We start from the raw sequence: 119,685 nt of genomic DNA on the forward strand, positions 1-119,685 counted from the left end.
AGAGATGAGAGATTTCCCAATAACATTCCCTCTTGCTCTTGTGTTTGCTGTTCTTTGATCAGATTCGTCAGTCCTTGCCACCAGATTTGCTTCCCTGGCAGAGGGAATGGGAGGACTGAGTAGGTGTGGGACTTGGGAGGGGACAGCAAAGGGTTGAAGAAGAGGCAGGATAAGGCTGAAGGAGCTGAGCTGTGGGGAGCAGGAATGGGCATACGTCTTTGCCGGGGAGGGCTGGTTCCAGCTCAGGGCCATTCCAGCTGAGAGCTCACCCCACCTGGGACCCATCCTCCTCCCTTCTTTTAACACAGCGATGCAGAGAGGAGAACAACTTTTGATTGCTACCTCACCAGCTGCAGGGACAGAGTCTAGGAAGGATATCTAAGTGTTTCAGACCTTCTGGTGACCCACTTCAGTCTGTAACCTGCTGTACAGGGCCTCCCTTGGGATAAGGACTCACAGAGATCCATGTTTTGGAAGAACAGAAGTAAGGCTGTGAAGTCCCACTCCCAGAGACTGATCTTCCCACTTGCAGCCACGTTTGTTGTGGCGGTGGACAGGCTTTACTCAGAGAGGGACCTAATGCCATGCAATGAGGGAGGTTTCCTTTGGTAGGACCTTTGGAGAAGGTGGAGCAGAAGCTGGAAGGAGCCCAATGAGTGAAGGAAGATCAAAGCCATAAGGGGGCTTTACATTGGTGCTAGGGTGTGAGTGAGAGTCAGAGAATCACAGGTTGGAAGAAACCTCGAAGCCGATCCAGTTCCAACCCTCCTGCCATGGGCAGGGACACCTCCCACTGGATCTGGTTGCTCCAAGCCCCATCCAGCCTGGCCTGGAACCCCTCCAGGGATGGGGCAGCCACCACTGCTCTGGGCAACCTATGCCAGGGCCTCCTCACCATCTCAGGATAACACTTCTTCCTAATTTCCTCTTTCAGCTTAAAACTGTCTCTCCTGATCCTATCACTGCACTCCCTGATAAAGAGTGAATAAAGGATGTTGCAGGATAGCAAACAGAAATGAAAAAAAACATCCTCAGAGCACAGCTCACTCAGCAGGGCACGAGCCGTGGTGCAGGATGCCAGCAAATAAGCAGAACAGACGCCAAGTACCTGCTCACACAGCGGGCACCGCTCCCCCACGCTCCAAACAGAGACATGCATCATGGAAAAACACAGGCAGTGGCTTGACTGTTTGTCTGATATGCAATTAAATATGATAAAAGTGATGGGAACACTTCTTGACTTGTGGAGTACATGTATGGATTTTTTAGGGGGGAGGAGGTTTACTGGCCATAGATACATAACGTGTACAGTGCCTGTGTATTTATAGTCCTAAAAATGCTTTGCAGACCTGTGGATGCTCAGTTAGGTGTGATACATGTATATATATATTCAGACATACATATCTGCCTCTCTAGGATGTGTGTGCCCACATACTGTGCTGGGCTGAAAAGTGTTCTTTTTCTTGTCCCAAATACATCACCATTAAATGACAAAAAGGGTTCCAAATAAAGTCCATGTGCCTGTAGAGCTCCTTCTCTAATACACAAGCCTGTTTCAAGGACATGTACAAGCAGCAGTGAAGTGAACAGGTGTTGCTCGGTTGGACACAGAACATAAATCTATGCTCGTAAAGCCTGGGTTTTTTTCTCTCCAAGCAAATAAACCCTGCTCTGCGTAACGATGTACCAACAGAGGAAAAATTCTAACTGACCCCTTCATTTGATGACTGTTGACATTTCCCAACGCATACCCCAGCTCCAGAGAATCACAGAATCACTTAGTTGGAAAAGACCTTTGAGATCATCGAGTCCAATCACACCTGTCCACTGCTAAACCAGACCCCTAGGCACCCTGTCTACCCATCTTTTAAACACCTCCAGGGATGAGGAATCAACCACTGCCCTGGGCAGCCTCTGCCAGTGCCTGAGAACCCTTTCAGTGACGAAATTTTTCCCAAAGTCTAATCTGAACCTGCCCTGGCACAACTTGAAGCCATTTTCTCCCATCCTGTCACTTCTTATTTGGGAGAAGTCATGCTCAGCTTACTGTACGGCTCAAAATCTAGGGGGCTGGAGGCAGGGAAGGGGCACATCCCACACTGCAAACTACAGCAGCGTGTGCCCCAGAGCAGTGCAGTCCCCTGTCCCCTCTCAGCTCCATCACAACAGAGCTCATCCTCTCTACAGGACCATGCCCACGCCCAAGGTCTCACCCACAACCCTGACACCACTTGTCTCAGATCTCCTGAGAAAGAGCACAGAGAGCCTGTTCTCTCCTCCATCCTGGAAGATGCTGGAGAAGCAGCAGGACAGCCACATTTAAAGCATGAGATTGTTTCTCTGTGGAAGTTGCAGACAACTATAGAAATGTCCCCAAAGCTGCCCTCCTGAGCTCCTGTGTCTTTCATCAGGATTGAGGTCTGTCAGATCAGGCCCTGTACATACCCTGTCTTGGTACTCTGTGAGTATTATGAGTGTTATTTAGCACTATCCACTCCTCTTTGGAGTTTCCCTCTACAGCTTTTTCATCTTCAGAAGCAAAGCAGCAATGCAGGTAATGGAGCTGCTTTGTGCCCACCACAGCTTTATGTTGGCCAACACCAAAGCTGTTGAAAGGAAAGGAAGATAAAAATACATTAACTGCCCCTTCAAAGCTTTCCCCAGCATATCTCTGCTTCCTGGTCCCATCCCACCTCGCCTTCTCCCCATTCCAAGCAGTGACATCCACATCAAGGCATGTCCCCCCAAGGCTGTGGTGCCCAGGACGGATGGGACATGGAATAGGGCAGCAAAAGCCCCCATGTCACTAGCACAGCAGTTCCCATCTCCTTCTCTGCTCTCAAGCACATGGATGGCTCCAGCATGAGTGAGCCTTGGGGGAAGCCAGGCTGCAGCTGGAGAGCACAACCAGGCAGCTTGAGAACCTGCTCCCATCACATTGGTGAAGCCTTTGAGTGCTGCTGCAAGGATGGAGCCCAGCCTGCTGTTTTAACAGGCTTTAGAGACCAGCTAAATTAAAAAGAAGCCCTTATCAGCACCCCACACAACAGCTCTTTCTGCTTCACCAGCATCAATTTGGCCACAGCAAGGCTCTAGATGACACTGAAATGAAGTGGTGGTAAACACAGGCCAGAGCCAAGCTGCAGCCAGCGCAGCAGGAGATAAGAGCTGCACAGGGGATGCAGGATCTGGTGGACAGGCTGCTCCAGGGAAGCGCTGGTGCCTCAGAAGGGGAGGAGGCAAAGCCACAAAGGTAAAATGAGGACAATGGGACAAGACAGATTCTCCTGTCCTTTTAGCACGAATTTGGATCTGCTCCATCATGGAACATCTGGACCCAAGAGACGTCTGTTCCTGGCCAGCAAACTTCAAATGAGCCCATGGGTCCCTGAGTACCTAGAGCTAACCACTGGCAAGCAGTGGTGCATTGCAGGCATAAAAGATTCCACTGTCGTGCGTACGCTGGGACAAGAGGCTGATGCCTTGGCATACCTGTGATATTAGCAGAAAGCTCAGAGCAAACAGCCGGTGTTCTCATGCTTGCTAGCTTGTTGAGACCTTGGAATCCTTACCAAGACCCGTGAGTTAATAAGAAAAGAATGCATTAGACAGAAAACATGAAGATAAGGGGCACATCAGTGGTAAATAGTTGGTTGCACTCTACCACTGCAACTATGTTATTCTTAGAGGTGGAAATTCACTGGGGTAGCTGCTGACTGGGTACAGAAATACTATATAAGGTTTGTGTCCACTCAATAAAGTGATCTCATTTGTCACCTCAGAACAAGGTCTGTGCCTCGGTCATAGAATCATAGAATCATAGAATCACCAGGTTGGAAAAGACTCACAGGATCATCGAGTCCAACCATTCCTATCAAACACTAAACCATGCCCCTCAGCACCTTGTCCACCCGTCCCTTAAACACCTCCAGGGAAGGTGACTCAACCCCCTCCCTGGGCAGCCTCTGCCAGTGCCCAATGACCCTTTCTGTGAAAATTTTTTTCCTGATGTCCAGCCTAAACCTCCCCTGGCGGAGCTTGAGGCCATTCCCTCTCATCCTGTTGCTACAGTGCGCCACAGTTCAGCTGGGCTGTCAACAAGCTGGTGATCAGCAACCACCAGCCCAGAACTGGTGGAGTTCAAATCCAGTTTGTTGGGAGCATGGTCCTACTGGGAAACAGCAGCCCCGACCTGTGTGCCCTTTTTTTGCCAAGAGCCAAGCAGGACTCACAGCTCTCACTGCCTTGATTACACAGGCAGTAACTCGAGGGGATGGATAGTGTCCTAGGGCTGCCAGTTTGCATCTCCTGCTCTATGCTAAGAGCTCTCCTTCACTGGTGATGAGCTCTGCCAAGGCTGAACCAAGAGACAGCAGGGCATCAAGAGCGACACTAGTACCAGCATCACTTATTAACTGGTGGTGAGGACATCTATCTAGGATGGGAGAGTGGGTTCTGGCCCTGATTCCAGGACCACATACATCTTTTATTGCTGGGAACAGAAACCCTGAATTTATAGGCACATGATCTCCCCCTTACAGCTACTTTGAAGTCTTTGGGGAGATCCCTGACCCAGCTGGCCTACTCGTGGTTTCCCTATGGAACACCTCAAACACTGCATCTGGTTCTGGAGCCCTCAGGACTCAGGCACAGGAAGGACACAGATCTCTCAGAGTGAGGGAATCCACATGCAACCACTTGCTGCCTGTTTGAACACAGTTTGGGTCTGGATGCGGCTGATCCCACTGGCTGCTCCCAGCTTGTGATGGGATGATGGGGGATGCGGGCAGCAGCTCTGCCACTTCCCACCCACCCTGTGCTGGGACATGAACCCCATCCAGCCTGGGGATCACGTATGAACCCAGTGGGGCTGCTCCAGGCAAGTTCCGCAGATAACAGCCTTCCAGTTCTATAAGGGGCCTACACCGACTGCACATGAGCCAGCAGTGGCCCAGGTGGCCAAGAAGGCCAATGGCATCTTGGCTTGGATCAGAAACGGCGTGACCAGCAGGTCCAGGGAGGTTATTCTCCCTCTGGACTCAGCACTGGTGAGACTGCTCCTCGAATCCTGTGTTCAGTTCTGGGCCCCTCACCACAAGAAGGATGTTGAGGCTCTGGAGCGAGTCCAGAGAAGAGCAACAAAGCTGGTGAGGGGGCTGGAGAACAGGCCTTACCAGGAACGTCTGAGAGAGCTGGGGGTGTTTAGCCTGGAGAAGAGGAGGCTGAGGGGAGACCTCACTGCTCTCTCCAACTACCTGAAAGGAGGTTGTAGAGAGGAGGGAGCTGGGCTCTTCTCCCAAGTGACAGTGGACAGGACAAGAGGGAATGGCCTCAAGCTCCGCCAGGGAGGTTTAGGCTGGACATTAGGAAAAAATTCTTCACAGAAAGGGTCATTGGGAACTGGAACAGGCTGCCCAGGGAGGGGGTTGAGTCACCTTCCCTAAAGGTGTTTAAGGGACGGGTGGACGAGGTGCTAAGGGGCATGGTTTAGTGTTTGATAGGAATGGTTGGACTTGATGATTCGGTGGGTCTCTTCCAACCTGGTTATTCTATGATCCTATGATTCTACAGGAAAGCTGGGAAGGGATGAGGATATGATGGAGCGAGTCCAGAAAAGGCCATAAAGATGATCCGAGGGCTGGAGCATCTCCTATCCGAGGACAAACTGAGAGAGTTGGGGTTGTTCAGCCTGGAGAAGAGAAGGCTGCGGGGAGACCTTAGAGCATCTTCAAATACTGAAAGATGAGGAGGGACTTTTTACAGAGGGAAGGAGTGATAGGACAAGGGGGAATGGCTTTAAATTGGAAGGGGGAAGATTTGGATTAGACATTAGGAAGAAATCCTTGACGATGAGGATGGGGAGGCCCCGGAACAGGTTGCCCAGGGAAGCTGTGGCTGCCCCATCCCTGGAGGTGTTCCAGGCCAGGCTGGTTGGGCCTTGGAGCAACCAACTGGGAGGCGTCCTTGTCCATGGGTGGAACTGGGTGGGCTTTGAGGTCCCTTGGAAGCCAAATCATTCCGTGATTCTAAGATATGAAACACTTGGGTTACGATACTGGAGGACCGGGGGCTGGGATGCGGACTCCGTCCGCATCCCAGCCCCCGGTCCTCCAGCATCGTAACCCAAGTGTTAGGATGGAGATTTCAGCGCAGTGTGGGACGATGAGACGCTTTGGGAGGCCATGAACCCCAATTAGTCTCAGCCTGATCCCCACACACACCCCACCGGCTCTCCCCATCACCCACCCCCGTCCCCACCCCTCAGGGCGGGCCCCGCAGGCCGCTCCCCCGTTGTCGTCACGGCGCTGGGGCGGTGGGAGGAGGCTCCGAGGACCATGGTGGGGATCCCGGGCGGCTGCCAGGGTGAGAAACCTTCGTGGGGCGAGGAGATGATGGGGAGGAGATGCAGGGGTGGGGGTGGGGGGGGATCCACGCGGCGCCGGGGCGAAGGGCCTGGAGCGGGGGGAGCCCTGGAGTTTGTGCCCCGGGGCATAAACCTCCACAAAATACGGGTCGGGGGAGGGTTTCCCGCAGCCAGGAGCGGCCTGGGGAACCGCGATAGAATCGTGGAATGTTTTAGGTTGGAAAGGACCTTAAAGCCAGTCCAGTTCCACCCGCTGAGCCATAAGCAGGGACACCTCCCACTGGATCCAGTCGTTCCAAGCCTCATCCAAACTGGTCTGGAACACAACTTCCCTGTGTGACCCTTGCCAGTGTCTCCCCACCCTCATAGGAAAATATTTCTTCCTAAGATCTCACCTAATCTCCCCCTTTTCAGCCTAAAACCGTTCCCCTGGTCCTATCCCTGCACCAGAGCCCCTTCCCAGCTTTCCTGGAGCCCCTTTCAGTCTCTAAGCTCTCCCCACAGCCTTCTCTTCTCCAGGCTGAACAAGCCCAACTCTCAGTTTATCCTCAGATAGGAGATGCTCCAGCCCTCGGATCATCTTTATGGCCTTGTCTGGACTCATTCCATCATATCCTCATCCCTTCCCAGCTTTCCTGTAGCCCCCTTATAGAACTGGAGGCTGTTATCTGCGGAACTCGCCCAGAGCAGCCCCACTGGGTTCATCCATTATCCCCAGGCTGGTTGGGGTTCATGTCCCAGCACAGGATGGGTGGGAAGCAGCAGAGCTGCTGCCCGCATCCCCCATCATCCCATCACAAGCTGGGAGCAGCCAGTGGGATCAGCAGCATCCAGACCCAAAACATATGCTCAGATGGGTAGTGAGTGTGCCGTACCGTGCCGTACGTGAATTCCCTCTGTTGCAGCATCCTCTGCCACAGGGTGGTTGAGAAGGTGATTAAGTGGAAGCTTTGTTTTCATTAATTTCTCCAAGCAGGAGGTTTGTTTCTGGAAGAGTTGCAATTTCTCTGAAAGTCATGAGGTCAGCTGGAGAGCAGGGAAGAATGTTTCTGCTGCCCAGGAGCAGAGTAGATGGTTGTTAGCCTGTGCCTCTTCACATATTAACATCCTGGTCATTTTTCTCATCAGTGCTTCTCTCTTGGGCTGAGGAGCGTGGTGCCCAAGGGCACTCTGATGTCCATGGGTAGCAGATGTCCAGGCTGAGGGAGCCACAATGTCCGTGGGTAACGGATGTCCAGGCTGAGGGAGCCACGATGGCCATGGCTGATGGACATCCAGGCTAGGGGAACCACAATATCTGTGCGTAATGGATGTCCATGCTGACCACCTGGATGGGCTATTTACACCTGGGCTGGATGACAGCTTCAAGGCAACTCTTTTGATAACTCATAGATCAGTCAATGGAAAAAATTGGTTCAAAGCGCATCCCAAAGTTCAGAGGACATGAGGGAATTTTAAAATGCAGTGTGATTGCTCATAGTGAAGCAATGTAAAGATAGACGCCTATGCTAATGTGGAAACTATGGTGGGAGGAGGGCACAGCGGCGAGCAAGTCATGTTAACACCCACGTGGGTGTGCGGAGCCTTGGTACCTGACTGATGGGCTGCCAGGGGGGCTCTTCCTTTTGTCAGCTTTGGGGAAAAGACCTCATGGAGCCTGGATGAGATTTCTGCTTTAACCTCGCTGTCCAGAAGTCAGCCCTCTGTGCCTGAACTCCTCCCTCCAAGCTCACTTTACAGTCAGAGTGGAGGAACAGGCGCTTCTGAGGGTGATTCATCCCAGCAGTCTTGGACTCTCTGAATGAGATGGATTAGGCACTGGAGGTGCCTGGGCTTTTTCATTGACTGCAAGGACAGTCTGGGATAGCTGGCTCAGGCTTTGGCAACAAGGAATTAGATGAAACATATCCCACTCAGTGTGTCTGCTCACGGTGCAGCTCAGAAGTTTATGCAGGGACTGGTCAAATTCCCTGTTTCTCTTAGACTGAGTGCTGAGAGGAGAGACAGGCCTTTGAAATCCTGCTCAGAAATAATTGAAGCTAAAGGAGAGGGCAATCTTGTGCCTAAAGCCATAGCTTCTGGGTGGATATGTGAAACCAGCTCCCATCTCAGCTGTGGCCCTTTCTGCAACCTTGGGCAAGTTGTTTGAATGCTTTTCTGGTTTGGGACTGGGATGTGCATAAATGTCCTCAGCTCTGCATTATTAAGCCATGTCTGAGAGTAGGGCTTTTCATCTGGGTCCTGCTGGCAGGACCGGGATCAGGAATTGACTGCACTGACCTTATTCCAGCAGGTACCTCAAGGCCATAGCTCCTGTCAAAGGAGGGTGACTAGTACCTGGGGTGCTTTGGGGAACTCAGTGGCAGCAAAAGCATCGTTTCTTATGAAGTTTTAATACGCCCGTGGCTCCGCATCCATTGGTGAACTGCTAACAATAACCTCAGCGATCCATACAGCTGCTTTTTAAGGATAAACACACACGCATTACAGCCTTCAGCAGCTCTATGGGTAGAGCAGGTAATTATGTCCTGTTAGTGCCAGTCATTGAAGAGCCTGCACGCTGGCGCAAGGCATCGCTTCATTCCTGGACCTAGCATCTACCCAAGAACATTGTTGGATTTTACCTTTGGGCTTGAGAAAGGGAATGATCAGCTGTAGACTCATAATTTTTATACACACAAATGATATGCATTGCCTTGGTTATCAGCCTGGTGATTTATGCTGTATTAAAAATGCAGTTACTGGCAATGCCAGGAGGTTGCTTCATTTCTTTGGGTGTATATTACAGAGAAGTGGTTCTCTGTGAACCCAATGATCCAGAAAGAAAGGAGAAATTTGGGACTGCTTTGAAACTCTGGGATGTTCTATATGAATTGAAGGCACATACTGGGTCTCATGAACATGCCTTTCTTACTTTGGTATTTCCCATGGGAAGAATCTTTCAGAGACTTAGTCTTGATTTTCATATGCTGTAAAGTAAACAGCTTAAGGTGTTGCTGTTCCCGTGCAACAGCATTTGGGAGAGGGAAATGCACCGACTTTTTCGAGCAGTCAGAGAAAAGAGAGGTTTTTTCGTTTGCAGCTTCTCTGAGGGTAGCAAAGAGCATGTACTTCAAGTAGAGCTCATGTAGTTAACTCTTAAAAGCAGGACTGGACTAGTGAGCTGAGTATGGTTTCCATCGGCTGAGCTGCAAGGGTTTTGCAGCTACCTCGAGACATTGCCGTAAACCACTGGAGTGGGGAGAAGGACTGCTCAGGTTTCCCTTTTGCTGGCAAGAATCAGAGGTAAACTCCTTGACTGGAGGAGGAGGAGGTGGCTGTAAAACACATAGAGGTGAGAAGTGAATCCGTTTCTCCCACTCTGATGCAGAAGGTCCCAGAAGGAGAGCCTCCACCCAGGCAGGCGAATTCCCTGGAGCTCTTCCAGACTGAAAGCCACCTTCCTGAAGGCACCTGTCCTGCCCGTGGCTGAGGCAGAAAACTTCTCCTGTGTCCCTGTCACCTTCCCATCCCTCCTTGACATCCCACCTGTCTGCACACCCACATTTGGTTCAGCTACGAAGGTGCTGCTGGATGTTGTTTTGGCTGTGTTTGTGCACTCCAGATTATTCAACCCTGACCTTAGAGCTCAGCTGAAATGTCCTTCATTCCATTTAATGTTCTTCTAAAGAGAAAAGTGCTAGCTTCTATAGGCAGTAACTTATCTGGTGATTGGACTTTGAGGTCAAAATCTGCATGTTTTCCTCGAAGATGTGTCTTGCAGTCTTAGTATAATTTAAAGGATCAGACTTTTCAGGCGGGGATTGTCTCCAGTGTAGATTTATGTTGGTATGTAAGATAGTAGTTGATAATGGCCCTCCCCCTTGGGTTGCAAGGGTATTTTCAGAAGATAAATGGCGTGCTGTAGTCTTGACTTTGTGTCCATAGGTGAAGCTTTTTGCACTGTTATGGAATTCTTGCATTACATGGTTTTGAAAGGAAAGGACAGTTTGAGCCATTTTTTTCTGTGGATGCCATAAAATAATTGGGCAAATACTTTGTGAACGCTTGCAGAATTACTGCTGCTTTTCTCTGGGAGACATGATAGACACATCAGTTTGCTAGCATCAATACTAGCTTCTCCCTGATCTAAATAAATCCATATTTTTTAATCCTTGTGACCTCTTGGGAGTTGATCTTTCACTTCCTAATACTGCACCTAGTTGCTGTGGCAGCAGGTTCCTCCAAAGATGTCACCTGGGATGCTCCACCCGGCTTTTGTATGCAATTTATCACACCCTTTCTGACAGGAGGCAAGAGGAGGAGGAGAAGAAGATATAAAATCCTGAAGGAAAGAGAGCAGGGAGGCTGTGTGCGGTTGGTGTAGGTGGGAGTAAGCTGGTCTGGTGAGGGTTGAGCAGTTGCTGGCACTAGTGGAACTGGGCTGGTGGCAGAGCTGGAGAGCTGTTCCAGAGAGGCGCCTTATCAGGAGTGGGGAGTGCACAAACTTAGCCAATAACTCACTACATCCTGACTGTCCTTTGTGTGTTAGTCAACAAATATTTGCTTTCTTCTTCTAAATTGTGCATCCTGCCTGCCGAGTCTCCTTGCATCTGGCTGGAGGGCCTTGACCAAAGGCAGATGGAACTGGGGCTGGAGTGTGGGCTACATCTGTATGGTCCTGAGCAGGCAGGCACTCCTGGTCATCTGCTTGGAGCACGGTCAACTTGCTTGTCTTACATGAGCATTGTGGGATGCAATATTCCATGGCTGTATTCTTGGGAGCAAGCACTTCCCTGGGTCTTGGGTAAGCAGAAACTTAATTTAACACCTTTTTAAAGGATGGGGATATTTCAGCCTGGGGCATTTCCAGGTGCAGATGAGATTAGTTTGCTTATCTTAGGTGGTGGTAGGTAACTGCGGGTGGAGGGGAGGTACTGTTGTCAGGATGTTCAAACAAAGAAGTCAAACAGGCTCCCATCTTCCTCCCCCTGCTGTGCAGCTCTTTTGCATGAAAACACCCTATCTGTGGCAGGAGCCTTCCCTCCTCCTCCTCCCTGATTAGATTTGGTGAGGCCCAAGAAGCCACTGATGAATTGTGACCGTAAAGTGCTGAACTTTGAGGAGAGATTAAAAAAAACCCTTTGAAACATTCGTGTTCTGTGGGTCAGCAGTGGGGTTTATCTTCTGACATCATCAGCATCTCTGACATTTCTAGCTTAGAAACAATAACTCGCCTTATCCGTCGTCATGTTTTTCTAATTAAAGACAAAGCTTGGTAAATATTTTTTAAATGATTGAATTTCCCAAGTATGGAAAACACATGTCAGGAGTCAGGCTGGCTGCGCCCAATGCGCCTTTTCCCACAGCGTCCCTCGGAGCACGCGAGTGCAAATACAAATTTAGGGCTGTGGGTGACAGGTTTATCTAGGATGATTGGCAAGGATTTATAAGCCAGGAGGGGATTTACATCGCTCTCCCTCCTTCCTCTTCCCCCTTCCCTCCCCCCTTCCCCAGCCCCCGTCTCAGAAATAGGAAATTGGGATCACATTAAATCCTAATTGGTTTGGCTCCAGCGCTGGGTTGGTGGCTGCCAAATAGTTAATTTATTGCGTGAGAGTTTGGCCATGTGTTGAGAGGCAAATTTGCTTCAAGCAAGAGATCTTTGTGAACTGTACATCCATTCCTGTGCCAGATCCTGTTTACAGCAGCACCGGAGCGGGATGCGGGATGCGCTTATCCGTACCCACCCCAGCAGGATGGGGAAGGGAGAGACTCTGTGGTGGGGCTGCCCTTCTGCCTCCCTCCCTCCCCAAGCAAAATGCTTTCAGGAATAGTTGCCTAAAAGAGCTTAAAGTGGTTTTAGCTGGACTTGGCTATCGAGGTTTGGGATCTGCCAGTGAGATAAGACGTGGGAGGTTCTCAAGAGAATCGATGCATCTGTTTGGGAGACTTGTCACCACAGAGCGGGGCCAGGTGGGGAGTCCCCGGAGGTGGCAAGTTGGCTTTTCCTGGATGATGTGAGGAGAGGCAAAAGGGAAGCAGGCAAATCTGGCTGGCTTCCCGTGGCCCCACAGAAGCTCTCCTTGTTCCTGCCCTTCTCCAGGAGGTTGGTGCTGTTGAGCATCCCGGATGTGTCGTTGCTCGCTGTTGGATCCTGGGCATCTGTCTGGCTTTGGCGCTTGTGAATGATAGAATCGTGGAATGGAAGGGACTTGAAAGCCCATCCAGTTCCAGCTGGGCAGGGACACCTCCCACTGGATCCAGTTGCTCCAAGCCCCAACCTGGCCTGGAACACCTCCAGGGTTGGGGCAGCCACCACTGCTCTGGGCAACCTGGGCCAGGGCCTCCCCACTCTCATCATCAAGAATTTCTTCCTATTATGTAATCTAAATCTTCCCCCTTCCAATTTAAAGCCATCCCCCCTCATCCTGTCACTACCTCCCATACTAAAAAGCCCCTTCCCAGCTTTCCTGCAGCTTCTTTCAGTGCTGGAAGCTGCTCTAAGGTCTCCTCGGAGCCTTCTCTTCTCCAGGCTGAACAACCCCAACTCTCAGCCTGTCCTCATAGTGAAGGTTTCTGGGGGTTGGGCTCCAGCAGAAGAGCTTGCATGGGCATGGAGGACAAGCAGCCCTTATTTAGCTTGTCGTTGATACTGAGTTCGGGGACGCTTGAAAAGGGAATTATTTGGAGTACAGAGGATGCTGCAGCCCGAGTTAAAGCCACACTCTGCTAGCATTGTGCCAGTTTTGGAGTATAACTTGAAAGAGGCTGTGTAAAGAATAAATCCATGGCTGTGGCATTTTCTTTCATTTCTTGCTGAGTTAAATAACAAACTTTGTATAAGGGAGCCTCTTCCAGCTCCGAGGCAACAGAATTATTACTGTCGTGCTCAGCGGTGCCCTTTCTGTGTCAGCTGCTATTTCCATTGTGAACTTGATACCTGAAGGCTCAATATTGTGACCCTTTAATTTTCAGCTGCTGAAATGTAGCATGCGAGTTGGCTGAAAGGGAAGAGCTCGGAGGGGAATTTGAAATAGCTACGCCGTGGGAGCAGTGTGATTCTTTGGGTATTTCTTAAGTGCTGAGTGTTTAGGAGAAATTGATAGGTAGCAGCAATGCCCTCTTAGCAATACTTTTCCTTCTGTAGCTCTTGCTTTCTGGGATGTAATAAAATCCATTAAGTTCTATTTATGATCAAAGGCCCAATATAGTAATAGTTTTATTTGGATAATTGTGGCTGTTTTACCGATAATCAGAATAGTTAATGCTTCCAGGCGTACTGCAAAACTGTGTATTTAGGGTGGTATGGGGTTGGCACAGCCAGATTTTTTTCAGAGTCAGAGAGACATCAGTTCAACAGAAAAAAAACAGGATCAAGCTAAGCATCTTTGTTGGAAGGCAGCTCCTGCTGTGCTGGGGCTGTTCTGGATTTGCCAGCCATCGCGTGGAGGTGCTAGCAGGGTTCATAGACTAGAATTGCAGAATGGTTTGGGTTGGAATGGACCTTAAAGCCCATCCAGTTCCCATCCTCTGCCATGGGCAGGGACACCTCCCACTGGATCGGGTTGCCCCAAGCCCCATCCAACCTGGCCTGGAACACCTCCAGGGATGGGGCAGCCACCACTGCTCTGGGCAACCAGGGTCCCCTCATTGTCAAGAATTTCTTCCTAATTTCTAGTCTAAATCTTCCCCCTTCCAATTTAAAGCCATTCCTCCTCATCCTATCACTACCTCCCCTTGTAAAAAGTCCCTCCCCAGCTTTTCTTCCTTTCAGCACTGGAAGCTGCTCTAAGGTCTCCCTTCAGCCTTCTCTTCTCCAGGCTAAACAACCCCAACTCTCTCAGCCTGTCCTCATATGGGAAGTGCTCCTCTGGAACCTGTTCCAACAGTTCCATATCCCTGTTATGTTGGGGATTCCAGAACTGGTCACAGAACTCCAGTCAGAGGCTCACAAGAGAGGATTAGAGGGGGAGAATCTCCTCCCTCAACCTTCTGGCCACAGCACGGTTAGCAGGCAAAAGGGAGACAAAATGGGCAGGTAGTTAGAGCAAAAGGGAGACAAAATGGGCAGGTAGTTAGAGCAAACTGCGATGGTTTGTTTCACAGAGCATCTTTTTATCCTGAGGTCTGGAGGCAGGTTAAGGGAGCTGCTCCCTGCTTGTGCATCTCCTGTTTCGTTTGAAATACAGCCATTTCTGGGATGAGCGCCCATAATTACTTTAAAGTACATCGTACTTCCACCACTGTTGGCAGGAAGGAAGGAGGAATACTGCGCTCCATCACCAGACAAAATAGAAATCAACAATTGGGTTTTTTCTCAATGAGCGGATCTATCTTCTCTGCCATTAAATCCTAGTTGGATGGGAGCCTTGTGCCCATTTTGCTTTTGCGCTGCAAGCCTGGCATTCTGCAGCCCACAGCCCATGTTCGTGCAAGGATTTAAAGCAGCAAATTCCAGCCAGAAATTCTTTCTAGCGCTTTGCTTTCCTTCTGCTGTTTGCTTCCCTCTTCGCGCTGCAGATGCTAATGGATCACCTTCCCGTGGTGAGTAACGATACAGATTGTACTTTATGTTGTGCTGAGAAACTCTGTCGTCTTCAGGAACATTCCTTCAGAGATGCATTCCTGCTCCTAAACCATTGCAGGTCAGGCAGCACTGAAAAACCTTCAAGCGCAGCTTGAGATCCTTTGTGTCAGCCTGTTTGAGCCTGTGCACGTACTTGAGAGAGTGTACCAGTGCATTCTCTACTCTCTTATTCCTTCTCCTTCATAGATGGAAGTTATATTAAACTTGATGCCCTCATCACAGAGTCATCCACTTCCCAGGACCAGATTTTTTTTGCCAGACCTGCCTAGAAGTAGAGAGAAAAGGCAGCAATCAGGAGGATGGTTTCTAGGAGAAAAAAATACAGCAAATTTATGGCAACCACAAAGGAAAAGAGTTTAGCAGATGTGAGAGAGCATACCCGGGACCTTCATGGAGGTGAAACCATTCAGGGCTGTGAGGTGAAGTGCAGAGGCAGGAACAATCCTGTACCTGGTTTCTGCTGTCATCCATGCACCCATTTCCCCAGCCGAGCCACCCCTCACCTGTAAAGGTGCAGATGGAAAGGAGGGGTGGGAATTCAGAGATGCCAGCAGTGGCTTGTTCATGATATCAGGGACTGCAGATCAGCATCGCACAAATCTGTGATGGATTGTCTGCATCCATTTACTACTGTTCCTTTGCTGTGACATACGTGGTTCCACATGGTGGTACACTGGTCAGTGCCTTTTTTCCCCCAGAGGATGATTTTCCCTGCGAAGGTGAGGTCTGCGCTCTGTAGTGAGGTATGCTGAGCACCTAGAAGTTCATTTGATGGAATCTTCTAAAGGGAGAAGCTTGGACTGCAGCGAGTACTCCTCTTTGGGGAAGCCTGTGGATGAGGATCTTGCAAAGGGAACAGCAGAGGAGACGTGCACCCACTTTGATTTTAGCATTTCCACCCCTGCTGCCCATATCTCACAGCACCCGCTTGGCCTTGGACTTGTTTTGCACACCTAAAATATTCGCAGGCACTTGTCCATCCTTTTTCTGCTTGGATATACTCGCCCCATTGAACAAGCCTTGGCTTTCCCCTGCGTGGTATTGATTTTAGCAAGAGGAAAAATAAAACTTCTTTGTGTACATGAATGGATAATCAACCATCAGAGCACACAAACGAGGCAGGTGATTTTTAGATGTTTCTTGATTTGCCTGCTACCAGTTTTATTTAAATGTTAAGCCTTCAGTCACTGCAGCTGCTGTGTTCATCGGGTTTATTTCCCATTTAATAATTACAGCGATTTCCCTTGAGCCCTGTACCTCTAATTAAGAAAGCTAAGTTAGATATAAAGTTAATTGAATGAAATTTGTTTTATTTTTATAGTAAAGTATGCTTGCAAAAATAACATTTGTAGACTTAGTCCCTACGCCTCAATATTGTTTACCATGTCTCCTTGATCCTCCCTCAGTGCTGGTGACTTTTCTGATGGTGTGTGGTCAGTTGAGTAAACCATCAGAGACCAAGAAGTCTTGCCTGGTCTCACAGGTACCATGCAAAATAGTTTGATTGCCACGGGATCACTACTTTCCCTTGCTGTGTGTCAGAAAGGATTGCCTCACTTCACACCAGCACTGCACCTTTGCTGTCCTACTGGTGCTTTTGGTGGTGGCACATGGCTCAGGAAGCCCTGGAGAACCTGACTGCACCACGTGGAGCTGGTCCCGCCATAGGTGGACTCTGGGCAGACGGGATGAGAATCAATGGCACTCGTGGGCTTGTTCAGGTGACCACATGCAGTAGCCTTCTCTCTGCTGACTCTGCTTCTCCAACGTGGGGTGAGTCTGTAGATCAGCAGGACCAACCAGGGTGAGGAGAAGCCAATTGAAATCCGCCACCAACGGTATCATCCAAATGGCTGTGCTTGCCTGAGCGGTGGCTCCATGAATGGAGATGCACCTCTTCGCACCTGTTTTATAACACAGAAGCAAAATATTCGGGTTATCCAAAGAGTTTATACCCTGACAAACAAATTCTGGCAGTGGGAGCGTGAGTTTCCATCTCATTAAGCTGTTGGCAAAGCTCTGGTAATTCCAGTCACTGATACAGTGCAGGAATTATCCCTCAACACGACTGGTTGTGTCAGGTCAGAGCATCACTGTTTTTTCTCAGCAGTTGGGTGTTTATCTTTGAGGGTAGAAGAGGGTGTTGAAATGTCAGTTCATTGGGTTCTGCTCTGGTGTTGGAGCAAGGTCTCATGAGGTCAGACAACAAGTGCTGAGGATTCAAGCATAAAGTGGATTTTTACATCTAAGTCATAGTGAGGAATTGTTTTCAAATCTGATGGGTTTTTTGTAATGCAAAGCCTGGCACCGCTTCTCAGTATTGCACAGGCTTGAAGGTTCAGCTTGGAGGCCACCAGCTTAACTGCAGCCCAGGTTGGCTTTGACAAAGTTCCTGCTTGGAGGCCACCAGTTCAACTGCAGCCCAGGTTGGCTTTGACAGAGTTCCTGCTGTCTCACTGCTGTTTGTCGCTCTATGTGAAATCAGCTGGTGGATTTGGTCCACTTCCATGGGGACATGCTGGCTGTACCCCTGCTGGTTCCATTTTTGGCAGGCAGGAGGTGAGCCATGAGTTGGAGAGGTGGAATTGGATGAGCTGGAGACTGTGGTATCTTCTGGCTGCTCCAGCAGGCAGAGGATGAGTCGTTTTGTTGAAGGGGTGGCACGCAGATGTCGGTAGGCATGGGAAGTTTCCCTCCAGCGCTGTTACAGATTTTACGGTGCCTTGCAAACAAGAAAGAGAAGTCTGCTCTCCCTCCTCGCATTCTGTTACACAGCTTGAGACAGGCACATGCAAAATTCATTTTAGACGTCCATCCACCAGTCCTGAGACTGAGGAATGTTTTAGTGGGGCTTTTATAAAATTTATATGCTTTATCAAAGGTCCTATTGTTTCCTCATTAAAGTAGGATTATCCCTCTGGGATGAGCTGTTCTGCATGGGTCAAGGAGACAGCCACGCTCCTTTTTCATGGTGAACTTCTGCCTGTGCTGTGAAGCGGCTGAGGCAAGTGGGAGGCTGAGCACCCGGGAGACACATTGTGTTTGGAAACAGGACCCAAGAGGAGCATTTACAAATGTTGGGTTGATTGGAGACAACTCTTGAACACATGGAAGAATTTTAGTGGGCTGCACCTCCAGCTCTACTTCCTACCATCTGAACATGCCATCTTGGAGGGTCCTCCTGGTGTTAAACAGCCTCTGGCATTGGTGTGGACCTTAGGGGGTGAACATGGAGCTTTTCTATATGCCAAAACAAGGAGCCAGGAATGCTTTTTAATTTGCACAAGGATCTTCTATAGTCAATACAAGCTGACCCTGCAAGCTTTCTTGAACTAATTCCTGCCAGTTTGTCCTTGCAAGATCTAATTTTTGCCCTCAAATTATCTCATTTCTTCCAAAAGCTGATAATATCACATGGATTTTTTTTCCCGTATGACTACGATTCTGAATTAGGTTCACTTCATCTAAAAATCACTGCTGAGTAACTGATAGCTTCTTTCACTGATGGTCTCGTGTCCAGACATTTGGAGCCTGGTGAAAAGTGGTTTATTCTGGGGTTTCTTTAAGTGCACTGGCTGTCTCTACAGTCTGTAGCTGCATAGTTGCATATTCTTGTGTTCCTAACATATATATTGCCATCACTGAATGAGGACTTGCAGGAAAATGGTGAAAAAGAAAAGCTGAAGCAGCACTGCTAACCAGGTAGATATATCACACTGCTGTTTAGTTATAAGAGGTCTCCAAGAAGAAGAATGAACTCTTGGACTGGAAGCCTGCTCAGACTGCAGTATTAACTTGAAGAGAGGTGTTATTTGAAATGGCTGCTGTAAAAATTGCTCAGAAAAATGGTTTTATTACTTCTCAGGCTCTGCTCATAATGACATTCCCTTGAGGATATGAATTTGTCATCATTTGTCACTGCAGAGAAGTAAAATTTAAAGTACTCAGGCTGTAGCTTGGAGCCTCGGGTCACAGTTGAGCAGCACACGTGGTTCTGCCTTCCCCTGTGCCAAGCAGAGCGTCCTGCAAGCCTGGCTGCCAGGAACATGTAATCTGCGAGGATGCTGGAGGAGCTGCAGTGTGCTATGCTCCCAGCCATCTGGGCAGGGCTGACTCCCACCTACAGACCTGGGTTGTGTGAGAGGTACAACTGATTACAAGTGTTTGATTGTTGGGGCATCCGTGGTGTCTACAACCATGAGAAGGACAGGTGGTGTCTCTGTGGCTTAGACCTTCCACTCCAGTGCAAGGTGGTTTTGATGGCTGGTGAGGGGAAAACTGGCCATGGTCATTAAATGTATGTAAATGAGTCGTGCTAAGCTCAGTGTGCACCGTTTCATGTTATTAACCATAATCACGGCAGGTGAGGTCTCTACTCTAGTGAGACCTCACCTGAAGTCCTGCATTCAGTTCTAGAGTCCTCAGCACAGGAAGGACATAGATCTGTTGGAGCAAGTCCAGAGGAGGCCGTGAAGATCACCCAACGGCTGAAGCACCTCCCTTAGGAGCACAGGCTGAGAGAGGTGGGGGTGTTCAGCCTGGAGAAGAGAAGGCTCTGAGGTGACCTTAGAGCAGCTTCCAGTGCTGAAAGGGGCTCCAGGAAAGCAGACAAAGGGCTCTTGATCAGGGACTGCAGGGAGAGGACAAGAGGTAACAGTTTTCAGTGGAAAGAGTGGAGATTGAGATGGATCTTGGGAAGAAATATTTTCCTGTGATGCCCTGGCCCAGATTTCCTAGAGAAGAGGTGACTGCCCCATCCCTGAAGGTGTTCAGGACCTGGTTGGATGGGGCTTTGAGCAACTGGGGATCCCATGGGAGGTGTCCCTGCGCCTGACAGGGGGGTTGGAACAGGATGGGCTTTAAGGCCCCTTCCAACCCAAACCATTCTATGATTCTATGATTTCTAGTTGAAATACAGATGGGGGCTTAAGTAGGGCAGGAGGTGCTGTAGCTCTCATCCCTCTGCAAGGTGGGCAGGGCTGCGGCAGCCTGGGTGTTTGCCACTCACTGCAGCTGCTCCATCTGCAGAAACAGGTGGAGATGTTCCAGACTCTCAGCAAAACACAGCTGGGAGAAGTTAGGAGGAACCCCACAGCCTGGTATTTCACCTGGGCAGAGTGCCCTGAAGCAGAATTGCCGGCATGAACACAGCTTCACCTGAGCAGCAGCTCTGGGTAGGATTAATGCAATGAAGAGGAACTAAAGGTATGCCCGAGCTGGGTTTTTTCCCTTTTTCTCAGTAACAACGCAGCCCTATCAAACCGGGTAATTTCAGAATGCTGCCTTTTAACTCCCTGTGCCGTCAAATCCAATCCTCTTTTGAAGAAGCTTTGCTGATGAAAATCTCTTTCTCCTCTCCTACTCCAGGTTTTTGTTGTCTTTTTTTTTTTAAATTGTTTCTTTCTTATTCTTTCACCCTGAGGGTTTTTTTTAATAACTCCTGGTTTAGAAAATCAAGATTTTTGGCAGCTGTTGAAGTTTCAGGTTTAGTAAATCTGAGGTTTGGATTGAAGGTAGTTTTTGATCTCTTCCTTTTCCCCCTGTGTGCATGTTCATTAAGTTCAGCATATAGACGTTTGACTTCTTGCTCCTGACAGTTGTCTATGTCCAGTGCATGGACCTTTGACTCCTTTAATGCAATGCTCTTGCCAACCTACTGAAAAACTTTCTCTTTGTGTGGTCTCAAGGGTTTTCCACCACACTCCCCACCAGGACTGTGGAAGCAGGGATAGGGGTGCTGGGCGTGCACGAAGCAGAGCAGGGTGCTGGGGTCTCACTCTGCTCACTCCATTGGTGCAGGGAGTTTGCCAGGAGAGCACAAAGCATGAACGGGTCCTCCTTTCTTCTGCCTGAAAATGATAACAGATCTGGTGTCTCCTGTCCCTTGTGTAGGGGTGGTGTCACCTGGACATCAACTGCTCATATCAGGGGGCAGGCAGCTCCTCGTTAGCGGTGTGCTTCCTCCAGAGCACTTAGGGTGGAAAAATAAGTCTGGGAAACTTTGCATGACTCTATCCTCCCTGTCTCTCTGACTCCATTGGAATTCTGTTAGTGCTGCTGGGCTGACATGGAGACAACTTAAATGCTGGATTGGATGGAGCCTTGGACGGCCTGATCTAAAGGGATTCCCTGCCCATGGCAGGGGGGTTGGAACTAGATGATCTTTAAGGTTCCTTCCAACCCAAACTATATGATTCCATCATTGTCTTCTCTTCTCTTGCTCCTTGGAGTGAGGTGGATTGCCCTAGATCTGTGCTGTGGGCAGCTACAGCTGAAGGTGTTGGATACAGACATGGTAGTGCCTCCAGCAAGGTTGGGTCTCCACTTTGGCTTTTGCGTGTTAAATCCTGGAAGCCCTTAAGGGTGGGTGGGTCATGTGCTTTGTCAGCCTCGTTTTCTTCATATGTTTCTCTTAGTTGTGAGACTTAATTTTCCATACCTGTTGTGTTTTGTTCAATGAGTTCCTTCCAGAAGAGACTTCTGATTGAGTCATTCTTCTGTTGGAAAGTGCCCATTTGTCAAGACAGAAGCTTTGCCTGGGACCAGCGTGTGATTAGGACATCAGAAACCACCCTAGGCACTCCACAATTGTATTTACTGAACTGTACAACAGGGCTTAACTAAATATTTACTGATTTGTGTATGGCTCTGGTAGAGCGCTGGTTGTCCTGATGTTGCATTGTTTTGTGTGAGTTTTGAAAGAGGGTCAAGTTTTTTGTTTGGTTTGTTGTTTTTTTTTTCAATAACCATATGGAAGGAGAAGATTTTTGTGTAAGTTTTGAAAGAGGGTTGGGTTTTTTGTTTGGTTTGATGGATTTTTTTAATAACCATACGGAAGGAGAAGATTTTAAGTCCAAGTTTTGCAGGCTGGGGGTGTCTCTGCCCAGGCCTTCTCTTTGCTGAAGGCAATGGTGTCCTCAGCTCAAGGTTAGCATTCCAAGTTTGGCTTGGACAGTGTGGCTTTTTTGCATGGGGAAGTTGCTGTGGAACTTGGCTGCACTGCTGAGGGATGCACAGGGTGCTGGAGCACCTTGCTGCACGCTAGTGTTTTGTGTGTCTCCTCCAGGAGCACTTGGAGGTGGCACTTTGGCCTGAGATCTGCTCTGCTGCTGGCATGACCCTGCTTCAGGCTTAAGGCCTTTGTGTCTGGTGGTTTCACAGACTGAACCTCTCTGGTGGCTGCGCGGAGGAGGGGACTTGATCTGAAGGTGAGCTTGGAGAGGAAAGTGGATCCTGGCAGATCTTCATGGATTCAGCTGCACCACCAGACACCGTGATGGTTCCATGAGAGGAAGGGGACAACCTCGTGTGGCAGAGCAATGAAGTTGAAGAGCCTGGAGCCCAGTGGTTGTGGGCAGCAGTGGAGGGCTCTGGGGATGTTTAGGCTGGAGAAGAGGAGGCTGAGGGGAGACCTCATCGCTCTCTGCAGCTCGTGGAAAGAAGGTTGTAGCAAGATGGATGCTGGTCTCTTCTCCCAAGTAAGAAGTGATACGATGAGAGGAAATGGCCTGAAGTTGCGCCAGGGGAGGTTTGGATTGGACATGAGGAAAAATTTGTTTTCTGACAGAGTGGTGAAGCACTGGAAATGAGCGCCCAGGGAAGTGGTGGAGTCCCCATTCCTGGTGGGGTTCAAAAACCATGTGGCACTTTGGGACATGATTTAGTAGGCACAGTGGGGTTGGGCTCACAGTTGGACTGGATGAGCTTAGAGGTCTTTTCCAACTTCAATGATTCTATGACTGTGGGTTGAGCTTGGCTGCTGACCCTGGGAGGGACAGTGTGATGGGAATGACAAGGGGTTTGGATCAGAGGGAAAAAATTCATCTTAGCGCCTGACTATAGTTTTTCATTCTCTTAAAATTCTTCTGTTTCTTTGAAGTGTGAATCCCAGATGCTAAAAAAGTATTTTTCCAGACATGGCTATGCTGTCTTGCTGTGTATTTTCCACCAAACTGCTGAATTATTGCTTTCCTTCTGGCCTTCAATTTTTGTTTCATAGCTTTATCTTTTTTGTCTGGATGTTTTATATGGCTAAAACTCATTCCTGCTCAGCATCCCAATCTGAGAACTCCCACGTGAGCCGGCATCTCCTCTGAGTTATCACATAGGATAGGAATGCTGCCTTTTCTTCCTGGAAACTTGTAAACATGAACTTCCTGTTGACGAGAGCTGTAAATCTGCAAATAGCTTCTGCTTCCCCCAGAAGATGAAGGTGATAAAAATCTCAGGTCCTTCTTCACTGCGCCTGGTCCTCCTCGAGCCCCAGAGGCAGTGGAAGCACAGAGGCGCGGGAGGGAACCTGCTGGTTGCTCTGCAAATTGGGAAATGAATCATTCCATTTATTTTTCCCCCTTTCCTGTAGGCACCCAAGTATGAGTTCAATCGTGATAGAAGCCACTTGGAGAATCTCAAAACCCTAAAGACTCTAAAATGAAGCTTCATTGTTTGTTTTCACCTTTGCAATCTTCCACCGCAGAATTAATCTGCAGTTTTGGGGAGTTAACTCTGTCCTGCATCCAAATCAGGCCTTTTTGGATAAAGAAATCTTCAAATTCTGGCAGCTGTTAGAAAGCTTTGCATTTTACCACCCATATTCACTTAATCTTGCTGTCATTTCTGCCTCTGCAAGGAGGGTCTGGTAGGACACAACCCACGCTAGGTTGGGTTTTCTAGTTCTACACTTCTCTGCCTTCTAATGTTGGTCTCACGTGGAACTTGGACCAGCAAGCTGTGTGCTTTACCGTCCTTCTCCTGACACCAGGACAAGCATGCCCACAGCTCACTGGAGAAGAATCGTAGAATCATAGAATGACTAGGTTGGAAAAGACCCACTGGATCATCGAGTCCAACCATTCCTATCAATCACTAAACCATGTCCCTCAGCACCTCGAGGCAGCACATGGAGAACAGCCCCCTGGTTCTCTGTGCTGGCTGGTTTTTGGAGGCTAGCAAGGCTTCTGTATCTGGATAGGGAGTAGGTGGCTGAGCTCAGCAGGGCTTATGGTGGTTGGGAACTACCATGCTGATCTTCAGCATCAGCTGTTGGAGCGTGTCCAGAGAAGAGCAACAAAGCTGGTGAGGGAATTGGAGAACAACTCTTATGAGCTGAGAGAGCTGGGGGCGTTTAGCCTGGAGAAGAGGAGGCTGAGGGGAGACCTCATTGCTCTCTCCAACTACCTGAAAGGAGGTTGTGGAGAGGAGGGAGCTGGGCTCTTCTCCCAAGTGACAGGGGACAGGATGAGAGGGAATGGCCTCAAGCTCCGCCGGGGAGGTTCAGGCTGAACATCAAGAAAAAATTTTTCCCCGAAAGGGTCATTGGGCACTGGCAGAGGCTGCCCATGGAGGGGGTTGAGTCACCTTCCCTGGAGGGGTTTAAGGGACGGTGGACGAGGTGCTAAGGGACATGGTTTAGTGTTTGATAGGAATGGTTGGACTTGATGTTCCTGGAGGTCTTTTCCAACCTGATGATTCAATGATTTTATGATGCTGGGGCTTCTCCATGCTGTTGGGGATGGCATGAAGGCAGGCAAGGGGCTGGGAGATGGTGGAAGCTGAGAATGGAGCAGGAAAGCAGAAAAAAGGCAAAAAAAACCCCCATATTAAAAAGATGATAGTGGGAAGGGAAAAATGATATAGAAAGGAAGGAGGAGTGGTTACAGGACATGGAAATGAGGAGCAACCCACGAGACTGGAGGAAGACCTGGGTGGAGGCTGAACTCTCTTAATAAGCATCCCATTAATTAATACTTTCTCATGCAGTGGCACTGGGGTGTGGATGAAATCCAGCCCTTCCCAGCCTGACCTCTGTGCTCTCCTCGCTCGCTGCGTGCTGGTTTCTCCTTGGCTTCCCTCCCTAAGCGAAACCGCAACCTTTCCAACTTCTCCGGGGCCGAATGAAAGGCACATGGCAGCGGTGTAAGAGGAGCCTCTCGCAGTCGTCTGTGCTTGGGTGGGCGTACTGGTTCTTTCGTAAACTAATAGCTCCCAGCAGTGCTACTAAATCAGACTTGGTGGAGCCGGGAGCGGAGAGCTGGAATGCCGGGCCAGACGCAAAGGGCTGTGCTGGGTTGTTCCTTTTTTTTCCCTCTGTCTTCCCCCAAATCCACCGTTAGTTAGGCCCAAAGGGCCAACTAACAGCAGGGATGGAGTCAGCAAAGAAAAAAAAAATTATGTTTAAAAAATAAACCCCAAAAATAAATATACTGCCCCCCCAACCCCTGTTTAAAACATAATTGTTGTTTGGGAAGGTGGAAAGAGAGGGAGCCCCTCTCCTTCCTGCAAAGTCAACAAACTCGGATGATACCGCTTAAAATCCTCAACTAGAGTTTTTTCTTGGTAAAATGAAAACAAGAGGGGCTTGATTTTTTTTTTTTATTATTATTTTTAGCCTCTTAAAGGCAGGCTGCGGTTTGGATTGTTTGTTTTAAATGAAGGTTACCAGGTTAGTGATAACCAATTATCAGGAAAATAAACCTCCTTTGGTGCTTGCCTGATGGCTCGGCTCAGCGATGCGATGGGGAGCAAACATCTCCTCTGAAGGGCCAGGCAAGGACCAGTGCCCCAACAGCACCAGCCTAGGGGCTGGAGGGGAGGGAAGCGCAGCAGGAAGGGGAGAAAGGATTTTGTTAAAGGAGCTCAAGATAGAGAAAAGCTGTTGTCAGGGGAGAAAAGCCACAGCCTGTGGGAAAGAAGTCACCAGGGGAGGGAGACGCAGGAAGCGATCTGTAGTGCAATGACCTTGTTGTAAGAAGGGGCTTGGGATATGTCACCTACATTTTATTGTTCATATTTTTGGTTATAAACGCTGCCCTTTCTGGCAATAAGTAAGTTTCTTACTTATTAAAGATCTTCTAGTGGGGAAGGGGTGAGGAGCACCCAGAGCCCAGACTTCCCGAGTGGGGTGTCTGACCCAGGACACAGCTCTCAAAGCCATCATCTCCAAAGCTCATCTGCAACATAAACACGTGCTACAGGGGCTGTTCCTCTAAGGACTTGGGTGAAAAATTCAGCTCTAGGCAGGTAGCTGGGTTTGCTGGGTGGTGCCCAGCTCGGCTGCAGCAGAGAGCTCTGTCAGCACAGCTTCTGAAACCAGAAATTCTCCTCATCCCCCACCTGGGGCTTTGGGCAATTGAAGGTGAAAGCTACCAGAATTACAATTGGAGGAGGCTGGATGTCTGTATTCTAACAAACCTCTGTAATCGAAGGGAGCTGCTATCGATCTGGAAAATATTGTGAAGCTGCAGAGCTGTTGGACTGGACTTAATCCTCAGCAGGCTGGGCTTTGCTCTCTCCAAATAGGATTACTCATTTTTTCCATATTTCTGTGTTTGGTTTAAATACCCATGACGGCTACAGAGGCTTGGATTTCTAATCAGAGCAAGGGCATTAGAATTAGGAATTGGTGTGTTGGTTCTGGGGGGGGATTTTTTGGATGGGGCGTCAGTTACTGGGTGCTTTTTCTTTACATATGCAGTCGCATAGCAGGAACAAGTTCACTTTTGCTTAGGTGCCTCCCTCCCACAGGCCTAAGTCAATGGCCAGGAGTAAAGTTTCAGTCATTTCTTTGGGTTGTGCTTAATTCCTTGTTGCATCGTTGCTCCCACTGGGTTTTGGGTGGGTTTTGGGGGTTTTTTTTTTGTAATGTCTGATCTAAGTTCTGCCACCTCAGTTCAGGCCAACTTTTAATACAGTTTTTTTCCCTCTCTCTGGACAGTATTGAAATGGCACAAAAGCCAAACACTGCTCATGTTCCCTCCTGAAGGAGGCAATCTGATGAGATTTACTTGACAAATTAAGCTTGTTAAGGTCATCTGCCATGTGCTCATTTAAATAATGGATGTATTGAAAAGAGGATGTTTGTTAAAAGTGATAAATTTTCTGGGAATGGAGAGGTCCAGCCCCAGTTTGAGGGTGTGGGGTGTGCATGGCTCTGTCTGCAAAGCCTGAACTCAAGTCCACGAGCCTCCCATGCAGCCCCACCAGCAGCATTTCAAATAGTCCCTTCTTGCCTCCGCTGACTGGTAAGGCAGGCAGAAAGAAGGCAATAAAATGTTTGACTTCCCTGCCAGACCTGAGCCTGGAGGAGGAGGAGGATCCCAATTGGTTTCCATCAGATTCCAGTTAGCATGAATTTACGGTTTCCACTTAGCCTGATAAATAGCTTTGGCTGCCGTGGTGCGTTTGGATTTACTATTGGATGGAAAGTGGTCAACATAAAAAAGGCAAAGGCTTTCCAGGGTTGCTGTGAATACCAGAGAAACTTCTTTCCGAGGTAAGAAATCAGCAGGCAAAAAAATATAGCCACTGCACATCGTGAAATATGGGTGGAATGGAAGAGAAATCAGATGTAGTTCGGGTCTGTGTGGCAATGGGCTATGATAGGCATAAAAATTCCTCTGGAAACTGGAAAAATTCTTCAGATTTCCTCGCTTTCCTCAGAAACCACACTTAGCAGCAGGTATCAATAGCTCCCAGTGTTCAAACTTTGTTTGCATCGTTCTTTCCATGGAACATTCCCATGAGAAGAAAGCAAATGCAGATTAATGCAGCTAGCCAGGGAAAGCAGCTTTCCCCGTGCTGCCTGCACTCCTTCCTTCCACTGGGGTGGTGATGTCTGGGCTACAAAATCTTCTTTAAAACCTATCTGGGGAGCAGGCTGGCCTTTTGGTCTTATACAGGTGCAGTAGATAATGTTTCCCTATGTCTTCTAGTATTGCGATGCCTCTGCTCCCTTGGCTCTACTTGTAAAGGCGGTGGCTGAGCAGGGCAGGGCTCGCTTTGCGGTAACAGGAGTTTCTGCTGGAGAAACCAGCTGGTGGTGGCGTTTGTCTGTGGCTCTGCAGACCTGCCTCTGCCAGTAGCGAGCTTGGTGATGGAGTCGTGATGTGGGTGAGCTTAGGGATGTGGGTCATGTTTTGGATACAATCCATGTGTCGTTTAAAGGAGGCTTTGCAACTGCTTCTACTCAGGGCACCCAGGTGTCCCCACCTTTAGGTTTTTTTAAGCCGTGAGACCCCCAAAACATCATCTGCATCTTTCTTACTCTACAGATGAGCCATGAGACCTTGCATATTCCTGCCTCAACCCCAGCCAGGAGTGGGGACGTCTGTCCTGAGGATGCTGGGGTTTTGGGAGAAGTTAGCCTGTGGGCACTATGGAAAAGGCTGTACCTTTTTGTAGAGGTTTATGAAGTCAAATCATTGTAGCTGTACTTGAAATATTTGGAGTGGACTAAGTTTATGATGTTTCAGCGTGCTTTAGGTTGCGAAAATAGCAACAAAACCTGTTTGGCCATGGGGCCACAGGGGGTTATAGAATCATAGAATCACCAGGTTGGAAAAGACCCACTGGATCATCGAGTCCAACTATCCCAATCAATCACTAAATCCTGTTGTCATAGTTGGGACAGCTTTTCTTTATATCCTGTGAAATACACAAGCTGTTGATGTCTTTGAGTTAAAGTATGAATAAAAGAGAAGGTGGGGGAACATCTAGTGCTAGTTAACCTATTTCTACCCCAGGCCATCCCATGTGCATTCCAAGAGGGCTTTCTCAGATGGTTTTGACCCAGAGACCTTGCAGCTCCCAGGCTGCATCTCTTGAGCATCTTCTTTGTCTTACAGCATCCCATGCTGCTTTTGTGCTCGGACCAAGGTCAGCTTTTCAATTTGCTGGCCAGTTTCAGGCTGGTTTGGTGGAGTCAGGACAGGGAACAGTGGTATCTGATGCTAAGTGTTTAATGCCTTAGGCATGGATGAGCTGCATCCATCTGCCTGGTGCCTTCTCCACTGGGGGCAAAGCTGCAGCCTGGGCTTGCTCCTTATAAGACATCAGAAGATCCACATGAGAGCCACTGTTGTTGGGACAGGGCTCCTGTTGAGGACCTCACAGTGTGAGCTGCCAGGGAGCAAAGCATGAGATGCAAATCCATTGGAAAATAACTTTATTAATTCTGGTGGTGCTTGGTTTTTGTCGCCCTTCATTGTCTGTATAATGTAGAGATGATTTTTCCATCTCAGCTTATGAAATATTGAGAGTGTCAGTATTTTACGCAACCTTCATCAAAAGTGTCAGAAGCCCCAGCCAGCTGAACTTTCTGAAATTAAATGTTTTCTTGATGTGCCTTGCCAGCAGCGGGGACTGGGGCAGGAAGAAGAAGGTGCTGGGAGGCACTGGTGGAGAAGAGGACGCTGAAGGGAAACCTCATTGCTCTCTACAACTACCTGAAAGGAGGTTGTGGAGAGGAGGGAGCTGGGCTCTTCTCCCAAGTGACAGGGGACAGGACGAGAGGGAATGGCCTCAAGCTTCTCCAGAGGTTTAGGCTGAACATTAGGAAGAAATTTTTCACAGAAAGGGTCATTGGGCACTGGCAGAGGCTGCCCAGGGAGGGGGTTGAGTCACCTTCCCTGGAGGGGTTTAAGGCACGGGTGGATGAGGTGCTGAGGGACATGGTTTAGTGTTTGATAGGAATGGTTGGACTTGATGATCCGGTGGGTCTTTTCCAACCTGGTGATTCTATGATTCTGCTGGTTCCCAACCCACTTTGCTGCCTGAGCATCACTTTGCAGGCTGCTTCAGGTATCTCTGTGCTGACACTGGATTGCAATTCCTTCTTTTTTATTAACCAAAGCATGTGAAATCCCTGCTTTTTGCTGAGGCTTAGAGGTGGCAGGGTGGCTGTAAATCTGTGCTCCCTTTGCCTGCAGCCAGGCTGCCGTGCTCGGAAGGATGTTCTCCCCAGCCACGACTGCAGCATCTTTGTGTGCTCCTACGACAGCCCAACATCTCCTTCCCAAATGCCTCCCCCCAGTTCTCACCCATCATCCTGCCTGCCCTCCCTCTGTGGAAGGAAAACGTGCCCCCTGTCTTCATGAATGCAAACCATGCCTGCTCACAGAGGTCTATTTAATACTTCCTTTAAAGCACTTTTTTTTTTTTTCTCTCCCTTTACAGCCTTTTCCCCTCCCAAAGGGAAGCAGAGGTACCTTAAACTAATTAGGAGTAAGAGGTGGAGAAGCTGGGGGTGAAGGGTCAGATGGGATGCCGGGGGCAGTACTTGTAGAAGGTTTATGGGCATGGCTTAGCAGATAGCAGTAACCTACCAAAGTGTTGGAAATTCCATAAAAAGAAGCATTTTGCTGTCTGTGAGTGAGTAAATATCCTGTCGTGCTTACACCAACTATGGACAATTCTGCTGGTGTGATTTCTGGGCTTTTGGAAAACCAGCATCGCTTAGCAGGCGTTTAGTTTGCTGTCCTGGCCAAGGTGTGTAGGTCTGGAGGAGCTGGAGGGAGAGGTGGTGTTGCCTGGAGAGATTTGGGAAGGATTGTATTGAGACCTGAAGCCGCTCAGCACAGAGAAATATGGACTGGAGTGTAGAATCTTTCCTGAGATCTTAAACTGTGCCTGCACGTGATCTGCCAGCGTAATGCAACCATCGCTTCTCCTCGTCGTTCTATGGGAGCTGGGATGGAGCTGACACAGAGGAGGATGGTTTGGGGCACCTGGGGGGTGGTTGCCCCTCCTCTGGGGCAGTGCCACAGGCAGCGAGGGACAGCCCAGGGACACCCCGTCTGCGTGGTAAGGGGATGCTGTTGTGTAAATCCATGTTTCCCCAGCACCCGGCTGGCAGTGAATGGTGCTGGGCTGATGGGATTAGTCAGGGGCCCCCAGTTAATATCTGTTGTTCACGCCTGCACATTGGGGAGCAGCTATTCAGCAGGACCAGGGAGGTTTGTAGGTGTCGGAGCTGCCTTGTCAGTGTATTAATGGGAGGGGAAAAATGATAAAATATAGTTGTGTCCCAAGGGTTTGTACTTTCAGTCTCCTTTGCTGCTGTGAGATCCCGGCTTGAGTTCACTCCCCGATAAAACATTTCGGATTTACATTTTCCTTTAACACTTCCTCTTCCATCCGAGTAATCTGTTAGACATTTAATTGCTCTTCCTTTGAATTTCCCAGCCCTGCTTTGGTACCCTCGCAGCATCAGTATCTTGTTATCTTGTTGTTGCTTCTAATTGCTAACACATGCCAGCTTTCCAGCGCTGCAAACTCTGGCGCTGCGGCTTGGAAGGGGAGTTTACAGGGAAGATTGACGCGCTTGGGGAAACCTACAGAAAATTAATTTGCTGGTTTACCCAACAGCTTATCCAGATTTCAAAATTGAGGGCTAAGATGAAGGCTGCCTCGCACCCGGCGCTGCATCGGGGAAGGGACCCGCAGCGGCTGTGTCGGTGAAGCCCTCCTTTCCTCTCGCCATTATCGCTGGCCATAAACAAATTCCGTGTATTTACCAAGCGAGGGTCAGCCGGGCGGCGAGGCGCTGGTAGGTGTGTGCTTGGTGACATCAGCTGGCGAGCAGCCTGGCAGCAGCGCGGCGCAGGCAGGCAGCAGGCGGGGAGCCGAGGCGCTCTGCCTCTAAGCTGGGTATTCTGGCAAGGTGGAGAGCTGGTCTGTTTGGCAGGACCTTCCCATCTGGGATCCATCTGTGTTTCTCTGGAATCGGACAGGCGGCTCCAGGCAGTGAGAAATCGCAGATGTGCGGGACCTGACACATGTCCAGCTAATGAAAGGAGAAGGCAGGCTGGGCTCCGGCTGCGCTCGAAGATCACGAGCAGAGGAGTAGGAAGAGCGCTTTTATTTATATTTCAAAGAAACTAGGTTTATTCAACAGCAGCTGGATCCTCGCAACCTTGCTGTTTAGGGTAAGCAATAGATGGGTCTACTTTTAAACAGGATTAGGTTGGACGCAGCATATCTGGGAGCAGCGGGAGATGCTGGGGGGTGGTTTCAGGGGGTTGCTCGGCTGCCGTGCTGCCAAGTGGGTTTGAGGAGCAACGTGGGTTTCGCCGGCGATCTGGGGAGAGCCTCAACCTTGAGCACAGGTAGAGGGAGAGGGTGGGAGCAGTGGCGGCCGTAGCACTTCGCCACACAGCCTGCTGCCGGTCGACTGCAGTGGCTCTGCTGGGGGAAAACTTCAATAGAGGAGCCGGCTGCATGCGTGGATGCTGCAGCTGAAAAAATACTGAGCTTTCCCCGAGGAGAGCTGTGTTACAGCTCTCCCTATGTTGCTATGGAATGGTTTGTTATTGTTTTTTTGTATTTTTATTTCCCCCTGGTGAGCAGGAGGCTGGGATTCGGCATTTTCTGGGGAAATGGAAGAGCAGGAAGGGGTTTGTGTATTTTAGCAGACCGTGGGTTTTTTGCTATGCCAAACCTTACTCTCACTTGTGCGCACGGATATTGGAGCTGGGGGGATGAATCTGCAGAGGCCAATTTCTTCCATCGGCTCCCAAATTTCCTTAATTCCCCCTGTGTTTTCAGTGCTGCTCTGCATTGTGGCAGAAGCTGCTCCCTTTTTGTCTTTGCGCTTCTCGAGCAGCAACTGATGCTCCCAGCATCTCAATCTCTCAGATCAATTCTGTAAGACTGGAACAGACCTCCCTGTCCTGTATAATTTTGCTGTCAGGCTGCAGACTGCTGTATTTTCTTTTATTCCATTGTAATCTTTCGATCCTGCATATGCATTTGAGACCTACCCTTTCCCCTCCTCTCCCTGTTTATTGGGAAGGTTCAGCTGTTGAAATTGCTTCTCCAACCCTCCTGAGTAGCTCGTTGTGAGGATCCTCTGTTGCACGTCTGCTGCGCTGCTGCCCCGGGCGTGTGCTCTGCAAAATATTCCCAGCTTTTTCTCTCCCTCCTGCAGCATTTGGCTTCTGCACAATGGTACTCGCAGTCCTTTTCTTGTGCTGGAGAAATCCTGCCTAGCGCAGGAGATGCACCAAAATCGGCACTGAAAGTTTGGGGAGCTAAAATGTGGCTGAGGATCACTTGCTATGGAGCTGGAAAGAGGGAGAGGAATATTTGCTAGGCTCTCTAGTGCAGGATGATTCCCTTTGGGGCACTTGGTTGTCGCTTTGTCGAGGTTAGATTTAAGCGTGCAGGGTATCCCTGGGGAGAGCGCGGTGCAGGCTGGCGGGGCGCCCTGGCAGGGTGCTGCACTGCTGCATGGGCTGCAGCTCTCCGCTCGTCTGCTTCTGCCACTGCGTGGGCCACCATGAGGTTTTTCCTTTTCTTGCAGCATGCAAACATTTAGTTATAGCCTTTCAAATATATATATATTATAAGTCTGCATCTCCAGACGCGCCAAACGCCTCTTAAGTGTCCCTTGCTGTCCCCGGAGAGAAGGCAGGAGAGCGTGCTGCCTAATGCTCCAACTTCAATGCCTCTCACCCAGGCACAAAGGAGGAATGAAAACCAAAATATCTCCAGCAAAGTGTGTGACAACACCCAAAAGCACAGAGCCGTGCTCCTCTGCTGCGTCTTCCCCAAAGGCTTCCCAAATCAGTGAACGTGGCACAGCGTGGTGGAGCATCTGCTTCTGCGATCTCCGTGCAGGTTGGGCTCTGATGAAGCAAACTGAAGTTTTGCCAGCATTGGGGCAGCATGATTTGGCCATTAAACAACCAATTTGCCAGTGTCTTACTTAAGCCCTGCCAGAAACTTCTTTTCTTCTCATGTTCCTCTATTTTTTCTAAAGAATTTGGGGTGCCCGATGAGCTGAGGGCTTAGGTGAGAGAAGTGGTTGTGTTTTGGGGAAGAAGGTGGCTTGAAACTCGGTGGTCAGTTGTAATAATTTTATAGAAATGGGATAGCACATCCTATTTTTTTCAGAATTGTCTGCTGGACAATGTGGTTTTCACTATTAATATGGAGTCTGATTTTTGGGACTAACCAGGCTTCACCTTGGGTCCACCCCAGCCAGGTACCCAGCACATCAACTGATTAGAGAGACCAACAAATAATGCAAAGTAAGAGACCCCAGTGCAAGAAACAAGGGAAAAAGGAATAAAGCAGAGGCAGTTTGAGCAAATACTGCCAACAGGGAAGTGCAGTGAGCCAAGGGAGCGATTGGAGTGGGTCTGAGGAAGAAGCAGAATTGCTAAAGGCAAGGAGAAGAAATCGTTAATCTGAGAAGTCTATTACACTGGGAATGCCCCAAGGAAAAGAGCAGAAACTCCATTTAATAGTGAAAAGGCCAAACCCGTGCTGCCAAGTCGGGTTCTGCTCTGCCCAGGGACTGGAGCCACGGCCCCTGCTTCCTTCCAAGATGCTGCTATTTTTGCAAGTCGCATCTGCTGGTTTTTGCAGAGGCTTGTTCAAACCTGCTGACGCCAAAAGCAAAGGGAGTTTCTCACTAGAACCATGGGTCAGGCTCGTGGGGTTTTTTTTTTTCCTCATAGTTATACCAGACCAGCATCCCCAAGAGAGCCGAGTTTCACTTCCTAATGCCGCCTTGTCTGTTACATCGAATACGAGTCTCAGATTATTTTACTGCTGTGTTGCGGGGCTTTGTCACACTTCGCTCACGGTGGGTTTTGGTTTGTAGAGGTTATCACTGGGGGACAAGAGACAAAAGAGCATGGTTTGCCTTCAAGAGCTGAGTTTTCAAGGCAACCAGCTCTTCGGTCCCCAAATGGACCCATAGTAGCTGCCGGCCACGTTTTGCAGGAGGCAGTGCTCTCCCTCGCTTATGCACTGGGATGGGCGAGCTAGGTAGCCTCTTGTTTCTTCCAGCTCTGTTTTCTTAGGGTTTGAACAAAAAAACAGGATTTGTTTGACATGTGTGTGTGATGTTTGTAGTATGGCTGGGTAGCTGAATAAAGTCATTTGAGGATTTGGGCGTATGTGGCAGATTTAAGGCAATGTTGGCTGATTCTGAAATCTGAACAGGAGAGGGGTGTAAGCTGTTGTCTGTTGGGTTTTTTGCCATAAGAAGAGCTGGTTTATCAATGCTTGTTCTGGGCTAGATTATAAACTTGCTTTTATCCTAGCATCAAGTGACTATTTCCATATCCGATTGCTTGTTAGAAGCTAGGTATGAAATGTGTTTTGACAGACACTCCAGAGTGGTCCCTGGGGGCAGCATCAATGCAGGTCACTGGGAGCCTATTCAACTTTTATTTTTATGATAGACGTGGTCTTAATTCATGCAGCATTCAGGGAACGGCTGGAAAAACCTTTGTTTAGAGCGAGAGCAGAAGCTGAGAAGAACTGGTGAGTGATAGTCCTGCAGTTGAAGTGCAGCGTGGAGAGGCCTGGGTTCAGTTCTTGGGTTTGCAAGACCTTGACCTTAGAACCGCTTGGTGCGTCAGCAGCTTATGTCCAAAAGGACAATACCGATTTCAGAGGTTTCAAAGCATTTTAAAGTGTAACTGTCATGCCTTTTATTGGGCTGGGCAGTGGCTTGTCTGTAGGCTAAGCTTAAGGTTTTGGAATAATGTCTATTGAATTTCCTTGGTGTGCTCCTGGCGGCAGGAATCCTGTTTTTCGTGCCCATGGCAGAACTTGTGCTTTTAAAGGATGACAGTCACAGGTGGCCAAATCATAGAATCATTGAACCACCAGGTTGGAAGAGACCAACCGGATCATCAAGTCCAACCATTCCTATCAAACACTAAACCATGTCCCTCAGCACCTCGTCCCCTGTCACCTGGGAGAAGAGCCCAGCACCCTCTCCACAACCTCCTTTCAGGTAGTTGTAGAGAGCAATGAGGTCTCCCCTCAGCCTCCTCTGATGACCACTGAGAAGAACCAGGACAGTTGGTTACTCTCATGGAAACTACAAAGCCAAGAGTCTGTTTTCCTTCCGGCAACGGGACACCCCAGCCTGACGGTGAGATGCTGTATAGCTGTCCTTTTCGACCGCATCTCTTTCACCAGCACAAATCAAGAAGAAAGCCCCAGAAGTATTGATAACCACCACTGAGCTCACCCCAATGAGAAGAAGAGGAGGAGGAGCAGCACACTACAGCCCTGACACAGCTCGAACCTGTTGCTCCGCAGCAAGCTGTGAATGTTTAAAGACCCGGTATTACTTAGGATGCTGGCGGAGCACTGGGGGGAGCGGGTTATTGTGCGAGGAACAGATGTGCCGGGCGCTGTTGCCGTGTGCCGGCTCTGTGCCGCTGCTCCCAGCACCAGGTGCAGCCATTGTTCCGGCTGGTCCCTATTCATCCGCCCTCGGCTGCCGCTCTGCGCCCGCTCCCTCATTGTTTCTCCAGGAAATTAGCATTAAAAACCCATCCAAAACCCCCACGTCCCTCAACTGCAGGTGACTGTTATTGGCCCCAGCTGCCACCCTTGTGCTTGATTACTTCCATATGGGGTTGTGGCGAGAAGTAGGATGCGCTTATTGATTTTTTTTTTTTAATATATTTTTTCCCCTATTTTTATCTCCCCACCCCACACAGACACTTCAGCGCTCACTAGGAACAAAACCCTGAAATCTATTAAGCCCCCGATAGTCTCTAGTTGCCATTACAACTGGGATGAACGTTTTACAAGCAAAGCTAATAACACCCTCTCATTCCTTTCTTCCTTTTTCAGCCCCAGCCCCATAAATGCAAAATAACCCGAGGGCAACTGGTAGTAAATTAAATCTTTGTGGTGTCCTGAGAGGAGGATTTCTGGCTCACAGGAAGAAGTCTGCTGGGCTGTCGCTGTTTGGTTATGGGGGTGGGTTTTACACAAGAACATGGGAAGCTATTGACCAAACGTGCTGCTCACTACCTGTTTCTGGATGGAAAAGGGAAAAATAATTGAATAATTTGGTTGTTGATTTTTGGGTGTTGTCAACTGCTAAGAGGAGCCAAGGACACTACATGCCGAAAGGTATTAGCATATTCTAGGAACAGTGAGATTTGGTACTTTTTTTCCTGGTAAGATTCATCCCCAGGACAGCAGGTTGCATGAAAACCCAAACCCTCAGTATCTCTTCAGGGTTTCCCAGTGGTAGAGTTGTGTGGAGCAGCCTGGGTTTGCCTTGAGGTGAGATGTGCTGTAGTCGATAACAGTACAGCTAGGGGAGCATCTCTTGCTGCCCAACCTAGGGCTGGAAAATAGACCTGTTCCTGTGGATGCAGAGAGCATCTCCAGCGAAGAGAACCAGTGGGTCGTGTCCCATGAGGAGGGGACCAGCCCACGCAGTCCTGACCTATTTGTGCCAGGCAGGAATGAAAGAGAGTGGCATCTTGTCTCTGTGGTGGAGGCATTGGGGGTAGCTTTCCTCTGTGCTTCTGCCCGAACAACTTGGGTGACAAAGCCCTGGCTGAGTCTGGAGGTCAGTCAGTTGGAGTACATATCTCTATGGGTTTCTCCTAGGACATGCTGGGTCTCCCAGAAGGAGTTTGGTTATGCTGCAGCATTGCAGCTGACAAAGTTTGTGCTGGTGACTCCTGACGGAGCAGCTTGCTGAGTGGTGATGGTCCTCATAGTACCACAGCTGAGGTGTTGCATGCTGCTGCCTGGACCTGAGCAGGCTGCTTGAAGATAAAAACCCATCAAGGTCCTGTAAGCTTACATGCTTATGAGGTGATTTCATAGGTAAACAGCAGGGCTTGTGTCTTTGTGGTTTTGGTGGTGCCCCAGCAGCCATTTCCATGGGGTCTGTCTTGTTCCCTACTGGAGATGTACTGCGCAGCTCCAAGCAGGTCGTGCTGTGACCTGGCAGGGTACCAGGCGTGACAGTGGTTCTGCAGTCCCCTGGTGCAGTACAGACATAGATATGCAAACCTCTGGTCCTCACTGTGCTCCTCAGCCCAGAGCAAGGGATGAAAGGTATGTTCAAACCAGAATGACTTTTTATTTGGATGACACAGCCCCTTTGGGCAGAGCTCCTCTTGCCAGTGTGGCAGTAGATGCGGCAGTGAGTCTTTGCCCAGGTACACAAGTCCTTGGGAATGGCTGAGGCTTGGCTGGTTGACCTCAAGACTACGAATGCAAACTGACTTTCTGGTGGGAAATGGACTTGCCCTGAGACTGTCTCAGCCTTGATTCTTTGGCATTTGTCGGGTTGATCTCCACCTTGAGGTCATAGAATCATTAAGACTGGAAAAGACCTCTAAGATCATGAAGTCCAACCATCAGCCCAACCCCACCATGCCTAACAAACTATGTCCCAAAGTGCCACATCTACACGTTTTTTAAAAACCTCTAGGGATGGAGACTTGGCCACTGCCCTGGGCAGCCTCTGCCAGTGCTTCAGTGAATGTTGAGGCTCTGGAGCAAGTCCAGAGAAGAGCAACGAAGCTGGTGAAGGGGCTGTAGAACAGGCCTTATGAGGAGTGGCTGAGAGAGCTCGGGGTGTTTAGCCTGGAGAAGAGGAGGCTGAGGGGAGACCTCCTTGCTCTCTACAACTACTTGAAAGGAGATTGTGGAGAGGAGGGAGCTGGGCTCTTCTCCCAAGTGACAGGGGACAGGACGAGAGGGAATGGCCTCAAGCTCCACCAGGGGAGATTCAGGCTTGACATTAGGAAAAAATATTTAATGGAAAGTGTCATTGGGCACTGGCACAGGCTGCCCAGGGAGGGGGTTGAGTCACCTTCCCTGGAGGGGTTTGAAGGACGGGTGGATGAGTTGCTGAGGGACATGGTTTAGTGATTGATGGGAATGGTTGGACTCGATGATCCAGTGGGTCTTTTACAACCTAGTGATTCTGTATGATTCTGTGATTCACCACTCTGTCAGTAAAGAAGTATTCCCTAACATCCAATCTAAACCTTCCCTGGTACAACTTGAGGCCGCTTCCTCTCGTCTTATCCCTTGTTACTTGGGAGCAGAGCCCAGCACCCACCTCACTACAACCTCCTTTTAGGGAGCTGCAGAGAGCGATGAGATCTCCCCTTGGCCTCCTCTTCTCCTGACTAAACAGACCCCTTCTCCCTCAGCTGCTCCTCATGGATTTAAAATGAAAATTCTGGTTGGTATCTGAGATGATGCGTTTAGCTGAAGCACTCGGGTTATTTACTGCGCAGCCCTCCTTCCTGATACCAATCCATCCTGGCTTGGCTGCTCTAGCATGGAGCACCCGTGTCTTCCTGGGAAGCAGCCATGCAAAGCTGTAGGTTGTGCACGTTTGGTAACAGACTTCTATAAAACCCAGCCCCGCAGAGGTCCTGCGCAGCGTGGGGAGAGGCACCAGCTAAATTGGGTCAGAGGGGTGGGAGAAGCTGGCACGGCAACCTGAGAGAGTATCTTGAGCGATTGTCCTCATACTTGTTCTAAACCCTTCAAAGTCAAATCTCAAACTTAGGGGGTTTCTTCTCCCTAATTAAATTAACAGGCCATATGGTGTTTACTGTGAGCGCCTGCAATATGGAAGGCGCTACCTCCTGGATCACTTTCTTTTTTTCCAAAGAAGCTGCTTTACCTGATGTCGCTGCGCTGAAATGTTCTTTTCAGCAGCGGGTGCGAGGGGCTGTTTCAGCCACCTCTCTGCTGGTGGTGGCACCTTCTGATCCTGGGGATGAGCTGTGGCTGCCTCTGCAGCCTCATTTGTCTTCTTCTGGCTTTGGTAAAGTGGTTTTCCTGCTTGGTTGGAGTCTGTACAGGTCAGGGGCTCTTCATATGCAGGTAACGATTCTTATTCTTGGAGCTGAGAAGCACAGAAACCAGCTCGGGGTGGTGGGGATTTTGAGGAGGTGGTGTTATTTTTAACTACTAAGATTAACTTTTTGTTGAGGGTAACATTGCAGTCTCAGGAAAGTGTGAAACTAAAAGTTTTGTAGACTTTTGTTCGTTATTAATTGGCTGCTTAAAAAAAAGTAAAAAGAAGAGGTGCATGTGCTGCTTTTATCTTTACATGAAATCTGGTGGAGGAAATGAAGACTTCGAGGAAGAAAACATTGGTTTATTATCAGCCCCTTGCATTTAGGTGAACAGGAAAGGAGGTTACGAATCTCTAAAGCTGTAGGAGAAATGAAGAAATGAAAGCTCTCAGATTTTGTTGTCTGTCTGCAGCTACTCTAACTCATTTAATAGGGTTTTTGGTAGATATAATTCGTGTTTGTGATTGGACTTGGCCATGAGCTTGTCTGGTGTCTCTCCTGTGGTGTACGTTCACTTTTCTCTCCCTTTTCTGTAGTAGCTTGATGTTAAAGAGAAGCTGGGTGACCCTCTGTCTTCAGCCAGGCTCAGCTTGTTCTGGGGTATCTGAGCTCCAGAAACAGAGACATTTGTGTCCGCTGAAAACACCCTGCTGCATTAGCATATTCCCTGTAACGTATGCTCCAAGGGTGTTTCTTTGCAGAGAAGCCTCTCTAAAGATAGCAACGTGAAGTTCTGTGTTGTCAACCAGGGACACTTGATCTAAAAAACAACATTTGATACACAGACAAGGTTTGCAAGTGCCATCTGGATTCTGAGAGATGAGCTAGGTTGTCTCTGTTTTGCATACACTTGCTGAGGAGAGAAAAAAAAGGGCGTGTGGACAGTTTAATTCTTCAGGATCACCTGAGCAGGACTCGTCCATCCACACGAATGCCCTCAGTGACACTGGACACCACTGTAATCCCACACCACAGGGCAGCATCCACTGGGGCACCTTCTTGGAGTGCTGGGAATAATTCTGTAGGTCAGTGGTGTATTTATTGAGACCCAGGTGGGTCTCAATCTAAATTCTCTGGGCCGGGAATATTTTAATCCACTTTCAAGCATACGGTAAATCAGAACCTGAAATTGATGCACGATCCTGTGAAAATGGACATATTTTTAGGGAGGTGGGGCTGCAGGGGAAGCAGATGTCTTTGTCTGGCTTTGTGTGGTGGAGAGACTGTCCTCAAAACCACACTGGCAGTAAGAGCAGAAACCTGGAGAGCATGGACATCTAACATAGCCCTAAGCAAACTTACTGCCCACATCTTCCAGGGGACGTGTAGGTTGTAAAATGTATTTTACTTCAGGGCCTATTTCTTGACTTTCCAGTTATCTTCTCGTATGCAAATCTAATTTGCCTAATGGGCTGGTGAGTGTAATTGAAAGGCAGCCTGCACTTACATGATAGTGGGAAGTCTCACCTGTGCCCAGGCACAGATGGGTCTCTGCCTGGCTGCAGCATTATTAGAGGAAATTTATAGGCACCGTGGCCCAGGCTTTGCTGTGTCCAGGGCAGGAAAATAGGAGTTGAAAACAAACTTGGGGCTGTGCTGGTTTTTTTTTTCGTTTGCAGGGTGGGCTCCCTGTTTCCTGGTCTCACAGTTTTGGTGTTTGCACTTGTTGGTTAACATAGTCCTTGTCCTTTCCCTTGGGCTCCGGCTGATGGTGAGCAGGCTAATGCAGGTTACTGGTGACCAGTTTAGGACAACCCTGAGAAGGATGTGTTGGAAAGTCTTTTTTGTGCTGTCTTGCAGCATGATGCCTTGAAAGCAAGTGAGTCAGCAGCTGAGCCAACACCTTCACCCTGTGGGGCCTTGCGCATCACTGCATCTCCAGAGCTTCTCCATGGAAAATCTCCACCTCTGTGGCCCATGAGAGAGAAAGAGGAAGGAGACACAGCAGATACAGTCCCTGCTGTGCATCCATCTCTGCTGGGGTCTTTCTCTGAAGTGACCAAGAAGTAGTGAGTTTTATTGTCTCTCTGTCCATCCCATTTTTCCATGGGCTCTGCAGGAGAGGCTGGCTTATGGTGCTCCAGCATCGCTCCAGTGGCCCTGCTCCTGAAGGTGTGTGGGCACCCGTCTACATCATCAGGCTCCTAAATGCCTCTAAACCCCATTCTGAAGTTTGTTGTTCTTGTGCTTCCAGCTTGCAATGTGCCGGTCAGGTTTGGGAAGAAGAAGAGCCATTTGTGTAGCGATGTGAGGAGCGTTTTTAAGAGGCAGAATTGTCGTCTTGGCAGGGCTCCTGTGTGTGCCATCGATCGGGAGTGGATATTAGCTGGGCAGCAGTTAATGTACTTAGCGCCCAAGCGATCGAGGCTCTGAAGAGAGCCAGGGTGAATTATGGCACGATTAGCAAGTCTTGGCTACCTCAGGTACACTGATGGGATGGCAGAATGGGTGTTGGCACATGCAGCACTGCCAGCGTGGGTGCAAGGGCTGCAGCAGAGAAGCCACAGTGGGCTGTGAGGTAAGGAACACTTGTGGTCCTCCATTTGGACTTTGGCACTTGTAGGGTGTTGTAAATAGCAAAGACGGAAAAGACTTCCCAAGTTCCTCCTAGGTTTCATGGACGTCTTGCCCAGTTCTGGTTACAGCTTGGTGGAACTTCAGCCCTGGAGCTGGCTGGCAATGGCTGAGCTCTTCAGCCTCCATACAGAGAAGGGAAACTCTGTTGGACTCCATAAAAAAAAAGAGAGCAAATGATGTGACTTCTGGAACGCAAGGGGAATTGTTTTACTGTGTCCTTCCTTGATTGCTTCATTTTGGGTTTGTGGCAGAGCTAACTTCTTCCTTCTCTAGATGGTCAGAACTTATCTTTGCTGTGCTTAACAAGCAGTTCTGTCTTTTTCTAGTTTAATTTGGGCTTTGGGGTGAAGCTTTGGGTGTCCTCAGTAGTATTTGTGTCTCTCTGTTGTCTAATTGATTGCGGTGGATGAAATGTGGTGCTCTGCCTTGAGATCTTCTCACTTCTTTAAGAAATGGCCTTGCTTTGTTTTACCTGGTGTTTTCTGCCAGTTACTGGTAGTGGTGCTTGAGCTGCTGGTGCTGCCACTTTGGGTCTGTCTTGTATGCACAGACTTTTTTATCTCAGTTCCTGTATTACTCAGTTTAAGCACCTTCTTCGGCTCGCTGGATGCCCTCACCCCTTGGACACCTGGTCTGATGGAGCACTTCTCCTTAGCTTCAGATCCTCTGCTCATTGGTGTTCATGATGCTGTAAGAAATCCAGATTTGCTCAGTAGTGGCAATTTTTTTGAGCTCAATGGTGGTTTTTTTTACGTTAATGTCTAGTGGTGAGAACCAAATTGTCAAGCAGCAGGGCTTGGGAGCGGGAGGGTTGGGACAGAGGTGCATTCTGAAATTGTTGGTTTGAAGCTCCTGACTTAAAATTCTTCCCGTACATCTTTAGTAACCAGGTTTCAAGTTCTTAAATCTTCAGTTACTGCATGATTTTAAGGAGAACTTGTGGTGATTTTGAATTCATCCTCTTAAATGAGGCTATTTCCTCCTCTAATGCTTTTCAAGCTGTCATCCTTTTACCTTGTGCTGTATGAGCTTCCATGGTGCTCAGGGGTGGCTTTGCCCTGCGGAGGCTGTGTCCGTACTCACCTCTCCAGCCTGGCTAAATAGTGCAACATCGAGAACTTGTCCAAGTCAAGGACAATCCTCATATTTGTTGTACCCAGCACGGCAGAATGGGTGGGAAGGTGCAATCTAATCTCAGGGATGCTCAGGTAAAGAGACAAGCTTATCTAGACAGGGGTTGATCTCCCCTGAAGGAGGCTTGAGTTTTTCTCATGCTGCTGTGGTTGAAGCATTTCTGGGTTCTCTGATGACTCAAAACTTCACAGACCTTGCTGCCGGCCTGGGCTGTGCCAACACTCATGGCATGTGGGTGCTATTCCTGCTGCCCCATGTAGGGGCTGCCGGGGCAGCAGAGCCCGTGCTGGTGCTCCCTGCAGCAGGAACTGCTGTGGGGGTTTCTCGTGCCCCTCCTGGTTCACGTGGGCTCCGAAGGGCAGCAGAAAATCTGCAGTTTTGATCCCCAAAGCTTCCTGGTTAAGTTCACCCATCCCATGCTGCAGAGCAGATGGGTGTTGAACTGATTTACTGGAGACCTGTTGGTCCAAAAGATCCTCTTAATCCATGAGAGCTTCTGTCCACACCAAGGGTTCTGTAGACATCCCAGTAGGAACTGGTGCTGGATGTGATCACAGTGGTTCCCAGCAGCTGACAGGGAGCAGAGGTGGGCAGGACTCGAAGCCCCAGGAGCTGTCTGAGCTCTGTGACACGATGCTTCACACCATCACTTAGCTACTTAAAGGCTGGGGTTAAAAATGCACCAGCAAGTGAAATGGCCCCTGCTTGAAGTGATGCTTTTCCCAAAGAAAACTTTCTTCACTGAAAGGGTTGTGAAGCACAAGAACCCAGGAAGAAGTGGTAGAGTCCCCATCACTGTACATGCTGAAAAGACATGACGGTGTGGCACCTAGGGACATGATTTAGAGGTACAGTTGGCAGTTGAAGGTTAAGAGTTGGACTCAGTTATCTTAAAGGTCTTCTCCAACCTAAAAGATTCTATGGTTCTAAATGATTGCTCCCAAACAGGCAGGGGTTCCTCCTGCAGGGAGCAGAGAGGAGCCACTGCTGGGAAGCCTTTAAGCCAAGGGGATGGTTGTGCTGACCCAGAAACTGTGTCTTTCTCAACATCTGCTAAATTCCTTGCAGAATTGGCTAGAAAAATCTTCTTTCACAATTTTATTTTTCCTATTGAACATAAGACCTGGGATATAGAACAGCAGGCGGTGAAAAGGAAAGGTCGCTAGCCTGGTTTGTTAGAACAGACCATCACTTTTTATTTCCCAGCTTCCAGGAATGAACCAGACTTGCAGGACCCAGCAAAAATTCCCCAGGAAGGGGTTTGGGTGGGAAATACAGGAAAGGCGGACTTACAGTGCTCACCTGAGCTCTTTGCAGGCAGGTAGAAGGGGGCTGTGTTGCCCACCAGCGCTGCTGCTATGTGTCATAGCTGTGGCCTTGCTGTGCAGCGCTGGCAGCTCTGGCGCTGCAGAATTACAGCAGTGCTGCTGCTGAAGTGCTTTTTGCACTTCTCAACTGGTTTGTTAAAGAATAAAGTAGGGCAGGCGAGGAGGCATGGGGCTCCAGGCTTTTAAATGCAGTTTGTTGAGCGGTAGTGATTGAATTTGTGGCTTTAAACCTCTTCTAGCAAGGTCTCTCTAATGGATTTTACGCAGCAAGCATAGCTGATGTGTCTGCTCGGACACTTTGAGTTGCAGTGTCTGTGTGAGAGGCTCTTCTGCAGGGCATGTTGTAGAGAAGCTGCACGGTGGCCAAACCCAACCATGAACGCTTCCCTTGGGTGAGTCAACCTTGCAGCTTCCCTAAGGCTCCTCCAAACCCATGCCTTATGACCAGAGTAGCCCGGTAAGGGCTGGAGAGGTGGTGGCCCCTCGTTGGCTTCTCCACAGGGAGCTGTGGTGGTGGCCTGGACTCCCCCAGCTGAGGTGCGGTCATTCCTTGGAGTCTGCTGCAGCATCTCCACTGCTCCAAAGCCCTTTAGATCAGTGGATTCATTGTCTATTGACCCTTACCAGCTCTGGAAAGCCCCTCGGAGCTAATTAGTAATAAGAGGATGCCAATTAGACATTGCTCCCTGGGCTCTACCACTGCTTTTCCAATACTGCTGGGTTGGAGAGGATGGTAACAAAATGGAGCTCAGTGTGTATGTGTTTCATCTGGAGAGCAGAAGGGTGGAGCTGCGTGTTAGGCGGCCAGCAATCCAAGTTTTAAAAGGATTTATGAGTAGTAGATAAAATCATATCCTAAAGACTGTCTCAAAGCCTCTGTTTAAGGTGGAAAAGGCTTTCAAAAGTTAGAGCTTGTGTCTCTGTGTTTTCCCCCTTTTGAGTTGCCAGAAATTTTACAGGTACAAAAGTTGTACATTTATTTCCTCTCCAGTGTTTGGCCTAAGCAGTAAGAAAAGGTTTCCACTCCCAGAATTAGAGTGCTCAGTTGTTCTTCTGTGCAACCTATGGGATTGGGGGTAACAAATTGTTTTCTTTATACCTTAGTAGACTTTAGGACAACTTCAATTTAAAACCAGTCCTTGCCAAAGTCTAAAGTTTTAAAGGCTCCCGGGAGACCTTAGAGCAGCTTCCAGTACTGAAAGGGGCTCCAGGAAAGCTGGGGAGGGACCCTGGATCAGGGAGGGCAGGGGTAGGACGAGGGGGAACAGTTTTCAGCTGAAAGAGGGGAGGTTGAGACAAGATCTTGGGAAGGAATGTTTCTCTGTGCAGATGGGGAGGCCCTGGCCCAGGTTGCCTGGGGAAGTGGTGGCTGCCCCATCCCTGGAGGTGTTCCAGGCCAGGTTGGATGGGGCTTGGAGCAACTGGATCCAGTGAGAGGTGTCCCTGCTCCTGGCAGGGGGTTGGAGCTGAATGAGCTTTGAGGTCAAGTTTTCTTTTGTCAATACTTGGGTCCTGTTTCAGAATTACCTGCATTTAGTGTTGCTGTGGTCCTGTGCAACAGGCTGGTGCTCATCCAGAGTGTTCTCGCACCAGCTGAGACTGGTGGGTATTGAACAGACATCAAGAACTTGGCCACTAATTAGAAATAAGAGGAGTATATGAGTTGCTTTAATGAGTACCTCTTGCATGGCTGTGCTGTCAATCAGCGGCAGAACTGAGCATTACTGCCCAGCGCTTCCCTTTGGGCAGCATCGCGTGTGCGTAGGGAGATGGTGAGGATGGCACCTGGCCAGCCACTCCTGCCTGCCTTAGAATCGTAGAATCACTAGGTTGGGAAGGACCCACTGGATCATCAAGTCCAACCATTCCCATCGATCACTAAACCATGTCCCTCAGCACCTCATCCACCCGTCCTTTAAAGGTGACTCAACAACCTCCCTGGGCAGCCTCTGCCAGTGCCCAATGACCCTTTCTGTGAAATAGTTTTTCCTGATGCTACACACAGTCCTAAACTGCAGCAGAGGTTAAAAGATAGTAATAAGAGGAATGGACTTCGGGGGTGAGCCTTGCTGGGGCAGCTGGGTTAGGGTATCCCTCAGTGCGGATTTCCCATGGATCTGGTTTCTTTGTACCCTCTGGACCCCAAAGGGGCAATTCACCCCAACCGTGCTCTTGCTGCTGTTGTGATTTCAGACCTTGGGTGGGTAATAACTTAAAGCCAATCTTTTTAATACCTTTTCATATCTCAAAGTAGCCGAGATGATGAGCATGGTTAACTCAACTCTTCCTTTTCATATAGACATTTCCATACATTTATAGACATTACATAGGCATTTACTATCAGTGAAACCTGGACTCCTTTTTTCCTTGCCCTAACACCTCTCTGTATGTACAAATCCCACAAAATAATCTTGAATAAACCCATCTTTGATAGCGAGCTGTTGCTCTGCGTCTCTTTCTAAAGGCTGTCCCTTTTGTACGTGTTGTGTCTGGGCTTCACCGGCCTTGGGAGCCATTAATCTTCCAAGTGTTTTCTTCCCTGCGGCAAATGAGAGACAGATGTTCCCATCTGGAAAGTTTGCTCCCGCCACCGTTCTTTCTCTCGGAGTCAGAGGATTTGGAGAGCAGTGCAGCAGGCTGAGACTTTTAAGAACTAATTTTGCCATGATTGTGATAATTGCCTGTTTGATATCCGGAACTGCTTTCATTTTTCATTCGGAGTGCTTTAGCCTGATAAGTAAATAGTGCGGAGGAGTAAATATTGCTTAATATTCTAACAGTGGTGGGTGACTGGAAAAATAAGCAAGTTTTAGTTCTGTAACTTTGAATGGAACACTGTAATAGTGAGAAAATTACCAGAATGCTTTAGCAGCAGCTGATCAAAGGAATGAGTGAACATCCCTGGCTTTGCTCGGACACAGCTGCCCAGTCTCTGGGGTTATAACCCCAGCCAAAGAGGTCTGAGCAACCAGAGGGGGTTGTTTGGGGAGGGAGGAGCGCTCTTACTGATTCCCAGAGCACTTCCAATCATAAAACCAAAATACTGGCTGCTCTGTAGCCTTGGAGTTGGGGTTGCTCAATCTAGAAAAGAGATGGCTCCAGGGAGACCTTAAAGCAGCTTCCAGTAATCAAAGGGGCTCCAGGAAATCTGGGGAGGGGCTCTGGATCAGGGAGGGCAGGGATAGGACAACAGGGAATGGCTTGAAGCTGAAAGAGGGGAGATTGAGATGGAATCTTAGGAAGAAATGTGAGTGTGGGCAGGCACTGGCACATGTTGCCCAGAGCAGTGGTCGCTGCCCCATCCCTGGAGGTGTTCGAGGCCAGGTTGGATGGGGCTTGGAGCCCCTGATCCAGTGGGAGGTGTCCCTGCCCATGGCAAGGAGGTTGGAACTGGATGGACTTTGAGGTCCTTTCCAACCCAAGCCATTTGGTCTGAGTGCAACTGTTCCCTCGCTCCTTCATGGAAGACAGAGCAGGAGGGTTGGGGCTATCACGCCAAAGTAGTTTGTGTTCTTGAAGAAGCAAGATAACCAGAATTTAGTGGGTTTGCGCCCCCCCCGCTCTGGGGGCTGTTGGATGTGATAGTTCATGGGATGGATCCTGCATCCATGGGTATGCACTGCTGGCCCTGGTGTGAGTCCATGGACCAAGAGGAAACCAGATCTAAGGAGACCAGGATGCTGTGCGGGTGGGTTTGTGCTGAGGGGTCTGACAGCCAAGGCTAGGGCAGAGCTGGAGCTGCAACCGTTTTATCTAGGTGGGAACAAGAGAACTGCTCTGAAGTCCAACCTGTGCTACTGATGAGTTTGTAGAGCCAGGCATGTTAATAGGTTTTTATAAAACTCACTGAAGGGCAAAGCTGATAAAGATCTGCAGTCTGCCTTCAGGAATAAATTATTAATCTTATTTCTCTTATTAACTGCTTTCTGGACTGGTTGTGAGCGATAACATACTTTGCTCTTTCAAGTTCTCCTATCTGAGTTTCACATTGAATTGAGATTTAAAGTGAAACAGCTGTGTGTGGGAGAGAAATAGATGGCAATGGAGATACACGCATTTATTTTTGATTTATAGAATGCCTATCCCAGGCTCAGCAGCTCCCTCCTGTGTGATGCGAGGCTCTCCTGTGAGGTGCCGAGTCCTCTCCACTCCCACAGCATTTTACAGCTCAGGAGCCTAGATAGGACGAGGGGGGATGGCTCTAAATTGGAAGGGGAAAGATTTAAATTAGAAATTGGGAAGAAATTCTTCACAATGAGGATGGGGAGACCGTGGCTCAGGTTACCCAGAGCAGGGGTGGCTGCCCCATCCCTGGAGGCGTTCAAGCTCAGGTTGGATGGGGCTTGGAGCCCCTGATCCAGTGGGAGGTGTCCCTGCCCATGGCAGGGGAGCTGGAACTGGATGAGCTTCGAGATCCCTTCCAACACTAACCATTCTATGATTCTACGTGCTATAAAACCAAGGTAAACAGGGTAAAAATAGGCCGGTCACAGAGGATCACTCACTGCAACTGCTGCCATAGTGTCACCGTAGCCAACTCCATGCTTTGGCGTGGAGGGAGGAGCATGGAGAAGCACTTCAGCTGACCAACATTTGCAGCTGATCTGTTGATGTGACACACTCTGAGTTCTGAGTTGTTAATTATCATTCATTGACTTAAGCAAAGCGAGAACTGTGGAAACCACCCTACAAGCAAATAAATGTCAATATTTGTAAAGAACATAAACTTGACTGCAAACCTTTTAACATCTCCTTCTCCACCAAACTGGGACTAACCCAATCATCCTTTTTTTTTTTTTTCCTCCTAAGCCTGCTTTGTTTCCGATGGTTATCTTCAGTCTTCCCCTTCCATTGCTTTTAGAGGCAGAGAAGCTGCAAAAAGATAAAGCGTTGGTTCTTTCCTTGACGATGTGATTTCAGTTTGAGCTTGGGGGAAGCTTGGGAGCAGGTGATGGAAGGATTGCAGTGGAGTCACAGTAAACAGCGTCTTCAGGAAGTCTGAGTAATGATGCTCTTGCTTTGCATGTAGATAACCTCTCATCTGCATGCCTTGGAGAGCTGCAGAGGTGCTCTACAGATGGCTCAGAGCCGTCAAGGGGAGGGAAAGGCAACCTTAGAGTGCAGGAAAGATGTTAATAAAATTTAAATGTAATTCTTCCCATTTCTCAGTTCCTAAATGTGAAAAATATTAGCTTGGTGGAGACTGAAAACAGATGGTGAGCAGTTGGAGCAGATAAGCATGTTATTCAAAATAAACATTTGCCAAAGCTGGGGAGGTGGTGAACCATATTTCATTTCACCCTATTTACATTATCAGGTCAGGTTACACTGATGCTGCCTCTCGTTTGCATTCAGACTATCAACAGGGAACCCTGCGACGCAAGCCAACTGCAGCATATCCTTTGCATCGTAGGCGCGTTTGGGCTGGAACGGATGGGTTTGAGCCATTTCCCTGGCGTTTTCTCCAGGATGTTACATTGAGGACCCTATAGCGAGGTCCTGCCCACCACCAGAGAGGGCACCGAGGCACGTCCTTCCTTTGTTTCCCTCCTTCAAATGGTCTCTTTGTCAGTTTAGACAAGCTTCACATTGCTTTGTCTTAAACCGGAGGCTCTTAACCATGTAAACAGTGGGGAAACAAGCTTTTGGCTCAAAGGACTGTTTCTGGGAAGGGTTTGTTTTGCTGACTTGTAGGTGATCTACAATTCATGCTCCTAGTTTGAGTGGTCATAGAATCGTAGTTGGAAAGTACCTTACAGCCCATCCAGTTCCAACCCCCTGCCATGGGCAGGACACCTCCGGCTGGATCAAGTTGCTCAAAGCCTCGTCCAGGTGATCATCTGAGGTGATAGGGCCAGTGGAAAGCCATCTGGAGTGTGGCTTATCTCCCTTACTTTGATGGATGTTTTGGGATGTTCTGAATCCTTTTTGGGGATGTCTCATCTGTCCAGTAGCTCCAGAACAGGCTCAGACCAGCTCCTGGTTGACCAAAGAATTTCTCCTGCCAGACCTATCCTTGGTGGCTGCTGCTGGGACAATTCTCCAGCCCTTTCCTCTCTAGAGGCTAGTATGAATTTTGAGGTCCTTAACTTTTGGTGGTGAGGAGTGGCTTTTAGGTTACAAGCATATTCTGTTTGCTGTAGGCGAAAGTCAAAAATATCTGCTCTTACTGAACCTCCTCTTTCTGTATCAAACTGTTATGTGCTTTCACTCCTGGAACTCTGAGCCACTGAGCCAACCCTTGTACAGAGTCTTTGGGTTTAGTTGTTGTCTGTTGAATGAAAACTTATCAGTTTACAGACTTTGAATCTAAGGACTGAGTGGTGAAAGCCTTGTTGACTAAGTCTGATATTGAGTTTGCTCTCTCCATCCCACAAACTGCAAACCCGTACCTGTGCGTACCCGCTGGTTCTGTCGTGCTGTTTCATGTTTAATGTGGCTTTTTCTTTGTTTTTCCAATGTGCTTCATGTTTTGACTTCTAAAAAAGCTGGAGAGCTTGAGTCTGGCAAATGGGTTTGGGAGAAACAGTTCCCACTCCGGGCAGCTTATTTATAAATGGGATCTACAACACTGCTCCCAGGGCAGGCAGGTTCCTCCTTCCTCTTCACTCTCCTGACAGTGAATTAAGGGGAATCCTACACCTGTGTCAGGAATGGCTTGGAGATATCAATGTTCACGTTGTACTTGCCCTCCAAACACCCAGCCACAGACTTTAAAACTATTTCCCATGAGGGAGGAGGAATGGCTTTACTGTCTTGAGCTGATAACGGGGTTTAAGAGGCAACACGTACTCCACGTGCTCACTCATAAAGGTTGTTAAATTGTGCCCATGCTATGGTGTAAATTCAGATAAAGTATCCACGTTTTCTGCACTATAGCAGCGTCTCTTTCTCTCTTCCCTTGCTGTTGGCAAGCTAGCGGCTCTGCCATCGCAGCTGGGTCAAGGCTTTCTCTAGAGCATCCTTGTGAAGAGCAGAGCCCCTCCAGCCTTGGTCACTTGATAACTGACCGTCACCCCTTTGAAATGCCACTGTGACTCTGGGAGATGCAGCCCAGGAGCTGTGGCCCCAGCAAGGATGTGAGGCAGGTTCACACTCTGCTTTTTGTTGATAAATATAAATCTCCCATCCTGATATTACTCTGCCATCTGTTGGAACTGTGTTTTGAACTTTGGAAAGTGGATGGGGAGGAGACCATTTGTGTCTGTCTGCCCCTTGGGGTTGTTGCTGGCCTTCTTCTCTGCTTCCTTATCTTGTTGTTATCTTGAGGAAAAGAAACATCCAGTTTTCCTCATGCAGTGTTTTGATTTCTTTTTCATCACTTAGTTTCTTCTCTAATTGCCAAGGGCATTTAAGGATTAATTTAAATTCCAGAGTACTTGAGATACTCCCTGACTTGTCACTATTTTTATTTTCTGGTGTTTTTTCCCTTTTATCAAACCCACAGGCATGGAGAGATTAATTGAGTGGCTTCTTTATATGGTTTACAACACGAGTAAATGCTTGCTGTTCTTCAGAGGGTACCTGTCACAGCAACAATATTTGTACTAAACACCATGGGTGGAAGACTTCATAAAGTTATAGAATCCCAGAATGGTTTGGATTAGAAGGGACATTAAAGTCTGTCCAGCTCCAACCCCCTGCCCTGGGCAGGGGCAATTCCCACTTGATCAGGTTGATCAAAGCCCCATCCAACCTGGCCTGAACACCTCCAGGAATGGGGCAACCTGAGCTTCTCATCCCCCAGCACCCCAAGTTGTTCTCTGCAGGGCTGCTTTCAAATCATTCTCCACCAAGCCCTTATTTGTGCTTGGGATTGCCCTGACCCAGGTGAAGGACCTTGTGCTTGGCCTTGTTGAGCTTCAGAATTCTTTTTCACGAACATTTCATGAGGTTCTTCATGAGGACTTCTTTAAAGAAAATGTATACAATGAATCTGTCTTGAGTGGTGGTGAAACTGCCCCCTTTGAAATGTGCTGCTGGGGGGAAGAGCAGGAGACTCTGTCCTCTTGGAATGCAGGAGTGGGTCTTCTGTGAGGACCAGTCAATACCTCAGATTTTCTGCTGGGGTGCTCTCCTTAGTTCCTTCTCCTCTCCAGAAAGAAAAATCATCAGCTGTGCTTAAGATTAACATATGCTTCTTTTTAATTTGTTATGCTAGGATGAGAACTGGAGCAGCAAAGGAAACACTGCACATCGACAATCAACATGGAGAGGCAAATAAAACCAGGGCCTTCAGCACGTTGCTGGAGAGCAGAGGGATGAAGGGTTTCAGGTGTGTTCAAAGCTCTGGGGCTTTCTAGTCTCTTGCACACCTGGGCTCCTTAAATGGGACACAGATATATAGGGCAGGCAGCACAAACTGCTCTGCGCCTACAGCTGTCCCGACCCAGGCAGCAGCTTTGTGGCATCTGAAAGCTTCAACTCCAGTCGCTGTGAAATTTGGTCTTCAGGCTTCATCAGCTTTTCGAGAAGATATCATTTGTATCAAGCCAAGACTAAACCAGAATTTCTATAATCGCGTTTTGTTTTACTCAGAGTTAATTGTCTTCCTGCACACTACAGTGCGTTCAAGGCTGGGAAGGCAGCCAGGTGGCCACTTCACTGCTGCCTCTTTCCTTGGGGAGCCTTTGCAGGACCTGGGTGCAAAGCAGAGCATGTGTCACTGCAAAGTTGTGATGTTTGGCAGCTTGACAACAAAAGTGTCGGCCATAAACACGTGCAATCTGTGTCCTGTAGGCACCACTTGAAAAATAGTGACAAAGCACTTGTGAATGTTTTTAAGTCCAAGTAGGGTTTGAAAGGAGGAGTTTGGGGTTGGAAGTGATCTCAAAGCCCGTCTGGTTGCACCCCCTGCCATGGACAGGGGCTCCTCCCGCGGGATCAGGTTGCTCCAAGCCCCATCCAACCTGGCCTTGAACACCTCCAGGGATGGGGCAGCCACCACTGCTCTGGGCAACCTGGGCCAGGGCCTCCTCACCCCCACAGCAAAACATTTCTTCCTAAGATTTCATCTCAATCTCCCCTCTTCCAGCTGAAAACTGTTACCCCTCACCCTATCCCTGCACTCCCTGATCCAGAGCCCTTCCCCAGCTTTTCTGGAGCCCCTTTCAGTACTGGGAGCTGCCCTAAAGTCTGCCCAGGAGCCTTCTCTTCTCCAGGCTGAACAACCCCAACTCTCTCAACCTTCCTTTTTTTGAAGGAAAACAGCTCAATGTTTCCAGTTCAGTCAGGTCCCTTCTTTGACCCTTGGAGCATTCAGTCATTGTCAAGAATTACTCCTCTTAGAAGATCATCCAGAAGTCTGTTACAGCATTTGACTCTTTAGCAGGTGACTGTGTCAGTGGAGTGACTTGCTGGTGTTTTGAGGAGCATCTCGGCATCCTCTCTGCTCCTGAAAGCAGCACCAAAATGTTGCCGTAGGTGAGCCAGTAAGTAAGAAAGCCATGGGGAAGGCGGTGTTCCTCCAGGGGCCATCTCACTGGCTTATTTTTGGATCCAGGTCAACTCAAGGCTGACTCAAGTCTTCGTTCACTGTCTGGTCTGCTCACATGATTTTCATTAAATGCATGTGTTTAGGCTAAAACTGAGGAGCTTTAGAAAGGTGCTTTTTATCTGCATTTATAGATGCCCTTGGGCATTAAGAGGAAGCTTTTAAATTTAACGGTCTTGTTTGTTTCTTGTAGTTGGAGTGAGTTGGGTAAAAAAGGTGTTTGTTTCTCCTGGGCTTTAGCTTTGGTGTCTTGTGCAGTAGCTAGTTTTATTTTGGGGTTATAAATTCCACGTGACTCTTTTTCCCTCCTCTTGTAAATTAACCAAATTAGTTTGGCTTTCTTAATATGCCTTAGGAGCATTTTAGGAGGAGAGAGGAGAAACCTTAAGGATTGCTTTCATGCTCCGCTTCCCTCCAGAGCGTGGCAAAACCAGGCTGCCTGTATACTCCTGGGGAGGAGGGTTTCAGAGGAAGGGGGTGAAGGAGATAAATGGGGCAGGCAGTGGCAGCACATTGCTGTTTGGGCTGTAGGGTAGGAAAGAGCTCACTGTGATGCTCTTTGGCAGTCCTGTAGGCATAGACGTGAGCAGAGAGCTCACCGAGAAGAGCATGAACCACATCTCGCGTCTCCATCCCTGGACAGCATGCAAACAGGTCGTGGCTCTTGCGTGTGAGCTCCCAGGTTTGCAGTTATCCCAGATTCTGAGCAAACAGGTTCCGTCCCTGGACAACCATCAGGCAGCTGGCACCAAGCGGTGGAGAGGCACAATTAGTGCTGGTTGGATTGAAAACTTTGAGTCACATAGCAATAATTCCTTTCTCTGCCTGGGTGAATGAACTCAGGCGTTTTGTGGTAGAAAAGCCTCTAAGTGAATGCACAACCCCTGCGCTCCGTTTTGCTGCATTTATTTTGAGTGGGAGGAAAGGCAGAGGTTTGTCTTCTCCTGCTCTCGTCATCAACTCACCTGCTGGAGTAGGTACCTACAGGCTCAAATGATGTCCTGTCCCTGCATCCATGTATTGTCATTCATTGGAATGTCATGTTACTGCATGGATACGGCAGGGAGAGTCGACACATCAGTGTTAAACCGTATGAGAACTGGACCACATGTATGTGAAGAGTGGTTGCAGTATTCTATTGATATGGTTATGAGATGTTAACAGCAGCTTCATAGAATCATAGAATCGCCAGATTGGAAAAGACCCACCGGATCATCGAGTCCAACCATTCCCATCAAACACTAAACCATGTCCAACTTCAGTATTTCCCTACTGTGTTCATGAAAGCAAAGCCTAGAAACTTGTTTTGTCTTATTTTTTGAAAGCAGGTCGTTGCTTCTCCGAAGTAACAAGTGGTAGGACAAGAGGAGATGGCCTCAAGTTACACCAGGGGAGGTTTAGATTGGATATTAGGGACAGAGTGGTGAAGCCCTGGCAGAGGCTGCCCAGGGCAGTGGTGGAGTCTCCATCCCTGGAGGGGTTCAAGAAGTATTTGGTTGTGGCACTCTGGGACGTGGTTTAGTGGGCACGATGGGGTTGGGCTGACAGTTGGGCTGGATGATCCTAGAGATCTTAATGATTTCATGATTCCAAATAAATAAAGACAGAAACCTGCTGTCATGTAACTATTGTGGATGCAGGTTTTATAGTGATTCCAGCCCCACCACCCCAATTATTCCAGCTGCACTGAAAGAGCAGGAAAACATGGATTTTCAGTCTGTATTCATCTCTGCTACCCCTTCCACAGATCATCCTGTCAACAGGAAAAAATGCTAGGAATAATGAACTGCATTTGTTACCTTGCTGACATTAATGATGCCTTGGCATAAGGAAAATAAATGAGCCGGTCTGTGCCAGGTGTGTGGTGGCAGAGCACGTGCCGGTGGCTCACGGAGCAGATTCCAGGCTCGTGGCACGAAGGGCTTGGGTGCTGGTTTGTATCTTCTCTGCTCACAAAATCAGCATTTTTGTTGTCAGGAGTTGCAGGTTTTGTCGTTGGATTTCAGTGAAAACAATTGCCATCCATTCAGTGCTTCCCTGCTTTATAGGGATTTAATCGGTTTACTGGGACTTGAGAGCTGAATTCCTTATAGCTGATAGATGTTTGTAAAAACTATGGATTACTAATTAGATTGTAATCTATTTTGATTAGATTATAGCATTGCTTTAATGCCTTTTCTCTGTGGCTTAAAGAGCCATCAGGGCTGAACATAGACACCCAGAGCCCCTGTGCACGTGTGTTCCTAGTGCTGTGTCCGAAGCAGCGTGCTTGGGTGAAGCTCCAGCAGAATTTACTGCTCACCAACAGCCAGGAAGATTCCATGGTCCAAATCACCAGCGAGATGAAGGATGTGTTGAGGTGCAGCTGGGCATCCTTGGAACCCACCAGTGTTCCTGTGTGGGGACACGCTGGAGCATGGTCACAACTCATTAGTGAGCTAATGGAACGAGGTGAGCAGTGGCTTGAGGAGTAGGGAGTGGTGACAGGGTTCTCGGAAGGGCAGTTTGCCTTGCGTCATCCAGGGGTGCGGGCTCTGCAGCATGTGGGCACTAGCAGCACGACAGGCAGAATCCCTAGGGTGTGATGCTGACTTCCGTGGGAGTTGTGTTTTTGGAGTTGCTTGGGCTTTTTCTACTAAGCTGTCTGGTTTTAACAAAAATGAAACAAAAAAAAAATACAAAACACCCCCTCCAAAAAACCCGAAGACTTGCATAAGGACATATTTCTTCCTTTTCTCATTTCACTTGAGGCCGATTTCAGCCACACTGGAGCCAGGAGTGAAGCTGCACTGTTGAGCTGGGATTGGGATGTCCCATGAGAGCTGGGGTCCATAGCAGGGACCCTCAGAGCAATGGTGGCTGCCTCATCCCTGGAGATGTTCCAGGCCAGGCTGGATGAGGCTTTGAGCCCCTAAACCAGTGGGAGATGTCCTTGCCCATGGCAGGAGGTTGGAACTGGATGAGCTTTGTGGTCCCTTCCAACCCTTCTCTGCTAAGGTGCAGCTGAGAGATTGGGATGGTGAACATGGGTGCCCTGAGCCTGCCCTGTGATGCCTCAGGACACTTGCTGCAGCCTGGGTGCTGCTGCCCAGCTTGGGCCGTATCCTACTGCTTCCCTGCAGCAGCTCCGGGCCTTGCAGAGCAGTGGGGGAGCCTTGCGTGACTCCCCCCTGCTTCTCAGCTTCACCCAGGCAACTGTACTTTGTGTGCTGGGCAGGGAAATGCTTGTCCGTGACCGTCACTAAGTGCTACTGCCTTCTTTTCCTGCAGTTGCTGGTGAGAAGAGGGTGCCAGTGATGCCCGGATCGCCTGTGGAAGTGAAGATACAATCCAGGTCCTCTCCTCCCAACATGCCACCGCTGCCTCCTGGGAACCCCGGTGGCCCCCGGCCCGTGTCCTTCACCCCAACTGCACGTAAGCCCCCAGTACCTCTGCTTTTCCCCGGGTCTGGCTCTAGCCAGGAGGAAAGGCTCTGCTGGTGGAAGTCACCAGAGGTGTCTCATCTGTTGGCCAGGGCTGCCTGCTAGCACAGCGAGTGTTAGCAATACTGCTTGGCTGTCAGGAACGGGGGGATAGGGCTTTCCTGCTGTTGTGCTACGTACCTAGGACATACAGCAGGGCCTGTAACCCCCTCCTACCCACCCTACTTCTACCTCGCCCCCAGCACTGCCTTGAGTCCCTCTTCTTGCAGGTGCAGCCTCGATTTCCACCATAAACTCCTTAAGAAATTGAACTCCTTTATCCAGTCGGCTTCAAACGAGCCAAGAGCTTTTCACTGTATCTCTTGGAGGAGTTAATTCCCACTCTGCTGTATCTCACTTTGCAGACAGCATTGCTGCAGCTGAGATTAGAAAGTTTCCTTTTTTTTCTTTTTTTAATTCCCCGGGCACAGAAATTCCTCGCTGTCCATCCAGCTTCTCCTTTCTCCATCCGCTCTTTTCAATCTTTGGTGTTAAGCCGCAGGCAATCCTGGCCCTGCCCGGCCGTTCCCCCTAGCAGGGTGTTGCTCAGAGGTGACTCTGCAGACAGGATGGATGCACAGCTTTTTCTTATAGCTTAGAAACACCCTTTTTTTTTCTCCCTTAGCCAACATTTTAGCCGTTTAATGTCTTTCTAAAAGCATTATTCTGGAACAAAGCTGCTTTACTTTGTTAGGCATGGAGTTATCTAACCCCTGCACACGGCACATACACATTTTCCCATCTCTCCTTACCCTTTTTTCCCTGTGCTGAGCGTCTCCCTGGCTGGTTCTGCATTGCTGTGCTGTCCACAACAGTGCCTGGGATATCTCACAGCTTCACTCTGGCAGTGGACTTCAGAGATTTACAATCCAGCCTCTTTCAGGACACGCGCTGATGTATTGCGTGATGCTGGCAGTAGCACTAATCGCTGGGTTATCCCGCCAGACACATTGTCCCCGGCTTTATGCACTGAGGGGTTTTTAACGACTCTCCTTTTGCTCAGGCAGAAAAAGACCATTAGCAAAGTGACAGAAATTAATTTTTCCAATGAGGTTGCTTGGCACGCTGCTAAGGGCCAAGAGCCTGGATCTGCTGATTGCAGATGACTTAATTGCTTCTTTCCAAGGCAGATGAGAGATGCAACCTCTGGTGAAGTTTGTTCTTGCTTTTCACTTTTCGGTTGCTCCACAGGGTCTTGGTCAGAGTCAGCAGATGTTTGTGCTGCTCTGTAAAAGCCCGTGGCTTGAGCAGGCGAGAAGAGGAGAGCATGCTGAAGGAAGGCCTTATCAAAGGCTGGTAACAAAATGGTCGGAGAGACAGGGAAAGCCTTCAAGTCCTGAGGACCTAAGGCAGAATTTGATAGAATAGCCCTAGACAATGACTTCTGCTTTCCCAGGAATTTAGCATTCTCCTTGTCCCACAGCTATAATCCCAGCGGTCTCTGTATGCCAGCTCACTTGCTTCATCACCGTCTTCTCACCTGGAAACAGAGGTGCCAGCCTGGCTCTGTGGTTTGTGGCGATGTGCAGGATCAGATAACTGCAAGCCGCCCTGCGGTAATGCCGTTTGCAGGAGGGTCAGGCAGGGTAAGCCTGAAAACGCAGAGAGTGGTTACAGGGGCCGTGTCTAACGGCAGCCCAGCTCGCCTTGCTTTCGTGGCATCACCCAGCTCCATCAAATCCCCTTCTCTCATCCCTGGCAGCCTCTCCTAAGGGTCCCACGCATCCCCCCAGCCCCGGGTGCGTCACTCAGCCCCTGCTTCTCCTGGGATATAAATAGAGCCTATTGCTCTCTTGAGTCTTTCACTTGAAAGACTAAGAGGAAGCGAAATAGAGAAGGGGGTAAAGCGCCTGGGTCGCAGCTGCTTGAGGATGCAGAGCTGCGCAGTCCTCTGCTGTTTGAGCAGAGCTTCTCTGAGTGGCTTTTCCCTTATTTGTAACATTTGTATTGTGAAATAAATGCTCTTCATGAGTAATTGCCAGCAGCCTTGCCTTTCGCACAGCTCTGTGTTTGTTGGTACTCTGCAGCAGCTAACCCTGCGAGTCCGTGCCATGTCTCCAGGACATCCCTGTTCTGCTCTAGGGAGGCCAAACTCCCCGAACTCCTGTGGGCTGGAGTTTCTCGGGTTGTGTTGCTCCGTAACAAAAGCCATGAGCCCACTTTGCCATTGCGCCTCCATCCTCTCAATCCCAGCCTTTGCCTTCATTTCATCATCTCTGCAAAAGGACACATCTTTGTTCTGCCCCAGAAGAGCCCCTGGTTATCAGGAACCACCTTTCATGGGCTCTTTACACTTATCTTTCCCTTGCATCTTAACTGACTCTGGTTAATCTCCTGGGGATCCCTCCTGTTCTCACCACAGCAGTTCCAGGTGTGTAAAGCCTTTCCAGCCTCCGACCCTGGTGTGCCCCAGAGCGGTTTAACTGTTCAAGTACCTCCTGCCTTCTTCTCCGAAAACCCTCACTGGGGTTTGGGATGGGTTTGGTGTAATGCTCGCAACACTGCAGTGGAAATTATGGCATCGTTTTTTGCAAGTTGCTGCTCCATCACAGTACCTTCCCCTTCTATAGCTTGTGGCCTTCTCTTCACCACTTGCATCTGTAAGGGTTTCATAGACTCAGAGTCATAAAACGGGTTTGTTTGGAAGGGATCTTAAATGTCATCCAGTTCCAACCCCCCCTGCCATGGGCCGGGACACCTCCCACTGGATCAGGTGCTCTAAGTCCCATCCAGCCTGGCCTTGAACCCCTCCAGGGATGGGGCGGCCACCTCTGCTCTGGGCAACCTGGGGCAGGGTCTCACCACCCTCATCATGAATGTCCTAATGTCTAATCTAAATCTCCCCCTTTCCAATTTAAGGCCATTCCCTCTCATCCTATCACTCCATGCTTTTGTAAAATATCCCTCCCCAGCTTTCCTGTAGCCCCTCTTTAGGTACTGGAAGGCCACTGTAAGGTCTTCTTGGAGCCTTCTCTTCTCCAGGTTGGACAACCTCAACTCTCTCAGCCTGTCTTCCCAGTGGATTGGCTAAAATGAGATTTACAGTGATGTACTTTTCACCTCTGAAATTATGCGTTTATCCTGTGCTGGGGCCCCAGCACACAGCTGCTCTTCAGACAGGCTCTAGATTGCACAACAGCCATGCAGAGATGCCAACAATTTATTCTAATCCCTTGCCGAGTTCCCAAACTTCCAACCCTTCAGTCTGTTTCAACATGCTCACTGCTTACAGGAGGCAAAGTTGCAGATGGGACCAGGTTGGAAAAAACAACTGTTTGTAAAACTCCCTGTAAATCCTGAGGGATTTACTTCCACGGGGCAGGATGCTGTCAGCCCTCCTTGGGGCGAGATGGAAGCACCTGAGCTGCAACATCTGCTGCCGGGACCCTGGCTGTAGCGAGCACTGATGGTTTATTGCAAACGATGCGGCCGGGAAGGATCGTGGGATTGTCTAGTGTAATTTTCTGCCTGACGCAGGCCAGAAAACACTGATGGGTAATTCTTGCTGAGGGCTGTAAACTTTGAGCTAAAGCACATTTAATTCCTTGGGCTGAGTGTACGGCATGACTCAGTCTGCTGCAGTGGCAGCTTTTTTCAGCCTGAATCTGTGTGCCCCCGAGGGTTGCATCGATGCCTGCTCCGCTGAGCCCCAGTTCTGCTGGTGTTTGGTGGCCCTGGATATGAATCTTACTGAGTAGAGGAGAGAAATGCTGGGGAAGTGACTGGCTGAGGTGTAAATCACACCTGAGCGATCCCGTAAGGAAAACTCCTGCAGGTGCCTTGGCTGGGCATGTGAGTCTCATGTGTTGGGAGCTGCAGAGCATCCCTGTGAGCTCAGGGGAAGGTGGAGGAGAAGGCACACGTGTTGCCAGTGACCAGCTCCATTGCTGGGTGCCCTCCAGCATGGCATGAGAGCTCTGTTCTGGCCAGAGCCCCCTTTTCTGGTCCCGGCCAGTTCAATAGCAGCAGCACACTCTTGGGTGGTAGGTGGGACCTCTTAAACGTCAGACCGCCAGGATGTTCCTGTCTGATGCTCAGTATCGCTTCTGTCTCTCATTTGCAGTGCCCAACGGAATAAACCACTCTCCCCCAACTCTGAACGGGGCACCATCCCCACCCCAGAGATTTAGCAACGGTCCTTCCTCCTCCTCCTCCTCCTCACTGACGAACCAGCAGCTGCCAGCCACATGCGGTGCCCGGCAGCTCAGCAAGCTGAAGCGTTTCCTCACCACCCTGCAGCAGTTCGGCAACGACATTTCCCCAGAGATCGGGGAGAAGGTCCGGACCCTCGTCCTGGCGTTAGTGGTAAGCACCGCTCTGGCAATGCCATCCTGGCATCCAGCACATGCCCCCATGACACAATATTATCTCTTTGTGTCCTTACAAGCAGAGCTGTTGATGGAGCAAGACTTTCTAATATTTATGCTTTCTGTTAAACTTGCTGGCTTCTTTTTTTCTTGCCTTTGGTGGGTTTCAGAAAGCTGTTTCTCCAGTGCTTTTGATGTGAGCTTGCGTGCAGTTAAACTTAAGGAAACCTGGAAGGATTTGGAGAAGGCTTTTCTACAAAGGCCACTGGTTTGGTGTCCTAGGCTCGCTGGAAGCCATGGACTGTGCTGGATTTCTCCATTTCCTCTGTACCTGAAGCTTTTCACGCAATTCACATTTCCACACAGGTTGTAGTTTGGTACTAGGGAAGTGGTTTTTTTGCTTGTGTAGATTTATGGTTGCCTGACCCGACTGTGGATCAGGGTACCTCTGATCACCTTCCTTACAAAGGAATGCCAGAAATTCAAATAAAATCAGCACAGGAAGTACATGAATCAGTTACAGCGAGTCCAGAGGAGGCCACAAAGGCGACCTGAAGGCTGGAGCACCTCCTGTCCAAGGCCAGGCTGAAAAAGTTGGGGTTGTTCAGCCTGGAGAAGAGAAGGCTCTGGGGAGACCTTAGAGCAGCTTCCAGTGCTGAAAGAGGCTCCAGGAAAGCTGGGGAGGCGCTCTTGATCAGGGAGTGCAGGGATAGGATGAGGGGGAATAATTTAAAGATGAATAAGGGTAGATTGAGATGAGATCTTAGGAAGAAATGTTTTACTGTGAGGGTGAGGAGGCCCTGGCCCAGGTTGCCCAGAGCAGTGGTGGTTCCCCATCCCTGGAGGTGTTCCAGGCTAGGTTGGATGGGGCTTGGAGCAACTGGATGCAGTGGGAGGTGTCCCTACCCATGGCAGGGGTGGGACTGGATGAGCTCTAAGGTCCTTTCCAACTCAAACTATTCTATCATCTTCTGCATTGCCATGCTGGGATTTGCCAGAGCCAGAGTTGGTAGCGGTGCATGCGTTTGCAAGCAGTGCATGTGTGCCCTCGTGCCCTCAGCAGTTACGGACAGCTGAAAACACCCTTGAAGCCCACACAAACAGGTCTTATTATGGTCTTGTGTCTAATGCCTGCAAGTGTACAGGCTAACTGCTAGGAATGCAGTGCAAGCCCAGACATTGGACTGAGACCCTGGGGCACAGCTCCACGGTGCCTGCCCCCCTGTGTTCCCATGTGGTGACCAGCCCCATTCCTGAGCTGATCTTTGTTTTCTGGCACGTTTCTTTTGAGGCTCAGCACACAGACTGCAGCAGCCTTAGAGTATTTCTGCTTCCAAGGTTAGCATAGGCGGAGCAAGCATTAGACTGTCCCTGGCCTCAGGGTTTTCACGGTGCTGGATGCAAAATGCTGCTGAAGAAGGCAGAAACACCTCTTTTCTTAGGTAGTAGCTTAGCTTACCATTTTGGGAAAGATATGATAAGCTGTCTGCATTCCTCTGACTGTCATTGTCACCATCGATTGCAGTAATTGCTGGAGGGAAGGTTATCAAATGCTGATTGTCCAGCCTGAGCTGCCACAGGGGATGCAAGGGCAGCACCGTGCTGGTGGGGGAAGCAGCAGGCTGAGGGAGACCTCGTGAAGTTAGGCCAGGTGAGCTGAAAGGGAGAGAGGAGAGGAAGGCATTCGAGCTGGAGTCACTGCCTGGCTCCCCTCAGCCTGCTCCAGGCCACCTAGAAAGGGTGTAGGAGATGCCAGCTGGGTCCTGCTGCCTCCCGGAGCCAATCTGAACTTCCTGGCCCCAGAGCTGAGAGGATGCTGGGCCAGGCAGCACCCAGCTGTGCACAGAATTCACCCCTCACCTAGTGCAGCATTCCGGCACTGGTGAGACCACTCCTTGAATCCTGTGTTCAGTTCTGGGCCCCTCACCACAAGAAGGATGTTGAGGCTCTGGAGCAAGTCCAGAGAAGAGCAACAAAGCTGGTGAGGGGGCTGGAGAACAGGCCTTATGAGGAGCGGCTGAGAGAGCTGGGGGTGTTTAGCCTGGAGAGGAGGAGGCTGAGGGGAGACCTCATTGCTCTCTACAACTACCTGAAAGGAGGTTGTGGAGAGGAGGGTGCTGGGCTCTTCTCCCAAGTGACAGAGGACAGGACGAGAGGGAATGGCCTCACGCTCCACCAGGGGAAGCTCAGGCTGAACATCAGGAAGAAATTTTTCCCCGAAAGGGTCATTGGGCACTGGCAGAGGCTGCCCGGGGAGGTGTTTAAGGGACAGGTGGATGAGGTGCTGAGGGGCATAATTTAGTGATTGATAGGAATGGTTGGACTCGATGATCTGGTGAGTCTCTTCCAACGTGGTGATTCTATGATTATATGATTCTGTGATTCTACTCCACCGGCCTGAGTCTTTTTGGCCGCGCTGAGCAGGATGCAATGCAAACCTTGTCAGTCCTGTCATGGCAGATGCAGTCTCCCTTCCAATTCTATTCATTTGGAGCCCTTTCCCACACATCTAAAAACGAGAACAAATTGTCATGTCATTTCTTCATTTCTTTTCTCAGAACTCAACAGTGACAATCGAGGAATTTCACTGCAAGCTGCAAGAGGCGACGAACTTCCCTCTCCGGCCATTTGTGATCCCATTTCTGAAGGTGACAGGACTTTGCTCCGTGTGCCGGGCTGTGCTGCTTGGCTGCATCTCATTGCTCGTAAAGCTCGTGTTTCGAGCACCCCAGCAATTTTGTTAAAATCCTAGACAGACTGCACAGACTGTGGCGGTGGCCGTGTGGGACTGGCTTGTGCAGAGCTGATGTTCTAACAAGTGCCGTGTGTGTGTGTTAGGGATAAAGCAGACAAACCGAGTTCCAATCGGCAGCTTCTGATCCTATAATCTTGTTTGCAAATGTTCAGATCTAGAATATTTGAAGCATTGGCATATGGAGCATGTCTGGGGTGGTTACAGGCTGGAAACCCTGAGCACTTTCCATCACACTCAGTTTTTGGGTGCATCAATGCCAGGTTGTCCTCTGCTCTTGAGAAAACATGGCTAAATCCGACACCGGGAGCCAGAGGATGCTGAGGAGGGGCCACAGGCTCTAGTGGTTATTGCTCTGAGGTATTCTATGTGCTCAGCAAACCCCCTGGGAATGTCTGGAAACACCTGCCACAGCCTGTGTAAACCAGAGCTGTGTTTGTTTTCCAGGCCAACCTCCCGCTGCTGCAGAGAGAGCTGCTGCACTGCGCCCGAGCGGCCAAGCAGACGCCTTCCCAGTACCTGGCCCAGCACGAGCACATCCTCCTGAACACCAACACCACCTCCCCAGCTGACTCCTCTGAGCTGCTGATTGAAGTCAACGGGAATGGGAAGAGGCACAGTCCGGATAGGTAAAACCAGCTATTGTTGCTCTCCCAAGTTCATAGAATTGTTAAGGTAGGAAAAGACCTCCAACCATCAGACCAACACCACCGTGCCCACTAAACCATGTCCAAAAGTGCTACATTCTTACCTTTTTTTAATGCCTCCAGGGGTGGAGAATCCACCAGTTCCCTGAAAAACTGGTTCCAGTGCGTCACCACTCTGCCAGTAAAGAAATTTTTCCTACTATCCAGCCTAAACCTCCCCTGGCACATCTTGTGGCCATCTCCTTTCATCTTATCGCTTGTTACTTGAGAGACCAGCACCCACCTCGCTACAACCTCCTTTCTAGGAGCTGTGTCTCAAGTTCCTGTGGCTTTTGTTTCAGCTTTGCTGCTGTGAAAGCTTCAAGTAGCATCCAGTACTAAACCATAGGATCTTACCACTCCTGATTCTGGCTCTTAATAAGACACTGTTGACTGCTCCTCCTGCCCTGCAAATTCAGGTTGGGATGCTCTTCCAGGCAGGTTCTATCCCAGAGGGACTTGTGGGGCAGCTCTGAAAAGCTGGAGCTGGAGAGCTGAGTGGTTCTCCACCTGCTGGGGTGGCGAGTGGAGGCGCTGTCATTGCTGGGAGCAATGCGGTTCATTTTCACCACTTTTAATTCCAAGTAAAAAATGGTTATGTAATTATGCGGAGCCTGCCTCAAATGTATAAAAACTGTGAAATGTTAATTTGGTCACGCTCCGAAAGATGAATCACGGCACTGGGGCAGCATGAACTTATTCTTCAACAGGGTCAATGTGTGGATTTGTTCACAAGCTGAGCAGGTTTGTTTTGGCCCTCTGCCTTAACTCCCCTGGATAATTTTTGCTATCCAAACTCTGCTGATTCAAAATCTGCATCTTTCCAAGCACGTTTATATGGTGCTAACGAATACCTTTCTCTGTGGTGTGGTTGCAGAAGGGAAGACAGCAGCTTTGAGAGGGAGCCGCTGCTGACGGAGCCTCCAGCCAAGAGGGTGTGCACCATAAGCCCCGCGCCCCGGCACAGCCCTGCCCTGACAATCCCCCTGATGAACCCTGGCGGGCAGTTCCACCCCACCCCGCCGCCCCTCCAGCACTACACCTTGGAAGATATCGCCACCTCCCACCTCTACAGGGACCCCAGCAAGATGTTGGAGCACAGGGAGATTCGGGACAGGCACAGCGGTCTTGGTGAGAAAGCCTGAAGGGCTTTTATTTGTAGAAGCTGGGAAGTCCAGCAGTTGAATCATAGAATCACCAGGTTGGAAAAGACCCACCGGATCATCGAGTCCAACCATTCCTATCAAACACTAAACCATGTCCCTCAGCGTCTCGTCCACCTGTGCCTTAAACACCTCCAGGGAAGGTGACTCAACCACCTCCCTGGGCAGCCTCTGCCAGTGCCCAATGACTCTTTTGGTGAAAATTTTTTCCTAATGTCCAGCCTAAACCTCTCCTCGTGGCGCTTGAGGCCATTCCCTCTTGTCCTGTCCCCTGTCACTTGGGAAAAGAGGCCAGCACCCTCCTCTCCACAACCTCCTTTCAGGTGGTTGGAGAGAGCAATGAGGTCTCCCCTCAGCCTCCTCTTCTCCAGGCTAAACACCCCCAGCTCTCTCAGCCGTTCCTCATAAGGCCTGTTCTCCAGCCCCTTCACTAGCTTCGTTGCTCTTCTCTGGACCCACTCCAGAGCCTCAACATCCTTCTTGTGGTGAGGGGCCCAGAACTGAACACAGGATTCGAGGAGCGGTCTCCCCAGTGCCGAGTCCAGAGGGAGAAGAACCTCCCTGGACCTGCTGGTCACACCGTTTCTGATCCAAGCCAAGATGCCATTGGCCTTCTTGGCTTCAGTATTGGTCCCTGCTTGGCCACTGGCACCTGTGCTGGGCATGTCCTTAGAGTTTTTGCAGGGAGATCAGATGAAAGAACTGACTGTGGGAGGTTAAAACCAGGATGATTTAGAGTTTGTATTTTCCTATGTGCATGTAAAGGCTGGAGTCACCAAGGATGAGGAGAAAGGAGCCAATGTGTGAGTTGAGTCCAGCCAACCCAGAAGGCAAGAACAGGGAAATAGAAGTTAACTTTTCCAAGATCACTAATGCAGGAGAGCAGAGCCTGATCCCCTGCCCCGTTTCTTCGTCAGGCTCTGTGGGAAGTGCGCGAGGTGTTTCCAGCAGGGCAGCCTGAATCACAGGCTCTGAGCTCCTGTGGGTTTTAATAAGGGCACCAGCGACAGGTTTTTAAATCCCAGTTATGTGTAGCTGGAAATACTTTATTATTGCTTCGAGGTCACCTTCCCTCACCAGCACTGGAAGCACGCAGTCTATCTAATTGCTCCTCTGGCTGTGGTTTGTGGCAGGATTGAATGGAGGATACCAGGATGAGCTGGTGGATCACCGCTTAACGGAGAGAGAGTGGGCCGACGAGTGGAAGCATCTCGATCATGTAAGGAATGGCAGGAGGTGTGGGAAGCTCTGTGGGATGCAGCCCCCGAGTGCTCTGCATGATCCCAATTTATTTTCATAGGATTGCAGAATCATATAGCGGCTGGGATTGGGAGGGACCTCAAAGCCCATTCAATGCCAACCCCCCTGCAGGGACACCTCCCACTGGATCAAGCTGCCCAAGGTCCATCCAACCTGGCCCTGAACACTTCCAGAGAGGGGGCAGCCACAACTTCGCTAGGCAACCTGTTCCAGTGCCTCATCATTTCTTGTTGTTGATGCCACATCCAGGCTTTTCTAATGGCTCATAAAAGAGCAAACCACCACAAGAAGGTGGATGGTGGGTGGGAAGGAGCAGTAGTGCTTTCCTGGCAGGTTTTCTCTGGCCGTGGTCACTGGAAGCCAAAACCTCTCTGGGTGATGTGTCTGGAGCTGGGGAGCTTCTCCAGAGCAGGGCCATGTGTCACCGTGGCTATCTGAGAGGCAGCGCTGTACCGATGGATGTGCTACATGCAGCAAGAGTTTACAGAATAAGTAAACCCAGCATTATTTCTTAAAAGACTTTTTGAGCTGCCAGCCTCAACTGGGTACCAACACAGCACCTGGTACTTTTGGCAGACCCTGCAGTTTGGTTTTTCCCTCTGTGCTCATCCAGGCACTTCACAGGAGTGTTTCCCCTGAAGAGATGGGATTGAAATTCGACTTTGATCACAAATGCCGAGACGTCCCATACTTGGTTAGGCTTTAAAGCTGATGTTTGGCAGGGGCATTGTGTGAAGTAGAGACCCGGTAGCTGAATATTTGCAAGTTGGGATGTGGCTACAGAGAGCAGGATCACAAGGCCATGGTGTGGGCATCCTACTTCCACAGGAAAGTGGGGTTTTTCACCTGCCCCTTTAGAAGTTTGGCCCTAAACCTCCTATGGTGACCATGGTGTGGATGTGAACCCAGCTGCGCTCAGCATCGCTGCTGTGCGCTTGGGTAGGGGACCCAGTCTTAACCCGTCTGTTTGAGTACTGCATCATCCAAAATACTGTGCTCATGTTTCATCTCTTTGGATGGACCTTGTGGTGCCTCCATGAGAAGTTCAGGAGGTGACCTCGTGAGCGGGCAGCAAGACTTAAACCGTATTCCTCCCTGCAGGCACTGAACTGCATCATGGAGATGGTGGAGAAAACGCGGCGCTCGATGGCCGTGCTGCGGCGCTGCCAGGAGGCCGACCGCGAAGAGCTCAACTACTGGAAGAGGAGGTGCAGTGAGACAGCTGAGCCACGGAAGGCAGGCAGCGAGCTCATCTCCAGACAGCACAGCCCCAGCAGCTCCGACTCCGTCGGCAGCGGTAAGCGAGGGGCGTGTGGGCTCTGCCAGGGGGACCTTTCTAAGTAGGTGTCTAATTATGACAAAGTGATGATAATGTATGCAAATTATAATAGAAACGAAATACTTAAGCAGTGCATAGCTGTTATCAAAGCTTTGAAAAGAGAACAGTCCTTGGAGGCATGGGCGTTCCTGGGTGAGCTCCTGGAAGCAGCATTTGCTGGCATCAGAAGGGCAGTAGCAGTACCTTTGGCTGCTGCCAGGGGAAGAGCATCCTAGAAAAGACCTTTGAGATCGTCAAATCCAACCATACCTGTCTACTACTAAACCATATCGTCCTCCTCATCAAGCCATGCTTGCTGACCAAACCCAATCCAAGTTCATTCAGACCTGAGAAACCAGAGGGTAAAGTGGCAGGAGAGGTGGCTGGTTCCACTCCTCTTCCCCTCCCAGTCCGTCTCACCTAAAGGATTTCAAATGTCAAGGTCTACTAATTCTAAAAATACCAAAGACTGTTACAAGAGCTGCTACCTGAGTTATTAATTCTATTTTTGTATCATGAGTCACTTTAACTTTATTAAAGCTGACTACTTTTCCACTCTAGTGTGCAGGGATTTTGACCTTATAGAAAAAAAACCCAACTCTAAAATGCTGATTTTATGCCTTTGGATGTAATTCTCATTTCCATCCAAACACATATGCTGGAAATCAACTGCTGGAAAAAATACCCTGATCATTTGATAATAAAGTAGATGTTTTTTAGCAATAAGAATAGATGTCAAAAATCTCAATTTGGTACATTGATTTGTTCTATCTCAACTTCTTTGTATACAAAGTAAAGAGTGAGTCCTCCTGCGTGTCAAAATGAAACATCCAGATCAGAGCCCAGCCCAGATTTAGCTGCAATTCAAGAAGTTTTGATAGTTCCCAGACAGCAAGAATTAGTATTTCCTGGGGAAACAATAACAAGTACACAAGCAGAGGGAATTAAAATAGAGTGTATTAATCCAGGTTTCTCAGAAACCAAGTGCCCATGGCACCAGCTGTAATTGCAGAGCAGCGTGGGGCGAGCCTGCAGGGCGTGTGGGATCTCCTGGTGAGCACTGCCGGCATTTAGCCCTCTGTGTTTTATATTATGATGATTAATATGCTTACAGGCCTGTATTAAAGGTGATATAATTTAATATTTTAATTATAAATTGGGAATATTGGTGCTTTCTGTCCTCATGGGACTTCATCAATGTTGTGAGAAGGTGCAGTTAAACGTCAGGAAGTATCCCCAGGTGTGCAGGCTTAAACAACCTCAGCGTCCTCCTGGACTGCTCCCAGCAGCCTCTGACATCAATCAGGTTTTCCCAGAATCACAGAATCACTAGGTTGGAAAAGACCTCCAGGGTCATCGAGTCCAACCATTCCCATCAATCACTAAACCATGTCCCTCAGCGCCTTGTCCGCCCGTCCCTTAAACCCCTCCAGGGAAGGTGACTCAACCACCTCCCTGGGCAGCCTCTGCCAGTGCCCAATGACCCTTTCCATGAAAAATTTTTTTCCTGATGTGCAGCCTGAGCCTTCCTTGGTGGAGCTTGAGGCCATTCCCTCTCGTCCTGTCCCCTCTCACTTGGGAGAAGATGCCAGCTCCCTCCTTTCTACAACCTCCTTTCAGGTAGTTGTAGAGAGCAATGAGGTCTCCCCTCAGCCTCCTCTTCTCCAGGCTAAACACCCCCAGCTCTCTCAGCCGTTCCTCATAAGGCCTGTTCTCCAGCCCCTTCGCTAGTTTTGTTGCTCTTCTCTGGACTCGCTCCAGAGCCTCAACATCCTTCTTGTAGTTTGGGTAGACCCTTCAGAAAGTTACTCTGAAGCCTTAAAAAGAAGGATGCAGAGAGCACAGGAGGCTTTCCTGTGTGCCCATGGTCTGCGTTTAGGTCCTGGGGTGACCAGGACCAGTCTCCTCAGCTCTTTGTAGGCTGATGGATGCTGGGGAGCATATAAATCTTGCTGTAGGAGGTCTTGCAGGAATTATAGAATCATGAAGGTCAGAAAAGACCTTTAGGGCCATCCAGTCCAACCGTCAGCCCAGTCCCACTGTGCCTGCTAAAACACATCCTGAAGTGCCATGGCTACATGTTCTGTGAACACCTCCAGGGAAGGAGACTCCACCACAGCCTGTCCATCTGTTCAAGTCTTCAAATTGACGCTGGGAGTGGAAAATGCAGGGTTTTAATGTAAACTGCTGGGCATGTAGATAGGTGCTCAAAGTGGCTGGACAGTGTAGCTCATAGAATCACCAGGTTGGAAGAGACTCACCAGATCATCGAGTCCAACCATATGGCACATATTTATAAGTGTTGCTTGTTGTTGTAGAGTACCAGGAGATGGAAATGGGTTAGACAGTGTCATGAATTATGCAAGGCACTAATTAAATGTTGTAATTTATCATCTGAGCGTTTGATGAATGGCTTTGACTGTAGGAATCCTCTGCTTTGAGTTTTAGCTGGTTAATTCTGCCCTGCCCCGCCATGTACAGAGGTACCACTGGGTACTTAAGCAGCAGTTGGCTGAGAAGAGGTTTTGCCAACCTTTCCCTGTGTCTCTTATTCCAGCAGATTCATTGCGGGAGTTCAGCAGCAGGTCGGGAACAGGCTACGTCACCGAAGAGATATGGAAAAAAGCTGGTAAGTGTTTGCTAGTGACCTCAGCAAGGGATTCTGTGGGGTCGGTTGAGGTAAACACAGATGCTGCAGATTTGCTCTGCAGACATAGGCGAAGCCCAGCTGCAGGAATGCCCTGGGATGTCCACATCTGGCTACCAATGCCCCCATGTGGGTTTTGTGAAGGGCTCTGCTCCTTCTGTACGATGCCAGGGGGGATCCTGTAGGGCTGAGCCTGGCTTCGCTGTGGTGATGCTGCCGCTGAGTAGGAACCTGCAGGCATCCCAGCTGCAGGGAGCACACCACGGCATCCCAGTGTCTCCCAGAGGCCTTTCCTGCTCCTTGGGCAGGTGGGTGAAGCTGCTCTTTTCTTCCAGAAGAAGCTGTGAACGAGGTGAAGCGCCAGGCCATGTCGGAGGTGCAGAAAGCAGTGGCAGAGGCTGAGCAGAAGGCGTTTGAGATGATTGCCTCCGAGAGGGCTCGGATGGAGCAGACCATCGCAGATGCCAAGCGCCAGGCCACTGAGGATGCTTTCTTAGTGATAAACGAACAGGAGGAGTCTACAGAGGTAAGGTGGCAGGGGACATCCTAGGAAGAAATTTCCAAAGACTCTCAAAGTCCTGGTGCTGCCCGGCAGTGACCCGGAGCCTGTAGATTCCCCTCCCTTCTCCTTTTAGAGGTCTCCTTCCAATCAATAACTAAAGGCATGCACTGGGTCCATATAAATCCCTTTTGCTTTTGGGTTTGCTGACAGGGGAATCTGCCTTAGCGGTGTCTGTGGCATCTGTGTGTGCGCAGCAGCCACGTGAAGGCACTGCTGAGCGCCGTGAGCTGGACCCAATGTAACAACCAGGGATTCCTTGGGATTGAGGGAGGTGTGGAAGTAAAGGGAAAGGGATACAGGTGGGTGCAGCTCTCAGTTTAGCTCAGAAATCTGCTAGTTTGGGGTATTTGATAAGAAACTGGTGATTGTGGGCTTTGAAATGGCACAGGGTAAAAACTAAGCTGCAGGTGAAGCTTTACATATGTGGTGGTCTCTGCCCCACCCTGTGTTGGTGTAGACCAGCCTGGTGTGTATCCATTGCCTTGGATGTTGCTGTTTCACTGGCTCCCGAGCCAGGGGCCAGAGCAGCATGTGGTCACCTCACCTCCAGAAAGCAGGTCCCCGCTTCTCTTGCTGCACCGCTCCCATGCAGACAGGGATCATGGGAAGCACCTGTGCGAGGTGGCTGTCCCTCATAGCACCTCAGGAGACGTTTGTAGGTTGGAAAAGAAGAGTTGGGTCTTCATCTGTTATAGCCATCACCTCTTCCTGAAAGGGTCCCTCTTCCTATCTTCAATCATTTATTACCTTCCCCGTTGTTTCACTGGAAGCCTGTTCTGTTGGACCTTGGAGATAAGATCTCATCTGGACTGGGCAAGGAGAATTGCATGGCCAGTTCCTGCCCTGCCACATCTCATCCACTTGAGTGCTTCTTGCTTTAATTTCTCTCCATGGATGCAAGAGCAGAGGCTTTGTTTCTGCCAAGCACAAATCTGCCAGGAAGATGGAGCTAAAATCTGCTGGGACTGGGCAGGCAGCAGGTCCGTTTCCCTCCTCCTGGGGGGTTTCCATCCATGCTGCTGGCCAGGGCTTGAGAAGGTTCGGTGCTGGGTTCCCTGAGCATGGTAGGAACTACATAAATATTGGGTGCTCTTCCAGAAAAGGATGCCTGTGCTGTTTTCCTGATGGAATCACTGAAGGGCGAGTGCACCAGTCAGTGAACACATGATGAGAGTGGGTGGAACTGCTCAGGAAGCCAGGGAAGAAATGAGACAAGTAATGATTTCTCCACAGGGGAATAGAGGAGTGTCCTCCTCCTCTGGCTGTCCTGGGAAGCGACCGAGCAGCCCCAGCCAGTGCAAGCCTTGTTTCCCCAGCACCCAGAGCTCTTCTCTAAAGGCCACGTTGAAAAGCCACCACATATTGTGGCGCAGTGTGTAACCTTTAAAACAGTTTGAAAACACCCTTGAAGTGTAAACAGCTGTAAACAGTAACCCTGTTTTCCAGAAGTAACTTTAGGCTTCATTGGGGGTGTTTTTTAGTCACGAGTCCTGCTTCTGTCCTTTGGGGACATGGTCTGGTGGCATATTTAGCAGGGCTGGATTGATGGTTGGACTCAATAATCTTAAAGGTCTTTTCCAGTCGAAACCATTCTGGGATTCTCTCTTGAGACAGAGCAGCCTCAGGGACCTGCTGGCTCTGGAGCAGCTCGCTCCCCACCAGCTTGCATTGGTGCTTTGTGCCCAACCCATAAATCATGGCTGGGAACTGGTGGCTCTGGTGCAGGTGCTCTGGGAGCAGGGAATCTCACTGCCTTTCTCCACACCAGGTCTGTCCAATACAGGTCAGCATCTCCCACCAGCCTGTTTTCCTGCTCTGACAGCTTCTTGCTTGTGGCCACAGAAGCGAAAGGTGCCCCGTGGCGCAGGGTTTGAGACACGCAGGCTCAGGCAGAGGCTGTTTTTCTGCAGCTGAACTTGCCTTCCCCAGTATGTGACTGCTAACGCTTGAGTCCAGCTGCAGGAAAGCTAATCCACCCGCTCCCCATCTCGGAGCAGCTGCAGCCGCAGCTCCCGGCGCTGGCCCCTTGCCCCCGCGCTCGTACGGAAGCGGTGGCAACGCCATAAGCCCACCAGCTGACACCTCTCCCAGCGGCCAGAGGGGCTTTGCTCTGCTTCCAGATTGAAGCTCAGGCTCTGGCAGTGCTTCCACCTGGCTGGGAGACTTTCAAATGAGCTTTTTTTTCTCTTCCAAATTAGCCTGCTCCGACCTCTTGTGCAGCGAGGCAGGGTGCAAAGCAAATGGTGCCTGTGCAGCACGCGGTAATCCCTGCAGAGAGCACTTGGCTGGGAGCGATACCAAAATAGAGCTGCTTAAAACAGGAAATAAAAAGACGGAATAGCAGCATCTGCGGCGTGTTTTTCAGCCCTTGCCTGCTGTTTCCTCAGTGCGTTTGGGTGGATCTAGGGGAGAGGATGTGAGCAGTGTAGTCTGACAGGTGGGTTTGTGCAGAGCAGCAGCGTAGGGGTCAGCACCCCCAGCAAAGGGCTGTGAAAGAGCAGGAATTAACAGATTGCTCATTTTATTACCACTAAATCTAGGCCAGAGGGCAGTGAACAGTCCCCTCTGAGCTGTTGACTCAGTACAGTCCCACAGCTCTTGGAAGCTAACCCCGTGTTCAAGTGTGGCATTTTGGTCTTGCAGAGTTGCTGGAACTGCGGTCGCAAAGCCAGCGAGACGTGCAGCGGCTGCAACATCGCCCGGTACTGCGGCTCCTTCTGCCAGCACAAGGACTGGGAGAGGCACCACCGAATCTGCGGCCAAGGCCTGCACAGCCAGAGCAAGCCCCTGGCTCTGCCCATGGGCCGCTCAGCAGCCACCAAGAGCCTCGACAGCGTCCCCAGCCCGGCCCTCGAGAAGACTTCAGCAACCACCTCCCGCTCCTCCACCCCGGCATCCGTGACAGCAATAGATACGAACGGACTCTAAAGGGGAAGCTTCGGTTCAGTCCGTTTGATTGGGTTCCGTGGTTGTTTTTTTTAGCCAAAAATAACCCCCACGGCATTTTATCACTTGACACTTGGACACTTGGCACCAGCTCCTTGCAGCACCGACCCTCGGACTTTGCCATCTCATCCTGCCTTGTTTCTTTTGTGGCTCAGGAAGAACTAGGGCCAAGCCCGTCTCTGCATGGGGGACCAGAGCATCATTCGGGACCTGGAGGAGGCTGTACGCTTGCTTGGGAGGACCTGGACTCAGTGGAGAGCGCAGGCAGCACACCCAGGAGATGCTGAGACCCATCCTCATGGGTCAAACATGTTCCAGCTCCTTCCCTGCAGTGTCTGAGCTGCTACCTCCCTGAGCCGCTACCTCCCTCAGCTCCTTTTCTTCCATAATATGCATCTTTTTCTTTCCTTGCTCCCAGGCAGTGATGTCTCGGGCGGCTGTGCTGGCCGGTTGTGGCTGTGAACAGACAGGAGCCAATTTCCCAGCAGGAGCAACCTCATCTTCCAGTGCAGTGGCAAAAGCCGAGCCCTCTTCTCTCCTGCTGCCTGCAGTTTGGCAGCTGAAGATTGCAGAGAGGGAGGAGGGTATTTGTCTGTTTTAAACCAAATGTCAGTACCGGGGACGTCCAGTCACTGCTGGGGGGCCCGGATTTAATCCCGTTCTGTGACTGGGTGGGATCTTTCCCAGGGGAAGCATGGAGCAGAGCTGGACTGGGGGTGGGCGGTTATTGCCCTTTGCACTTGGCTACCGTTACTTTGCTATGCAGAAAGTGGGTTTCCCACTGCATGGAAGTGGTTGGTTTGGGAGTTGTTGCTGTTGGTTTTGCCCACGAAGATGCTCAGGCACTGCTGTGGGTTACAGTCCGTGCTCTCCACTGTTAAAATGAACGCAGGACTCTGTGCCTGACCCCTTCCCCAGCCCCAGGAGGCTCCTGTGATGCTGCTTCGATGCCGGCTCTGCTCCTCTCCCTGGAGCTGCCCAGGGATGCTCAGCCACCAGCATCCAGCCCTCAGAGACCATCCCAAAGGGCAGGCAGAGAGGAGAACAAGGTCCTGTGGGTCTTCTGGGGGAGATCATCGCTTGGAGAGGCTCTGCTGTGGCCTGGACAGAGGGATGCAGGGCAGTGCAAACCCCGCAGAGATGCTGTTCTAGATGCAGCAGGGCTTATCCTCAGATGCTTCATGGATCATCGGAAGCACAGCCCCTGGGAGGGGTGGGCACGGGCCCTCGGGGGAGCCGCACCGATTTCCCATGCTGCAAACAGGCTCTAGGAACCCATCCATTCAGCAAAGCCGTGTTTCCGTGACGGGTTTTGTGCAGTTGCTGGGCTGGAGCCCAATGAGGCGAGTAATTCCCAAATTATTTTTGATCACTTTTCCAATTGGAGGCGAATAATAGAGATGTAATGGATCCTCATTGGGCTGGCAGCGGTGAGCTGGCTGCCGGGGGATAAACGAGCAGGGAAAGCTTTTCCTTAGGGAAAGCTCATTTGGAAGCTGCTGTGGTGGGAGAGGGTGGATAGTTCCCATTTTATTTTGCAAGAAAAGCCACCTGGTGTTGAGGACAGCTCGCTGTGGCAGCTGGGACTGTCCCAGCGCTGCTGGCTGTGCAGAGCCTGGGATGCAGCCACGGCTCCTCGGAGCCAGCAGGACAATGCTGTGCCACTGCGACCCGGGAATGGCATCCCCAGCCCAGGGATTTCTCCCCCAGGAGAGTTGGAGGCAGCAGGGTCAGCCCCAAACTGCAGCAGCCCTGGGAAGCAGCTCTCAGCACGTCTGCAGCTAAAGCCAAAGCCTTTGCACTGCGCCCAGGGCTGCAGCACAGAGGAGTCGGGAGCAGCAGCCCACGCTCGGGGCTGCCCTGGCATCCCCAGTCCTCTCCCGGGAGTTTGCAGAGCTGGAGGGCTTCACTGCAGGGACATGCGCGTATTCGGAGCTGCCTCAGGTAAATAAAATCGGGTTGTGACATCCCAATCCTGACCGAACACTGTGGGTCAGCAGGCGAGGGAGGGTGAGGAAAGAGGAGGCTGGAAAGGAATTGCTTGTAAATAGGTTGTCTTCCATAATTCTCATGCAACTTTGATGGCCGTGTACTAAAATTAACCCCAGTGTAAATGACCGAAATACTAACAGTCATGATTAGAATGAGATTGCTTCTTTTTGTTTTCCTACCATGGAATGATAAATGTGAAACTCGGACATGGGACGCCGTTGGGGTGAGGTTTCTGTATTTTTTTGGTTGACATTTAATTCTGTAATAGAAATTTGTTACTTCATTCCTGTGCATAACTTATTTAATGTACTGTATAAAGGAACCCCAGCTGTTACAGATGTATTTAGTTTGTTCTACTCAAAAGTAGTCAATAAAAGACTATATTCATCATGCAGCCCCCCCATCTCTCACAGAAGGAACCAGGGTTACAGCAGTGACCCTGCCAGGCCAAAAACCGCATCCCCTGTGGTGCTGGGGGCGAAGCGAAGCCTGAGAGCAAGTGCAGATGGAGCCGGCGTTCAGCCCCCTGCTTGGTAATTTGGGATTTGGGGTGGTTCATGTTGAAATATGCTCTTTTCTGAGCACAGGACAGCCTGCAAGGTGCCTGTGGGGCCAGCCCCGTGCCCCCTAGCCGCTCGAGGATGCCCACTGAGAACACTAAGCCAGTGATTAAAAATCCAAAATCAGGGGTTGCGCCTTGTGCCTGCGGCAGTTCTGCTATTTGTGGGTCCCTACCCTGGCACCTCTGCCATACCCTCATCTGCAGCTCCCAGGGGGCAGTGCTGGGCTGGCAGAGCCGGGATTTCAGGGCTGCCTGAGCAGTGAGCTGGAGCCACCTCTGCTGCCCCGGGATTGTGGCTTTGGTCTGGAAAAGGAGCAGTTATCAATAATCAGGTAAATAATTGGGTGTTCGGAAGAGGAGTCCCACCTAGGAACGGGGCCAGGCTCTGTACTTGCCCCATCCCCAAGAGCCCAGCTGGGGTTTGGTGGTGCCCATCACAGCTGGGCAGTGGCTGCTCTTCCCTATTCCTCCAACAGCAAGTTATCCTCATCCCCTCTCCTGGCATCAGCCAGTTCCCCTTACTGTACCCCCAGACCAGCCCCCCTCCCCGCTGTGGCCCCACAACAGCAAGACAGGGGTGACACTGTGCTGGAGATGCCCCTGAGCCGTGTCCCCAGGCCAGAGCTTTACCCACTGCCCCTTCACAACAGATTAATTGCATTTTAATTACTGCACCCAGCAACTGGAGGAAGAACAGGTTAATGCTTTGGAGGTGCTGCTGAAGAGCAGCATCCACAGGGAGTGGGAAAGGACAGAGCAGGACAGGGCTGGGTACCCAGGCGAGGGGGTTTGGGGCGTGGGCACCCAGGGTGAGCCAGGCAAATGGCATGGGGGGGGTGGGGACAGGCAGGGAGCAAGGACAGTGGCATTTGCAGTGCCAGGAAGCACTTGCCTGGGGTTGTTCAGTGCCTGTCCTGTCCTACGTGTAAATCCACAGCACGCAACCCCCAGAGCAGGTGGGCTTTGCTGCGCTCTAGCCAAGGGGTTCCCTGCTCATCTCGTGCCTGTCACCATTAATTCAGCCACAACCTGATGCTAACGCTGGTTTATGTTAATTGAGCCACAGGATAAAGCAATAGAGCTGCTAATTGTCCACACTCGCCTTCTGAGAGGTGGGCAGTAGGTTATTGGGGATGCACAGAGGCTGGAGGAGCAGAACACGACTCCAGCTCCAAAACCCACATCCGTGGCTGCTGCCGGGGCAGGATCCAGCACACCTTGCAGGAACACTTCACTACACTTTTTTCTCTAAAACACTGTTGCTCTATCTGTTTGAGATCACCTGGCTCCAGGGTGGCCAGAGCAGCCCTCGTGGGGCAGATGTGGGGATGCCAGGGCTGCCAACTCCCCCCAGCGCTGCTAGGAGGGTCCCCGCTCCCACCCTGGGCTGCAGGGAAGCTGTCACGGTGAGGGGGATAAATAAATTAACAGGAAAAGAGCAAAAAGGTAAAACACTGCCAGGGCTAAGAGGCAGGCAGGCCCTGCCAGACCATACGAGGGGACAAAAGACAAGGAGGTGACAAATGCAAGGGCTGGGCCGAGGGCTCCACGTCCTTCTGCATGCTGACGGCATCCTGGGAGCAGGTGCCTGGGGTCAGTTGTTGTTCATGATCCACCAGGAAGCTGGAGAAAGAGAGGAGAAAGGGTCAGGGATCATAGAATCATAGAATCACAGAATAACCAGGTTGGAAGAGACCCACCGGATCATCGAGTCCAACCATTCCCATCAAACACTAAACCATGCCCCTTAGCACCTCGTCCACCTATGCCTTAAACCCCTCCAGGGAAGGGGACTCAACCACCTCCCTGGGCAGCCTCTGACAGTGACCAATGACCCTTTCGGTGAAAAATTTTTTCCTAATGTCCAGCCTAATGTCCAGGAAATGGTATGAAATCCAGCTGGAGGCCAGTGACAAGTGGGGTTCCCCAGGGCTCAGTGCTGGGTCCAGCCCTGTTCAATGTCTTTATCAATGACCTGGATGAAGGCATCGAGTGCACCCTTAGCAAGTTTGCTAAGCTGGGTGGAAGTGTCGATCTGCTGGAGGGTAAGGAGGCTCTGCAAAGGGATCTGAACAGGCTGGACCGCTGGGCAGAGTCCAATGGCATGAGGTTTAACAAGGCCAAATGCCGGGTCCTGCACTTGGGGCACAACAACCCTGAGCAGCTACAGACTAGGAGAAGTCTGGCTGGAAACTGCCTGGAGGAGAGGGACCTTGGGGTGTTGGTTGACAGTGACTGAACATGATCCAGCAGTGTGCCCAGGTGGCCAAGAAGGCCAATGGCATCTTGGCTTGGATCAGAAACGGCGTGGCCAGCAGGTCCAGGGAGGTTCTTCTCCCTCTGGACTCGGCACTGGTGAGACCGCTCCTCGAATCCTGTGTTCAGTTCTGGGCCCCTCACCACAAGAAGGATGTTGAGGCTCTGGAGAGAGTCCAGAGAAGAGCAACGAAGCTGGTGACGGGGGCTGGAGAACAGGCCTTATGAGGAACGGCTGAGAGAGCTGGGGGTGTTTAGCCTGGAGAAGAGGAGGCTGAGGGGAGACCTCATTGCTCTCTCCAACTACCTGAAAGGAGGTTGTGGAGAGGAGGGAGCTGGGCTCTTCTCCCAAGTGACAGGGGACAGGACGAGAGTGAACGGCCTCAAGCTCCGCCAGGGGAGGTTCAGGCTGGACATTAGGGAAAAATATTTAATGGAAAGGGTCATTGGGCACTGGCAGAGGCTGCCCAGGGAGGTGGCTGATTCACCTTCCCTGGAGGTGTTTAAGGGACAGGTGGACAAAGTGCTGAGGGACATGGTTTAGTGTTTGATAGGAATGGTTGGACTCGATGATCCGATGGGTCTTTTCCAACCTGGTGATTCTAGGATTCTATGAAACCTGTCAGGGAAATAAGCCTCACTCTGGTGAGAAACACAATTCAGGTGACCCCCAAGTTGATCTTGTGCACTGGTGCGAGCCAAGGTGCCCGCTCTCCGCACTGCTCCTGGCCTCTGTGGAACACCCTGAGAAGGAGCATAGGGCTGGGGGGGTCCCAGCGCCCCCCAAGCTGCCCCCACAGCCTCCTCACCTGGGAAGAGCATGGTGGTCAGCAGCTCTGGGGACTCCAGCAAGCTGATGATGGACCGCTGGAAAGTCTTGCTGCAGCTGGACTGCAAGTGGCTGTAAGAGAGCGTGTAGAGTTAGAAGAGAGGAGAGCGGCTGTGTGCCAGGATCCCTGCTCCCAAATCCTCTATCAGGATGTTCACCCCCTTCTTCTGCAAACAACCCCACGCTGGGCTGAGCAGCCAGGGAGGGGAGCAGTGGGGTCCCAGGGGAGCCCCAAGAGGAAACCCCTTTCATCCACCCCGAGCATCCGGACCCAGCCCCACACAAGGAAAGTCTCCAACCTTCTCCATGAAGTCACGTCCTGCCAGAATTCATACAGGATGAAGCAGGCCTCATCTGTCAGCTTGCAGGCAGACACGCTGCGGGGACAAAACCAACCCTGAAGTGGGAGGCCTGACAAGCTGTGGTCATGCTGTGCCCACACTGGTCCCACCAGGCCTAGGAGAGAGGGCACAGCTCTGCAAGAGCCTCCCACCAGGCTTTTTTTAGATGTGTCCACAATTTGTGGCAGGCAGCACTAGGGGATCGCCATCCCAAGTCCTTCATGCCATGCAGTTCCTGCAGCCAGGCAGCAGAGGAACTTCACAGCTATTAAACCACTTCTTGCTGCTGCCCAGAAACCAGTGTGTTGTATGTTTTATTAAATATTTCTTAGCAGGTTCCTAGCACGCAACTTGGTGAAGGAGCCCATCCTTCCAGCCCTTTGGAACATGTGTGTGTCTTCCTTCACTCTTCACATGGAGAGAAACTGAGGCACGAGTGCAAGGAGCTGAGATAACCCCATAAAACCACATCTCCCTGCCCCTCAGAAGTGATGCTGTTTCACCAGGCATGCTTCTCACACTCCCTCCTACCGCAGGAACAGGAGGGGAAGCAGGAGGGAGGCATGAGAACAAGGCTGAGGGTGCTGCGCCTGGGGACCATCTGCACTCAGCTGCTGTGTTAGGAGTTCCAGCTGAGGCTGAAGGTTTCCTCCAGCTGCTGCTAAGGGCTTCAGGAAGGGACCAAGCCCTGGAGGGAGAGCAAAGCAACTCAACCGGCAGCTCTGTGGCTGCGTCCCTCTCTGTGGGGGCTGCAACGTGCTTTGCAATTCCCTGGAGTGAGCCAGGACAGTGGAGGCTCCTGGGACTTTGCTTCAGCTTTCCATTCATGTGGAGAGTCTGCCTGTGCAGTACGACGCAGTTGTCTATGCTAATGTTTCTCATGGCAGAAAAGCCCGTCAATTCCAAAGGAAAAATACACCATTCTCTCTGCCACATGTGTTTGAACAAGCATCTTCCTTTTGTTTGGATTGAAAAACACAATTTTGCCCTGTTGGAACTGAAGAGCTGAAAAATGACACTTTAAATGGGAACAGCGCGAACACTTCCCGCTGAAAGCGGCTTTGAAATCTCCCGTGGGAGAAGGAAAGCGCCTCTCAAAGCGCAGCTGTGCCATCTCCAAGGACAGGCTGGCAGAGGCGCATCACCCAAGGCAGACCTGGGCTCTGTCCCCAGCTCTGGAGCTCCAGCACACTGCTGAGGAGCAGAGCCTTGGTCTCAGGTCAAGGTTCAGACCTGGACTCCAGCTCCAGCTCTGTCTGGAGCTCCAGCACACTGCTGAGGAGCCGAGCCTTGGTCTCAGGTCAAGGTTTAGACCTGGGCTCTGTCCCCAGCTCTGTCTGGAGCTCTGGAGCAGTGCTAGGGAGCACAGACTTGGTTTCACAAGGGGGCTGATGCTGTGTCATGAGCTCTCCCCTTGACTTTCCCCCCATGACCTATTTGATGCCCACCCATGCGCCAACCAGCACACAAAGCACTCTGAAAATAAACTTTGTCCCCTAGGGGTGCCGTGTCGAAGGCCACTGTCCCTGGACAAGCCATGCCACACAGCCCCGCGCCCGCCCCACTTACTGCAGGCAGCTGCTCTGCCCAGCGGTGACCTCAGTGTAGGACCTGAATGCCTGGCGAAACTCCTCGATGCCGCTCGTCGCCACCGAGATCTGCCTCTTCGCCACCAGGATGTGCTGGGAAGGGACAGCGGATGAGACGCACCAGGGAATAATCTGCCCCTCTTGCCCTTCCCGCTCCCACCCAGCCGTGGAACAAGGCAGTGCAGGGCAGGGAAAGCTGTGCAAGAAGGGGCTGGCACCACGATGGTGCTGCAAGCCATCAAGTGGCTTCTTCATAAAGTGGCTTCTTCCTACTTGGACAGGTTACCTTCCCAATGGGGACGGCACCAGCAGGAGATGCTCTGTCCCATAGTGGTGGCTCCTGCTTTGAGGCTGCTGCAGTCCCCTGTGTCCTTCCCCCAGCAGAAAGGGGCCCCGGGGCTCTGAATGGTCTGCGGGAGCTCAGAGCAAACCTGGCTGATTTGGGCACTTAGAAGCAGAGCGTTGGTTTCCTCTGGGCTGGCCGTGGGCACTGTTTCATGGACCTGATGGAGCTGCGTTGCCCTGGAGATGGTCTCCTGCCCACTCAAAGCTCTGACTCCCACCTTGCTGCATCACCAGCAGAACCCAAAGCCAGCAGCTCCCCCAGGCGACTCCGCTCTCGGAGCACAGGGGCTACACGAGCACACGTATGTGCGTGAGAGGGGATCCGCACACACTATGGGGCTACCTGCAAACAACAAGCAGCAGGACAGGGACTTACTGCATCTCTTCCTTTGCACATCGCTTCCTCCTTCAGCGGCTCCAAGCAGGGGCTCTGCATTCCACACCCCGGGGAAAAAATCACTGTTACCGCAAGAACTTTCATAGAATCATAGAATCACCAGGTTGGAAAAGACCCACCAGATCATGGAGTCCAACCATAACTTTGCAACAAGATGTGGCAGTAACCCACAACCCAGCCCAGCTAAGAGTGACAGACTGGGACTGCTCTGGGGACATCCCTGCAGGAACCCAGGGAAGAGAATGGACATGACCTGCACATCTGTGGGGCTTGGTGGGTCCAGATGGACTTGTCAGATCCACAGGGACAACAGAGAGGAGGGTCAGCAGAGCTGAGGGAGGAGGGGGCTTTGGAGACAGCAAGGAATGAGCAGCCTAGTGAGTCTGGGTCTGGTGGACGGGTGCAGCTCGGTAACGGTGCCAGGACCGATTACTGGGGCTGCTGCACAAGGAGAGGTCTTAGGCTAACCTGGCCTGTGCCAAGGTGTGGAGCAGCCCTGCCCATCTCCGCTCTGCCACGCACCTTGCACTCCAGCTTCTCGATGAGCTGCTGGAGCCTGTTGATCTGTGCCATCCACTGGCTGTTGTCTTCGACACAAACGCCTGCATGGGGAAGGGTAGAGAGCTGTCACCGAAAAAGCTTGCTTTTTCCTCAGAAAAAGCTTGCTTAAGACTCAGAAAAAAAAAAAACCAGTAAAAGCTTCAAAACCTCCAATTTAAACAAAAAAAATTATTTGGTTTTCTCCTAAAACCTTTCCCACTATTCAGGAGATACAAAATCCCACAGAAGCTCCAGCCTTCCAGCACTTAAGGGAACTCCAGGAAACTGGGGAGGAGCTCTTGATCAGGGAGTGCAGGGACAAGATGAGAGGGAACGGTTTTTAAGCTGAGAGAGGGGAGATTGAGATGAGACCGTAGGAAAAAAATGCTCTCCTGTAGGAGTGGGGAAGCCCTGGTCCAGGTCGCCCAGGGAAGTTGTGGCTGCCCCATCCTTGGAGGTGTTCAAGGCCAGGCTGGATTAGACTTTGAGCGACCTAATCCACTGGAAGGTGTCCCTGCCCATGGCAGGGGGATGGAACTGGAGAAGCTTCAAACCAAACCATTCTAGGATTGTACCTGTTGTCAGCATCCCAGAATAGGGATCTGTTGGAGACAGACAGACGTTCTTCTGTCCCCTGCGCCCACATCGCCTCCCAGACTTCAGCCCAACCGAGGTCTCAGATTTCTTTATGTCCTTCCTGAAAGAATAAAAGACAAAAGGGAGGGCTGGAGTCAATCACTATGGGCCAGCTTCGCAGCAGGCTTGGAAAGTGCAGATCCTGCTCCCAGATATCCCTCCCAGGGAGACCCACAGATTCTCCCAAGTGGTGCTGGGGAGAAGGGAAGGACCAACACATCCCACTCGGTTACCTCTCCCGTCCTGCCTGCTCCTCCACTGTGTCCACGGCGCACTCGAGCGAGGTTTGCAGGGACTGCAGTTGGTGCATGGTTTCGCGCAGCAGGAAGCGGGTCAGGAACTGCTCCATCTTCGAGGAGGTCTCATACCTCTGTGGAGGAGGAGAAAGAATCCGTCAGACACCCCCAGCTCTGCACACAGGCAGCAGAGGTGAATCTGGTGAATCTCTTAAATAAATCCACACGGAAGGCACTTCCTGCAGTAGCAGGTGCAGACTTGCTTAATGAGGCATGTTCCCATCCCCGAAGCATCCTCCCCAGGCCCCCACCGGGGCCAACTGTGGCCTCCACAGCCTTGGCATATGGATGCTTCCCCTTGCACAGCAGCTGGATGCTGCTCCCCAGCAGCGTCGCTCCTCTTCAAAGGGCCAGGCACTGGGAGAAGCCCCGGCATCACGCCAGCCTCCCAGCACTCCCCATCCTCTTGGCTTTCCAGGGCCCATCCTGAGGATGGCCTAATCCTGACACCTTCTGCAGACAATGTCGATTGATGGAGTTTTATTGCAGCTGCTCCCACTGACACAACGTCAGGAGGAACACTCAGCCCACCCCGTGCCCCACAGCTCATCCCAGCGCAGTCTTTACCCCCCAAGCACACAGACACAGCCACCAGCCTGCGCCGTGTCCCCCTAAAAACCCAGCTACCAGCCCAGGGCATGCCTGTGCTCAGAAGGGACTCAGCTCTGAAGCTCACAGTGTTCACACTCCTGGTCCCAGCACACCCCGGCTCACCTTGCAAGGGCAAAGCAGGATCCCATGTGGAAGCATCGGTATTTTGGGCGAGTACAGCATAAGATGAGCCAGCTGCTGCCCGTCTCTCGCCTCGTCAAACACAGCAAACCCAGGGGAAGGCGCAGGAGAGAAGGATGGAAATAACCATCCTCAAGAGAGCCCGAATGCTGCTTCCCCTGCAGCATCAACTTGGAAAAGTTCATGCTAAGGGAGGGAACTGACTGAAAAATGCACCTTCCCTTCAGTCCAGCTGCCTGCCCCCTTACGTCTTGCCTGCAGGCTAACAAGCAAAACCCTCTTGTCAGGTAGCACTACATGCAGTTCAGATCCCTCTGTAAACACAGGTTCAGTAAGAAATCTGTCTCACTGAGCACTGTTTTCTACTCACAGCAGAGACTCACGCAAAAGAGTCACAGAGGAAATAACTCAGCAAGCGCAAGACAAGGCTTTTTGGTCAGGGACTGGTATTCCAGCTCTGTTGACCCAGGTGAAAATCCCCAAGTTGCTAAGAGCTGCTCTAATTCTGCTTTTGAAAGGTTTTATTAGTTTCCTAGGATAATAGTTAAGCTCAGGACAGAGTCGAATAGGTGATCGCATGATTCCTGCCAAAGGAGAAATAGGAGCGCCTGACTTGGAGAGGTCTTTATGGAAGAGGAAAGATTTTAGCATACAGGTCCTTTGTGTGAAATATCAGACCATTTCTCAAAGTATTTCCACAACTCGCCTCTTGCTGCAACACTATCGTATGGCAAATGCAAAGCACAGCCACAAGCTCAGCTGTATTTAGTACATGCCGCACAGCCACCGGGTTCTGTTTCACAAATGTAAGTGGGAATGACAGAATTTGGAGAAAAACACCCTTTCCTCAAAAAGGCATCTTCTCTTTACCATGTTTCTATCACCCCAGTGAAGAAGGATGGGAGTGCACGAACTCCTAATGATCTGGTTTCCTTCTGCCAACCTGTGGATCAATCCCAAAAACCAGGAGCTGGTTTGCTTCCCACACAGACATTATCTCCTACAGTCACTGCAGTCACTTACACAGCGAGAAGGATGAATTTGGCTCACGTTTCCGATGCTTTATCACAGTGTTTATCCTGCACTTGACAGCACGCATGGCAGGCAGCAGCTCGAGACACGCTATAGATCCAGTCCGGGTACCCTGGCTGGCAGTGCACAGAGGAGGGAATCCTCCTTACCAAAAAGACTTCCAGTGACATTGCTTCAAACCACAGCTCCCAAACACAGAACCACGGCATATTTCCTCCAAGCTTTAGTTTCCTTGTTTTCCCGTCTGTCCCCCTGGAGCTCATTGCCTTGGCATGGTCTGAGCAAGCCAAGGGCATCTCCCAGGTTCTGCTTTTGTTGGGCTAAAGAAGCAGCCCAAGCTCTCCATTTTCCTGCTTGTAAAGCGGGCTCCTTACACGAGCCTAGTTATGGCCTCAGGGCAAGTACCTGGAGGATGCTGGGATGAACAGTCCCATGGGAGCAGAAGTAAAGAACTACAGCAGATGGACCACGTCCTACCTAGGAGATGCTGTGGTTCAGCTGGTGAAACCCAGCTCATAGAATCATAGAATCACTAGGTTGGGAAGGACCCACTGGATCATCAAGTCCAACCATTCCCATCAATCACTAAACCATGTCCCTCAGCACCTCATCCACCCGTCCCTTAAACCCCTCCAGGGAAGGTGACTCAACCCCCTCCCTGGGCAGCCTCTGCCACTGCCCAATGACCCTTTCCACGAAATATTTTTTCCCGATGTCCAGCCTGAACCTCCCCTGGCAGAGCTTGAGGCCATTCCCTCTCATCCTGTCAAGATCTCAGTCAGAGATCACCGCCTTCTTCCAGCTAGTCTGCATGTTGCTGCTTCCTCAGGAATCACATGAAGCTCTCAAGTCTGGGGAAGTCTGGGGAAAAATGGGCAGGGACTGGAGATCCTCCAGCATCTGTTGGCCCAGCAGCCCTGCTCTGGAAAAGCTTCCCAGAGGGAGCCATTGGAGCAGACAGGTCTCTTCTTATTTGCTCAGCAGCTCTCTGGGGTGAAGCCTCATTTGGCTCCTCCAGGTGGGTGGACCCTCTGCCAAGCTGGGGTCCTCAGCCCCAGTGGCATTATTGGTGTGTGAATCAACTCAAGTGAGGGGCAGACATTTAATATGAGAAATCTCTGTTCTCTGCCCCTTCCCTGGCTCAGAAACGGGTAAGCTATGGCCAAACCCCAACATAATAAAGCCATTAATCCTGTAATAACCCAAGATTGATTCCCATTCTGGAAACACAAACATAGGAATATATTCAGGTCACAGCAGGTAGGATTGGAACATTTATCTCTGCCAGCATCCAGCAGCGGCAGATTTCCCAGCAAAAGCCCTTCCCACAGGGCTGGAGTGTTGCCTTCTCCCCAGCACAGAGCCCCAAGGATCAGGGAAGCGCAGGGAGATGCTTCCCTGGAGGGGCAGCATCTGCAATGGGGCACCCAGGAGCTCCAGGCTGGGACCAAAGCACCCGATCAGCACCGATGTGAGCCGGGTGAGAGCAGTGCTGTGAACATCAGGCTGCCCCAGCTCCCTCCCGGCAGGCAGATCCAAACACAGGTGTTAAAATGACTCCACAAAAACCTGTTTTGAAACCTGCTTCTCTTTCCCAGGGAAAACCTGTGGCACCAGAAACTATTAAGTGAAGGAATACATCATGCCAATACCGCGAAGCAGACAGTAATTGCGCTGTCCTTTGGAGAAATACACGAATAAACAAAATCGTTACAAAGCAAACAACAGAAAATAACTGAAATAAAGCACAGGTCTCTGAAGAGGATTCATTCTCTCCTTCTGGACTTGTATTTAACAAGTGTGAAGGAGGCCAGGCAGCTGAACCAAAGACAAAGTGCATTTTCACATAATTCCCTCTCCTGGCACGGAATTTCCCAACATACAGGGAATTGCTGCTGAGGCTGGGTCTGGCCAGAAGGAAACCTGAAGAGAAGGCAAGGCTGTGAGCAACACTACAGAGGCAGAAACACTTCAATGACTGCAGAGCTGGCAGCAGAACCATTCCCCTTCGCTTCTCTGCTTGATCAGTGGCTCAGAGGATGGTGTCCACGTGGGCGATGCCCTTCATCTGCTTCTCACCAAGCATCGAACTTCAAAGGGAAGGGAAGGAAAGGTTCAGCCCTTCCTATGGCCACAGAAGAGCAGCAGCCTGACGCACAAGGCTAAACCATTCAATACATTTTGGATGCAAAGGGGTCCCCGAGGAGGGTCCCTTCCAGTACTGAGCACTGCTTTTCCATGGCTGTATTTAGCCCGCGATGCTGTGCTCTGCAGACCGTGATGGGGGGGCTCATGAAGCAGGAGGCTGCTTGCCCTAATTAGCAGCCTCCGAGCTGCCTCCCATTGGCATAAGCTGCAGGGAGAGAATTCACTGCAGAGATGAACTTTGGCACAAGGCTGCAAGTCAATGAATTTCATCCTTTCCTTCCTTCTTCCAAGCACCTCACCGCTTCCCAAAGCAGCATTCCTGCCACAGTGGCTCCCACCACCTCTCCAGCAGCCAATTCCTGTCACTGTGAGCACAGACTACGCTGAGTACAAGCTGCTGGGGTCCATCTAAAGGATGCTCGACCTCAGAGTCCCCATTTCATATCATGCTGCTCTGTGGAAAAGAACTTGGCTTCGTCTCAGAGACACAACATAGGTCATCAGTGATGCTCCCAGAAACCATGTCCCCAGACAGGACCCTGCAAGTGGTCTGCAAGGAGCTGTTGGAACAACTGCTGCTAGACCCTACGAGGAAGGAGAACCCAAAGATGCCTCCAGAGCACAAAAGCACAACCCTACCCTTCTCTTCCTCCGGGACAGCTCCCATTCCTCCAGGCACGCTGCTGGCTGTGCCGCTGCGGCACTCTCTGCGCATGGAGCCAACCAAGCACGCAGAGGCAACCCACTGATCTGGGAGGCACAACGTTTGCTGCCTTGGACACTGAAGTTCAACACGAAGCAAGCAAAGATCACCACGGCTTCCGTTATGCACCTTTTTGCCCTCCCACGATCACATCCTTACCAGCTTGGTTTTGTCCATGGCTGCGAGGACTGCAGAGTTGAGGGTTTCCAGGGCAGAAAGCACATTCCTGTATTCTCCGAGATATGCCGAGAAATAATCTGAAGCAGGAGAGAAGACAAAAGTGAGCTTCCTAGGCACCTCCCTTGGGCTTTCCACCCACAGCCCAGTGCCGCAGGGGGACATTCACATCCCTCTCTGGAGTCACATTCCCATCTAGACTGAAATGAAGAGTCCTTTCCTACCCCCAGGGATAAAATGTCCCATCCCCTTGGGAAAAGCACAGATGTGCTCAGTGCTGGGATTCAGGCAGTGGGACTGTCACCGCTTGACTGCCCAGTCCTCGAGAGGGAGCCCTTCCGAGGCAGGAACATCACCCTACTTACCACACAATTTCTCTGTGTCCACGTTACTGCAAGAAACAGAAAAACAAGCTCTTGTTAGACAGTGGGGCTGCTTTGGAAGAATCATTTGTGGTGAGCAGAGGCTTGAGGACTTGGCTTGAGCCCTCAGCGGACTTACTGCTCCCCTCATGTATTTTCAGAAGCTGTTTTAGAAAAATGAAAAACTGCTCAAGTTTAGAGCCAGCAGCTCAGGAGTCATGCCCAGCGCCTGTAGCACACCTGCTCTGAGGGCTGAAAGAGCAAGTGAAGCTGCTCCACCATCTCCTGGAGCTGGAATGTGCTGGGAAAGAGCAGGATGGGGACAGGACAGAAGCGAGGAGAGGCTGGCAGCCCCATTTCTAAGCCCTGAAGCTGATGAGCCCCAAAAGCTGCAGCTTCAACCCAACCTCTTTCCCCTTAGATGCCAAGCGTTCAGCCAGGGCTGAACTTGCGTCTCCCTTGACGTCAGCCCAGGTGCTCCCCTTGTGGCTGCCCCATGGCACCAGGCCCCCTCTCTCATTAAGGTCATTAAAGCAGGGATCCAGGTCCAATAACGTGGAGGTGTTCTGCCTCTTTCTCATTAACAGAGGGGACATGCTGGAGAATTGATGCTGGCACCTCCGCAGGGCCTGGACCTGTCCCTCTTGTTGCTAATAAAGGCCCTGATGGGGTGAAAAAGGACGAGGAAATGTCTAGAAACAGCCACATATTTCCAGCGTGGGATGTCAAGCAGAAATGTGGGTTCACGTGAAGCTGTTGGATCCGCTCAGGTGGCCAAAGCCACAGAAGGCAGAGCTGCTTGAGAAGCCCAGCATCACCTGCAGAGCCCGCAGGGAAACGCCCCAAGATATCAGTTATCCAAGTCAGCCTCTGCTCAAGAAATCCTACCATCTCAAAATCAATTAAATGATTACAACCATTTTTAAGCCTGATTGGGAAAATGGAAGAGAGCACGGAAGAGAGTTTTTGAAGTGCTGTCACATGTGGAGTAACCAGTGCTACCTGAGTTTGCTGGGCTCCAAGCACAAGGACGGCTGCGGTGCCACTACCCAAGGGAAGGCAAACCAGGGCTGTGTCACCCAGCCCCACAGCTGAGAATGCTGACAAAACACTGAGATAAAACTAGAGGAGAATGTAGGAGAGGTCCACGATGCCATGCCGAGAACAGCCGTAACTGCTGAAGCAAAATCTTCCTACAGCTTTTCCCACAAAACATGAAAGTCTGGGGTTCGTGCCTTTCTGCTGGGCTCCTATTTAGTGTATTTTAATAACAGGCAGTGCTTTGAATCCTGGTTTGGTGCGAGACGCCCCAGCAAACCCGCAGCAATAGGAGTTCAGACCCCTGCGTTGTCAGGCACCTTTCTCAGATGATGGAGATGGGCAGGTTTCAGATGTGACTTGGCTCGTCTATTTTAAACACCTACCGCAGGAGGTGATTAAGGCAGGGCTCTGGTGCACTGTCCGGCCACTGCGGGCAGCTTTTATAGCAGACTAAAAAAAAAAAAAGTGTCTCCCCTGAGACGCAATACTGATCATCAGCAAAACCACAGCTCCTTCTTCTGCCAACTCCACTCCATCAAACTTTGCCGCTCCCGCCCCTGAGCAGCTCCACACATCCAACCACAGCAACGTTGGAGATTGACTGGGGTTGGAAGCACAAATTTCAATTGGAAAAATGTCTGATTCCTTTGTAATTCTTCCACTTATTTCTGAGAGCTGCCCGGAGCCTGCGGAGCCACTGCTGTCGCACTGCCACAAAATACCTGGCACCACAGCACTGCTCGTCAGACCCGTGCCTGAGGAATCACTGCAGCTGCTGGTTTTCATCCAAGAAATAGGTAAAAATCACAAAAGCAGGGATACAGACATGAGATAACAAAATGCACAGTGGAACACCTAATGCATAGAATCCTAGAATCACTAGCTTGGAAAAGACCTCTTGGATCATCGAGTCCAACCATTCTTATCTGCCAATAAACCATGTCCCCGAGCAACTTGTCTACCCATCTTTTTAACACCTCCAGGGAAGGTGACTCAATCACCTCCCTGAGCAGTCTGTTTCAGTGCCCAGTGACCCTTTCCATGAAAAACTTTTACCTGATGTCCTGCCTGAACCTCCCCTGGCAGAGCTTGAGGCCATTCCCTCTCGTCCTGCCCTGTCACTTAGAAGAAGAGGCCAGCTCCCTCCTCTCCACAACCCCCTTTCAGGTAGTTGTAGAGAGCAATAAGGTCTCCAGCACGTGTCACCCAGGCACTTGCATCCGTTCCCAGTGGGAGCCTGAGCCTGGGACCAGTTTCACCAGGAGGAAGAAGGGGCCACCAGCCCACCCCACAGCCCAGTTCCCACCTTGGCTCCAGTGAGCAGGCATCAACACCAACCCTACAGCTTCTAGGGAGAAGCCAGAGATTAACAACTCTTTCTACCTTGTCTGTTTGATGCTTTAAAACACACGTTAACTCACCAATCACTAAAATACTGAACAGTTGAACATTGAACCCATCACCAAGATATTGCAGCAGCAATCAATCCTCTGGGGTTGTCCAGTGGAAGTTCTGCTCCCCTCCCAACACAACCTGCTCTATCAGCAACCCCGCACTGCACCTCTTCCCACATTGCACATCCTGCAGCATATTGCACGACTGATGGTGCTATTTTCATGCTACCAGAAGCTACCTCATACTAGGAGCTCATGTGAAGAACAGGCACATCAAATCCTGACCCATTTTGCAGGGCTGAAACAGGGCAGCCGGTTTCACTCTGCTCCTCTCTCTGCCATCCCCTCTCCCACTCCAAGAGAAGAGCCATCCTCTGCCTCCAAAGCACTCATCCTGAGAGTCTCCACATTTCCCCGTAGCTGTATTTTGTCTGTGCTCAACCCACTGATTAACTGTAATTAAGCTTGAACTGATGATGAAGGATCTTGTCATCATTATGTTGTAGGGATTCTGTCAGAATGCGCCCGGAATTTATGCAAGAAAACAGCAATCAGCTTCAGTAAAGCAGATGGGATTTCTTTTATTTTTATCATCTATCACATTGGGAAACCTCTGCTGCCACCACGGATCTGGATTCCAAACCTTTCCAGCGTGACCCAGAGCGTTTCAGTCACTCGCTGGCATTCAGACACTGGCAGACGCTGTGGCTCAGAGTCTCTGACTAAAGAGAGGGAAGGAAAGCTCACACGGAACCAGAGACCTGATATTATTTCCACTGAGAGTTCTTAAAATCCACCAGGTTAGGGCTGTAAGAGATTGAGACTTTTTTGCTACCTCAAACCCTGTTGAGAACACTGCGTTTGCTGCCCAGAGGGGCCACGCTGCGATCCTGCTGGTAGGGAGAGCGGGGATAGAATGGTACCTTGGCCCCCAAAGCCCCCACTAAGCTCCCTCTATCTTGGTTCCAGAACTTTCCTAGAAGCAGCACTTAGAGTAAAAACTATATTTAAATATAATATGTAAACAGCACTCACAGTAAAACTATAGTTTTACTATAAATACTACTCTGCAAGAGAGGCATTTGCAGCACACCCACCATCCTGGGAGAGAGAAGAGGACCAGAGCCCAGGTGGTGTACTTGAACTTTCTCTCTCTCTCTCCTCCCTTTCTTTCTTTTCCCTTAACACAGGTTTAGCAGCCAATCTTATCCCTAAGAATGCCTGTACAAATAAATTCCTTTTAGATCAATCATTAGGCATCGTTCTGCCTTCATTTAAGCCCAGTCCATACCGAACCCATAAATTTTATGGGGAGATCCAGTGACCGTGGAACGTCCAGACTGGGTCGAGACAAGGGCTCCCACCTCTTTCACTTGTGGCTCCAGGACAGAGACACAGGCTCTAGGCAGTCCATACCTGATCCCTGCCACCATCTGACCACTCTCACACAAAGGACAACTTTCCAGACCTTATTTTAGTAAATTTTCCCAACTGATGCAGGACAAAAAGATACACGAGGTCCACACAACACTTCCCTGGGCAGTTTCATAGTCCCCTGCAAAGAGGAATAGGCGTGCAACCTATGCAATGTTCAGTCCAAAGGCCTTTGTGACAGATTCTCCATTCAGTTTTCCTCACGAAACCCTGGGACCTGCTGCCGTCCCACTTGGCTGGGCTGCAGGTGGACGCACGGCTGCTCAGAGAGCAAACCACACTCCACAGCTCTCAGGATGCTTCTGCAGCAGCGGAGCTTCTTAATCCCTTCAATAACATGTGTCGCTTCCCACCCAAACCTTGCAGTGGGTGAAAACACACTCCTCCAGGAAGAAGAAACTGCCAGAGCTGGTGTGGAGGTTTCTGACAAGCTAAACAAAATGCTGAACCTTGCTGTTGTACCAAATCATGGCCTCAAGATGTGCCAGGGGAAATTTAGGTTGGATATTAGGAGGAATTTCTTTACTGAAAGGGTTGCCCAGGCAGGTGGTTGAGTCACCATCCCAGTAGGTGTTTAAAAGATGAGTAGATTTTGTACTCGGGGACTTGGTGGACTTAGCAGGGCTGGATTGATGGTTGGACTTGATGATCTTAAATGTCTTTTCCAACTGAAACCATTCTATGATTCTATTCTATGATTAAATTGCAACAAAAAGTTGAATTTGGTTTCAACATAATCACTTCCCACTGGATCAGGTTGCTCAAAGCCCCATCCACCTCCAGGGACGGAGCAGCCACCACTGCTCTGGGCAACCTGGGCCAGGGCCTCCCCACCCTCACAGCAAAATATTTATTCCTAAGATCCTACCTCAATCTCCCTTCTTTCAGCTCCAAACTGTTCCCCTTTGTCCTGTCCCTACACTACGTGATCCAGAGCCCCTCCCCAGCTTTCCTGGAGCCCCTTTCAGCAGTGGAAGCTGCTTTAAGGTCTCCCCAGAGCCTTCTCTTCTCCAGGTTGAACAACCCCAACTCTCTCAGACTGTCGAGGCCTTCTACTGAGCACCAGACTCCCTGTCTGGGAGGTCCCACCTTCTCCTCCACAAGGTGGGGATGAAGCTTAAGAAATCATGTACAGTTTCATGCTGCCACCTCCCACATCCTGTCCCGCTCACATGAAACTGTCCTATGTGCATGGACCATGTCCCAGCCAGGGACAGAAACAAGAACTATCCCTGCAGTGGCCTCAGGGCTGGAATTTCCCTTCTGCTCTTGGAGGAATGAGGGCATCCTCACAGGGCTGGAGGCACAGTGCCTCCTATACTTGCTTGAAGTCACTGAACACAGGAATTTGGAAACCAGCTCTGTCCACAAGGGCCCTTCAGCTCTTCATGGCAGAAAGAGATCAAAGACCCAACGGTCACGCCTTGCTAAGAGATGTCACCAGCTCAGTAACGCAACTGCCATGTTGTCATAGCTACCACATCGTCATTACCAGTAACAAGTTATAGAGAGCATCGCTACAGCCAGGACCAAGCATCGCTCTCGGAGATGCCTGCTGCCCCGGGGTGGTCTGTGAGCACAGGATCCTTCAGTCAGTCCAGTTTATCTGCTCTGGGCAGACAGAAAAATCCTGACCTGAAAGCAATGGAAAACCAGGAAATCTTCACCATCCAGTTAAGGACACGGTTAGAACTCTCTGCTTTACTGTAACCCATGTTTTCCAGCAGTATTTTGTTGAGGATGACTCCAAGCCCACAATGGAGCAAGAGGAAAGGAGTATTTTGCAGAAGAAACGGGAGAGCTCACTGCTGATTCCCTGGGATCACAGCTCTAAAAGGCAGAGGAGGTATTTGCAGGAGACACCTCCTACTGCCCACACCCAACAAGCCCACCTGGCTGAACCAGGCTTCAAAGGACACACCAGCCCCCTCCTCTGCTCCATCGCTGAAGCAGGAGCACCAGCTAAAGCCACCACCCCAACACTTGGTGGGAGTCAATCACCCCTCCTTGGAGGATGATGGGGGACTTGCAGCCAGGGCGTCCAACTTATAAACAGCCGCCTTCCCCCAGAGCCAAAACACACTTGTTTACAGCAGCCGACACGGTAGAGGGATGCCAGCCACGTTCCGTTGATATTTGAAAGACTGGGATGAGAAACGGAGCCGAGCCCATGAGACTCCTCTAGACAGCAGCAGTCAAGAGGAGATAAGGGCTAAGTGCAATTACTTTCTCCTGTTCTTTGGGGGTTTCTTTTTTTAAAAGTAGCTGGCCTAAATTCACAGTTACACTCATAAGGCTCACTTCTGACAGAAAGCAGCTCTTACGTAAGTGAAAAGTGGTTCCCTGTGTCAGCAGTGGCAAAGTCTGTGACTTTGCATGCTCCGTGCATTGTCCTCACCCCACCACATGCTCCTCCAGCCAACACGTCAGGAGCTCTATATTTCTGGAATACATTTTTTAAAGTAACGTAATGTAATTTTAAATGGATCCTTGCTTTTACAGAACCACAGCAAATCTGATAACGACTGTTCTCAAAATGTCTGGCTTCTCCCATCACCAATGCTCGTAGCTGGTGTTCAATGGGCTTTAACATCTGCGTGTTACAAGAGGTAGATTTATCTCACCCTGACTATTTATCACACCCGCCTCCAAATGTCCTCCATTTACAGTCAAGCAGTTTTATCTCCTCCTTCATCTCCTCTCCTCCGTGTCACCACGGTACTTACTCTGAATGACGCCTGTCAATGCCACTGAACAACTCCCACAGCTCCTCCGAGCTCAGGATCCCATCAGCGAAATAGTTCTTGAACTCCTCAAATGATAGCTTCCCATCATCTGCATTTAAATAAAAGGGAAGAATAATTATATATCTGCAGAAAGCAGCGCACAGGCCCCAGCAATCCTCCCAGCAGCCTCTCCACCGGGAGCGTGGGACGGTTGGGCGTGTTGTGCATTGTAATTAGAGCAGCTATCTCATTGAAAGCACGTCCAACCAGTCCCCATCAAAAACCCAGCAGTGCTGGAAAACCTCTGCTGGAACTTGAGGTGGGAATCTCAGCCCCTTCCAAGAGACCCCACTGCAACATTTACAGATACTCTGCACTTACACGGCTGTCCAAGCTGGCTCTCTGAGCACAGAGCCCATTATCAACAGCACAGTGAGGACAGTATCAGGCTTTTGTGGAAAAAAGAATCTCTCCACTGACTCAGGAGCTTTTTCCTTCCTCCTTGTGGAGGATTTCAGCTCTTGGGCTGCATTTTGATCTGCAACAAAAGTGGCTCCTGGAGCGTGCAATCTACCACGAAGGAGAAGCGTCCAAGACGGGGTGAGAAGGCTCAGAGAAATGATTTATGACTTTGGACTCCTTGGTTTCTAGGTGCTAAATTGGAAAGCAGGCAGCAGAACACAACTCTCAAACACCAGGGCTCCAGCAGGCACACAGCAACAGGACCGAAGACCACAGGGGTACACGTAAACCCCAGACTGAATCGATCTTGCAAGGGACAGAGAAAGAGTCGATGGCCACTGAGCTCTCCTCCATGGCTTTATTTGCTTTCCCTTCTCGCTGCTAGCAGGGCAGCGGAGACCCTGCATGTGAGGCAGGTGAATTGGGGGACCCCACATCCCCAGCCCCTGGCCAGGCTCTTTGCTCTGGTGCCTCTTCCTCCAGGAGGAGCAAAAAAAGCATTTTTCTCCTGCAGAACAGAAAGCTGCTCGCTCTTCTCCTCCTTCACTCTTTCAGCAAACCTCTCAGCAGGGACAGGCTGTGCTGCTTTGCCCAGACCCAGGCAGGGAGGGGGAGGCAGCAGCAGGGAAAAAGCACTCACCATTCTTATCGGCTCGACGGAATATCTGCAAGAGAAAATATGACAGGGTTTAGTGAAGCAGCAGGGAGAGCAGCACAGCTGAGCCAGGTAGCATCCAGACCTGCCACTGCAGGAAAACCACCTCTCGGAGCCCAGGGAGCTGCGGAGAAGCCCCTGCTGCAAGGGCTGCACAGGCTGCTGGGGGAAATCCCTCTTTAAAAATTATTAAAGCCATTTCACGCTTCTAACATACGAAGCTCTCGGCAACAGCCACCAGAGCCCAAGCGAGCCCAGAGCTCACACTGAGCATCTTTTAGAGAACAGAGGGAGATGAAACAGAAAGGACTTCGCTACACCCTTGTGATGGGAAAGTGTTTAATTTTTCAGACCCTTTAAACGAAAGAACATTAAGCACAAAACCACTCCATAACGGGAGCGTTTTGTGCATCGCCACTGACACTTCAACCACCTGCACCGAGAAGCAGCTCTTGTCCTGCACTTTGTAATCACAAAAATCTTGCCTCTGACATCTCGACATGCATGCGCACACACACACTGTAATTAATAATTTATGAATTAATTAGTCTGTAACTAATTCTGCCACAGAGCACAGCTGGAGAGCTGCTCCAGTTCAGTTTCTCAACCCAGGTTCCCAACCAGGAGGCTTCTGCCCGTGGCAGAGGTGAAAGCTGGGGCTCCTTATCCCTGCTTGGCTCCTCTCTCACCAACAACTGTCAGAAGGTCCGGGGCGGACTCCGGTGAGGAGCAGCAGCATTTCAGAAGCCTATAAACATCTCACCAGACCAAGCAGTACCAGGCTTTGGCCAGCTCATCCTAACGAAGCTGATGACCGAAAGCTGCGAGTGTAGCAACATTCTTTTTAATCACTCTGGCTGCTGAAGAAATCTGAAGGTCTGAAGAAAGGAAATAGGGAAAAAGGACTTTTTTTTTTAATATTCTTTTCCACACACCTGCAAAGCAGAGACAGCTGACAAAAACAACCCTGGTCCTTCCCCATGCCAAAATGGGGAGCAGGGACATCTCCTTGGATGCTCTTCCGAGCAAGATGAGCTCCTCCTGAGCAGACGTAGGGAATGGAGGCTGCCCTGAACACACCAGCATTAGGTAACCATCCCTTTGGGCTTCCAGGCTGCTTCCCTTGCAGGAAAGCAGGGCAGGCACTCTCAGAACACCCTGAAGGACTCACTAGATGAGCTTTGGAGCTTTACTGCTCCCAGCTGAGATGGGAACTCGCCGATCCCACATGCTGGGTTTTAAAGGAAAGCTTTCCCCAGGCTGAAGGGCTCGCTTGTGCCTCAGGGCTCCCTGACACTAACACGTCCCTGCCTCGGGCACCTTCCAAGGCAAAAGCTTAAACCTGCAGAGCTCTCTGTTGTCAGAAACACACGTGGCTGATGCACTGACATCTATACAACTCTATATTACACCAAGGCCAGCCAGCTCATCCCAAAGGTGTCACCCAAAGTGCTTAAGAAAAGCCAATTCAAGTGAAGTCAAGCATTACCCATTCCCAGTCTGGCCTTGCTGAGGGCACAATTTCAAGGGGGTTCCCACAGGGCTGAGAAGGTCTCTAAACTGGGGTGAACTCGTCTCGGATTCAGCACAAACCTCAGCAAACAGAGCTGACGCTTCTCTCTTGCACCTGGGATCCTCTGCTGCAGTGGTGCGTTAGGAAAGCCCTGCCAATGCACACACAACAGGTGCCTGAAGCCTAAAATAAATATACGTGGTGCAAGAAAGGGAGCAGTGAGAGCGATGCAAGGCAAGGCCACATGTGCTCCCTGTTCCCCAGGGATGGTGGGGCTCCTCGTTGCCTCCAGCGAGCGCATCCTCGGCCAACCCTGGCTGCAGAGGGATTTCTTGGTGAGGGCTGCACACGGCGGAAAACACCCATGGCTCCTGTGCATGAGGCAGGATCCAACTCCAGCCAAGTGAAAATAACACAGAGCCACCTCCCCACTCCACAGGGCAACTGCTGGGGTGCAAGAACAGCAACAGCAGGGAAGACGAGACAAAGGCTGCCCAGGGAGGGGTTGAGTCACCTTCCCTGAAGGTGTCTAAGGGACGGGTGGATGAGGCGCTGAGGGACATGGTTTAGTGATTGATAGGAATGGTTGGACTCGATCTGATGGGTCATTTCCAACCTGGTGATTCTATGAAGAGCTGCTCTGGGGCAGGCAGCAGCGCAGGGAAAAGCAATGCAAAGCCATGCTGGGAATGGGATGAGGTCTGTGTTGGCTGCTGGAGAGGCTCTACAGGCAATCTCTTGCTTGTACTCCGTAGGGATGGCAGTCTCAGAAACGCACAAACACTGCCTCAAGCCTGAGAGATGCATTTCCCTTAGCTCCTGGCTCTTCAGCTCGTGTCCAAGTGGCCACAGCCCCGCTCAGTGCCTGCAGCAGTGGCCACGCAGAGACCAACGGAGGAAGAGCTGTATTTCTGCAGGGATGAACCCCCCAGCCCTGGGAAAGAGGGATGTCACAGGGCTTCTGGCTGGAAGCAACCGTGGCTGCTGGACTCTCATCCAGATCTGTCAGGGAGGGGACACAGGGCTCCGCAGGTGAACATGGGCTCAGCCACGTGCTAGCAATACATGGCGAGCTGTCCCAGCAGCTTCTCCAAACCAAAAGAGGAGAACACAAGCCCCAAGCACCATACTGGGGAATAAATCTCCCTGAGCTTTTCAGACGTCTGCACAGAGAAACAACTGCGATGGCAGCGCTGCAGCTCATACTGTGCCTGCAGCGAAGCATCACAGGCAAAGCCCTCCTCCTCCTCACCTCCCCTGAAGGCAGGCGATGAGCAGGCAGGGAGATGATGGTTATGGTCCCAGGGGAAGCAGTGGCTGCCACCTCGGATCTGCGGTGCTCAGCTCTGTCTCCCTGCTGCCAGAGGGGCAGGCAGGCATCCCATCCTGCTGTGACAGGGAGGGAGCTCGCCCTGCCAAACCTGGCAGCTGGGGACCAGCCAACTGCCCACACCCGAAAGCAGAGATATTAAATAAACTCACCCTGCCAAGCTCCAGAGCTAAAGAGGGAGCAAAGGGAGCCACAGGGAAGAGGAAGAGAAGCCGCCAGAACCCGGAAAACAGCCGCTAGCGCTGTTTACATTTCCCATTTTAATTGCCTTAATGACACCCTGAGGGATAGATGTGGGACTCAGCCAGAGGAGCTGGAACACAGCTGTCACCACCAACCCCCCTCCTGCCCATCTTCCTTCAGCCAAGTAATTAGTGCGGTTAATGATGCTGGCTGGAGAGCCCTGCAGTCTGAAATCCCCCCAGGGCAGGAGAGAGACCCTTGCCCTCGGCTGGAAGCTGGGAGCACCATCACAGTTGATTTCCTGCTCCCCTGCTCTGGGATGAACTGGGACACGGGGCAGGGGGCGGCAATACCCAGACAACAGCTGGCACCGTCCTGGGCCATCCAGGTGCTGGGGCACCACACCAACCCTCCCCCTGAACCCTCGCTTGCTTTCTCCTGCAGGAGAGGAGGTGCTGGGGCACCTCCGCTCACCCATCTCCATGGTTCCACAGGTTGATTTAGACCCTGGTGGTGCCAGACACAGGGGAAGGTGAGGGCTAGTGGCTACCCGGGAGATTCGGGTGCTGCCCACCCGACCCTGCAGCTCCCACAAGGCAGCCAGGAGCAGGGAGGCTGAGTGTCTCTGATGTGTTCCAGCAGCAGAGGTGGGCTCTGATGCAGGATGTGCCACTTGCCCTGGGAGATGGCCAGGCACGCAGCCCCCCGGGTGCCACAAGGGGAATGGCATCGCCTCCCCCAGTGCCCTGGCACACAGCTCGACAGAAGCATCCTCACTATGAGGCTGGAGGGGACACTGTATAACAGGAGGCATAAAACTATGCAGTTGGAAATGATCACCAAGTCCAACCGTACCTGTCCACTACTAAAACCACAACCCTAAGCACCTTGTCTACCAGTCTTTTAAACACCTCCAGGGACGGAGACTCAATCACCTCTCTGGGCAGCCATTCCAGCACCTAAGAACCTTTTTGGTGATGAAATATTTCCTAATATCCAACCTGAACCTCCCCTGGCACAAACTGACACCGTTCCCTCTCATCCTATCATTTGTTACTTGGGAGAAGAGACCAGCACCCACCTCCCCACAACCTCCTTTCAGGGAGTTGTAGACAGTGATAAGGTCTACCCTCAGCCTCCTTTTCTCCAGGCTAAACAACCCCAGATCCCTCAGCTGCCTCTCATAAGAATCATTCTCTAGCCCCTTCCCCAGCTCCATTCCCCTTCTCTGGATGCACTCCAGCCTCTCAGTGTCTTTCCTGGAACACAGGTCCCCAAACCGAACAAAGGATTTCAGATGCAACCTCACCAGGACTAAGCATAGGGTCACAATCGCTTTCCAGCTCCTGCTGGCCACACTGTTTCTGATACAGGCCTTCTCGGCCACTTGGACACACTGCCATGTGAAAATGAAGAGAACCACCACCTGCATTTTCATCTCCTCCAAGCCACCCACAGCCACCGGGACACCCAGGCGACCTCCGACCTGCACCAACAGCACCTTCCTCCACAACTGCTGGCACAGTCACTGTGGGACTGCAGCAGGCGCACTCTCCCTGCGGGATCCCACGGCTTCTGGCAGCTCAGCAGTCCCTGCTGCAGCTTCCCTGCCAGCCATGCACCACAGTCACAACAGCACTTCAGGAGGAGCTGGCTATTCCAAACCACCTGGAGGCCCAGAACTCAGAACAAGACACAAGGCAGAGCATCATTTCATAGAATCACAGAACAGTTTGGGTTGGAAGGGAGCTCAAAGCCCATCCAGTTCCAACCCCCTGCCATGAGCAGGTACACCTCCCTCTGGATCTGGTTGCTCCAAGCCCCATCCAGCCTGGTCTGGAACACCTCCAGGGATGGGGCAGCCACCACTGCTCTAGGCAACCTGCTCCAGCACCTCCCCACCCTCACAGCAAAATATTTCCTCCCAAGTTCTCATCTCAGCCTCCCCTCTTTCAGCTGAAAACCATTCCCCCTCATGCTATCCCTGCCCTCCCTGATTAAGAGCCCCTCCCCAGCTTTCCTGGAGCCCCTTTCAGAGTTGGAAGCTCCTCTAGGGTCTCCCTGGAGCCTTCTCTTCCTCGGGCTGAACAACCCCAACCCTCTCAGCCTGGGCAACCCCACCCTGATCATGAAGAATTTCTTCCCATTATATCATCTAAATCTCCCCCCTTCCAATTTAAAGCCATTCCCCCTCTTCCTATCACCCCGTGACCTTGTAAAAAGTCCCTGCCTGCTTTCTGCTCTTTCTTTTTTAAGCTCTTTCAGCTCTTTTTTGCAAAGGCATCGCACCCCACACCTGGGCAGGATGCAATTGTGGGAGCAATTCCCACCTGCAGCCTGTGCGAGCAGCATCACTGCCCTGGGGGGCAGAGAGGGGCTGGTCCCACGGTACTCACATCGTGGAAGATGGGGAGCGGCTGACGGTGGGGTGGGGGGCGACGATCAGCAGAGAGCAGGCACACGGCCAGCAGCTCTGCACACGCCATCATTGCCCCGCCGCGAGGAGGCCGGAGGAGCGATGCTCTAGGTCTCAATGAGGTCCCGTAGGGTGTGATGCCGCAGGGCTCAATACGGTGTTGTCAGGCTTAATAGAGTCCCACAGGATACGATGCTCTAGGGCTCAATACAGTGCTGTAGGGCTTAACAGGGTCCCGTAGGATACGAAGCTCTAGGGCTCAACGAGGTCCCGTAGGGTGCGATGCTGCAGGGCTCAATACGGTGCTGTCAGGCTTAATAGGGTCCCACAGGATACGATGCTCTAGGGCTCAATACGGTGCTGTAGGGTGCGATGCTGCAGAGCACAATACGGTCCCGTAGGTCACGGTACGGTGCCTTAAGATGCTGTAGGGCTCAATGAGTTCCTGTAGGACACGTTGCTGCAGGGCACAATACGGTGCTGTAGGGCTCAATACGGTGCTGTAGGGCTCAATGAGGTCTTGTAGGGTGCGATGCTCTAGGGATCAATATGGTCTCACAGGATATGATGCTCTAGGGCTCGATACAGCGCTGCAGGGTGCGATGCTCTAGGGCTCAATGAGGTCCCATACGGCGTGATGCTGTCGGGCTCAATACGGAGCTGTAGGGTGCGACGCTTTAGGACTCAGTACGGTGTCGTAGGACTCAATACGGTGCTGTAGGATGCGATGCTCTAGGGCTCAACACGGTGCTGTAGGGCTCAGCGAGAACCTGTAGGGCGCGATGCTCTAGGGCTCAATATGCTATGCAGGGTGCGATGCTGCAGGGCACAATACGGTGCCGTAAGGCTCAATACGATGCTGTAGGACTCAATACGGCGCTGTAGGGCTTCATATGGTCCTGTAGGGTGCGATGCTGCTGGGACACCGCAGGTCACTGCTCGGTGCTGTAGGATGCGATGCCGTAGGGCTCAATGAGGTCCTGCAGGATGCGATGCCGCAGGGCTCGGTGCGGTCCCTTAGGGCTCGAGGAGATGCAGCAGGACACGAGGAGGGGCAGCAGGGCTCGCTGCGGTCCCCTAGGGCTTAATGAGGTCCCTTGGGGCTCGGTGCGGTGCCGCGGGTCGCGCAGCTCCCGGCCGCTCTCGGCGCGGAGGCTCCGCAGCCGCCGGCAGCTCCCGGTGCGCCCAGAACCGCCCCCCCCGCACGGCGATTGGCCCCGGGACCCGGGGAGGAGCTGAGGGGGGGGGCGGGGCAGCGAGCACCGGGGCCGGTAAGGGTGCCCTCAGCCCCACGGTAACCGCAATTGCTCCAGTTGATCCCAGTTTGGACACAGGTAGTCCCAGTGTGGTCCCTCTCGGCTCCAGGGTAACCCCAGCTGCCCCAGTTGATCCCAGTTTGGCCATGGGTAGTCCCAAGTGTGGTCGCTGTTGGTTTCGGGGTAGCCCTGGTTGCCCCAGTGTGGCCCAAATTGGTCCTACTTTGTTCACAGGTGTTTCCAGTGTGGTCCCTGTTTGCCTCTGGGTAGCCCTGGTTGCCCCATTTGATCCCAGTTTGGCCATGGATGTTCCCAAGTGTGGTCACTTTTGGTTCCAGGGTAACTCTGGTTGCCCCATTTGATCCCAGTTTGGCCATGGATAGTCCAAGTGTGATCACTGTTGGCTCCGGGGCAACCCTTGTTGCCCCAGTGTGGCCCAAATTTGGTCCCAGTTTGACCACAAGTGCCCTCATTATGGTCCCTGTTTGCATCAGGGTAGCCCTGGTTGCCCTGGTTGATCCCAGTTTGGACACAGGTAGTCCTTGTGTGATCCCTGTTGGCCCCAGGGTAGCCCCAGTTGCCCCAGCTGATCCCAGTTTGGCCATGGATAGTCCCAAGCGTGGTCACTGTTGGTTCCAGGATAAACTTGGTTGCCCCAGAGTGACCCAAATTGGTCCCAATATGGCCACAGGTACTTCCAGTGTGGTCCCTGTTGGCCCCAGGGTAACCCCAGCTGCCCCAGTTGATCCCAGTTTGGCCATGGGTAGTCCAAGTGTGGTCACTGTTGGCTACAGGGTAACCCTGTTTGCCCAAGCGTGGCCCAGATTGGTCCCAGTTTGAGCACAGGTGCCCTCAGTATGGTCTCTGGTTGCCCTAGTCAATCCCAATTTGTACACAGGTAGTCCTAGTGTGGTCCCTGTTTGCCCTAGGGTAACCCCAGTTGATCCCAGTTTAGACATGGATAGTCCCAAGTGTGGTCACTGTTGGTTTCAGGGTAGCCCTGATTGCCCCAGTGTGGCCCAAATTTTTCCTCATTTGTCCACAGTTGTTTCCAATATGGTCGCTGTTGCCCCCAGGACAGCCCTGGTTGCCCCATTTAATCCCAGTTTGACCACAGGTAGTCCCAGTGTGGTCACTGTTGCCCTCAGGGTAACCCCAGTTGCCCCATTTGATCCCAGTTTGGCCATGGATAGAATCATAGAATCATAGAATAACCAGGTTGGAAGAGACCCACCGGATCATCGAGTCCAACCATTCCTATCAAACTCTAAACCATGTCCCTCAGCACCTCATCCACCCGTACTTTGAACACCTCCAGGGAAGGTGAATCAACCCCCTCCCTGGGCAGCCTCTGCCAGTGCCCAATGACCCTTTCTGCGAAGAATTTTTTCCTAATGTCCAGCCTGAACCTCCCCTGGCAGAGCTTAAGGCCATTCCCTCTCGTCCTGTCCCCTGTCCCTTGGGAGAAGAGCCCAGCTCCCTCCTCTCCACAACCTCCCTTCAGGTAGTTGTAGAGAGCAACGAGGTCTCCCCTCAGCCTCCTCTTCTCCAGGCTAAACACCCCCAGCTCTCTCAGCCGTTCCTCATAAGGCCTGTTCTCCAGCCCCTTCACCAGCTTTGTTGCTCTTCTCTGGACTCGCTCCAGAGCCTCAACATCCTTCTTGTGGTGAGGGGCCAAGAACTGAACACAGGATTCGAGGAGCGGTCTCACCAGTGCTGAGTCCAGAGGGAGAAGAACCTCCCTGGACCTGCTGGTCACGCCGTTTCTGATCCAAGCCAAGATGCCATTGGCCTTCTTGGCCACCTGGGCCACTGCTGGCTCATGTTCAGTCGCTGTCAACCAACACCCCCAGGTCCTTCTCCTCCAGGCAGTTTCCAGCCAGACTTCTCCTAGTCTGTAGCTGCTCAGGGTTGTTGTGCCCCAAGTGCAGGACCCGGCATTTGGCCTTGTTAAACCTTATGCCATTGGACTCTGCCCAGCGGTCCAGCCTGTTCAGGTCCCTTTAGATAGTCCAAGTGTGGTCCCTGTTGGCCCCAGGGTAGCCCTGGTTGCCCCAGTGTGGCCCCCTTGGTCCCAGTATGGCCACGGGTGGTCTCGGTGTGGTTGCAGTTAGCTGCAGAGTAGCCCTGGTTGCTGTAATTGGCCCTGGTAGGCCCTAGCTTGGCCATGGGTGGTCCCACTGTGGCTGTGGCTGACTCTGGGGTGGTTCTCCTGCCACCTAGAGCGCTTTCAAATGACTTTCTGGTGGTGCCACCTCCTCCTTTGTTCAATTCTGCTTCCCTCCAGTGCAGCGTGCTGGGTGTGAGGGGATTGTATCGATGCCACTGGGTCCCCAGTGCCTCAAGTGGGTCTAAAACTCCCTTCCCACCCCAAGCAGGGTGTGCAGGAGGAGTGGGGGATGGCCTGGCTGAGGAGGAGGAGAAGGAGCAGGAGGCAGGAGCTGCCTCCATCCTGGCACAGAACCAGGAGGCCTGTGCTTGTGGAGAGGAACAGGGACAACATCTAAGTCCGTACCCCTGCCTGGCCTCGAAGAGTCGTAGAATGGTTTGAGTTGGAAAGGACCCTAAAGATCATCCAGTTCCAATCCTTGTGCCATGGGCAGGGACACCTCCCAGTACACCAGGCTGCTCAAAGGTTTTCACAAGCAAGAAACAGATAATTAGATAAATAAAGCAGTTAAAGTCATGTCTGGGTAGATCTTCGTGCCGTTCCTGGGGTGCACACAGGGTAGGGACTTCTCAGGGTGGAGGGTTTATTCAGAGTAGAAGGAGGGGTGGGTTCCTCTCAGAGTACCCTGGCATTTTACTTAGAAATAGAGTTATGCAAGCACTTCATCTGGATGCAAAATCCCACACAGGCTTTGCCTCCGTCTGCACCACCTCTCCCTTCACATGGACCTCTCGAGGTCAACCCGTTTTGCTGAGCTTGGCTTCTCTTAACCCAGCTCCAGAAACAGAGACACATCCTTCTCTCAACGTGACTGAGCTGCGGTGTGTGTCACTCGCTCGCTCTCCTCCTCCCCCAGGGAGCTCGGAGCGGTTGCAAAGACGCATCACAGTTATTTTTACCATCTCCCAGCTGCTCCGGGTGTGCGCGAGGGAAAAGAGGCAGAAGAAGTGCACCTGGGACCTGGCGGGCATCTCCGAGGGCTCTGGGGAGCACGTGCACCCAGCCCAGGTGGCACAGGGCTGTCCCCTGCCCCAGGGAGGCAGAAAGAGCTCCTCGATTCAACAGGGCCAAGTGCCAGGTCCTGCACTTTGGTCACAACAACCCCGTGCAGCTCCAGCCTTGGGAAAGAGCAGCTGGAAAGCTGCCTGGAGGAAAAGGCCCTGGGGGTGTCGGGCAACCCCGGCTGAACATAAGCCAGCAGTGGCCCAGGTGGGCAAGGAGGCCACCAGCCTCCTGGCTGGGATCAGCCATGGGGTGGCCAGCAGGAGCAGGGAAGGGATCATCTCCCTGGGCTCAGTCTCCAATCCTGGGGTCAGTTTTGGGCCCCTCACTCCAAGAAAGACCTTGAGGGTCTGGAGCGCGTCCGGAGAAGGGAATGGAGCTGGGGAAGGGTCTGGAGAACAAGGGTTGTGGGAGCGGCTGAGGGCCCTGGGGCTGTTTAACCTGGAGAAGCTGAGGGGAGACCTCATCGCTCTCTGCAGCTCCTGAAAGGAGGTTGTGGGGAGGTGGGTGCTGGGCTCTGCTCCCAAGGAACAAGGGATGGGATGAGAGGAAACAGCCTCAAGTTGCACCAGAGGAGGTTTAGATTGGATATCAGGAAAAATTTCTTTACTGACAGAGTGGTGAAGCCCTGGCAGAGGCTGCCCATGGCAGAGGGGAGCCTCCATGCCTGAAGGGATTCAAAAAAATGTGTAGCCGTGGCACTTTGGGACAGGGTTTAGCAGGCACTGTGGGGTTGGGCTGACGGTTGGACTGGATGAGCCGAGAGGCCTTTTCCAACCGTATCGATTCTATAACTGTATAAGATCTGGTGCTGTCGAGCGTGGCCACCATCAAATCAAACTGAAATGGAGGCAAGTACCAGAGAAACAGGCAGCAGAGGCCCCGTGGCTGTGGGGACAGAGTATCCCCCTGCTCGGGATCACGACAAGAGGCTTGGGTGGAGGGGGGGCTCTGCTGTGAATCAAAGCAAAGCCTTGGGGCGGGGGGTGTCTTTCTGCACTGTCATGTTGCTAAAATCCATGCTTGGTCCCCCTCAGGCCTCCTTGAGGTCACCACGAGTTTCAGTGTGGGAAGGAACAGCTGGGACGCCAAGACTGTGAAGTCCAGGGTCAAACTTCAGCCGGCGGGAGGAGGCAGCGAGTGCCTCCAGCTCCTTCCAAAGCTGCTCCGGGAGGCACCAGCAGGGAAGGGAGATGCAGAGGAGAGCCAGAACTCTGCTCTGCTCCCTGGGGATGCAGGACCACAATCGGGCGAGGAATTAAACAAAGCACCCGCTTACTGGCATCTTGTGGATCGATGATGCTGCTCTTCCACTTTTGGGAAGGGCATGAGTGGTTTCTCACAAGTGGAAGTGTTGACGTGTGGCATGGGATGGAGAAGCAAGGCAGGCAGTGCTGATGGGGCACAGCACCCCAAGGAGGTGTCCCAGAGACCAAATCCTTCCCAGACCCTCTGAGGGGCATTAAAAAAAAAGTGTAAATTCTGTGTCAGCATCTAAAGTTGCTCCCTGCCCACTGCCAACCTGTCCCATTGGGCTTTCCTGACTCCTCCAAGTCCCAGCCTTGCAGCACAGGGACCAGAGGCTTCATCAGCGCCCAGGCTCAGCGCCGTGCCTGCATCTGGCACAGCTCAGCCTGTGCAGCTGCAGCGTTTCCTGGTGCCAACGGAGCCACCACCGCAGCCCCACAGCACGGGGCACCCCCCGAGCTGGACGATCCCTGCGGGGTTACCGCTGGGGACAGGGAAATGGGAGCAAACAGGAGCCCAGGACCCACAGGGTGTGTGCCAGGTGCCCATCTCCCACACTGCATCCACTTTGCCCAGTGAAGAAAACTATCCATGGCACAGACGGTCATAAAACCGGGCAGCGCCCAGGGCTGCTTCCCAAAGCCCCTTCCCAAAGCTGTCGCCTGCTCTTCTGAAGCAAGAGCCCCTGCGTGAGCTACCAGTTTTTTCTCCAGCGATTCAAAATAGCAAGAGGGGAGCCCTTCAGCTGCATCATGAATCATCCCCGAGAGGCAGAGCAGTTATTTTTATGGTGCTCTGGCTGGCGTGGAGCCTCCAACGCGTTCCCCCAGAGATGGGCTGCACTGCCGCAGCGGGGGATGCGGTTCTGTCCGGGACCAGGAGCCCCAACGGCTCATCATCCCATGAGGCTCCCTATTAGGGGAACGGGATGCCGCATGCCATCAGAGAGGCTCGCCTTTGCTCAGGGGAAAGGCTTTATCAGCTGTGCTGCTGCTGTGGACTGGCTTGTTCATGAGAGGAGCCTTGCAGAGCTCAGGGTGCTGGTGTTGGTCTTTTCCCTGCACACACTGGCTCCTGTGGAAGCCAGAGGACACTTTCCTCTTGCTGGGGTCTCACTCTTCGGGCTGTATTGCAGGTCATAGGGACATTCAGTGAAAATGGAATTAAAAGGGAGAAGAAATTCTTCATGATAAGGGTGAGGAGGCACTGCCACAGGTTGTCCGGGGAAGCTGTGGCTGCCCCATCCCTGGAGGTGTTCAAGACCAGGTTGGATGGGGCTTTGGGTGGTGAGATACTGGCCCAGGTTGCCCAAAGCAGTGGTGGCTGCCCCGTCCCTGGATGTGCTCAGGGACAGGTTGAAAGGGGCTTTGAGCAACTGGATCCAGTGCAAGGTGTCCCTGCCCATGCAAGCGGGTGCAAGCTAGTGGGCTTCAAGATCCACTCCAACCCAAACCATTCATTCTATGATTCTGTAAATGTAAGAAAGGAGAAAAGAAAGGAGAGGAGGAGGGCCAGATCTTGCTAACTGCAGGATGAGGATGCATTGGCATATGGCTGGGCATCCCACAGTAAATCATAAAAGCTTCAGCACCAGGGTCACCCCAGCTGACAAACATCGACCTTGCAAAGCAGGATGCAGCAGGCAGTGGAGTGGGGGCCATGCCCACCCACCCTGGCTCCCTCTGGAAGGCCGGGGCCAGGCAGGACAAGACAGCAGGAGAGCTTGTTCAGTTTAACTGCCTGAAAAAGCCCTGTTTGACACCGTGATGCTGTGACAGAAACCACTGGCTCATCCCACTCAGGCAGAGGGGACAGGCTGTGTGTGCCATCACCCTCCTGGATGCTGGGTTTTGGAAAGGCATGGCACACTCCCCGGCTTTTTTCCAGCCACCATCACTACTCTGCACCCCCAGCCACTCCCCAAACCCATCAGCAAAATGCCCACTCCTGCTCTGGCATTGGAAGACTTAGACTAGACACCAGGAAGAAATTCTTCACGATGAGGATGGGGAGTCCCTGGCCCAGGTTGCCCAGAGCAGTGGTGGCTGCCCCATCCCTGGAGGGGTTCCAGGCCAGGCTGGATGGGGCTTGGAGCAACTGGATCCAGTGGGAGGTGTCCCGGCCCATGGCAGAGGTGGAACTGGATGGGCTTTGAGGTCCGCATGCAGCAAGAGCGACCCTGGGGCAGCACCAAGAGCCAGGATTGTGCTCAGGGATGGAGGCAGGAGGATGGAAGCACAGGGATGGAGACAGGAAGCAGGATGGAGAAAGAGGATGGAGGCAAGAAGGGAGGCTGGACAGCCGTGACGGGTTTGTTGTACTGCTCCAGCCCAGCCCAAACCTGAGCTCTCATTCCCTGCAATGGGAGCAAGATGAGCTTACAAGACACGGGCCAGGGTGAAATATTTACCAGGCTGCTTAAAGGAGAAACTGAAAGAGGAGGGGAGCGAGCACACAAAGATAGGAAGGAAGTGGCACATCCCTGCCTGCCACCACAGCAGGGGCCACGGCCTCTCCTGGGCCTGCTCTGCTGTCAGGGGGTCCTGGAGTCTCCAAGCATCCCTCCTCAGGGTGTCCCTGATATCCCTCCCTCCCCAGGAAGGGGACAATGTGCTGCAGAGTGGGTGGGGGGCACCCAGGGTCAGAGCTGCTCCTTGCAGCCAGCTCGTCCCCAGCAGCCTGGGACACGGGGACCTGGAACTGTGGGCTACGAACCGGTGCTGGCAGCTGCCTGCAGACAGGATTGAGAGAGCTGGGAATCACTGGGAACCTGCTGGTGTGGTGGATGCAAACTGGTTTCAGCAGGGCTCCACGCTGCCTTCCACCTGCCAGCACAGGAGCTGCTGCTGCGGGCACCTCTGCTGCCCCAAAGCCAGGGGAGGGAGCCAGGCAGGCCAGGGGCTGCCAGAGGATGGGAGAAGTGAGCTGCTCGTCTCCAGTGACTTTCCCAAGGGAGAAAATAACCCCCATCCAGACCTACCACCCCTTTGGAGGAGCAGGGGGCACCAGGATCAGCCCCAGCTCCCATCTCACACAGGAGAGTGTGTGGAAGTGCAGGGGAAGAAGAAGAGACCCAAGAAGACCAAAGTGCTGCCTGCAGCTCCAGGGGACAGTGACATCCCTGCTCCTGCTCTTCATGTTCAAAAAGGTCTAAAAAGCACAAAATAACCCAAAATCCCTTGGTTTCTTGGATTGGGGTCCTCACCACCCCTAATAACCCAAGCAGAGCCCTGCACTGGCAACCAGTCAGTAAAAACCTTTATTAAATTCGAAGCTCAGAGGAACACAAGCTTGGTAAAAAGGCGGTAAAAGTGAAAGTGCGTCTCCAGCCAAGCCCCTGGACCCCCCCTCTCTGAGCCCCCGGGGTCCAGAAAAGAGGGGACAGAGCCAAAAGGCTGAGTGGCTGCATGGGGAGAGGAAGAAAATCCCGGAGACAGCATTGGGTCCTTACCCACAGGGTGCACACCCTCCCCTTGGGACAGCCCCATGTCCCCTCCAAGGGGGGCCACTCATGGTTCTGAGGCCACCAGCCCTGTCCCCTGTCCCACAGCCAACCCCCACCACAGTGGCCCCACCAGCAGCCCCAGTTTGGCCATGAACAAAGCTGGGACGTGGCAGCAAAGCCCTAGGTGGGACCCTCTGTGTCCCTCCCCGCCAGCACCGTCCCCCCGCTCCCAATTTCCCCCCCAGTGTCCTGGGAGAGCTCCCACACGCCATAAATAATAAATAAATACCCCACGCTCAGCCAGGCTGTGAGCATCCCCCAAACAAGGGGGACAACCCTGACCCAGCATCCCCCGTGTCTCTGCCACCCCCTTCCCAGCAAAACCTCTCAGCACCCCCACTCCGCTGCACGGCCCCCCCAAGTCTCCCCGGGAAATTCAACGCTGTCCCCAGGGGACAATAATAAATTAATCAAATCTATACACAGGACTTGCTTAAAGCTCTGGAACGGGCAAACAGGGGAGGAACAGCTCTGCCCTGGGCAGCCCCTCCCTGTGGTCAGGGCCCTGTTTGAGGGGTTGCCCTGAGATGGGACCCCCACCCCAGCTTCCCCCTTGTAGGGCAGGAGCTGGGGATGCCTCCAGCCCCCACCAGGCTTATGGGGCTGAAGGGACAATGAGAAAATATTGCAAAAAGGGAGAGGAGCTACGGACACTGCAGCTGGGGGCCCACCCTGCCCACGAGGGCAGGAGCCTGGGGGTGCCCCTCCTGCCCCTGGCACCTCCCCTGCGAGCAACCCAGCAGAGCATCAGAAGTCCAAAGGCGTGAAGTCCCCAAAGTCACAGTCAAAGAGCTCACTGATGCCCTCACCCTCCTCCAGGCCGAAGTGGTAATCCTGCACCTGCGGCGGCGACAGATTGATGAACTCGTCCGCCAAGAAACCTGAAAAATCCTCCCTGCTCTGCTCCAGGAGGGTGTCCATGGAGGCCAGTGGTGAAAGGCTCACCTCCTCCGTCGAGCACTTGCTGGGCAGCGCGCTCGTCCCTGGCAGCAGCGTCTCTGCAGGGATGGGAAGCATCCATAAATCCCACAATAGTTGCAAACCCCCACCCTGAAAAGCAGTTTTTGGCTTTGCAAGAGAACCTGCCTCCCTGCGGTGCCCAAGCATCACCCCAGCAACTTGCTTGTGCCAACAGCAGAGGGGCTTACAGCAGCAAACACAGCAAGAGACCCTGTGCCACCACGCCAGCACCCTGTCCCCACGTCCCTCCTGTCCCAAGCCCTGGCTGCCCACCTTGCTCTCCGGGCAGCAGCGGCATGTTCATGTCCTGGGCTGGATGCAGGAGCGGGGAGGCTCTGGACTGTGAATGGCTTGGAGGAGACTCTTCTACAGAGCCTTTGAAGGGGCTCTTGACGGGGCTACAGACCCCCGAGCTGTCTTCGGGGCAGAGGAAGACGTCGATGGGGCCCTGAGTGCTTTGCACGGAGACCTGGAAAGCCTAGGGAAAGGGGAGAGGAGTGAGATGAGGAGACACGAAGACGCTTGGGGAGCCTGGGCTGGGCTTTGTGGACATGGGGAGAGTCGGTGGCCCCAGCTCACCTCTGCTGGGTCCGCGACCTGCAGCTGGGTCTCTGGGGGAGCTTTGATAACCATCACCATTTGCTCCGAGGGGTCCACAATGCTCCGGAGATCCTGGCAGGTCACGTAGGCTGCAGTGCGACGAGTCAAGGAGCAGATACAGAGATGCTTTCACGTGGCAGCAGGGCAGACGGTGAAACACCCTGCCTGCAATGCAGCTGGGCTCATCTTAGGGCTCAAGCGTGTCCCCCCCCCACCCAGCCAGCCCCATCCCGGCCCCGCACCGAAGGATATTGCTGGTTGGCGGGGTCCTCGGTGAGCAGGCGCAGCTGCACCGTGCACATCTGGATGAGGTCATCCAGCTGCCGCTCGGCTGCCTGCAGCTCCCGCAGCTCCTTCTCCAGCAGCCGGTGCTGCCCAGGGACCCCCACGGTGTCCTGGTTGCCCCTGGAGAGCATTGTGGCTATCAGGAGCCAAACTCCACACTTGACCATCCTTAAACACTGTCCCTACCTGGTCCAGGCTAAATCCCACCCCATACCCAGGGAATTGGCTCTGTGGGGATTTCCCAGGAGGACACAACCCTGGGGTCTCCTCTCACAGAGGTCACAGACCACGCGAACAGTGAGCCACCCCAAGCAGTTCTAGTCACACCACTGAGCTTCTCCATTCCAGTGAGACCCTTCTCCACCCCAAGCTGGACCCAGGTGGCTCCCTCATCCCAGGGGACAGCCCAGCACAACCCCATGAGAGCCAGGCCAAGGAACATACAGCCACTGGATGTTGTTCTTGGACTTCTTGGTGATGAGATGGATGCCCTCCAGGACATTGGTGATATCGTAGATGCGCCTTTTCTGCACCTTCAAGACCTCGGCCGCCCAGTTGAGGTCCACCACACCATCGGGAGACTGGCTCAGTAGCTCCAGGAAGCGCTTGGTGGTGAGGTTCAGTGAGGTTTCGTAGCGGGACTTTTCCCCAGGAGACTTTGCCCCTGCCAGCCACCAAGGACAAGCACGATTTAGCCACAAGAGAAACCCAGTGCTGGAGCCGAGAGGTCCCCAAGCATCATCTCCCCATGCTCACAGGTGGCTCATGGACCAGGCACCCTGAAACCCATCTGCTATCCAAGGGCAATGGGGTGGGCTCCCTGCATCCTCCCCGCGAAGGATGCTGGAGGACCTGGAGTGGCTCTGCCACCCCTGCTCAGTCACAACCACAAGCTTGGTTGTGACACCAAGGTCCCAGGCAGAGCTCAGGGAGGAGGTGATGGAGGGTCCACCTGGACCATCGTGCTGGCAGTTAGAGCTCCATCCCACAGGGAGGGATGGAGCTGGGGTGGTGCCCAGCAGATGGGCAGGACCATCATGCCACCAGCCCAGGGGCCAGCAGCACAGGCCGGAGAGAACTGCCAGAAACAGCCTCTCCAAACAGACAGGAAGAGACAAGAAGAAGCTGCCAGGGATGAGGCTGGAGAAGCAAAGCCAGTACCTTTAGTGGGGTTCCTGGCCTTGCCCCGGCCCACCGTCAAGCTCTCTGCTATGTACTGGTGATCCGTCTCCAAGTTCAGCTTCCTCTTCACCTGTAAGGAACGAGGCTCCTCAGAGGGGTGGCCTCCACCACACGGTCCCCACTGCCCCCTCGGCGCTGGTGACAGCGGGTGGCTGCGAGGAACCCCCGAGGGACCCCCCAGGGCCACAGCGACGCGGGGCACCAAAGCCCCAGCTCCCGGCAGGAAGGGGTTGACAGAAGCGGCTCCCTGGCAGGCGACACGGGGGAGTTGGCCCAGCTGCGGGGAGCGCCCCAAAGCAGGCGGGGGCCACAGCAAGGGGAGGCGAAGCTCGGCCCAGCGCTGGGCGTGCGGCTTCCGCAGTGGCAGCTGGGGAAGGGCTGCGCTTGGCAGGTGTGCGGCGTGGCACGGCCTGGCCGGGCCAGCGTGGTATGGCACGGCACAGCCTGATATGGCTCGTAGAGCATGGTATGGCACGGCACAGCGTGGCATGGCTCGTATAGCATGGTATAGCACGGCCCAGAAAAGAGCATGGCAGGGTTTAGCAGGTCATGGCACAGCCCAGCCCGGAGCAGAGCAGGGAGTGGTATAGCAGGGCCTGGCACAGCACAACCTGGCATGGCATGGAGGCCGACCCAGTATAGCACGGCCTGGTATATCACCCAGTCCAGTACAATGCATAGTGCAGTATAGTGCACAGCCCCGTGCAGCATAATTTACAGCCCAGTATAATGGACGGCCCAGTATAACGCACAGATTGATGGAGTTTCATGGACAGAGTGACCCAATATAATAATTTACAGCCCAGTATAGTGCACAGACTGGTCCAGGATAATGCACAGAGCGACCCAGTATAATAAATGGCCGGGTCAAGTACCATTTACAGCCCAGTATAGCACACAGAGCGACCCAGTACAATACATGGCCAGGTCCAGTACCACTTACAGCCCAGTATAATGCACAGAGCGACCCAGTATGATATACGGCAGGGTCCTATATGATGCACAGCCCAGTATAAAGCACAGATCGGTCCAGTATAACGCACGGAGCGACCCAGTATGATACTTGGCCAGGTCCAGTAGCATTTACAGCCCAGTATAATGCACGGAGCGACCCAGTATGATACATGGCCGGGTCCTACATGATGCACAGCCCAGTATAAGGCCCAGATGGGTCCAGTTAAGCGCACAGAGTGACCCAGTATGATACTTGGCCAGGTCCAGTAGCATTTACAGCCCAGTATAACGCACGGAGCGACCCAGTATGATACGTGGCCGGGTCCTACATGATGCACAGCCCAGTATAAGGCCCAGATGGGTCCAGTTAAGCGCACAGAGCGACCCAGCCCAGCTTGGAGCCCGGTCCCCCGCCCCCGCCCCGCGGTTACCGGCGGGCGGCCGAGCGCGGGCCGTCTGGCGGCGGCCCCGGAGCGTTCCGGTTGCGGCGTGGCGAAGAGCAAGAGCTCGGCGTCGTGCTCGGCGCCTCCCGCGGGCTCCTCGGCGGCGGCGGCGGCGGAGACGATGAGGAGGCGCGGGGAGGCGCTGCCCAGCAGCGCCGCCAGCCCCGCCGCGCCGCCCGCCGCCATGGCTCACATGGCCACCGGGACGACGGCGGGCGGCGAGGAGGGCAGGGAGGAAGCGGGGCTGCGGCCCATGGCGGCGGCGGGGAGGAGGAGGAGGAGAGGGGGAGGGGGAGGCCGGGCGGCTCCGTTCCCCGCTCGGGTTCCGCCGCGGCGGCGGCTCCTTCTCTCTCGGTCTCCCGCGCGCGCGCTTTGCGCGCGCCTTTGCGCGCCAAATCCTTTTTGCCGCGAAAGCGCCGCGCGCCGCCCCCGCCGCCTCCCCATTGGCTGGAGCGCGAGGCCCCGCGGCTCCTCATTGGCCGGCGATGAGCAGCGACCAATCAGCGGGCGGCAGGGGCTGCGGAGGGGGGTGGGGGGGGCGGCCGCCCCCCCCACCCCCCTCCGCAGCCCCTGCCGCCCCCGGGATTCCTGGGCGCACAAAGGATGCGAGAAGGAAGAAAGCAGATGAATCCCGTCTCCCGCACAGCTGCAGCCTCCTCCGGGCCTCGCCAAGGAGTGGGGTGCGCCCAGGGTGCTCTGCAAAATGTCCCGTCTCCAAAGCCCGCTCGGGATGGGGAAGGGTATTCGCTTTGTACCCCAGCGATTTGCTGTGATTCCAGGTTGGAAAAGACCCACCGGATCATCGAGTCCAGCCATTGCCATCAAACGCTAAACCATGTCCCTCAGCACCTCGTCCACCCATCCCTTAAACCCCTCCAGGGAAGGGGACTCAACCCCCTCCCTGGGCAGCCTCTGCCAGTGCCCAATGACCCTTTCCATTAAATATTTTTTCCTAATGTCCAGCCTAAACCTCCCCTGGTGGAGCTTGAGGCCATTCCCTCTTGTCCTGTCCCCTCTCACTTGGGAAAAGAGCCCAGCTCCCTCCTCTCCACAACCTCCTTTCAGGTAGTTGTAGATAGGAACAGTTGGGCTTGATGATCTAAAAGGCCTTTTCAAACCTGGTGATTCTAATCATGGATTTTGTGTGGGCTCTGGGTGCCTTGCATGCTGGGCAGACTCAGGCCAAGGGGTGTCTGCTGGTCCTTGCACTGATGACGCTGCAGACTGGGCCAGAGCTGGTATCTATGCTGCAAAATCATCTCCTGTCTGTGAGAACAGGCAGGAGAGCAGGTAGGGAGCAAACCTGCATCCCTGTGCTCGCAGATGAATCCTGTCTCCTGCACAGCTGCAGCCTCCTGGCCTCACCAGCCTTGCCTAGGAGTGATGTGCTCCCAAGACGAGCTGTCTGGCAGATGCTGTGCAAAGATAAAGTCCTGTCTCCACAGCCCCGCTTGGGACGGGGAAGTTTGTTCACTTTGTACGCCACCAGTCACCAGGTTCAGGTGAGTTCTGGCTGCCTTGCACACTGGGCAGACTCAGGCCAAGGGGTGTTTGTTGGTCCTTGTATGGAAAGAGAAGGTGCAGACAGGGCTGGAGCTGGTGCCTGTGCTGCAAAATCATCTCTTGGCAGTGGGAACGGGCAAGAGAGCTGGCAGGGTGCAAAGCTGCATCCCTGTGCTCATTTAACCTCCGCACATAGATGTCATAGAAGCATATTTGCATCCTTGTGTCCGTAGCGTGGTTCCGCTGAAAGCCTCGCCCATCTGCACTGTGCTGTCGCACTGGAACAACTGTGGTGCATAAGGGTAACTTCCCTGAGCTCTCCTGACAAGGCTCCTGTTCCCAGTGCTCTGGTTCAGGTGACAGCGAGCTGGCAGTGCGGCACCCACAGAGGGACAGGCAGCCTGGGAAAGCCCAGACCCTCCAGACTCCTGCTATCCCACCCTTGCCGCTCTCCACCTCCATCACCTCAGCCATTGCCTTTGGAAACCAAAGGGATTTTCTTATAGCACAAATAGAAGAACTAAAGCTTGCTTGCAGCAGGAGCACCACTGGTTTGGGTGTCTTCTCTTGGATTCCACTCCCAAAAGCCTGGAACTGCTTGTTCCCTCGCATCTTGTCACAGAAGACGCCAGCAGTTCTTCTACCAGGACATTGGGTCAGCTACTCTCTTGGCTGCTGGGAACAACACCTTCAGCAGGGTTTTCTCCTCCTCTCACACAGTGGCATCTATTATTAGAGCTCACATTGATCCGTAGAGCCTTCCAGTAGAAGGGAAAGGAGCAAGGGGCCCACTCCCCACTCTGCTCTTCACACACAAACAGGGCAATCACGTTCCAGCCTCTGTAAGACAGAGGAGGACAAACACAGGCTTTCCACATCAGTTGCTAAAAGCCACCCTGATGAGACTCTTCTTTCACGACAGGCCTGTGGAGGAATGGAGAGGCTAAAGCGTTTCTCTCCTTGAACCACTGGTACGTTGTGCAAATACCCTGGGAGTCATCAAGCAGAATAAATCATTTGGGAAGAAGCCCCTTGATGTTGCCCCTGCTTTAGATTTTACCTGGATTTAGTAACCCGAACCAGTTCAAGTTCACTTCTCGGCAGGTTCAGAGTATGGCCAGCAGCACTGCGAACCCAAAAGGCAGGTGAAGCGTCAGAGCAAAACCTGTAGCTCACTCACAGCTTCACTTGGAATGGGAGAAGGGCTCAGGCACAGTAGGATGATTTGAGGTGGTGTGGGGGCAACCCTTTAAGATAGGGACTGACATCAGTTTGGAGGCATTAATTTGGCTTCCCCCTGGCCTGGATGCTGGTATTCCAGGTTTTGTCTTACAGCTACATAGTGCTCCCCTCACAGAGGGACCCTCTCTTGCTGAAGACCAGGACCTGCCCACGTCACAGGTAGCCCTTCATACAGAGACTGCTTTATCTCCACTACCACAGCATATTCCCTTTGCAGCTCGTACCTGAGAAGAGGCAGCAAAATCATCTATGTACATACTTTTTTGTCCAGCTACTTGTGTATGTCCTGAT

At 51.6% G+C, this 119,685-nt stretch overlaps 3 protein-coding genes across 7 annotated transcripts; 1 reads left to right on the forward strand and 2 right to left on the reverse strand.

Moving 5' to 3' along the window:
- The first annotated feature begins 6,296 nt into the window (after positions 1 to 6,296).
- CBFA2T2 (CBFA2/RUNX1 partner transcriptional co-repressor 2) lies at positions 6,297 to 77,567 on the forward strand. 5 transcript variants are annotated; one of them, XM_069871759.1, is made up of 12 exons: positions 6,297 to 6,363; positions 19,962 to 20,138; positions 57,122 to 57,265; positions 61,376 to 61,617; positions 64,178 to 64,267; positions 64,819 to 65,000; positions 65,935 to 66,188; positions 67,354 to 67,439; positions 68,582 to 68,777; positions 71,359 to 71,427; positions 71,781 to 71,971; positions 74,651 to 77,567. In XM_069871759.1, exons 3-12 carry the CDS (start codon positions 57,148 to 57,150, stop codon positions 74,933 to 74,935), a joined length of 1,713 nt encoding a protein of 570 aa, XP_069727860.1. In that variant the 5' UTR covers positions 6,297 to 6,363; positions 19,962 to 20,138; positions 57,122 to 57,147; the 3' UTR covers positions 74,936 to 77,567. The 5 variants fall into 5 exon arrangements, with proteins under 5 accessions (XP_069727860.1, XP_069727856.1, XP_069727857.1 ...); XM_069871760.1 differs by having other exon boundaries at positions 6,340 to 6,363; positions 19,968 to 20,138; XM_069871755.1 differs by lacking the exon at positions 19,962 to 20,138 and having other exon boundaries at positions 6,303 to 6,363.
- Positions 77,568 to 78,888: 1,321 nt separating this feature from the next.
- NECAB3 (N-terminal EF-hand calcium binding protein 3) lies at positions 78,889 to 103,120 on the reverse strand. The gene is made up of 13 exons (XM_069871772.1): positions 103,025 to 103,120; positions 97,588 to 97,612; positions 96,486 to 96,594; positions 89,894 to 89,919; positions 89,511 to 89,608; positions 84,674 to 84,810; positions 84,380 to 84,501; positions 83,787 to 83,866; positions 83,244 to 83,297; positions 82,503 to 82,615; positions 80,892 to 80,969; positions 80,573 to 80,664; positions 78,889 to 79,130 (listed from the first exon to the last, which is right to left on the reverse strand). The coding sequence occupies exons 1-13, from the start codon at positions 103,115 to 103,117 to the stop codon at positions 79,102 to 79,104; spliced, it is 1,056 nt and encodes a 351-aa protein (XP_069727873.1). The 5' UTR covers positions 103,118 to 103,120; the 3' UTR covers positions 78,889 to 79,101.
- Positions 103,121 to 112,493: 9,373 nt separating this feature from the next.
- On the reverse strand, positions 112,494 to 116,864 carry E2F1 (E2F transcription factor 1). Its single transcript, XM_069871651.1, has 7 exons — positions 116,638 to 116,864; positions 115,232 to 115,322; positions 114,515 to 114,734; positions 114,038 to 114,190; positions 113,765 to 113,879; positions 113,459 to 113,663; positions 112,494 to 113,223 (listed from the first exon to the last, which is right to left on the reverse strand). Exons 1-7 carry the CDS (start codon positions 116,833 to 116,835, stop codon positions 112,973 to 112,975), a joined length of 1,233 nt encoding a protein of 410 aa, XP_069727752.1. The 5' UTR covers positions 116,836 to 116,864; the 3' UTR covers positions 112,494 to 112,972.
- Between the last annotated feature and the right edge of the window lie 2,821 nt (positions 116,865 to 119,685).

The sequence above is a fragment of the Phaenicophaeus curvirostris genome, chromosome 18 (genome assembly GCF_032191515.1).
Source record: "Phaenicophaeus curvirostris isolate KB17595 chromosome 18, BPBGC_Pcur_1.0, whole genome shotgun sequence".
Taxonomy (NCBI): Eukaryota; Metazoa; Chordata; class Aves; order Cuculiformes; family Cuculidae; genus Phaenicophaeus; species Phaenicophaeus curvirostris.

Excerpts from the sequence above, each read along its gene's own strand:
- CBFA2T2 (XM_069871755.1), top strand. The coding sequence starts at position 6,336 with ATGGTGGGGATCCCGGGCGGCTGCCAGG. Across the intron at positions 61,618-64,177 it reads CCCTCGTCCTGGCGTTAGTG|AACTCAACAGTGACAATCGA; the intron begins GTAAGCACCGCT and ends TTCTTTTCTCAG. Across the intron at positions 71,428-71,780 it reads AGAGATATGGAAAAAAGCTG|AAGAAGCTGTGAACGAGGTG; the intron begins GTAAGTGTTTGC and ends CTTTTCTTCCAG.
- E2F1 (XM_069871651.1), bottom strand. The coding sequence starts at position 116,835 with ATGGCGGCGGGCGGCGCGGCGGGGCTGGCGGCGCTGCTGGGCAGCGCC. Across the intron at positions 115,323-116,637 it reads CCGCGCTCGGCCGCCCGCCG|GTGAAGAGGAAGCTGAACTT; the intron begins GTAACCGCGGGG and ends CGTTCCTTACAG. Across the intron at positions 113,224-113,458 it reads GCTGCTGCCCGGAGAGCAAG|AGACGCTGCTGCCAGGGACG; the intron begins GTGGGCAGCCAG and ends CCATCCCTGCAG.
- NECAB3 (XM_069871772.1), bottom strand. The coding sequence starts at position 103,117 with ATGATGGCGTGTGCAGAGCTGCTGGCCGTGTGCCTGCTCTCTGCTGAT. Across the intron at positions 89,920-96,485 it reads ATTGACAGGCGTCATTCAGA|TAACGTGGACACAGAGAAAT; the intron begins GTAAGTACCGTG and ends TGTTTCTTGCAG. Across the intron at positions 83,867-84,379 it reads TTCTGGGATGCTGACAACAG|GCGTTTGTGTCGAAGACAAC; the intron begins GTACAATCCTAG and ends TTCCCCATGCAG.